Here is a 136,901-nt window from a genome sequence, read left to right as displayed (position 1 = left end):
GTCCCGCCTCCTGATGGTCGTGGGGCTGAAGGCTCCTCATCTTTATCAGTGTCCTTGGGGAGACTCTTTTCAGCTTGTCTCACAACTTAGCTCTTCCCTTTGAAGTGTTAAAACACACCAGATGCCTGTGATTTAGGCCTTGAGGTATCAAAGTGCACCAGATAGCCCGCTGGATGCCTGCGATTTAAGTATGTGAAGAGTCGAAACAGTGTAAGTTTTCACCAGCCTTTAAGAAAGCCTGATTTGATTAACAAACATGATTCTATTTATTACACTGTGGATTTCCTGTTCCTCTCTCTTGAACGGTTGTCCATGAGGAGTGGAATAGAGAGGAGTGTTTTTTTGAAAGTCATCTAGAAGGGAACCAGAGCAAGAGGAGCAGTGTGGTGGCTGGGTCCAGGCTGGCCACGGAAATGCAGTTGCCCTTTTGTGTACTGCCTTGTGGCAATGAAGTGAACTGTTTTGTTCTTGTGTCTTGATTTTCAGCCTTGTGGGAGTTCGTCGTTCGTCGGAGGGCACCGGCACCTTTGCAAGCCCCAAGAGAGGCAGGTCTTGTCAGCAGACCTCAGCAGACAGCCCGCAAGCCCACGTATGGCGCGTTTTCCTGGAGACTGACTTGGATTCTGCACTTAATTGCTTCTAACCCGACCTGTCCTTCTGACTGCGAGCAGACTGTAATGGTAAGGTGCTGAGACATCTCTGGCTAATTGTGCAGGTGCGTCACTGGTAGCCGCCTTTGGAAGGCGGTCTGGGAGAGGTGTCTGTGTGGGGGGTGAGCCCGCTTTCGGGCAGGGCAGAGGACACCTCGGCCCGTGCGGCGGGGCGGGGTTTGCAGCTGGCGCGCGGGAAGCGCGTGTCCCCTCGCCGGCTGCGGGGCGAGCGCGGCCGGTGGCGCCGCGGCGGGAGAAGGCGCGGCGGGAGGGGCGTGAATGGGGGCGCGTGCGGGGGCGGGGCGGCGGGAGAAGCCCCTCCCGGCCCCCACCCCCCCGCCTCGGAATGGCGGGAGCGGGGGTGGTTTGGGCCGGAAGGACCTTGGAGATCGTCTGGTTCCAGCCCCCGCCACGGGCAGGGACACCTGTCCCGCAGCAGGGGGCTCGAATCCGGCCTGGCCTCGGGCGCCTCCAGGGATGGAGCCTCCACAGCTTCCCCGGGCAACCTGTGCCGGCGCCTCACCACCACGTCGCTACACAGATGTTACAGCACCGGTCCCAACACTGACCCCTGCGGAACTTAAAAATATCGCCAACGTCCAGTGATTGCTCCCACATCGGAGGTGCCAGCAGGGAAAGCTGTGGCTTGTCCTCACTGTCTCTGGGAAGCGCTTTTATCGCCCCACAAACCGCTGGGCTCTGTGCTGTCCTGGCAACATAATCCTCAAAACAACATTTTTTTCGCTCAAATGTCCAGCGATTGCTCCACGCTAAAGGTGCCAGGAGGGAAAGCTGTTGCTTGTCTTCGGTGTTCCTTGGCAGCACTTTCACATAACCACAAACCTTGGGGCCCCTTGCTTTCCTGGTGACTTAATCCTTAAAACAACCTTCTTCAACTCTCACCAGGGCCGGGCTAAAAAATTGCAAATATTGGTGGGACATTTGCAAATTTTGATCCCAGGTCTAGCGAGAGCAAAAAAAGGGTTTTTTTGAGGATTAAGTTGTTAGGCAGAGCGGAGCGCCAAGGTTTTGTGGTTCTGTGAAAGCGCTTCCAAGGTACAGTGCAGCTGAGAAACAGAGTTCCCTCCTGGCACCTTTCATCTGGGAGCTATCCATGAACGTTTGCAAATTTTGATCCCATGTCTGGAGACAATGAAAAAATGTTTTGTGGATTAAGTCGTTAGGCAAGTGGCAAGCGCTAGGCTTCGTTGTGCTATGAAAACGCTGTCAAGGGCCAGTGCAGAACAACAACAATGGTCCTTCCTGGCGCCTTCCATGTGGGAGCAATGGCTGGATGTTTGCAATTTTTGAACCCAGCCCTGGTGATCTTGGAAAATGTTTTTTTGAGAATTGAGTTGTTAGGCAAGTGCGGACACCCAAAATATGTGGTGCTGTGAGAGTGCTGCCAAGAAACAGTGAGGAGAAGCAACCTCTTTCCCTCCTGGCACCTTCCATGTGGGAGCAATGGCTGGATGTTTGCAGTTTTTGAGCCTGGCTGTGGTGAGAGAGAAAAATGTTGTTTTGACCATTAGAGTTTCCAGGAAATGGCAGAGCAGCAAGGTTTGTGGGGTTATGAAAGCGGTGCCGAGGGACACTAAGGACAAGCTACAGCCTTCCCTCCTGGCACCTTCAGTGTGGGAGCAATCGCTGGATGTTTGCCATTTTTGAGCCCGGCTCTGGCGACACTGATAAATATTGCTTTTAGGATTAAGTGGCTAGGTAAGAGCGGAGCTCCAAGGTCTGTGGGGTGATGAAAGCACTGCCAAGTGTAACTGAAGAAAAGGATCCGCTTTCCATTCTGGCAACTTTCATGTGGTTGTACTCACTGGATGTTTGCAATTTTTGAGCCCAGCCCTGGTAAGAGGGAAAAACTGTTGTATTCAGGCTTAAGTCACCAGGAAAGCTTGTTTCACCAAGATTTATGGGGCAATGAAAACAGTGCCATGGGACAGTGAGGACAAGCCACAGCTTTCCCTGCTGGTACCTTTGGTGTGTGAACAATCTCTGGACATTTGCAATTTTTGAGCCCAGCCCTGGGGAAAAACTGTTGTTTTGAGGCTTAAGTTGCCAGGGTTAGGGTTAGCTTTGCAGTTAGGTTAGGGTTAGGTTAGGGTTAGGTTTAGGCTTAGGGTTGGAATTAGGGATTAGGGTTAGGGTTAGATAAGAAAAATGTTAGGGCAAAGAACGTTATTTTGACCATTACAGTCACGGGCAAAAGCATGGAAGCATGGAACCCCGAGGTTTGTGGGACAATGAAAGCGGATCCCAGAGAGAGTGAGGCCGAAAAACAGCTTTCCCTCCTGGCACATTTCTTGTGGGTGCAATCACTGGATATTTGTAATTTTTCAGTGCGGCTCTGGCAAGAGTGAGAAATGTTGTTTTTAGGATTAAATGGCCAGGCAAGTGCGGAGCTCCAAAGGTTTTGTGGGCGGTGAAAGTGCTGCCAAGTTACACTGACAAGCCAGAGCTTTCCCTTCTGGCACCTTTGGTGTGAGAGCGGTTGCTGGACATTTGCCATTTTTGAGCCCAGCCCTGTTGAAAACCTGTTGTTTTGAGGCTTAAGTCGCCAGGAAAGCACAGAGTGACACTGGTTGTGGGGATATGAAAATGCTGCCAAGGGACACTGAGGACAAGTATCAGCTTTCCCTCCTGGCGCCTTTGGTGTGGGAGCATTTGATGGATGTTCGCAATTTTTCAGCGTGGCTCTGGCTGGAATTAAATACTGTTGTTTTGAGGCTTAAGTTGTCGGGAAAGTGCGGAGCAGCAAGGTTTGTGGGGCGATGAAAGCAGTGCCAAGGGACACTGAGGACAAGCCACAGCTTTCCCTCCTGGCACCTTTGGTGTGGGAGCAATTGCTGGAAATTTGCAATTTTTGAGCCTGGCCATGGTTAAAAACTGTTGTTTTGAGGCTTGTGTCGCCAGGAAACCGCGGAGCACCAATTTTGTGGGGTGATGAAAACACTGCCAAGAGACAGTGAGGACAAGACACAGCTTTCCCTCCTGGCACCTTTGGTGAGGGAGCAGTATCTCTAACTAGGACTGTAAACACTCCCGACCCCTGTAGTGAGAATGATCCAGATGCTTCAGAGACACGGAACCCTAAGTGAGCAAGCAAAAAGGAGGGGGCTATTGGGGGTGGGGGCGGAGAAGGCAAAGGGGGTGGCACAGGGACTTCAGAAAAAAAACCCAACAAACCAGCAATGGCTTAAAGAGAAAAGCAAATGACCTATCGTTGCACTTCGGTTAAAAAAAGAGGGGTGTGAAAGTCCCTGGGAGGAACTCCAGATGCAGAGGAACTGGGAGAAAGAATATGAATGCCTCATTGGCTGAAGGAAGGAGAACTGACCGTGCTGCTTAGAGCTGAAAGTAGAAATTGCGCATAGGATATGTTGTCTGCTCTCGGCAGTCCTGGTGGCAATAGTTATTTGCTTCTTGGATGCAACTTTAACTGCACAGGGTTTTCAAATGAGTTAGTCCCCAGTGGGCAGGATGAAAGGGTAATGGTAGAGGGGTACAGAATGTTGTTTAAAGGGACAAATCTCTTGACTGCTAAGACCTTTTTTGTCATCTCAGATTTGGTGTCTGGTTTGCAGAAGTGCTGAAACCAGGGGAAGCAGTAAGATCAACTATGCCAAGGTCAGAGGAGAAGCTTCAGGATACAGAGGCTTTGAGGACACAGAGTCAACAAGATAAATGGTCTGAACTGACAACACATGGCAGAAGCAGGTCTTAGATGACACCAAGCTGGAAAGTGTCCTCTATCTCACTACAATACACACCCTTGCAGACCATGTGAGACTGAGGAAGACTGTTTCTCTGAAAGCTAGCAGTCTGTCACTCTTCCAACAGTCTCAGCCCAGCTGCATCCTCTATCTAATAGAACACCATGCTCACCTTAGAAGACCTTCATAGTTTCTATCACACTATGGAAGCTGGTCAGAGGGCAGACTTGTGCATTTTTTCTCTCCCTTCTTAGTGTTTCTTGGCATTTGTTTACAAGCATTTGAAACTGACGGGCAGCTGCCACTTCAGAAATCTTAGAAAAGGTATCATTGAGCATAAATACTACCGGAATGTTAGTGAGGCAGTATTGTCAGCTGGTCCACTGTTTGTCCTGATGTGCTGGTTTGAGGTAAAATTGAACTGAAAATGTGAGAATTTTAGCTTTCAGAAAAATAACAAAAGGAATTGATCCTCTTTCTTTACTGAACTTTGTGTTTAATGATAATTCTCAAAAATTAGGATTTCTTACAACATAAAACTGTATGTAACAGAATGGAAATAAAAGATAAAATGAAGCTAAATTTACTTTAAAATCTTACAGCATTTTGAGTTCTGGTCCATGATTTTAAATAGCCATAGCCGGCATTATCAACCGCATGGCTCCAGCTTGATAAAAATCAGAAAGAGAGGGAACACAAGGCAGGATTAAATCAATATCTGGCTGTACTTGCGAAGTATAGAGTAACTTCATATGCTTAATTAGTTATAGCATTAGTCCTTCTTCTCTAATAGCAGAATGCCAAGTCCCATACACATGGAAGAAGGAAGAAAGAGCAGGCCCAAACCATAATCAGCACTGCTGGGGCAGAAGAGATGCAGGAATCCTTCTGAGAGATGGCACACATCCATGTTGCAGTACACCAAAATGCTACAGCTTGTGCTGCATTTAAAACCAACAATAACAACCATAATTAGAAAGAAACTCAAGAGACAAAGGTAGGATATGTGAGAGCTAAGGACAGGATTTCCACAAAGGAGCACCTGTCACCACAGCAAAGGTAATTGCACACAGCTGCTCTGGAGTTCTTCAGAACTTGGAACAAGTTGTCTCTAAAGTTGGAAACTGTGTGATTTAAAAGAGAAAAAATATTTGATTCCATTCCAAAAGGGTACAAATCCCTCCACGCCCAAAATACGACATTTTCTCCTAACAGCTTCTCAGGTAAATATAGTTTTGTGTCAGTAAAGTACTGTTGTCATACACTGCAGTGTTTTATTGCAGTTCAGGTTTTTGGATTCGATAGTATTCAAAGTACTCAGAAACCTGTTATGCATTTTATTTAATACTGTATTTCATGCAATAAAATTTTAACATGCAACTGTAAACAATAAAACCTTCGCTTTATTCCTATAAAAGTGTATTTTAGAAGATCACAAAACTCTGAAAACGTCTGCATGCTTGCCAGGAACAGGATCCAAATCCTTTTTACACATGGATCCCCATGCTCCAACTGTTTGGCAGTCATTCACAGCTATTCTGCACAGAGGGATAAACGTGCACCACTTCTGTAATGCAATGCCCTCCATACTCCAGGCTCAATGGGAATATTTGAAATAGACATAATGCTGATCCTCACTGGGCACTGAAACACAAATTATGGCCTCTACATCCTCATCCTGCCCAGAGAGTCATAAAGAGACAGCATATATATGTAAGACTGAAAATGGAAGATAGGCAGGAGTCTGTGGGAAGAAGAAGGAGGAAATAAAACAAAGGAGTGGACCAGGACTGTCTTTAAGCAAGGAGAAAGCAGAGGTAGTTGCATAGGCAGGAGTCTTCACAAAGACATCTAAATATTCTAAAATAAGAGCTGAATAGACATCTACTAACAAGCTGTCTATTTTCTGTGTACTGAAACAGGCAAGGACCTGCTCTTGTAGCACAACATGCTTCCAAAATGGCCAACCTTCACCTCCAGGCACAACCTCTTAGCTGGCCCTGCTGACAGGGTGGAAGAATCACTACACAGAAGTTTGCAGTTGCTGTACATGGCGCGTCCTCTCCCAGCAACAGGAAGTGCCACTGCTCATCCCAAAGGAGTAGATCCTTGGCCTAGCAAAATTTAAACCACTACATCTGGCTGAGAAGTCACGGGTCAAATCTAAGATGGAAAGAATGTCAAGGTCAGAGGGAGGGAAAGGTAAAGAGCAGAGGCAAGAACACGGGAGCGTGTGTAACTCTGTCCAAATATAAACAAGACCATATGGAACCCAGTTCTGGCATTTTCTAAATTGCAGCTGCTTAGCTCAGCAACTTAGGTTACTTTTTTTTTTTTTTCAGTGCTCTGTAAACATAAACAGGTCACATCTATTCACTTTCAATTTTACCGTCATATGTTTAATCAATAAAACATGTTAGAAGAAAGAACATATGCTAAGAAGACATCCAAAAATCATTTCAATACATGCTGTAGGCTCTGCTCAGTACACGATCCATTGATTTATTTTTTCTTGTAAACTATGTTAGTAGCTGCTTTCATGTTCTTATTGTGGATAAACAGAAAGCTTCACAAACCAGCACTGCCTAAATGAAGAAAGGTTCTTCCTTACCCTCAGATGATGAGATCCAGTATTATTTCAAGGAAGCTGCCTTTGTTATCTTAATAATGATCTTTAATACTACAATGATACCTCAACTCCTGCTACAACATTCACTTTCAGTGCTGTTTAATCAAGTTTTCATGAACTGTTAAAGTATATTTAATGGCAGAGTGCTGGGCATTAACCTGAGCATCTTATTTATTTTTTTTTTCAGATCACCTGGAAGCTAACGAAGTCTCTAGTTCTACATCAGAACAGTTTGGGCACTGGTAGAGTTGACAGAGGCTGGCAGCAGAGATCTCAAATTGGCTGACGATAAGTAAGATTTGCTAATATCTTTCTTTTTGGTCTGTCTGCAGTATTAACAGGTGAGAAGCTGAGTAGACTCTGACACTTGCCTAGTAGCCGGGGTTTCCTTCCCCACTACAGCACTCTCCCCAGACTTGTTTTGCGGCCCTGCTGCTGCATCCTGACACCCTGCTGGTCCCTTTACCCACGTTCCAACACAGTGCGGTGGGGGTGGGGCTGGGATTCTGTTTACTCTGTCACTCAAATACATTTCTTGCACTGGAGCTTGCAAAATAAATGTGACTCTTCCAGGCACTGGTTGTTAATTCTGTAGCAGAACAATACACAGTCTTGGCAGAAGAGGGCAGTATTTTATGTAGATGAACTTCTAGTTAGTCAGCAACCAGCCTCGTCCCTTTTCCACATTTCTGAATTTGGCATTGGATGCGTTTTTCTACATGCGTTTTCGACACTAGTCTTTTTTGCATTGTTATCGCCGACTTTCTTTAAAACAGCTGAAAGCAGCAGGGTACCTTCTACCAGCCAAGAAGCTGGTTCAACAAAGGGATCAGCTTGAGGCACTTACCTCCGACATTACAAGCACGGCTGTGCAGCGCTGCCTGGTACGCCTTTGTAAAATACACTTCGCAAGAGTTTCAGCAGAGTCCTCATAGGCTGCTTTATATTACTGGGGGAAGTAGGGGGAAATCCCCTGCTGTCAGCCAATCATTTGGTTTGCTGGCCTCCTCAGTACGGAACTTTACTTCTCACCAGCACAAGGTATTAGACAAACTCTGTAATTCCCCATGCAAAAAAAAAAAAAAAAAAAAGGTTTATTGTGCTTGCCTCTGCAGGAGAAAAAAGAAGCAGAGGGACATGGAGGCTGTTACACATCCCCCACTATTGTGAATGTGCTGCATAAAACACAGACTGGTGAATTCGGAGGGCCAAAGGCAAAAAACAAAATTGGTTTTGGGAGCCATTGGTGAGGATAGGCACACAGTCTTTGAGACATCCTGCTGGACTTGGAAAAGGACTTTCCTGTCTTTTCTGTAGGGCTACAAGCCTCACTGCCAAATCCAGAGGAAACTGTATAAGGAATCAGCCAAGCTTGAACACCTGTTGATTTACTGAGAAACAAGGTGCTTTTGTGTAAAATAATAAGCTATTAAGGGTCCTCCCCTCTTTTGAGAGCAAGTAGTGCTTATGTAAGGTGTATGCAATAGATACAGCACAGTTAAAATGCCTCAGATGATCAGAGCTTATTCAAACAGAAGTAAATTCAGCTGAGAAGTTAAAGAAATCTCAAGACTGATCAATGAAGGCTCAGTTCTAGAAAAGACTAGATTAACTTATGATTTGACAGAGTATATCATCACCACTATGTTACACCTTTAACTCATTTTGTTAAGAGAAGTAGTGAACTTTTCTAAAGTTTCTTTGAAAGACTTCATCAAGTAAGCTCCCAGTTCATTGTTCGTCTCCTGAACAGCTGCATCGTAACTGCCAAAGAGTGGAGTTGAAGCCTTCACATCCTCCCTATTTGCTTGGAGTAAAATAAGGTTAAGTTCCTCTGCTACACTTTCATATTTTTGGTGATCATATCTGCAGAGACAGGCATCATCAACTGGGTAGGTGATGCCAATGGGGTAGCAGTCCCTTGGAACTGGGAACTCCACGTTTTTCAGCATTGGCAACTCACAGAGAAATGTGAAAAGGTGTTTAAGTGCTTGGGATGACAGCGGGTTTCCAAGAAACCTAAACTCCTGTAGTTTCTGACAAGGGCTTAAACTTAAAATCAACATGTTGACATGAGTGTCTTGGATGTTACAGTCCTCCAAGGTAAGACTCCTGAGCACTGAAGAGGAATGGCTGAGAAGCTTAAAGAATGTTGATGGGTAAAGGTCAGGTATATTGTGACCACTGAGGTCCAGGGCTTCTAAGTGATTAGCATGGAAGCTATTGGCTAAATAGGCCATATCAGCATGGTTCAATGAGCAGTTAGAAACATCCAGCATCTTCAGTGGAGTCTTTAGTGGGCTGCAGAGTTAAAGAGAAAAAAAAATATTTATGGCATAAAACACTGAAAAGCTACACTTACAACATTTCATACAACTATCCACATTACGAATGCAGCCATCTGCCACATTCATTATTTTTTCTAACCTCTTCTGAGAAATAGAAGCATGTGCCAACAACGACAAGAATATTTTCCTCCTGAAATCAGTTCCATGAATTAGCTCCTATTTTACATGACTCCAGCTGTGCTGTTTTAATTTGGTGACATTCTATGTGTCTATTTTGTAACCAGTTACATGTTGTCAGGTGCCTATTACTTCCTGCATTACCAGCATATCATTACTACCACAAAAGCATTGGTGGCCGCTTCTTGTAGAAAGCTGTTATTCAGATCATTTCCGTTAAGGAAGGATCCATTCCAAAATGAAACCTAATCAATATTCTAAGAAGACATCTGCTTTTGTTTCTAGTTTTGTTTCTACTAGTTTTTAAATGGCCAAGAGGTTTACATGTTGTATTGTTCTGGAGTTGCAAAGAGACTTTCTGATGAAGAAGAGGGACAGAAGAAGTGTACCTGAGATTATGTGCAAATATTCTAGTTGAATATAAAATAGTTCTGACAGATAAAAATCAAGCCATCCCTTTTACACATACTAAATCTTAGTGAGACCTCTGCCACAGACTTCAGATGGATCAAGGCTAGAAACTTGTAATCTATTTCTATCATTTTAAGCAGTGTGCCATTCACAACTTTTAAATGAAATGACTTCTTTGTACAGGAGAAATTTTAGATCAAGGTGATTTATCTTGATTAAACTTTTGTCCACCTTTTTTTTTTTTTTTGAGATTGACAGGCACAACAAACAACTGAAATCAAAGTCTCAAATCAAAGTCTACTATCCCCCTGGCCACCTAAAAATACAGTATCTGTAGAATCTTAGTATATTTACTGCCTGTTTTTTAGATGACAAAAATTCACTAGAGACCCTGAAAAATACTTGGAATATGACTCAGGTCTTGCATGAAAGGCCAGCCTACGCTGATTGAGATACAAGCTCAAGATGTGGCAAGTCAAAAATGCCTGGGTGTACCCCTCTCTTATGTGGTAGCCAAAAGAATATTCTCATCACACTCATCAGATGAGCTCTGGAAGACTAATAAGAACAGTCAGTTCTTCTAAGGGTATTAGATATTGGCTTCCAATTCTCCCCAACAAATAGTCTTTCCTAGTTTCCTGCTGCCCCTACTCACACATACCCTGAGATATACTCACTGCCCTTATTCCCAGAGATTCTTAGCTTGCTGATGGCACAAAGGGATGTTCTTTACAGTTTGACTGAAAGCAGGATGACCAAATTACCTGAGCAGTTTCTGTATTCTTCCTGTGAGTATAGAAAATGACATACTCAGCTCGGTCAGCTGCGTCATTTTGCCCATCTTTTCTCCAATGTTAGTAAGCATCCGTTCATCTGTAGCTGTAAACCTCCGCACATTAAATGTTCGTGCTGGCAAGGTCAAGGACATCAATAGAGGGAAGTGGATACTGTTGAAGAGCATTTCCAAGTGTTCCATTTCTAAACGAACATTGTGAACTATTTCCAGTTTGCGCAACAGAGAGGGATCAATGAGCTTTGTGATATAGAAGAATTTCTGCAAAGCCAGGCTGTCAGATCTTAATGCCACACAGCAGATCTTCAGTGGACAATAGCATTTCTTCAACAGGGCCTGCACTACCAGCTCATAGTTACGCTCAGTAACAAACAGATCAATTAGCACATCAATACTGATTTCAAAGATACCTGGATTGCAGGGTCTTTGTTGGAGGTAAACCAGCAGTTCTACACAAAGCTTAGAGAGCAGCTGTGTTCTGGCCCATCTGCCCATTGTCTTCTTACACTCACAAAACTGAACTTCAACATCTTTTATACCCGTCAGGTCAACCACTTTCAACCTTTTCACGTAGGGAGAAGGATGATTCAGCACATAGTCTCTCAGCCCTGTCAGACAGCTTTCCAAGCACACTGAACATGTTCTATGGCTCAGGTCTTCCTGGTAGTCCACAGTAGTTCCCAAAAGTTTTCCCATGTTAAAGTCAACAAATGGCCAGTTCTCTACCAAGTCATGAATCACTTCCCCTTGCTCCAGTAAATAGCTGGCTTTAAAAAGAAGAGGAAAAAGATTATGGGCAACACTGCCGAGACTCTTCCTGGCAAACTCTGCATTTGACACGAATGCTTCGGCACTAATGAATCGGAGAGACTTCATTGTTGCTGTGGACTCCTTGCCGTCATGGAGAGTGACTTCTGTGTTTAACTGAAGATCCTAGTTGTTTATCACCTTCTATTTTTATCTGCAGCTGCTGTTTGCTGCTAACAGAAGCCTTTCTGGGAAGGCAGACTGAGCAGTCACATGCTAATCCTCTGCTTTCTATTTTGGTGCTATACTGTGATTCTGCAGTAATTAACTGTGAGATCTTTCATCAGAGATCATTTATTCATTTAAGTCCTCTAAACAAGCTAACTCAGCTAAGTACAGACCACTGCCCAGCAGGAACAGTAAGATCAGGGCAGCACACATACATGAGAATATTTCTTTATCTTTCCTATGCCATACAAAAAGGAATTCAGGGTCCAACTTAAACACATAACATGATCTGTATTCCACTTTCTTCCATGAGAGATGATATGCTGGGGATTCAGATGCTGATTTCGATGGGGACGATTTCTCAGAGTTAGCATAGAGCTTCTCTTAAAAATGATAGCTATAAGGAAAGACTGAGGTGCTACAATCATTGAGCTACACAGTGTCCCTCCATTTTGCCCTTCCTATCACCAAGGAATAGCTAAATACAGTGGCTCCAGTGGAAAAGACCAAAGACTCTGGAAGAGCTCAGAGACTTGGTGACCAGGACACTTCCCTGTGATAGGAGACTGAGGGTTAAGTACAAGACAAGCTGAACAAGACAGAGCATAGAGTTAAAACTTTCTCGTAACTTCCAGGCAACCAACCTATTGTTGTTGCTTTGAGCAACAGATGGTCTTTTTTTTCCTGTTGAGAAATCATGTTTTCACTGGGATACAAGAAAGGGAGAGCATTCAAAATCTATTATCTTTTCAGGCCAGGAGAAAAACCTCTCTCGCCCAGCTGTCACAAAAGCAGAGATGATGTTTCTTTCTCTCAACCTGGTACTTGCCTGCCAGGGGAAGCAATGTCGGATATTTCCTTTATGGTCTCCTCTCGTGTCTTTTGCTGAGCAACCAGTGGGACAGAGAATGAGCATAGACTGAAGTTACTGAGTTACTTGTAAACTTTATATTTGTTGGGTTGTTGTTTGGTTGGGGTTTTTTTTGGGGGGCAAGGGTGCCTTATATTTGAGTTGTGAGGGGTTTTGCCATACAATTGGGATTTCAGTATATCTGCTGGGTTGTTCTCTACTAGCTATTGACTGAACATTGAGTGCAAGACAGTCCCATAAACATCTTTCTTTTTTCCTTTGTCATCTAGCAAAACTCTCAAATCAATAACGTTAAATAGTTTCTAAGTGTCTACAGCCCCAGCTCACATCATCCATTCCTTCTGCTCCCCTGCCCATTCTCTTGTTCACCTTCTACCTTCTGCAGATGACCCCTACACCTCTTCTGTTTTGCACCTCCCATTTCTCCAGTGTCATTTGTACAAAGGTTTCTGAGATCATCTGCCTGGCTGGCAAAACTGACTGTCTTGAGATGCCCTTGTTAAATCCAGAGAAGGTTCTGTCAGATTTATAGACTTGAGTTCCATGCCATGCCCCACCTTATTGTTGGAAATGGTCAATATCGAAGATTAAACTCCTGCTAAGAAATGCATCAGGATCTCACAGTAGCACGCTGTGTTGAAAAAGCTGCAGATGATGGTACCAAATTTAACATGGAAAAAAGTATTACATTTACTGTTTCTTTTAAAAGAATTATGAAAAAGCATAGAAGCGAAGAGTCAAACTGTCTTCCCCAGCAAATAAGCAATCGATTTTTCATATATAAAAGTGACTACAAGTACTTATTTCAGGTTTTTACCTCTATAATTGTTGCTTTGTTCTAATAAAAATCCAGGACATTACTAGAGCAGTTTATCTTGGAACTTTTGGACCACTGGTCCAAACACACTAGGTTAGCAGATAAACAGGTCCAAATATACTAGGTAAGCAGATAAAAAGTTGTGTATGTACCTTAAAAACTAGCTGTTTAAATTTTGAAAGGTAATAAAACTATACTTACAAAAGTTTCCATCAATTTGTGCATTTTTCTTGTCATACAGGGATTAGTTATATGTTGCTGTTTTCAGCATTTACAAAATTGCACAAAATATATTAATACCTACATCATCATCTGCTATACGTGAACTGGAGTTGAAAAACAGAGGAAATACTTAATAACCTTGACAAGTTCTATCTATTTCATCTTACATGCTTTTTAATTATCTTAGCGATGCCACTCGTCTGTTTGAAGGCAAAATTAAGCTGACACAAACCAAAAACTCTGCAAAAATAAAAAGCTTCCTCTGAATGACACAGTCTAATAAAGATGTCCCTTCCCATGTCATTTAAAACATATTTAGAATTTTTCTTTTCCTTTTGACAAAATATTCCATAATGGGTTTACTTAAAAAAAAAAAGAAAAAATTGAATCCATGAAGTATGGCGTAAATTTTTCACAGCAAAGCAGACGTGGAATCTAGAAAAGCAGGGTCAGCACAGCTTGAAAAAAGTCTTCATTGTCATGTGATTCAGAGCTGTCAAAACAATTACTATATTAAACATCTTGTGTTTTATTTAATGGTAGAAGAAATCATGAAAAATCACTTTAAAATGTTGATGAACAGCAAAGTTCATGATATTCCAGCATTCAACCTGTTTAACTATTGGTTTTTTGCTTGTATGGCAATAAATAGTAAATTATTTTTAACAGAATAAAATGAACAACTTTTCAGTTACTACAAAAAGACTAATCAGTGTAAAAAATGTTCATCAAGTGGATTTTAATAGTTTTTAACCTTTAAAAAGAGTATTTTAAAAATAAAAGTATTTAATGATGAAATAGCTGGTTTTCAAATTAACTTGAAGTAGGCTACCACTGAGAACCTCAGAACTAAACTACGTCCTTAAATGCATGAAGAAACTAATTCTTGCTGAAGCGGATCCAATATAGGAGAAATTTCTATTAAGGATTTCACTTTTATATTCCATTACAGGATATATACATCTATCAGCAGCTATGGAAGCACTCCTGGGTCAGATCAAAATGAGATAGGGCATGGGAGAATACAGGTAATTCATTACTTTTGCACAGATCTTGCCAGTTTATACTGTTTACATTCAACATTTATTGGCATAGTCATGTAAAAACAGAATTCAGAGGTTTCGGTTTGCAAAGATGCAGCTCTGACATAACTAAGGGAAAAGAACAGAGAGGACTGATTTGTTAAGGAATGAAAGTTAAGCAAAGAAAAGAGTATAACACTACATAGTTCATTCTAACTTCAGAAAATACTGTGAAGATTGCTCTGTAGGGAATGTAGGGGAAGGCGGACATGACAGATCTAATTATTTTGGTGGAATTTCTCAGTCCAGAAATAATCTGTCACTATAAACATTTTCTGCAAAAGGGTTTTGACAGTTATCATCTATATTTTATTTGAGGTGTTACAGAAATAGCAATCAAAATTAATCTAAAAAATTACAGAGATTTCTCACTTGTTAAGAAGTCATCTTTCATATAAGATTTTGTGATTCTTGGGAGGGTAGAGTTCAGAGAGTTATGTTGAGCAAAATGGTTTGACAATGTTTTAAAATTCCCACAAAAACTGGCAATCCAGGAGACTCCTGGAGTGCATCGAGGATAACTTCTTAAGCCAAGTAATAGACAGCCCTACCAAAGGTGATGCGATACTGGACCTGTTAGTCACCAACGCAAATGAGCTAATCAGAGATGTCAAGATTGGAGGCAGCTTGGTCTGCAGTGATCGGGCACTGGTGGAGTTTGCAGTCCTGAAGTATGTGGGACAGGCAAAGAGTAAAGTCAGGACCCCAAATTTTAGGAAAGCAAACTTGCAGCTGTTCAAGAAGTTAGTCAATAGGATCTCTCCGGGAAACTGCCCTTAGGGACAAGGGAGCAGAACAGAACTGGTAGATCTTTAAGAATGCTTTCCATAGAGCACAAGAGCTCTCAATCCTCAGGTGTAAGAAATCAGGAAAGGGAGGCAAGAGACAAGCATGGATGAGTCAAGACCTGCCGGTCAAACTAAAGGGCAAGAAGGAAATGCACAGGCAGCAGAAGCAGGGACAGGTGTCCTGGGAAGAGCATAGGGGCACTGCCTGGTTGTGTAGGGATGGGGTCAGGAAGGCCAAGGCGCAGCTGGAGCTGAACTTGGCAAGGGACACAAAGAATAATAAGAAGGGCTTCTACAGGTATGTCAGCTAGAAGAGGAAGGTCAAAGAAAGTGTACTTCCCTGATGAACACAACTGACAAGCTGCTAACGACAGACAAGGAGAAGGCTGAGGTACCCAACAACTTTTTTGCCTCAGTCTTCACTGTCAGCCTCTCTTCCCACACCTCTTGAGAGGATGGATTGCAAGGCGGGGGACTGGAGGAGCAGTCCCTCCCACTGTAAGAGAAGATCAGGTTTGTGACCAGCTGAGAAACCTGAACTTACACAAGTCCATGGGACCTGATGAGATGCATCACAGAGTCCTGAAGGAATTGTTTGATGTAGTTGCCAAGCCACTCTCCATGATATTTGAAAAGTCATGGCAGACAGGTGAAGTCCCCGGTGACTGGAAAAAGGGAAACATTGCACCCATTTCTCAAAAGGGTAGAAAGGAGGACCCTGGGAACTACCGACCTGTCAGCCTCGCCTCTGTGCCTGGAAGATCATGAAACAGATCTTCCTAGAAGCTATGCTAAGGCACAAGGAGGACAGGGAGGTGATTCAAGACAGCCAGCATGGCTTCACCAAGGGCAAGTCCTGCCTGACCAACCTAGTGGCTTTCTACAATGGAGTGACTGCATCACAGGAAAGGGGAAGAGCTATGGATGTCATCTGTCTGGAATTCTGTAAGGCCTTCTCTCTAAATTGGAAAAATATGGATTTGATGGGTGGACTGTTTGGTGGATGAGGATGGCTAGGTGGCTGCCTCTAGAGGGTAGTGGTCAACGGCTCAATGTCCAGATGGAGATCAGTGACAAATGGTGACCCTCAGGGGTCTGTACTGCGACCAGTATTGTTTAATATCTTCATCAATGACATGGACAGTGGGATCAAGTGCACCCTCAGCAAATTTGCCGATGACACCTAGCTGGGTGGTACCATTGACAAGCCTGAGGGTGGGATGCCATTCAGGGGGACCTGGACAAACTCCAGAAGTGAGCCCATGTGAACCTCATGAGGTTCAACAGAGCCATGTCATAGTTCCTGCACCTGTGTTGGGGCAACCCCCGGTATCAGTACAGGATGGGGATGAAGGGACTGAGAGCAGCCCTGCAGAGAAGGACTTGGGGGTACTAATGGATGAAAAGCTGGATATATGAGCCGGCAATGTGCGCTTGCAGCCCAGAAAGGCATCATGTGGGCTGCACCAAAAGAAGCGTGGCCAGCATGATGGAGGGAGGTGATTCTGCCCCTCTACTCCACCCTGGTGAGACGCCACATGGAGTACTGCACCCAGCTCTGGAGCCCTCAGTACAGGAAAGACATGAACCTGTTGGAGCAGGTCCAGAGAAGAGCCATAAAAATGATCACAGGAATGAAGCACCACTCCTGTGAGGAAAGGCTGAGAGAGTTGGGGTTGTTCAGGCTGGAGAAGAGAAGGCTCTAGGGAGACTTTATTGCAGCATTTCAGTACTTAAAGGGAGCTTATAAGATGGGGACAGAATTTTTAGTAGCAATAGGACAATGGTTTAAAACTAAAAGAGGTTAGATTCAGGCTAGATAAAAGGAAGAAAGTTTTTATGAGGGTGGTGAAACACTGGCACAGGTTGCCCAGAGAGGTGGTAGATGCCTCATCCCTGGCGACATTCAAGGTCAGGTTGGATAGGGCTCTGATCAATCTGATTTAGGAACACGTCCCTGTTCCTTGTTGGGGGAGGTTTGACTAGATGACTTTTAAAGGTCCCTTCCAACCCCAAACTACTCTGTGATTCTATGTAGTATATTTAAATTTTTTTTTCATTTCAAATGTATTATTTTTTTGCAAAAATGTATATTTTGTGTGAGGATATTTTCCAGTTTAGTTTAAGTCTTTTAATGTTTTACAAACAGTTTAAGCCTGAAGTGATCAATAAATTTTTTCTGTCTATGCAAGAAAATTCCATGTATTCCCTCAGCAAGCTGCTGTCTTTGCACAAAACCAGGTTGCATTTGTAGTCCACCCTACATGAAATATAGCCTTGAGTTGTACTTGTTGGTCCCAATGGTCAGAAAGATGGAGACAGCTCATGCCTAATTCTCTGAAAACTACCACACTGGAACAGGTCATTATGACACTATCTATAGGTAACTTGGAGATGACAAAGGTTGCTAATGAGCATGGGAAGTAGGAGAGTTAACAGAGCAGTGGCAGAGGTTTTATTTGCCCCACAGTGACAGACTAATAACCATTTGGCCAACTCAGCCTTCTGTACACTCAGAGAGTCTAGCAGACTCCCATAGTTTGAATAACGTGATCCAGTCCAAAAGTCAGAAGTACTAAGTCATAAGTGCAGTTGCATATTTTCTGTTTGATTATCACATTGGTGCAACCATCATTGTTTAAAATGAAATACTTGAAACATCTGTCCGTACATGACGGGTCTGGAGACCAGGTGATATGAGCAGAGGCTGAGGGAGCTGGGCATGTTTAGCTTGGAGAAGAGGAGGCTGAGGGGAGACCTCATTGCCCTCTACAACTACCTGAAAGGAGGTTGGAGAGAGGTGGGTGTTGGCCTCTTCTCCCAAGGGAATAATGACAGGACCAGAGGAAACGGTCTGAAGTTGCGGCAGGGGAGGTTTAGATTAGACATTAGGAAGAATTACTTTACTGAAAGAGTGGTCAGGCACTGGAACAGCCTGCCCAGGGAGGTGGTTGAGTAACCATCCCTAGAGGTATTTAAGAAACGTCTAGATGTGTCACTTCAGGGCATGCTCTAGTGTCAGAGATTGTAGGTTGTTTGGTTGGACTCGATGATCTCAAAGTTCCTTTCCAACCATGAAGATTCTGTGAATCACAAAACACGGGTTAAAAATGCATTGTTCTGCCTTAGTTCAGAAAATGGGTTTAATTTCATATTCTTATAAGCAGCTCCCAAAGCAAGCTGCTGCATGAAAGTGACAGTGGTCTGAGAAATGCTGAACATTCAAGTGAAACAAGAAAAAAAATTTACAAGAAGGAGGTACGTATAAGCTTTCCACCAGACTGCCCTTACAAAAGGTGTTACAGAGGTGATTAAAGCTCATAAAGCTTTCTAATATGGTTAAAGCATTCAAGCCAACTTTAGGAAATTCACCCATGCCCGAATTTAATTGGCTATTTGAAAACTAACATAGCAACAAGCAGCGTTTTCCTCTGTATTATTTTCCCTTCATCATTCCAGTATTGAAGAGAAAAAAATGCGTTGGTTACTCATTTATGCCTGTCAAACAGCCGTCAAGAGATCTGATACATGACAGAGTTTGTTCTGATGGAAAAGGGAAATCTATTTAAAACAAACCTTACTGCTTAGTGGGAATGACCTGACCACATTAATCCATAAAAAAAGCTCACAAGAATGCTTTTTTTTTTTTGGCACAGGAATTAATCAATAAAACATTCTCTTTGCTCATGGGGAGTTAAGAAAAGCGTTTCTAAGCACTCCCTTCCTCTTAACTACACTATTGATGTTCTCTTGTGTCACACAAGGATTGTAATTAGGGTCTGTCGCGGTTTGGTCTCAGACGGCAACAGAGAACCACGCGTCCGCTCCCTCGAGCTTCCCCCCCCCCCCCCCCCCCCCAACCTCCCCTCCACCCTCGGGGAACAATGGGAAGAAAAAGGCAAAACTCGTGGGCTGAGACAAAGGCAGTTTAGCAGCACAGCAAAGGGCAGAAGAAAACACCACCAACGCCACTGGCAGAGGAAGGTACAAACACGGTGAGGTACCACCGCTCACCGGCCGCAGCCGGGACGCCCCCGCCCGCTCCCAGCGGCGACTTCCCGCCCCCTCCCCCGGCAGCTCCCGGCTCCAGACTGGGCATGGCTCGCACCGCATGGGATACCTTTGCCCCTGCCGGAGCCTGGGGAGAATTAACCCTGTCCCCGCCGGAACCAGGAGAGTGTCTCAGAACAGCAATTTTCTTGATGAGGAAATTTCCCAATCTCCGCAAAAGTGCTCCTTTGACAAAATAGGAGAAGCAGAGATATAACAACGTGTCAGCTGTAAAGCAGAAGCACTTTAAGGAAACACGTTTAACCTCAGCACGTATAAAAGTCAAAGCCAAGCTCAGTACTAACACCACTCCAAACCTGCGAGACTGCTGTGAAGGAACACAGACGATGTGTGCTGGAACACCCCAGAGGCAGTGCTCGTGGTTCCCCAGGTGGCTGACTAGTATAACTAATACAGGTCATTGCCGATAGCTGGGATGAAGGATAAAGTAAAGCAATCTCTGGGTATGGGGCATGTAGAGGAATACTTCAACAGAGTATGTTGACCTTGGATCCATGTTGGCTAGCATATTAGCTTCGGTCTAATCCATAATGAGGAGCTCTAGTCCTTTTTCTGCCATATGTATGAAACAGGTCTACATATGTTCCTAATAAAAAACAAATAGCACTGGGAATAGTAGTGGTATTCTACCTGCATATTTGACTAATAAAGAGAATCTGGTTTAACTGTGCTTTCCTATCTCCTTCTATCTCCTTATAAAATACTATTACTTTTAGTGACAGTAATATTTCCTTCTACTTTGCCTACTTCCTTGAATGAATTTGCAGACCTCAGCCAGTTGCATTTGTATACATGCAAATATATGCACATACACAGTGAACACGGGTATTTCAGCTACTCTGAAATTCCAGAACTGATTTTACCAGGTTTATATTTCTCTCTATCTAGCTGGACATGTACACAGAAGTGCTGGTAATGCACAGCTGTATCCAGCTGTAGGTGGATGTCAGCTGTCGATTTTGATTGTAAATTCATGTCCTTGCAAGATCGAGAAGCCATGTAATATCATAGAATCATAGAATAGCTTGGAAGGAAGGGACCTCAAAAGATCATCTGGTCCAGCCTCTTGTGAGAAAGGGAGCCTAGATGAAAGCCTAATTTCCAATTGTAAGAACATACTAAATTCCTAGTGTGTTAACACTGCTATAGCCACTTCAGCAGTCTAACAGCTAATAATCAAAACTATTAACTTTCCTCCAAGCATCAACCTCATCTCTACTTATTCCAAATACAGACAAAATTTAGTTTAAGCACTTATCTGAGATTTCAAAAGAGCTCGTTTCACACAAGGTAGCTAAGACATTTTATTTTCATTCCTGTGCAAAAATCCCTTAACTGCTTGCTCTGCAAATTGTAACTCCAATAAGAACATTTAACAGCATTCCCGAATGCTTTTATGTAATGAGAGGGTCAGCTACTTCTTTGTATCCTCAGTTTTGGACCACCCAAAAAACGATGAGTATCCCCTATTTTTAGATTTTTGTTTGTTTGTTCAGATCATATTTACAAGAGCTGTAATTTGTATTGTATTGTCCTGTGACTTTTACAAAAATGCTCATATCCTTACATCATACATTTCATTTATCCTCACAGAATCTTGCAAACATCAGGGGATCAAACACGATGGGGATCTTCCTGCCACTGCTCCCTTGAGGCAACAGGGATTTTTATTATAGGTTAAATAGGCCTGCACCTTACTTTGTAATTCATGTATAAGCGAATTAAGTTTAAAGAGATAATTGCTCTGACTGACTAGCACTCGTTTAGTACCATGCAACCTTTGACCTCCAGTTTGCCTCAGCGTTACAATATACTGTTAAAATTACTGGTACTTCTGACATTGAACTTGCAGTGGTTTTTGTGTCTGATTAACTAAGAATCTCTTTGTAAGTAAAGAGTATGCAGCCTCTGCCTCTTTTGGGCGCATATCCCATTGGACAGTGTTCCATTTTGCTCTCTTTTGTAACTGTAAATATATTAATGTTCAAGATAGTCTGTATGTGCATACAAATGTTATTTGAATGTCACATGTAGCTCTACAGACAGAAATGCCCTGTCTCAAGTTCCAGTTTTTAGGAGGAGCTGGTGTTAGAGAGAACAAGCACTGTAGGGATGTCTTTGTGATGACAGCCTGTAACAGGTGTTCAGAAGAGACTGTCCATTTGATACTCAGGGCTTTTAACAGAACTGATGTTCAGAGCGTTCATACACTCCTACGGATTTATGTCTTTTGCATCTGGACACTCTTCCGTAAACCCTTCAGATCTGAAAAGTCTGTCTGAAAGAACGGAGCGCATTGCTACCAAGCAATTTCGTTTCAGCCAGAAGATACGCTATCTCAGAAGTTCTGCTGAATTACAACCGGTATTGATATGATTTGTTCCTGTAATGCTATCTCAACAGTTTAAACCAAACTCATAAGCCCAGACTCTGCTATCCTCACTCTAGGCTTGGAGTTCTCTCATGAGAAGTCTCGCTGAAAGATCTGTATCACCATTCCCAGAAAAAAGAACAGCAGCATGGTAGACCAGGGCCAATAAAATAACTTGAAGATAAATGTTGGCACTCATGTAATGAATTACACCCTGAGTTAATGTGGAATACAATCTGTTTTGTTACTCAAGCAAGTCACTCAGCAAAAACACAACTGAATGTAGAAATTTAAATCGGTGAATTGCTTTAAGTAAATTCAGCTGAAAAAAAATCATTTGACAACTTTGTACGTTGGACTAATATTTCTAGTTTCTCCAAAACTGATTCTAAAAGATGGATTTTTAAATGCCTCAACCACAGAAGTGTAAAATAACACTATATGGAGTAAGATGCTAAAAGCCAAAGCGTACCGTGCTTATACTCAGTTATGTCAACATTGCAACACAAACCAAAACATGGCAATTTTGCAACACAAAGGAAATCAAAACACTGCAGGTGAGCAACTGATAGTTTAATTTAGTTACCCGTCTCACGGGGAGTAGTTTGACATCCATAGGGCCTGGATCGTCAACAGATCTCAGCATTAGTTCAATAATGCCATTTTTCTAAGAGGACAAAGATATGCAAAATAAAAATGGACTGGCTTCTTGCTAGTAATAGTACTTACAGATGTAACACACTGCCTGTTTTACTTTGCTCTGTGATTCTTCTCAGGGAGAAGAGGAGCTGTGCACTGCGAGGAATATTTGGAATATATTGGAATAGCACTTGAAACGCCTTCATTCCAAAACTCTCTGTAGTAAGCCGTGACAACTCAGAACAGGCAGAAATACGAAAACCTCTCACACTTTCACCTGAAGTGCACTGAGGTGACTCCAAATTCTCTGTGACTTATGAACAGGAATAAAAGCACGCAAAAAGTGAAATGCACTGTAAACCAGAATGAACTCCAACAACACAGCAGAAGAAAGTAAACACCTGGTTTCCAAAATCTTAAGACCATTTTTGTCCCAAACTGAACATAAACCTCCAAAGATGATATAACTGAATTTTAATAACATGAAAGACAGTGCTTCTGGACTTGCACTACTTACCTGTCTGACAACCCAGTACCTTGATGAAATACTGTCATTACAATGCCTGTGTCCAAAGAACAGCAACGAAGCTGGTGAAGGGTCTAGAGAACAAGTCCTGTCAGCAGTGGCTAAGGGAACTGTGGTTGTTTAGTCTGGAGAAAAGGAGCCTCAGGGAGACCATATCACCCTCTACAACTGCCTGAAAGGAGGTTGTAGCAAGGTGAGCGTTGTGGCTTAACCCCAGACAGCAGATAGGACCATGCAGCTGCTCCTGCATTTCTTTCCCTTCCCCCAAGAAGGGCAGGGAGAAGAGGGAGAAAAGGAGAGGAAAAGAGGAGGAAAAAACCTCATGGGTTGAGGCAAAGACAGTTTAATAGAACAATAGCAGAAAAGGGAAATAACAACAACAACAATAATGACATGAATCACGCCCACCACCTGGTGAATTGGCACTTTCCTGAACAACACCACCAATAATAATAATAATAATAATAATAATAATAATAATAATAACACAAGTCACTCTCACCACCCAGTGAATTGGCACTTTCCTGAGCAGTGATCACAGATTCCCCTCCTGGCCGACCCCCATTTATATACTGAGCGTGACGTCTATGGTACAGAATATTCCACTGTTGTTCTGTCTGTGCTCCTTCTCAGCTTCTATGGGAAGCTGAAAAGAGACCTTGAAAAGTATAAACATCGCCTAGCAACAACTAAAACAATATGCATGTTGACATTCCTTTCACAGCAATCACTAGAAAGAAAATTAACTCTTTCCCAGCTGAAACCAGGACAGTGGGTGTCAGTCTCTTTTTCCAAGTAACAAGTGATAGGATGAAAGGAAACATCCTCAAGTTGTGCCAGGGGAGGTTTTCATTGGCTATTCAGAAAAATTTCTTCACTGAAAGGGGTATCAAGCATTGGAACAGATTGTCCAGGGAAATGGTTGTGTCACCATCCCTGGAGGTATTCGAAAGATCTGTAGATGTGGCACTTAGGGACATGGTTTAGCGGTGGACTTGGTAGCATTTGGTTTATGGTTGGACTCAATGATCTTAAAGGTCTTTTACAACCTAAATGATTCTATGATTCTATGTACTGCCAAAGCCAAAAATAGGAAGAATGTGGTTCTTGAAGGCAGAAGAAACATAGTGCCTAAATAGTGACACAAGGATCTGCCCATATCTGAGCAACAGTGATGCATTGAGAGTGCATTGGTAGTTGCTACTAATATGAGATATGTCATTCATTTGAGCAATGATACAACTTTAAGTAAGAAACTACAATTCATTGATATTCAGCCGTGCTGCTGTACATCTGTAAATCTGTCCCTTAACAATCTGAACCACTGACCATGTGAAAAATATCTTCTTCAGCCAATACCGAAATCCACTTACTCATTGAAGGCTGACTTCCTGTTTCTTGCTCCAGTTCATCTTCCTCAATGCAGGTGCTAATATCATACAACCAGTGGAACTCTGAATGTGATGGGCTGGAGCAGACATGCAGGCTCAATGAACCTAGAATTGATGATGATGTCTTGTTGCTTGAGGAAGATGTGCTACTACTAGCGATAGTAGAATGTGGTCTCCTTAGTGGTGTGGAATGATCGAAGACAGATATTGCTACTGATGCTTGAGATCTTGGCTCTGTAAAAAAAAGACTTTTGTGTCTTTATGGAAAAATAAGAGGGGAACATTATCTTGAAAACATGATCAGGAACAACACTGAGAATTTATATTTGACCAAGTATCATCAAGACAAGACACATGACAAAGACACAAACCCAATCTTAGTAAACTGTGGTAAAATCTATTCTGCTCTATCTGATATATCTGAAAGATTCCATTCTTGAACTTGCAGCACTTCGCGAATATGTTTCAGTGGGGTCTGGTTAAAAAAAAAGGTTACATTTAAAAATAAATCTTAATTATCTTCAAAATAAACTGGAGGAATGTAAGAAATATTTTTCAGCATTAATTTTATGGTCAACTTTACTGTACATGGGTACTGTAACACAGGTCACCAGAAGGTATACAGTTATTGCTTTGGTTTCAATCAGGATGCACAAAATTTTCCCTGCGTCTGCTTTACTGACAGGTCAGTTGCAAATTAGTTGCAAATTAGTCATCTAAAGCAGTGACGACCTCTAGTGGTGAAAACAGATGCGAAGACAGATGTGTTTGAAGACAGGGGACTACTGGAGAGAGTCCAGCAGAGGGCTACGGAGATGATCAAGGGAACGGAGCACCTCTCTTACGAGGAAAGGCTGAGACTCCTGGGTCTGTTTAGCCTCGAGAAGAAAAGACTGAGAGGGGATCTCATCAATGCTTATAAATATCTAAAGGGCGGCTGTCAGGAGGATGGGGCCAGGCTCTTTTCAGTGGTGCCCAGTGACAGGACAAGGGGCAACGGGCACAGACTGGAACACAGGAAATTCCATCTCAACATGAGGAAAAACTTCTTTACTTTGAGGGTGACAGAGAACTGGAACAGGCTGCCCAGAGAGGTTGTTGCAAAACTGCGTTCCTGTCCAACCTGCTCTAGGTGAACCTTCTTTGGCAGGGGGTTTGGACTAGAAAATCTCTGGAGATCACTTCCGACCCCTACCATTCTGTGATCATTTTAAAAATGTGGAATAAGCAAGTTATAATTTGTAGCGAATTTCAGTTTTAAATGACAGGACACAGGCTAACAAAAATTCGTGGGCAATTTGATGCAGTATGATGCAAAACTTTAATGATCACTTAGAAAACTTTGTAGGATTCTATACTTTCCCTTTCTACACTCTCCTTTCTAGGCAACTTAAAGGTGTCTGCTGTTACGACTTCTACAAGGGAAGAATCCTAGGATTTTACAGAGGTTTCTAAGAGATCATTCTTAAAATAACAATTAATTAAAAACCCCTAGAGAACAATGTGCCTAGAGAACAAGGGTAACGATACCCTACTTTATGTGTAATGTTTATGAAGAGATACTGTACTTTGATAAGGTGAGACAACTAATATAAACTAAATATTGCCCTTGACTATTTTCACAGAAGTATTTGTCCAACAGGTTTCAGTACCTTGAGATCACTTCTTAAATATTCTTCTATTCCTAAGTGAAACTTCTAATTAACAGTTTATTTCCAAAAAGGAATGAAGTTATACACTTTCCTATTGCTTATATACACTCTTATTGCTCCCTGTTTAAGGCTTTCACCTAAGGTGAAGCCTCTCAATCACTAAACAATATAAAGGAGGTTAGGAATAGATTCAATCATATACAATAGCACATTGGGGGAAGGGAAAAATAAAATACAATTTGGTGTCAGACTTGTAGCTGACCTGCAGTTTAGCAACTCAAACTGGGAAGAAGAAAAGAAAATAAAATACAGGTTTCTTTCTAATCTTATATATTACAACAGCTGTAAGGGATTAAGACAACGTAAAAATGAAGTAATGAGCTGAGAAGAAATGAGTAAAACTTCACACGCATGCACAAAATCAAACCAAACCAAACCAAAAACAAAACAGAAAACAAACACTGCGTCTTGGATTTGTTTTTCTTAACTTTCCCAGCTCACAGGATTCATTTGGCCTCCAACAGAATCCATTTTAGAAAAAGAAGGACTTGCAGGCAGCATGGGTTCCCCAGGAAATTTCCTTGATAAACATCCTCTCCTGAAGTTACAGCCAATTCATCCTAAAGACACTCGTTAACCAGAATTTAAGTTCTTGGTTTGGAAAACACAACACTTGTTTGTTTGCATGTTTTGCCCCACTGCAGTATTATGCCCTGTAGAAAGCATCTTGCAAGTTTGTGGATTTTTTTATAGCATTTTCCTTCGTTTAGTGCTTAACTAACCCAAGTTTTATTTTGGCCTTAGTTTTACATTGGTGACTGCAGAAGTATGATTTAAAATAAAGCTGGGATATTTAAACTGAAGTAAGTAATAACAAAGGTACATTTTCCTGGATGTTTCCAAGGTTTTGCAGAAAACATTTTCTTTAGGTAGCTGCTAGATCTTGTTGTTGTAGAGGTCAAGAGTTTGAAAAGAAATATTTACTAAGCTTTTAATCGTTTCTTTTGTAAGTTTACAACACGGCTTGATCACTACATTTGGAGCTGTTTGCCAGATCTAAAGATCCCTGCAGTTAAGTGATTAAATTCCACCTTATCTGTTTTAAATTCAACGTTATCTTTTTCTTTAACTCGGCGACAAAGGAGGCCTCTGCTTTGCGGGAGTGGGTATACTTTTGTTTCTTGCTGAATACGTTGTAAGGCTCTCTTAGCTGGGACAAGGAAGTCAATTAGGCACCTGAAGTCATCTCCATACAACTTTTCTATCACACCGAATAGCTGCCACAGGACAGGGGCAGTTGTGGCCTCAAAAGATGCGTACAATGAAGAGAGCATGTTCTGAAGGTAAGTGTCAAGGGACCTAGAGTCCTGTAATAAAAGCATTAAAATAGTAATTCAAGAAGTCTCTCAGAAAATGAGACACAAATTCTCCATGTATTTATTCCACCTTGTTGTCTTTATACATTCCATTCAGTCACTGCTCATGAGGAATTTCTCTTGTCTAAGTTGCACAACAGTGTGTAAAAGTTAGTTTTTTATGTCACAGTCCAAGCTGCTGCATTTTAATTCCATTGTGCAATTCTGGCAGAATTGTAATACAGTTCTTCTTCTTCTGCACTGCTTCTTAATCCATTTTCATGCAACTGGAGTTATTTATTCATATTACAAAATGCTGGCATATGTTTTCACAGCATGTGCAGTAAATACTACCTATGGATTCTGAAGGGACTCCCGTAGTTAAACACCCTCCCTTCTAAGCTATTCTATGCTAATAACACCAATTGACACTTTATGCAAAGCCTACTTGTATCATCTTGAAGTTTCCCATGCTCAGCTTCAGCACTGTAAAATGCTGTCATTTTTCTTTTAAGACTGCACTCCTTTTGAACTTGAGAAATATGCAGAAGAGATCTAGTGATGCACGAATCTGCGAAATGAGTGGTTTTTTTCTTCTTGAGGAAGAGTTCTGTTTCCTGATTTCAAAAGCCAAAGCCTGGTAACTACTCTTATTGCGTAAGGTTACACTAGCACTGTGTTGGGGGTAGGATGGGAGAACAAGAGTAGAATTCAGTGTAAAGTCATATTGAAAAGATGGTACATAAGGAGTGTTGCAAATTCCTCACATTTTAGGAGATCTTCCCAGTTACTTGTAGCCCTGTGTTGAAAAGAAGAAAAATTTAGCTAGCATATAGACCCCCAACATCCCGAGTAATCTAGTGAGTTATACTCTTTTGGTTTAAAATTTCCCATAAATTGTATGCGTATGACCACGGTTAGAAGGGGAGAAGAAGGAACTCACGAAAGCTCCAAAGAACTGTGGAGAAGAACAGGAAGTGTATGCCACTCCTGTTTCTCTGCAGGCAAGAACCCTTTGGAAAATGTCAGAGGAAGAAGATACCAAAAGCTGTAAGAAAGCATACAGAAGATGACAGAAGGTATCAGACTATGAGGATTACAGAGATGAGGGAGGTAAGTCCCAGTCGTAGATACTAGACAGAAGACGACAAGTATAGTTCATGTACAAGAGCAGCACTATGTCAGGGCACTGATGAGGAGGTGAGCAAATCTTAAGGTGTTTTGCCAGCTCTCTTCTTCCTTCCCACCTCCCACATAAAAGGCAGGGCTTGATTAAGAAGCCTCACCTCAGTTTGGTAGCTATATTTATCCAGGTGTGCGTCTGCTGAAACACATGAATTTACAGAGCAGCAAGCTATCTAGAGGTAACAAATCAAGTTACGTCCTTGATGTATGCATCTATAAACCAGAGATAGAAGAAGGTAGGCTCTGAAAGAAAACAAGTTTAGGGGAGGGGGAGAGGAGTAGACAACAGTGGAAAAGCAGCAAGTTTAAGCAGTTGAGGATTATCAAGTTATTTCAGCTATTTGGTCTGCATACAGAGATGCACTCAAGAGACTCAAAAACAAGGGGGCTTAGAAACTAAGGGAATTCAGCAGTGGAAGATAGACACACAGTAGATGTTGGCATCCCTCTAGAGAACAGAACTGGACTGGTTTGTGATCAAGGCATGCTTACTGGCGACTTAGCTACCCCCGTAAGTCATCTGTCCAAATGCCTTTAGCACAAAGAAAATTTGAGACAGGAGTCTCTGCTTTCAAGGAGACAACCAGTCTAGGGACCACCAGTTCTCCATGCTTCCAAGCACGGATATGTAGGGAGCAGGCAAGGCTAAAATAAGCCTTCCCCATCCTTGGTCATCTGCATACACTACAAGCTAAATTGTGCATGAGATCATGACAGAACAGGTATCTTCACTGCATGGGGGGATGATACCACCTTAAGAATCACCTTCATTCACTTCAAATAGCTCAGAAAAGCGGGTGGTATATATTGAGTCCTTCAGGGAGACGATCATTCCTGTCATTGGAGTACAAAATCCATTAAAGGACAGAGGGTTCTAAAGAGGCAGCAAGCTATTGGTAGATAGGAGTCACAAAATGGATCTGGGAATTTCTAGATTACAACAGAAGCAGAAGCTGCAATGAAGAGTTAAGAGCAGGCTGCCAGACCTCAGAGGAGCATCTTAGCACCAAGCAGCATCTGCTAACCTCTTGAATACGGAGCTAATTGTAAAGAATGGAAGCAATAAACCCACCTGCAATGAGAGGGTGGGCAGGAAAATCATTATGTATTTGGACTTTTTTCTTCTACTTTGTCTCACCTAGTGGTTTTGATCTCTCTTTAAAGGAAGTTATGTTCCTCGTTTTTATTCTAACTTGAAACACCAAATTTTTTGTCTTCTCATCTCTTTTAGGGAGGCTCACCATAACAAAAAGTCATTAGGCATATCCACTTCAAAGCTGTAGCTAAGTCAGGGAACCACCACAAGATGGCAGTTAAAATTCAAATGAAAGACTCTCAGGACCACATGGGCAAATATTCCGTGACATGGCTTGCTTTCTTTTTTTTTTTTTTTTTAAGTGCAGCTAATAAAAACAGTAATCCTTTGAAAGGTGATCAAATTCTAGCCTGGGTAAGTAAAAGCACAAGAGTATAGGTGACTCTCAAGACATCTCACGAAGTATTATTTACCAGAATAAACTAAGGCTGTGAGACGCACACTTTGTACTATCACTGTTCTTTCCCGAAGAAGAACGTGGCACAGAAAAATCACACAATTCCTGATGGGAAGATGCACGGATAAGAGACTGGAACATCCATACATTAGCAACTACCGGTCATGTCGTAGCTAGTCATACAAATCAGGAACCCGGGAGGAGCCCATTTCAAAGCAATTCTCACTTATCTATCCAGTTTGTGAAACTCTGAAGCCACATACAGCTCTGAGAGCTGCATGTCCACCTGATTGCAGACCCCTCTGTATCTACACTATTAGTTGTAGGAGACCGAACCCCTCAGCTGCCCCGAAGATCTAAATTTCTAAAGCACAATGGTGAGCCCAAAGCAATACACCCCACTCGGGAAAGCCCACTGCAATGCAGCTTCCAACTGATTTATAACATTATCAAAGATCACTCATCCCTTTCTTCCTCTTGCACTTCTTTTGCCTGCGCCTCTGAGATGTATCTCAGTCTTCTAATAGACACCTCTCCATAAGAGGCAGCCCTTCAGCTGACACTGCTTTTGTTGAAATGAGCCCTGTGGATGCAGCCTGTGTCAGAGTGTGAGTAGCTGTCCAGGGAAAAGTAGCATTTAGGTTACGGGGCTGAGAATTCCTGAAGTGAGGATTTCACACGATGTGGAAATGACTTGTTCCGAAGTTCTACTGTTTGCTTCCTGTTATTGTTATTAGAGTAACACCTGACAAAAGCTGCATACTTAAAGACCAAAGTTTGGTTCTTAGATTGCTTTGGAAGTTACCCGTGAAACAGCTACAGGGACTTCCCATACTGCTTTTCTACAGGCAAAGCAGCATAGCGCCTAACAAATTTGTTTTATTCAACGGCTATTTAAAAAATCAAGTAAGTGCAATTTGCAAGGTAAACCATATTCCACATCAGCGGCTTATTAGCAAGTGCTGTGGAAGTACTAGGAAATTCCTTAGTACCTCCACTCTTGTGTCTTCAGTGATGACATTACATAACCCCAAAAGAAACAACTTTGCTAAATGAACTGTTCTGAAGGCTTAGGATTTAATAAATTAAAAAGGAATAATAGACCTTCTTTTACACACTAAGATGGGAAACTAACATGCAATCACACCAAGCACCCAGCTAACGGACAGTGTTCGTACTGCCTTTGGTCTTGAAGCAAAAGAAATGTGTTAAATCCAATCTGCATTGAAAAAGAACTGTTGCGGACTCAGATAAACTAAACAAACAAAAAATTCCCAAGGCTGGCCTTAAAAAAAAAACAAAACCACCATGAACAACACCAAAGTCTCCAGTAAAATTCCACTACCTCTTTACATTGCAGTGTATAACGTGAACTACATACTACAAAGACTGACTGATATAATAGTTAGGGATGGGAATTTTCATAACAGGTTATATCAAGCTGCTATAGAAAGACTCAGGTTTGAGCTGGTGACAAAAAATTGGATAGTCAGAACTCTGTGAACAATTATAATGAAAATCTCAATTCTCCACGTATAGGAAAGAAGTGCGAGATTAAAGAACTGACACTATGCCTCTTTTTTGGTTTCAGCAGTGTGGCTACTGAAAGAAACGCAATACCATGAAAAAGCTTTTTAACCCAGTGTACACCTGTATGATATTACCTGTGGTGATTTGGGTTATTCAAAACCTCATACCTTCCTATATGCTGCATCTTGTTGCATAAACAGAGCCTGATAACATAGACAATGTTATCAATGACACCTCACACCTCAATGCTCTAAGCCCGCTTTCTTTTTATCAATTTTAATCCAATCAGTAGTAATAGGAAGTTTAATGATCTTCAAACATAAGTGGAGGCGATCAGTCCCAATTTCAAGGATCTTCCTGCACAATGAACAAACTATGGAACAACTCCAGACTAAAAGCCAATGACCTGGAAAGATACGAGGTATGCTTCCAATCTCTCTCACACAAGTTCCCAGCCCGCATACGGCTGTGAGGTAAAAAAGTCACCACTTCAAGATTCCTCCCAAATTTGCATTTTATATAGAAGAAAAGTCTGGACTCTTGGCTCCTGTATAACCCTCTAGACACCAGGGATGTCAGGTGTTTGGAATGTTTCCTTGGGGATACCCTGATGGCCTTCTGCCAGGAAGGCAGGTTTTCTTTTGGTGATCTGAGAAAGTAGCCCTGAGAGCTGAAAGTGTGTGTATGAAAAGAGGTGAACCCTGCCATTCCCCTAATCATTCCAGATTCTAACCTGATTTGGCTTTGTTCAGTTAGCTTTAAGTTAGTTAGACCTCAGCTTGCTCCTCAGAGATTTGATTAGATGACCTCCAAAAGTCCCTTCCAACTTAACTTCTATGATTCTCTGTCTTATGTAGTATCAGCCAAATGTTCACTCAACCATAGCCCCACAGTTCACAGCCCGGTTACACAGATAGAGTGAAATTTGATTTCTTTGAATTGCATGTTGGGTGTAATACTGACACTTTCAGGATTCAAGATGAATACATCAATATTTCAGAACAGCAAGTAATTAAATGGCAAATGCACACAAATGAGAAGGATCAGGTTTTGCAAATAACAATGCAGTAGCTCTAACAAGCAATGTTAGATGGTGTATTGGTTTCAGCTGGGATAGAGTTAATTTTCTTACTGGCAGCTGGTATAGTGCTGTGTTTTGGATTTAGGATGAGAATAATGTTGATAACACATTAATAATTTAGTTGTTGCTAAGCAGTCAAGGACTCTTCAGCTCCTCATACTGGCCTGCCAACAAGAAGGCAGGGCGTACCCAAGAAGCTGGGAGGGGACACAGCTGGGACAACTGACCCCAACTGATGAAAGGGATATCCTATACCATATGATGTCATGCTCAGCATGTAAAGCTGGGGGAAGAAGGAAGGAAGGAGGGGATATTTGGAGCAATGGTGTTTGTCTTCCCAAGTAACAGTTACATGTGATGGAGCCCCGCTTTCCTGGAGATGGCTGAACAGCTGCCTGGCAATGGGAAGTAGTGAATGAATTCCTTGTTTTGCTTTGCTTGTGTGTGCAGCTTTTGCTTTGCTTACTAAACTGTCTTTATCTCAACCCCTGAGTTTTCTCACTTTTACTCTTCTGACTCTCCCCCTGCTGCATGGTGCTTTGTTGCCAGCTGGGATTAAACCATAACTGATGGTTATGTGTTCAAGATTGTTCTTGACAGAGGCATTGCAGGCCAACCAGCTCACCTGTAATGGATGGAAGTACAGGTTCTGTGTGGCACATCACCTAGCCAACCAATCAGAAGGACCTATTTTCTGAGGCAGAAGTGGTACCACTCAGATCCATAACAGCATCAAATGAACCTCACTGAAAGACTCCTCTTTTCCAGTCTTAGTTTTCCATAACTGCTGGTCATAATGTGTGTAATATTGGTAAGGAAACTTGAACCTCAGGTGTGGTTAGAATTTCAGGGTGAGAGGATATTGGAAAGACCCTCAGTGTACATAGTTTTGACTCTAGGTAGGCAAAAGACCATTGTTGACTGAGCTTCATTTTATGTCTTGGTTTGAATATGAAACTCAACTTATAAAACTCTGAAACAAAAACTTCTTCATCCTCCTGTAAAGTGCAATGTCTGTAGTGAAGGTGGGGTTTCCGGTCTTACTGCTAAAACCATCACACACACAAACAGTGGTGACATTAGCTATGATAGGTATGAAGACTGCAATAGCCATTATCTTGTGTGATGGCAGGAGCTGATATGAACTAATACCAGTAGGTAATGGTACATCTTTTAAATATAGAGCTCCAGTGCTACAAAAACGTTAGCTGATACAAATGTAATTACCTTGAAAAAAAAATACATTCCAATTTATAAAGCAAACGAAATGGCAAACAAAACAAAATGACAATCAAATAAAATGATGCAAAGCAGCAACTTGGCAATAGATGCCATGTGCCCCAACACCAAGCTTCTTTGACTTTCTCATAGTGTGAATGTTGTAGCTTCCAAAAGCCATTGTCTTCTGTTCAAGTTGAGAAGTGAGTCAGGTCCAATACCAAAATGCCATGCCATATTTCTGCTTATTTTTGTTGAAATAGCTAATAACTAGCTTTGAGCTTTTCTCTACCTCCAGATCCATGAGGACAAAGCTTTGGGATGCCTCTCAGCATGTAAGGAGGACCCCAAGTAGATGCGAAGGGGAAAGAATATGAAAGCTTTTTGTGTGTGTGTTCAGTCCACCAATGCTGTTTTTAAAAAACTGAAAACACAGCTGAGACTTGAATAGGTATAATCTCACTGTTTTTATCAGGGATTAGAGCTCATGTGGGGTACTATCTAAACCATCTTGGACTATTCACACTTTACCTTGCTTGGGTCTACTGTGCTGACCACAACTTTATATTTCTTTGTGTTTCTGAGCAATGGATAGCAATGAATTCTCTCATCCTCTTGTGTGCCAGTTTTGCAAAAGCCTGTTACCTGTTTCAGTGTGATGTGCCTCTTCCCTCATTAAACTAAGAAGCCAGTAAATTTGAGATATCAGAATCCTTACCAATAGATTTCAATTTTTCCAACAGAAGGGGCTGTTCATGGCTTCTGTATGCTTTGTGTATCAACAAAGGTGACAAGGGATGACACTCCCACCACCATTGAGTTAATAAACTATTAGCTGATTAACTATTGTATGTGCATACCACAAAACCAGTTCTATCTGATTTTGCCATTGCAGCATCTTATTTGCTAGTATATGGTTTGGTCATCTGCACTATCTTTTTAAATCTCTTCAAATCCATACTTAAAAAATATTTATTTAATTCCATTAAACTATATAAATAAATTCAGAAGTTATTTTTTCACTTCATGCCTCCTGGCTTCTGTAGAAAGCAATGTCAGGTAGGGAAACATCCTAACAGCAGGTTGACAGTAGAAATGGTAATTTTCACTGGGATCACAGAGCCTTCAGGGAAAATTGATTCATCACAAAACAGCTTAGATTAAGTTTCCTTGGTTTCTGTGTAGGAAATCAAGCTGGCTGTTACTAGTGACTACGAAATCTTCAAAAATATTGCGCAGTAAAACGAAACCCCAAAAGACTGAATCTTTGCATCAAAACTATTATATAATATGTATTAATATATAATTATGTATTATGAGATGCTATATATCATCATGTATGTAAACTTTAAGTTATAGCGTTGTTATAATGATGACTTCTCTGTATACCTTGACAAAATACGAACTCTTCCGTTCCAAGGATGGAAATACTGGCTTATAAAGTCAATGGGAATTCTGTCATCCACTGCAGTGAGGCTAGAACTAAACAAGAAGTGTCACAGTTCTCAGAGAGAGACTCAGGAGACCTACAGCTTCTGTTGCTGCTTTTAATGATTTGTGTTTTATGAATGACACTGAATGATGAGCAGCACACTATTTTCTTTTTTTAACTTTGATTTGGGAGCAGAAATACAAACTTCTCAGAAGTCTTGTGTGGAAAGTCTTCTCTAAGTGTACTAAATAAACGATTCTCTAAATCACTTGCCAAAGCAGTGTGATTCCACCAAAGTGATACAATTTATTGCGAAACTTCTCATTATGGTATACTATTAAAATCTTTCTATAAAGACCCATTAGCAGAACAACTTGACTTGTTTAAAAATACATGCAGTAAATTGACACCTTTTGGAAAGTACACACAAAAATCTCCGAACAGCAGCACTCCAAAGAGTGAGAATTTAAGGCACGTGATTGTTTTGCAACTTTTGTTACATAAACTTCCATCTAGACCATATATTTGTAAAACATAATTTCATATATTTCAATAACTAGCTTCACAGCTCAGAGAGACAAAATTCATCTGAATACAGGCAACACTTTTTTTTTTAACATTACTAGGTCATAGTGCAGCATAATAAACGTTATTAAAAAGAACCTTCTCCATGGAGCAACATCTATAGAAAAGACATTGAATATTTCTGCATTTCATATTTTTACAACAAGGTAGGCCATAGTTACTTGTTCAATAAATAGGGACTGTGCAATTCCCAACTTGCCTTTGTTTGACACAGCATGTCACATAAAAAATTTAGAAACTGAGTTTTCAGCCAGGGAAGAAGAACTGAACTGACCTCACCAGAAGTGAACTGATTTACTAACGGATCATTTCAGTTTAATCCACGTGGTAAAAAAAGAAGCTGATACATACAGCCAGCTCCTCAGCAGCTCTAAATCTATATTGCTGTGATGGAAGTTAGTGGTGCTTGACTGATTAAAGTGTGCCGAAGAAGCAACCAAACACTTGCACTCAGAGGACACGTACTGAAATGTGAAAGTACGTAGAAAGAGTATGGGGGGGGGGGAAGTGGGACAGATGATGAATTCTTATAACCTGCTTTTTGTATTGTTCAGTTTGTCCTTCATCTGTTCAGCTGTGGCGACACAACAAATAAACTATGCATAAAGCCTTTGAAAGTAAATGGAGAGTTAAGCCCTTTGTATGTAGTGTCTTTCCATTTCTTCTGTTGTTAAAAATGGCATAATGTTCTTCTCTGGTTTGCAAAAATCTCCTACAGCCCACAGCCCTCTGAAAAGCATGCAGGATCGTGCTGACTTTTCACAGTGACTGCTGTATTTGTAAACACTATGGTCTCTATTGATCCTCTCTTGTTTAGCATAAAAGCATACTAGAACATCAAAATCTTATATCCTGTGGTTTTCAAAATTGCATACTCTTGTGTGTGCAACACTTACTTATCTGATGAAAACGCCTATCTGCCGATGATGATTTACAAATGTTTTCTTGAGGTAGCCTGTACACAAATAGATTAAGAATGCTCTAACAAGCACGCAGAAAAGAGTCCACAGTGTGGTGGTTCTTCTGATTGCAACACAGCAATGACCTCTGTACAACAGCAATGAGAAATGAAAGTTTTATCTCAAAGCCAGCACCTGACAAGCATCTTGCCAACTTCGGTGTTGGTACTTTAGCATTATGCTATGAGACTGGATGTTAGATTTTGGTACATTGCACTTTACCTGTGCTAATATTTGGGATTAGTCACGGCTCCGTTGTGTATCTATGCCAGTGACTAAAATACTTGTTGCAATTATAATATCTGGAACAGCGTTAGTGTGCTCTACTTCATCAAAATAGTGTGTTCATATGTACTCAGTTCACAAAAAATTGTATTTACATTACTGAATTCTAAAATTAGCATCCCTACTTGTGACAGCCTTATGACCCTCGTTAACAAGACTAGCTCTGAGTGATGAAGCTTTCCAATTAGGGACACTGATTTGAATCAGTCCCCAGGATGATTGCAAACAGGCAGCTGCTTGTGGGTTCATATCAAAAGAACCAGTACTCTGAATGTAGTCTCTAAAGGCGTATGTTATGCATCTATCTGGGTTTTTATATGACACTTGCTAACGTATCTCTACAATTTGCACCAGCCTAACAGGCAGTTTTAGCAAAGAGGACAAAGATAGGAAAAAGGCGTAGGCATGAATTTTCACACATTGCTCCAATCTTTTTGGCTGCCCGTGTAAATCTCAAATTTCAAAAAGTCTCCATTGGATCCAGTCTTAAGCAATTCAGATACCTCCTTGCAGGTGATTTAGCTCATTTACAAATGGTTTACACTGATATCAAAAAGAAATGCACAAATTAGGATCACAGAAGCAGCTAAGCACTCATTGATGTCACAGAACCTTTGCAACTTAGACCACTGAAGATTTCAAGCCAAAATTTCAGGACTGGAATCATCCAAGGCAAAATACAGATAGGCCAGAGGACTATATGCCAGCATGTAGCATTATACACCCACAAGAGGTCTCGGAGTTTTCACTTTCTAGTCTTCATCTGAGTTGGCTTTCGCTGACGTCTCCAGATGTCTTCAAGGTGACGTAGATCTGATTCATATGCAATAGGCATCTAGTGCAATCTTAACTACTGCCATTCAACAGAAAACTGGGGACAAAAAAAATAAAGGAAGTTCCTAACACAAACAGGTATATACATACACAGTAGCCAAACTACCTCAATACTTAGAACCATCAACATCCTGAGTCATTGTGGCACTTGAACCATGTGGCAAAACACAGGTTAGCATCTAAGAGACCATTATCCTGATCAGCTATTGAAAGTGATACATAAATTAACAAGATAATCTAACAGAGTATTTGGAAGGTGTCTTCCAAAGCAGCAGCAAAAATGACAAATATTTACACTTCTGTCTGAGTGAGGCTATTTAAAGTAGAGCAGCTTAATTAAGAATGTGAAAGGAGTTGCTTGTGACACACAAACTAAAATTCTGAGCTAATTCTGGATGTCCTTTCATTCCAGTGGTAGTGAGTAGAGGAAATGAAGGTGAAGGAAGGAAATGGCCTTCCTGGCATACTTAATTATATTTCAAGGTGCTAGGACTTTCCTCTTCCTGGAAAGTTTTCCACCAGAGTCAATGTCACACAATTACTCAGTGACACAAATATTCAAGAGCAGGAAAATATTTTTCTTTAGCTTGCACTTATAAAAGGCACTGATCCATACCAACAGGGTAGACTTAGCAGTCAAGAGGCTAACCATTGGCTTCTCCTACATTCATTTCATACATCATAAGCGTAATGCAGCCTATTTCTTTAAATGTATTTGTGGCATAATGGCATAATAAACCATTTCCATGTAAAAAACACAACAAGGATTTACCATTTGAAAAGGTTCTTGGTTTAGCCTTCCAAAAATAATGTTGACTTTTTGTAACAGTCTGCATGAAAAAATAACAAGGAGGCATATTTCTCCTTTACTATTCACCCTTTCATTATGAATGAGAACTCAAAAATCTAAGTGCAGCAGAAAAGCTCCATGTTTCTGACATTATGGGGCCCCACTCCCTTTCCATCTGAAACCATGCTAGAGCAGATCCTGTGAACCAAGAGGTTGCTCTCCATTTTTACAGAAGCCCTTTGTTCAAGTTATTCTCGCTCATCTGCTCTTTTCAAGTAAGTCCTGGCTCACAACTGTGTTTCCTCTTGTTCTAAGGAATGTGGAGGGATGTGGCAAGATGCTGGAAGAGATGCTAGCTTCTGAAGCTTAGGGTGTTGCAGAGGTTTTGGCCTGTGAAAAGAACGTCGGCTTTGTACACGTCTGGCTGCAGCAGATCTGTAATTTCCTTGTGCATCAAGCAACATTTTCTTCTCTTGGGGCTCCTTCATATAAGAGTCTTCCAGCCCTTCAAACATAAGTAGAGAATTCTCTTCTTGTGAATTCTCTGACTTGTAGCTAACTTCAGAACAATAACCTGAGTTTACTGTCTCTTTGTTATTCATATCTGTACCTGCTTCCCAGAAGAGATCAGCTACATTTGGGTCACAAGAAGCTATATACTCAGAGACAGAAGAAAGAGATATATTCCCTCTGTTTTCCAATGAAGAATAGTTTTGTGTCCAAGGCATTTGAAGGCAAGATGGAAAGAAGTGGAGGGGAGTCACTGAAACGCTTTGGTTTTGGTTTAGTTGGTCATCTGAAGAGGAGTATTCTGTGATTTCAACATCATGGTCCATATCACCTAGAGAGCACAATTAGATAGAAACATTTGTAATATATACTTTCTATACTAGTATGCTGGCTATTGGGGTTTGCTTTTGGCTATTTTTATGAAGGTTTTATGAAAGTGGGTGGTTTAACATGGCTTTTTTGCTGGGGAACTGTACCCTCTCCCAATTTCTATCTTAGACAACCTAAAGTGAGTTTATTAAACTTCTTATCCTTGCTGAGTATCCGGCAAAACTTAGTTCAGTGTTTGTGATGAACCGACTGCTTGTTTCATATATTTAGGAGATGGAGCCATCATCTAGTCATTAAGGTGTAGCTTTATCTTGAAACATGTAGTCCTGATGCTCAGCAAGGAAATCTTTCAGAAGCTTTTAAAAGAAATTCTGCTCTTTGAGCCAAGTAGCACAGGGTCTCACCAGGGAGTCAATTTCTTACTGACCAGAGCCTATGATCAGTTTTCTGTATACTTGAGACTACGTAGAGAAACTTCACATTTTGACCCTTGGTTTACAGTTTACATGGGTTTTTAAAACCTTTTAATTGACATTTCAGTATCATTCTCCTATTAGGAGAATTTTGTTAAGGAGATAATTCAGAGGAGTGCTTCAGAGAGTAATCAAATTCTAAGCTTATTAGCTTGGGAAACCTAACTTCCCAAAACACTTCTTAACAAACACAGCAGTAAAAACCTAGTGATTTTGATACGTCAAAGATACTTGCACAAGAACTTACACATACCGGTTCCTAATAATAAAGTCAATTATAAATAAGGCAATAGAATAGAGGAAAAGAATAAAGGTTAGCAAGAAAATATTCATCAAATCATATGACAGAATTTTATGTGGAATATTCTCAGTGGAAAAAAAGTGAAGAGAATTCCAGTGTGGAAGTCAAGGAGAAGTTTTCCTCTTGGAATGCTACTCATTATTCAAGTTTTTAATCAGGATATTGGAATTTAATTCACAGTTCTTTAATTAATCTGCCGTTCCTTTCAAATCTTCATTTAGAAAATAATCGAAGATGTATTAATAAGGAACTGAGTACTAGAACCAACCACAGACCTACAGGCCGCTCCAGTAAAGAAAGTGATGTGCTTCCTGTAATTACACTTGAACTAGCACATCTTCTGCAGAGATAGAAGGCAGAACAGAAGAAAAACGGAACTTCCTTTTCTATTTCTTTTCAAAAGGTTATGAAGTTCTTCTTAAATCAAAATTACCAGCATTCACTGTTACCCTGAGGTCTTTGTCTGAAAAAAGTTTCATCAGCTAACTACAGAAGTACTTTCAACTTACCACACTCCTTTATTTGTTGATGCATAGAGGACACTAGGTCATACATTTGTGACCATGGATTCCACAAAAGCAAATTCATGATGAAACTGATCATTGCATTTCATTGCATAATCCCCACAGTGCCCAGTGTTCTATTCAATTGTGATGTCTGAACTGTGACCTGACACACCTCATTTACAGCACTGACCATATTGATTATAAAAATGACGGCTGCTTTTTATGGTGTGGAAAATTTCCACAAAGTGAGAATTAAAGGCCAACTAGGGTAATTGATTTAAACCCAGAGTCAATATAATTTTATGCCTCTACCACATTAGAAGCAACAAGTTACTTACGGCATCAGAAAGCTAAGCATTTTTCTGGTTTTAAAATAAGGTATGTGTTAAGATAAACTCACGGTTTAAGGATAAAGCTCTAACCAAATCTGGAATTCTGCTTTTCCACAGTCTGGCTGTTGTGTAATTATCTCTACCTGTGCAAGGGAACTCTGATGCATTCTAGTAAACGTGCTAAATTTTTAAACTCTTTCTTATGTAATTTAAGATGATATGAGCAGTGTCATTGAGTACTTGTATTGTGGTGGTGGGACCATTTTCCCTTCCTGGGCACTAGATAAATAACCTGGACAAATGCTCAAAACTGATTCAAGGCTTCTTAGCAAGAGAGTCAAAAATCATATTCTAATCACGCTAAGAATGAGAGCCTTAGCCCAGATCATTGCTGGTCTAGCCCTGCTGCTCTTACTGTACATCCAAATGCAATAGAGTCCAGTTGGTTAAATGACTTGTCTGACCTCTTATGGGCAAACCATATCCTTTGAAATCAGCAACTGGATTGTTTTTCTGGGGCTTCAGACTACTTTGTTTACATCTGCAGATGGTAGTGACAATGTTACACAAAAAGACCTATCACTGTTTAAGGAGGTCAAATCAGAATTACCTGATTCCTGTTAGGGAATTCAGGTACACATTTTATCATCTAGGACTGACTAACCAAGAAGCCTGGAGCCTTTTGAAAATGGGTGCACAATATTCTGGTATTTGGAATACTATTTTCTTGGCATTTAAGTGTTCAAGCCAAAACAAAGAGCAGGACCATTATCTGCTGTAAAAATAGCAAGTCATTGGACCCCAAATAGTTGGACAACTCTTCTGCAAAAGAAAAATAGATGTTTTGTTATTCAAGCTGGAGAAAAACAGAAGTTGTTTAGTTGTACAAAGAAATCAGGAAGGAAAGAGATGCTCTGGGAGAAGAAAAATCAGAAAAGTAAGTTTACTTGTCTGTAGTCAGGGTTGATAGGAAGGTTGATTAAAAATAAAGGTGATAACATCCTTTAAAATATTACATATGTGTTGATTCTGGGAGAAAAGATCTGGGTCGGTCCTCTGGGCCATCTGCTAGCAGGAAGGAATCTATTGATTTGTTGCTGAGCCGGAATGGAGTGAGCCGTCTGAAGTTGTTTGGAGAGTATGGGATCTGCACTCGGGCCCTTTGTGATGGTACCACAGTATCTTCACTAGATAACCATGGCGAGAATTTCATGTAGATGCTTTGATCATCATCAGTTGAAAATACCGGGTTATCAATTCCTAAAAAAAGTTCACGAGTTACAAATACAATTGATCAAAATAATTTCTCGGTAATACAGCAAGATGCTTTGTAAAAGGAGAATGGCTATCGTGGGAAAAAAATAGGCTGATATAGGTGTATAGGTGTATATATGGTATAGGTATGACTAGGCCAATACACAGACCATTATACACACATACATTGTTTGGTTATTGCGAGTCATTTTTGATTTCTATTAGAGGGAAAAACTGGATATTATATCCAATATGTAGTTACGTTTGGAATATCTGGAGACAAAAAATAAAACCAATAAAAGAAGAAATCAGTCAGCAAATATTAAGCAAAACAAAGCACAATATAAAATAGCTGCAGAAAAGTCAAATCAAACCCATATATAATAAAAAAAAGATGAAAAAAAAAACCACAACAGCATAAACTGCACAACTCCGTAAAGGAATGATACGCGTGTGAGGGAACTAAAGCAGGCCACAAAACAGTCAAAAGTAAGTTACACGAGCCTTTTAATATAGATATCTAGTTTGTAGTGTTTGAAAAGAAAAAGAAATTTTAAAAATGAGTCTAGGTCTAATCTTGCCACCTGCTTATTTCTGGATCAATTTCTGGATGTCGTTATACATTCTCAAATGTAGAATTTGTCATGGGTCAGTGAAAAGGCTGTATCAGCATGTCTGCCAAAAGAGTACAGATACAAGCGTTCTTCTTCACTGTATGCAGCATATTACATATGAAGCATAAAGTGGCATGCTGATAATTCAAACACAAAAGTGCTAAAGAGAAATACTTTAAAACTTTATAAATAATATATAGTGATACAGTTTCAATCTCATATTTTTGAGCCTTTCAGGGCTGGAAATGAAATCCAATGAATTCTCCAGGCACGCTGCAAATCTGCCCTTTTCAGTGACTTCTATGAACCTGTAAGAATCTGAGGGAGTTGTGAATTCAAGAGGAGAAATCTGGCCTGAAAGTAGAAGCATGAAATTTATCACAACAAAGTACTTCAAATGCAAGTAGAAAACAGTTACAAAGGACTAGTATTGACTGGTTTTGTGAGGTAGGACAATTCTAAAATAACATTTTCTGTTACTAGAAATAATTAGTGGGTTTAGGTCTGGTTTAGGCAGTCGTGCTTGCAACTTCTATCAGTAGCAAATTTGATGCTCTCCATCCCTCTGGATAGCCAAAAGTTTTTATCTGTTAGCATTAATATTAAGCAAATATATTTTCTAATAGAACACATCAAAACAAAACAAAAAAAACCCAGGCTGAATGATTAGCATTTCTAGTCTTTTTTTTAACGTTTGAGAAAAAAAAAACCCAAACCCTCAGTAGGTAATTAATATTTTTACCAGTAGGAGTATCTGTGAAATTTTGCTTTGTCACATTAGCCAGGAAATCAACTCCTTTGCCTAGATGAAAAGTTTCATAATCATTATTTTCTTCTGATTCCGAAAACTCCAAATCTGGGGGGAAAAAAAAAAAAGAAAGTCCAATTTTATTAGAGATTTGAATCAGTTCTGATAGGAAGTGCTATTTTGTGCTGTTTTGATGCTGGCATAAATTTCACACTCTGGCTAAGCTTTTGGATAACAGAATTGTCTGCTTTCCTGGGGCTGAAACAAACCACCCTATGACGTGGCACCACGGCTGCTGCTGTGTTTTGTGTCTTAAATGCTCACGTGTTGACAAATGTCATCATCACAGTGACCAGGCACTTCATCATTTGACAGAAGTTAGCATTAGGATCCTGACTGATTTCAAACCTGAAGTCATTGCTGCTTCTACTGCTGTAGAATCAGATTTACGACAGCTGCCAAACCACTTGTTAAGATTGCCTTCCAATGAAGATTTTTTTTTTTAAGTAGAGGATGACATCTATACACAGTGTTTTTTAACATGACAGCATTGAATGACCTACTTATAAGTATTTGGAAAGCTCTTCCCATGCAAAAAGGTTCTAGAATATTACACTTATTCAGCCAGCCTGTATTGCCCCTGTCAGTCAAACAAAAATAATGCTCAGAAAATGATTCAAAGAACATACATAAAGAAAAATATCTTTGCTTGGAGCTATTGAGAAAAGATGAATCCCTCTCTACTTAAATTCAATTCTCTTTGAGATCAAGGGGTTGCATGCATCAACAAAGGAAAGAACAGGAAAAGAGCTAGTTCAGTGGCTTTTAAAGCACGTTTCAGTTTTTAAGTGATATGTATTATTTTATAATTACATAAAAAACATACTGGCATCCATCATGTCTTGCTATGACTGACATCAATGCCAAAAGATGGCTAAAACATGAGGTGAAAGAATTTGGGGCTTTACATGCAAAACCAACTTGTGCTAGGGATGTTCCCTAGGCCGTTCAGCTTCAGATTACGCTTTCAAGGCTGAACCATATGTAAAATTTGTGCATGAAGGGCGAATCAGTGCTGAAACTGGCCTCTGACTATGTGTTCCTTTCAAAGCTACGCTCTCCTTGCGTTCTAATGTGCTTGCTTAGAGTCAGCTCTGATTCAGACCCTTCTAAACAAATGGACCTTAACTCAGGTGAGCGTGTTATCTCCACTACTTAATTTTATATGGCATGGTGTCCCAGGCAGAAATATCCTGCTGTGATGAAAAATGTTAGCAAAAGTTGCTCTGTGCAGCTTATCCAAAAGGAATCTGAAAGTTCATCTATGTTGCAGCCACTGCACTGTTTTTTTTTTTACAAAATTTAAATGCATTTTAAAAATGTGAGTAAAGAGACAATTAAAATTTGGTTTGTCATCGAGCTGCCTAGAAAAACAACTTTAAATCATCAAGACACTGCATTTATGCATGGAGCAGATCCCCACTCTGAGTTCTGAATTATGACTAGAAGTCCCTTTTTAATACCAGCTTCAATGTTGCATGTAACAAATTTTTTCAGTAATGGTTTACTGACAATGCAGCTGGTAAAATGCAGCTAATGAAACTGGTCTACGAGTCTTTTTTACCTTTTTCCTTCAAAGTAAAATCTTGTACTGGATTTTCTGAAGGTATTTTTCCATTTGGTATGACATTGCTGTTTCGCTGAAAGAAAACAAAGAAAGTTACCAAAACCACTACCATCATCAGATAGCAATGGCAGTGACATCCTTGGAAATCACAAGTTCAGCAGCATAACCCTGAAATCTGTTGTAAGCTTTGCTTGAAACTCAACATGGATGTCATTAGTTTCCCCCCTACGCTCATACTCACTACAAGAAAAGAAAGAAACTTCGGCTCTTTGTATGCTGTACATTCCCTCTTAGTTTCATGTAAATTTTGTAGGACGCTCTATGCTATAGTGCTACCGTGATACATCGACCCTGCAACATCTCCCCACAGTGTTGTAGCATGGCTCAAGATCTGTTGTTTTTCAAGTGATCAAAAATCTCTCACCCAGAAGAAGGCTCCCAAAGCAAAGAGAAAAGCAGCACTGAGAAGATGCCCCTCGAGCTATCTCATAGTTTAATCTCTTCTTGCTTAGGCCCTTTAAATTCATGAAGTTCTAAAGGACAGAGATAAATGCAGGACATAGGACCCTTCAGAGTCCTCCCTGCCCTCCCCATCCCTTATTTTGTATAATAGGTGGCTACATCTGGGTCCTTGTGAAAGTATTTTACCCTTTTTTGGCCCCGGTCTCTCTTGTGGATTTTATTGAGCTTCTTGGAATGGTTTATTCCTAGTTTGGTACTCTTGAAAGATTCTAAGCGCTTCCTCATTGTCCTATGGAAAATCTCCTTGTCTTGTTTCTCATCTTCACTGTGCATGATCTCATGTCGACTGTACAGGTGTTTGTGCTGTGGCCAGGAAGGGAAGACAATATTCATTTATTTAGAAATACAGCTGGATGCCCTGAATCAATGCATTCAGTTAGTGTCATGCAAATGTGAACAACTCCATAAAAAAGAATGAATCGAAGACATTCTGAAGGCATTAATGAAACTCCTATTTTCCTTTCTCTTTCTTCACCACGAAACAGGTTTAAGTCCAGGAATTTTAAGTATGTAAGAGGAGTGACTGTCATTCAAAGTAAGCCTCTCCCTGTAAGTGTCTGAATCACTTCAGTTGATACACTCCATTTAATCCTGCTTCAGAACCTATGTTGGACCCAGTTCTGCATTCCACTGGCCCCAGTCAAGAAGTCAAAGGCACTAGTTCTGTTAAAGAGGCATGTTCATAAATGGGAAAAAATATGGACAAAGAGCCTATCTTCCTCAAGGGTGCAGATTTTACAGATGGGTTGATTCCTTCTGAGTTTTGCTCCCAAATTTTGGTTCCTAATGTCTCCTAGTTTTAGATTGGAAAACAGTCCAATGCTAGGCTCTCACCTCTTGCCTGGGTTTATACAGGTACTGTTGTAGGGTGTGATGAGCAACTGTGTCTTCTGTGTCCCGGATACTTTTCCTCCTCTGCTCTAAAGCTTGCATGTCAAGGCAAACTGGTCCAGCTTTTTCTCTCCTGAAGAATACAATATACAAACAGCAGTATTTAAAACCAGTAATTGCTGAAAGGGAAGAAAAAGCAGGAAAATGGGGAACAAGAAAGTCTGAAAAAAAAAGGGGAAGGTCAAAATCAGCTAGATGAAAATGAGTGAGGAAATACCTAATGGGAAATGCGTAAAGATCATCGGTTTTTGTCTTTCAGGTGGGTGTAGCATTAATTTCTCAGCTTACATGACACTGTCTGTTAAGTGAAAGAATCATAAGGAAGGAGAAATTTTTTTCCTTGCCTCGCTCCTGACTTTTTCTGGAGCAGACACAGAAATGACATGTAGACCTGTCTATAGCAGTTGATGAACAAAAGGCATATGGAACAACTCTAATGTGGATGTCTGCTTCATCTGACCAGCCTTTACTGCAAAAATTTGTTTGTGTGTAAAATGCAACAATATAACTGTATGTATACCCATTTTGTGTGGGAGAAAAGAGTAACTGAATTTCAAAATAGGGGTGAATGAAGGCCCTGCAATTTGCATTTTTGAAAATTTATGACATTGTTTCCATTTCTTCACATATAACATACCCCCCCCCCCGCAATCAGTCCACATAACTTACAGTAAATAAGAGACAGAGCCTTCCACAGTACTTGGGCGTGGGGTGCTGAAATCCACATTTACCATGTTGTCTGTACTTGGAGAACGTATAAATGCCAAGGAACCTCTACGTTCTCCCTGGCCACAGAAAGAAACAAGACATATTACAGCTGTGAACACCTAGGGCAAAATGTGTATCAGAAAATGCAGATCATTTCTGAGGCTGCTGTATGGAAATGGCACAAGAAGCAGTAATCTAACTTAATCTGACATTACTGTATGGGATTCAAGACATTATCGGGTAAAGATTCTGGGGCTAAACCCACATGGCTTAGCTATCTATAGGGCCCTTTGCATCTGTTAAAGATAAAAAATACTGTAATGAATCTACTGAACAGATTCAGCAGTGAATCTGAACATAAGTCTCATGCTCATCAAAGTCAAAGTCATTATCTAACTTTCTTCCTCTGAGGTGTGACCCAGAAAGCACCATGGGAAAGAACATTAGTTCTTGAGTTCAAATGGTCTGAAAACTGAATGGGTAATTTACAAAATCTCAAAAGGAAGTATTTGCTTATCTTGTGAACCACTCCCCATTTTTCACACTAACATAATTTCCAAATTTCCTCTTATTTTCTGAATTCAGTCTTTGAAATTCCATGTTTCACTGGAAGAAGTCTGCCTGGATATGGCTCATTTTCAAAAAAAGAAAGGAGATTATTATTAGTAGTAATATCAGTCATAGTAATAGTTTTTATTTTAGTTAAAGAAATTAACTGGTATATCATGTAGCTGTGAAAACGGGTTCACCTGGAGATTACAGGCATAGATGGATTATCACTTCAAAGATCACTGTTTAAAATATTCCATTTAAAACTACACTCTACACTATATGAATACTGCACATTTGTAGTGATTTGAACTGAAGTGGCCAGTTTCGTACTGAAAAAGATTAGGAATTCTTACACAATCTCTTAGCGTTGCTCCAGACTGAGAATGGTACTCATGCAGAAGGCCAGTAACTTTCTTCCATTCTGTAACTTTAAACATTTCTCCTCTTGCAAGTCTTAAATTGCTCTACCTTCACAATTCTGTGATTGCTTTTGATATCTGTTGTATACCACTTTAACTTTTGAAGTGTGGGTGTTATGATTCCACTGAATTAAAGTTACCCTTCCCAATTTTTTTTTTTTTGTATTACTGTGATCTGTCAGAATGAGATTATAGCAGTCCACTACTTTGGTCATATATCCACACCATTTGGAAGTGAGCTGCTTCAAGTAAGATTTGTCATCACACAGAACCACTGTTCTGCAGGAGCCAGACTCTGTTGACACATTTAGAAAGACGGCAGTTTGCCTAATCCCTTGGGAATTACGCTATTTTTCATGCAATGAATATAGAAACGAAGTTATTCAGTAAAATCCAACAGAAGAGTACACTGACATAATATTCATACTTGGGGATCAGGCATAATATTGAGAACTACAGCCACTCAAACAGGTGATACTGAGACTCAAAACACATTTAGAAAAAAAAAAGCAGTGCAGAAATGAAAGTAGTTTTCTTTTAGACATCCCCTGCAATATATCAACTTTAGGTTATATCATAAATTAACAAAAACCCCCAAGACCAGAAAATAAACCAACTAAACCAAAAAAAAGCCCAAACGCCAAACTATGCTATAATATGTCAACAAGCATTCATAAATACCTCAGCCACATAGCTAATTGCATCCTTCAAGTTGAGTTCATGGAAAACGTTAAGGATCTGGTCTCTTGATTTTTGAGCAGACCTTCTCATCAGTACTTTACTGAGGAATTTCCTATCAAAATTGGACCACCTGATAATTTAAACAAACTTTGTTAATGGCAACAAGGAATTTTAGTTTCACAGCATTTTTAGTCTAGCATAAATGATTTTTTGTGAGCTAAGCACTTTGAAAAAAAATGATGAACATACCAACGAGAGGGATTTGTGTTTTGAAGGTTTTCAATTAGCATTTAAAGAAAGTTAAGGAAAAGCCTCCTACAGAGCTGTGCAGCTGTCACAAAGCATTTAATAGGTTAACTTACCAAACACTACTACAACAGCAAGGGCGCTATGATTACAGTATCTCATTTCAGAGTCACTAGGATATTTTATATTCTGGGAGATCATGCTACCTTATTTTTCCACTTCTGATTATGCATTGTTATATTTAATAGCTTCATTCTAAAAGTTTAATTTTCTTTCCTCCTTTGGAAGGGAATCTGCTTTTCCCCAGTTGTATTGTAGGAAAGCCAGCCTAGAAAATCAGTTCACAACAGCAGTGCCCTTCCTAAAGCACTTATAGAGGGCCTTATTCATGCCACTGAGGTACTCAGGGGGATAGAATTAATGTATATTTTCTGTGATTTACACTTCCAAGCTTATTTGATAGTAGGATATCTCCCATCTCGTATATAGGCTCCAGAAGATAAAGGCTGCTTTGCTTCCATCTGCCTTCCTCAAGATTTTCTTGAGGCAACTTTGGAGACTACTGTTCAAAGTTACTCTATTCATCTTACTCAATGGCTATTTTGAGTTTGTGACTTTTTATTGATTGTTGAAGCCTTTTTGTTATTAAACATTATTCACAGAATTGATAACTATTCCTCTTCTCTAGACAGAACACCTGACAAGCAGTCTCTAATTCATGCTTTCACACCTGAGCATATCAGTGAGGATGCTAGGGGCTGCCATTTTTTTGAGGAAGCAGCACTTTCAGGTACGTATAATCCAAAAGAAGCAAACTTAAGGTGATCTCATTCAAAATACATTAGTCATCAAACCACACACTCAACCATGAATCTACATTAAGCTACTCCTTCTCTTGTTACTCAGGGATATTACTTTCTAACACCTAAGAAGTCAAACTCTGAACTTCCACTTTAAAAATATTTAGCTCCATCTTAAAGACAGTATGTCAAAACTGGGGATGTATCCCCTGTAGCCTGCTGAAATTCATTCCCAAAAAGTAAACTAAAAATTTAGACCAAAAGAATGAGGATGTTCTATTTGGGATACGTCACGAAAATTCTTCACTGCATGAATGAACAAAGACCAAAAAGAAATGAAGGAGATTCTCCCTGTAACTGGGTACAGAAAGGTGAGCAATTCTACTTGAGCTCAGATACAATCTAGCTCCAGCCTAGGAGTTGTGTAGTTATATGAGCATAAAGCTAAACCTAAGCTAATATACTCAGCTTCTCAGCAAGGGTTAGAGGAGCACTCTGCAGAAAGCTGATGCAACCACATGGCTTTTGGATTGGAATTGACGTGTTGAGTCTGCAGGACATGAGCAGGTTAGAACTGTGACTGCACCTATGAAATGACCTAACCACAGGGAGAGAACTGCCTGTCCTTAACACTCAAGATGTCCAGATTTAATGTCCTTTTTTCACATTTGTTCATCTAGATTATGGAAGTCTGCCCATCACAATGGTAACTCTTCACGTGTAGTTTAAAGAAAATGGTGTCTCTATCTTTCAGCTGAGTAATCTCTCAAGATGAATCAACTATAAACAGAGGGGGATGGAAATGGTCCATAATTTTCATTATCGGTTTTAAACTATTCAAGTCATTTCAAAGCACGCTCTGCCATTGCTTTCAGGGGTGTTGAACACATCCTTTGTAGAAATAGGATAATGAAATGAAATGAAATGAAATGAAATGAAATGAAATGAAATGAAATGAAATGGAACGGAATGGAACGGAGTATTACAGAGAAGGACCAACATCAGCATTTTAGGTTAAATTTTGTGCAAATGGACAGTTCTCAAGTCTTGAGAGAAGCTGATCCCCGGATGTGAACTGAGGTGTTTGCAAAGGCCTAATCTGGACTGTGGAAGAAAAGGAAAAGATTCCAGCTGTAGGGGACAAAAATAAACTATATTCACATCTGCCATATTTCCAGTATTTTCAGTATATAACCTTTTAAACTACATTTGACATCCTAGCTGTCCCTAAACCCACCAACTGAAAAAGTTCTAATTTACAGATAAGATTTCCTAGCAGTATTTCAACATTCCAAGTTAGTTACTACTTACTTGTCTCTCAGATAATTATGTCCTATTTGTCCAGAAATGTCTTCTATAGCAGAAAGAATGTGATCAAAGGCCTAGGAAAACAGAAGTGGAATTAATACCTTTACAGAAATAACAGGCATAATTAGAAAATAGCTCAATTTATGTCAGGTTAGACCAAGAGACTATGCAGAATAATTTTTTTGCTGGTAAGCAGGGTTTTTTTCCCATTTACAGAAATACTACTATATGCTTTTCTTCAAAGGTCCTGAGCTTTCTAACCAGTTCTTTACAAATTCACTAACTATTTTTGAATTACAAGGGTCTCAGCAAGAAGGTACTTAAGCCCCCATTTTAACATCCAATTTTAAGACTCTCTTTAACCACTCATTTTACCTTCTCCATTTCTGCCCTATGAAGTATGTCAGTCACTATTAGTGCCGGTGATTAAATCAGTTGAAAAATTTCCCTAGTGTTTCTTTTTAGATGTTTCAGGACTCCATACTTCCCTCACAGTAGAAGTAAGCACCATCCTTTTGATATCTAGGGAAAAATCTCATACTCTGTATATTAGATGGCTGATATAAATCCTGAGATTTATAATTCTTGACTCAAACCAAGGCAGCTGCAGATAAAATTTGGTCTTTTTCTGTATATGGTTGTTAACATTTCACTCTGAACATTGGAGTGGTTACTGCAAAATATACAGCATGCTAGGTTTAGAACAAAATGGGTGATATGGATTATTCCTGAATATAATATTAATTATTGCCTCAGGAGATATCTGACATGGAAGTGGAGAAAATGATATAACTAATTTGTCTCCCTCCTACTGGCTGAGAACAGACAGTGCTCCTTCTCTCTGAAGGCTGCAATTTATACCGTTCTAGGAGCACTGTGCCTCCTAGAACAATATCTGCTAGAATATTCTAGGAAGTGGCGAATCAGTAAATACAACTTTACAAAGTGTTAGGATTAAGATTACTGCTCGGCCTGCACTACTAACTGACATGTAAAGCTATATCCCATAAATGTAGACAGACTGTATTTCTTCACCTGGGGGAAGAATCCTAATTTTCAAATAGTAAATTATTTGAACGGAAATTGAAATTTGAATTGCTGGATAACAAAAGCATAATGCATTTATTCAGTACTCTGTAAGAGAATTCCCCAGAAACCAACCCTGTCCATCATTAAGTTGTTAATTCACTTCAGGTAACCTCCGATGTGAACAGACAAGATTAGAAGCTCCTACAAGAATATGTTAAAATACTCAATGCAGGATACCTGTGTAAATCTGAAAAGCTTGTGAATTAAAGAAGGCCATGAAAGATGTCTTATGGGCTTCTGTCCTTTAGCCTATATTTGTATTGAAAATGTATGTTTTCTTTTACTGAACAAAAACTTTACAATGTTGTGTGAAACTGAATTGGAAGAGATCACGTTTCAAAATCTTTTAAAACGTTAAAGAAATGCAGGTGCATAGACAGCATTCTCACTGAACTAAAACTATCAACGTTAACCTGGAATTTCAGTGTATAAGTAACATTTGCACTGGGCAGCAGACTACCTTTCTATGTAATATGCAGGCTACAAAGCCTGCTTTCCTATCTTATCCACAAATAAACAATATTTAAGAAGGAAAAATGAACTTCCACACACTTTGCCCTAGCAATCTTCAATCAAATGTCCTCCTCTTTTAGATGAAGAGAAAGAAGCATATTCCAGTCGTGCTGCTTCCCCAGTACTGTCAGCCCCACTGAATTCTCAAGTGAAAGACCAGAACCTTCAGTTGCGTATTCCCTCACAGGACTCAACCCAAAGATAAACTACAGCCTACTTTTAAAATGTTTGAAGGATTATGCATTTGAAATTTGATTCCCCTTTCCCTTTCAAAAATAAATTTTCTTTATTTTTTTTTTCTTCTTAAGGCACTCTGTAAAAATCAAAAAGACACCATAGTTGTGTTTAAAAATATCTTACCCTGCCATGAAGTTTCTCATTCAGTTTTGGCTCTCTGTGTTCAGTTTTCTTCACTTTCAGCCACTGTACCAGAGGCTTGATAGTCAGTCCCTAAGGATTGAAGCATGATACGAAATACATAGGAATTATCTTAGGCTTTCCTACAGCTGGTGGTTGTTAAAGAGAAATAGAGCATTTTTCTGTGTTATGTGCTGGTTCTCATACTTCCTCAGTTGATCTCTGTCCCCTTTAGAAAATAAAATAATGTAATACCCTCCGCTTCTGTTACAAAGGTTTGAAAGGACACCAACCAGTGGAAAAATACATCTCCTATAAGAAGAATGTGGCAGTGGAGGTGTTAAAGTGTTTCCTGTAGCATTGAACGTGCTGTTTTCTGCACATATTTTTGTTTGTGACCACAGTTAAACTTTCTATAATAAATTTGAGAAAAAAATCCAAGCTGGTATATACTGGCATATCTCCAATTAAATTAATGTTGTTTTTTTTAATCCAGAAAGTGCTATTTTGTTTGGATTCTAAATACTTTCTTGTCCCACTGCTTACTGTTACCTTTTAAAACAAGGACTTACGCTCAGGTGGATCAGCTTAATGACTGTATTTGCCTATAAAAAGGACTGTTCCCTATAGTTATTCACATGCAATGAAGGATGTTAACCTGATATTAACTTGAGTGCTATTAATACCAAGCAGCTAAGACTGAACATTTTTTAGCACAGAGGAAATTGTGTTTTGTCCCTTGCGGTGCCATATGAAAACATAAAATAGGATCTTTGTTACTAAAATTACAAATTCAATTATGCTTTCAGTTCAGTGAAACAATATGCAACCTTCAGCTGAGAACTGCTTTAAGCAGTTGGTACTTTTGGGGGACTCCTTCTCCTTGCAAGAAGCATGCTTAAGAAGTTGAATTACCTGGAAAATAACAGTAAAAAACACAACAATGATAGTTGTGCTGACAAACAGGTTTTTCTCTTGCACCTTCTTCTCATCCAGAAGTACGACAAGAGCAAAAGCAACTGCTCCACGTAGTCCACCATATGACATCACCACCTGGTCTATTATCTCCAACTGGACCATTCTGTAGTGATTAAGAATCCATGTCTGTAAGACCACACCTATAAAAAACAAATGCCAGCGTGTCTAGAAATACTCTTATGAAATGTCAATATCTCAACCGTGCATAACAGAAACAGTACCACCAGTCTGCTTTCATAAAAATCCTCTCTCTACACCATCTGCTTCTCCCTCCACTTTCTACACTGCCAAGGAGGGCAGACCCACTTGGTACCTTACTCTTTATCTTTAGCCAAAGGAATTAGATGAAGCTTCTCTGAGCCAGCAGCTCTTCTCAGAGTGCTGCCCTCTGACATAGGCACTACAGGTGAAATTCTGATGTACTGACCTTTGAAATTCTCCATTGAGAAATAATAGAATTTCTAGCACCATAGTCAGTGATATGCACAGAGTCTTTTAATAGGAAGAGAAGTGTGTTGAAACAGTGTTGATTTAAGGAGTAAGTGTGGTACTTTTTACAAATCACTAAAAATGACATTTATGCCACTGTCTTATGAAGGGTTGTGTCGCTATGCTAATACTGTCTTCAGGTGAGATGCTCCCTGCTGCAGGAGAACTAAAGCTCTAGAAATCACAATGTCTCCCAGAGAAGGAAAACAGCTTCACTGCTCCTGAGAGTGGTGCAGCACGTGTGTCCCACTCAGCAGGCCAGGACTGCTAACCAGTACAAAATAGATATTCCTCTTTTTGGAGAACTTTGAACTTGTGATGAAGGAAGAGTGTCTTGTATATATAGGCCTCTGGTGGAGGGGACCTTGAAAATTAATTCATGCCACTGCTCTGACTCCTCCAAGGATATGAGAGCTGCAATTACATAAGGCCCAATATCATCAGGTCTTCAGTAATTTATCAATTTCTAAGCTCAATGACTTTAATGGAGGCATATTGTTATTGCTGAATATTTAGTATTTACTTATGGATTACACTCGTTACAGGATTGCTAATCACTCATTCTGGGAATAAAACAAGTGACAAAGTCAAAATACTGAAAACTTTTTTAAATACCTCACACGCGTCAGTGGTTACTGAGAGGTGGCTACAGACTATTTAGAAAGGAAGACATGGGGCTAGGCCCTTCATTCAACCCAGGAATCTCCAGACGGAATAAGAATACTGAGTCGGGGAAAACTGCCAGCTAGATAGATGTGTTACCTTTTATTTGAATTTGATTCAAGACAAACAGGCAAATAAACCTGTTCAATTTATTCCCAGATGTAAGTACATACACCAAGACACTATGTGTTACTGTCTAGCAGTACATCATTCTGTGCTTTTTTTCCAGTTAGCCCCTTTTCTATTTCACAAAACAGTGATTAAATAGTAGAACAATTCTACAACAAGTAGAACAATATTTGGGCAAATCGTCATTGGTATTTTGACATGTTTGCAAACTTATATAAACACAGTAAATTGACAGTAGATAATCCCTACCAGCCACAGTCTTATTTACTGTTTTCCACCAGCCCCTGAGAATTATTTCTTAAGACAGAGAACCTGTGGTGTAATTATATATAGTCTTACATCACTGTGTGTCTCAAAGCTGAAGTCGACCATAGAATTAGCTTAAGACAATCTCTTTATTACTAAATTGAAAGAGCTGAAAGAAAGATATAGCTGACGGGACTCACATCTTTTGTTAGGCTGCAAGTTAAAAAACAAGGTCCATTTCACTGGGAGATTTTGCCAATACCATGCGCTGGGTCAACAAAGGTTAGCAACTGGGTGATTAATGTTAACTGCTGGGCTAGTCATATCCTCACACATCATCAAAAGTGAAATCCTACTATATATTTTCAGCATGTGATGAAGCTTACTGTAGAGATCTACCCTCCTAACCCAAAACCAACCACAAATTCAAACCAAATAAATGGAATAGTTTAAAAGGAACAAATCTAGAACTCAAAATATTTTTTTTTAATTTTTTTTTTCAAAAGAATATGTGATTGCATCAACAATACAATGCAAGGACAGGAAGAAGATCGTCCCCTTACCAATAACTCTATATACTGAGATGAAGACCAGTGTCAACAGAATAAAAGCTGTATTCCAAGTCCAGATAGCTGGATCTACAGCTGAAATTCCCAGGAACATGAAGATAATAGTTTCTGCTCCACTGGCCATCATTTTCATGGTATATCTTACAGTTGTAGAAGATTGTTCAGAGATGTTAGCCTTCACATATTTCTGACAGCAGATGCCACAGAAAGTTATCCTAGAAAAAAAAAAAAAGAAGCAATTGTTCAGAAAACATTTGTTGTAATATTTAATATTATTTCCATCTGTCTGTCACACAGTGATAAAACCCCACCATTAATGCCTAAGAAAAAATACACTCAGGAGTCATTGTGGAGTCTAATCTAGGTAAAAAGCATATCTCAAACATTCATCCTGAGCTGATCACAAGAGGTCTGAAGACAGCAGTTAATTAGATCGTAACAAACCTTAATTCTCTTCAGATTATTGCAGTGCTTTACATGCAAAATTTAAAATCTTGTTTACATTAGACATAATCTTAAACTAATGATCTGTTTGCAGTAAAATTTTCAGATCTTGGGTATACTCACTGTAGCATCTACAAACATAACAAGCAAAACTGAGAAGAAAGATAGTCAAGAATCAATGGATACTGAAAGAAGAAAGACCACAGAGCCAAAACAGGCAAGGTTTAGGCAAACCTTAACAGGCTAGTCAAGACAGTGAGAGCAGCAAATAACGGACATTCACATAATGCCTTAGAAAAATATTGGTTCAATTACAAATTATAGGGAAAGATGTCAGTGCAAATGGACAACTGTTAGTTATTGAAGAATTATTAATCACAAAGAGCCAAGAGTCAAGTCTGTATTTTGCAAAGGAAGTTCTCATGTTGCACAGCAGATACTGGAAAACTTGCATTCCTTTTCAAGGCTGAATGACAGTATTTGCAAACTATAATCTACTGCAGTGTGAAGATAGTAATAGTCAGCATAAATTTCATGAGTGTCATATTCTATTGCTGTCCTATATAATTTAGTTCTTTCTTTGCAATGTTTTTAAAAACCATATTCCTTTCTCAGCCCCTTCACAGGCAGTAATAAAAAGAGACTTACGCAAGGATAGCGGAAAGAGAAAGCATCTCTGCTGTGAGGTAGGACAGGTAGGAAATGATAAACACAAATCCCGGTTCAATGATTCTCACGTGCTTGGTGAAACGACTGACCAATGAGAGCAGGAATGCAAAGAAAATGCCAACCAGTGTCCCCCCCACGCTCACCACAAAGAATGACACTGAAAAACAAAACCAAACACAACTTAAATGGTAGAAATATAATGGTTTGAACTAGTCCTCTTCTATTGTATGGCCAGCAAATCAGAGAAAATTTTGGAGGACATGTCAAAAATTATTTCTAAAATGCAACAAGATGAATTGCTTTGGACCACTTGGTATGCGAATGCAGCATTCTGTAGAAAAAAAAACAAGGTTACTTTCTGTAAGTCTCACTGTTTTAGGCTTATTCAAAACTCACTATTGAACAATTTTTTTCACATGTTCTGTAAACAAATGCTTTTCCAAAAGCATGTTTTAGAATATGCTAAAGTCACTGGTAAAACCTTGATTCATAAGATAATGTAGTATCATGTCATGCTTGGAATGGGAAATAGTGACTAAATTTTTGGGTAAATAACATTTCTTAATTGTCACTGTCAAACATTACTTGATGGCAATCAGTGATAAGGAGTAAGAACACCCATATGCAATCTCAACTTTCCTGGAATGCAGGGAAAGCATAGGCGGAAACTAAGGACGTGTTATAAAATACAAAGAAAATATGCAGAGCTGTCAAGTTTGGTGGTCTTAACACCTGAACTCCACATCCATTGAGCCTCCTCAGAAGAAAACAAATCTGATTAAGTTTCCCAAATACTCAGGAATATTAACTTAGTTATTTTCTTCAGTTGTTTGTCTATGCCACAGGAGTGTGGGAATGAGAGTGACAAGGGCTGATCCTTGGCTGAAAGATAACAGTTACCGATAGCATAATCATAATATTTTGTTTAAAAGTCTGCATGTATATAACAATGGTGTGATACAGAATTCAATTCTACGCACCTATGCCTTTGACACATTCAATCCCCGTCACATTCGCTGGACCTATTGTAACAAAAGAGTCAAACACATTGTACAGCACCTGAAAAGAAAAGTAGACTAACTTAATGTTTGCTTCTGAATTAAGCCTATTAAAATAGTCCCATTATGGGCCCCAACTTTATGAATTCTGAAATTATGTATGACTGAGGGAAATTCTATCTGGAGGGAGAAGATTTTGGAGATTTTTGAATTTTTCAAATGGAAAAAATGCAGTGGAGCAAGAAGAAACAAAAAGTCTTAAAAAAAAGCAACTTTTCTTATTTCAATATGATGTCTATAAGAAGCGTTGGTATATCTAGATGTTTTTTCTAAAGCACTTCTTACTCTAAAATCCAGGTATTTGGCAGATTTATTTAATTGTCTGTATAAGATAAATAAGATACTTAATAATATGCTAATAATAAGATTGGATTGGAATAGGTTAATATACGTAAAATAAGTTGAACATAAAAGAGAATAAATTATAATAATTGTACTAAAGCTTTAAAAATAATTACCTAACAGTGACAGTGCTGAAAGTAAAGAATTCATCTTACTCATACCCCTGCCTGAGGAGTTTTGTATGAGCCTCATTCTTGACACATGGCTGTCTAATCTATTCTTAATTCCTCCAGTGATGAAGGAGAGCTGGAGGCTTTCTCAGCTTTCCTTGTTGCAGCTAAGCTGGTTAATTCTTATCATGTTTACCCCAGTCATGGCATACAGGTTACTTTGTTCTGTAACAGTAGTCTTCTACACCTTTACATTTAGAGAATACTACATCATCCACTTTCATCTGTCCTCCACTCTTTCTTTTTCAAGGTGAGAACTCCAATTGTTTCAAACTTTCTCATAGGCTCTACTTTCTGACTCTTGATCATGCTTACTCTTCTATTCTGGATTTTCTTCAGAGAGTCAAACTTTCTTTTGTATATAAAGTGAGTTCTTGTATTCATTTCACAGCAAAAAAACCTACTTTCCTTCTGAAAGCCAGTAGGATCAACTCAAGTTGATCCTTGAGTTCATCAAGGTTTTATTTTAATATTTGTTTCTGGTAATATCTCAAAAGTCCTAATGAGACTAATATCTAAGGGCAGTTAGGTTTCTCTGGAGGCCCCAAATGGCATCTTCAGTTAGGCTGCTGCCAGTGACCTTGTAGTGCCTTGCTGCCTAGGTTACAAAAAATTTAGTCATTGAGCTTTGTGAACATGTCTTACCCTCCTTTGGAGATACGCAGGAGCAGGAACAGATGATCCAGGAAGAGAACTGAAGCTGTATAGCAACTCAGTTGCATATCATCTTTCTGCCATAGGACTTCTGTGTCCCTGCCCACTAGCACTGCACTACAAAACTACTGACTATTCTATTCTAAGAAAAATTTTGCATGAAAAGAAAGAGTGTTTCAGTCAAAATTAAAACATCAGTAGAAATTTGTGATTGCTTTAAGTCCAGTAAAGTCTATTAAGTTTTTCTTTTCTTCCTAAATGCAAAAAAACCCAAACAAACCCAGAAATTAACATTACCAAAAAACCCCAAACCAAGTCAGAAACTTTCTAAAATGTCCCACAGTTTTTCCCAAACTGGGTTTTTGTTTTATATCTGTTTGATAAACATCTGATTGAACTAAAAGAGAGGGAACAGGTATAAGTACTTTGGCGAGTATTCTTATTCTCTCACTGTCAATATATCTGAGGTATGCATATAAATTATGGGCATAATGGAAATATGCAGAAAAGAGTATGTGCATTAAAAAACAGCAGCAAAGAAAGGCTTAAAATCCCTGGAACTAATTTCAGTAAGTCATGAAAGCCATACTTCAACAGCAAAGGCAAATAAAACACACACTTGAAACTTCATCCATGCTAGTGCTCATCCAGCCCAGGACTGTATATTTTTATGTGGCTTAGGGGCTCCAACTAGCTTTCATACTCAAACATTTAATCTTTGTTTGTAAGCAAGACAGAGAACACTGTGAGCTATGCTACATTAGTCCATGAGTAGATATGCACAGTTGATACAGTAATTCACTTAAGTGGAAAATAAACTTCAGAGGAAACCCTCCAGAGTTTGGGTGACTTTGGGATATATTATTTACTTACCACAGTTACAGCATCATTCAGAAGTGATTCTCCAAAAACAATGATGAATAGAACTTCATTGACATGGACTTCTTCAAACACTGCCAGAACAGCTACAGGATCCACAGCAGCAATTAAGCTGCCAAACAGGAGGAAGTCCAGCAGTCCAGTATTCAGTTTGCCTTCAAAAGCAAAGCAAACAAACTATAAGCAGAGTCAGCTCTGTATTATCTATAGTAATGACAGACTCTGATATTGGAGATAATGCAAAATCCTTGAAAATAGGGATCCTAAGACATCAACTGGACAGCATGGCACAGAAACTACTTAACAAGTTCTGCATTGTGTCATCTTGTATCCTGCAAGGTTTGTTGGATCCAGAAGGGCCCATGTGGATCAAAGTTGATTCTGGGAGCAGTACAGTCCTGTTCTAATGGCAAGGCACTTGAGATAAGTATTTCCAGATCAAAACTGGTTTTCTATTTGTGTGTAGCATGGTTTATCTAACTTGAGTAAATTATCTCAGGATAAATGAGAACTGGCAAAACGGTAAGAGGAATATAACAGTACTCCTGAAGTAAATGTTCCAAAATACTTCATGCTGCAGGCAAAATTTGACTCTTGGTCACTAAGAGCTGCTACAGTGGGGCTTAACTGCACTCAGTGCAGTTAAACACCACTTGTGGCCTCCTTATTCAAGTAGACATTCATTGATAGGTCCAGTTGAGCCACTTATTCCTAAATTATGATTCATGAGGCCACTGTTAAACTGTTCACAAGCGGACCATAAAAAGAGACGAAGGACTAAAATCTACCTCAACATATTTGTGTTGTAGCCCCTTAGGAATTTTGGCAATGATTTCAAAAGTTTTGGAACTACAAAACTCTGGTGACAAACTAACCCAGTATTTATTTACATTTTTAATTCTTCTTTTCATTATTAAGATTTTTTTTTCAATTATGCAAACAAACTGAGACAAGCATCACTATCATTTTAAAAGTAAAAGGGAGAGATACAAAGATTGCTTTGCTCAGCTTCCTAAATACCTTGCAAAATTTACCCTCTTCATGCAATCAAGAGTGGCGTCCCAGTCACTTTTTCTGGGGAACAGATTTTTGAAAGGGTAGAGAACAAAGTTCCCTTTGTGTTCATTAATGGATGGAGGAGGAAGCAAGGTTCACTAAAATGTGATGAAGCCAAACAGTATATGAGAAAAAGCAAAGGAGGAATATGTTGAGAGCTCATTCATTAGGACACAGTGCCCATGCCCCAAATTAACAGACAGTTGTATCAGGCATGATTTCTACAGGTGAGGGAGAAATCCATCTGATTAAATGATTGGAAGTGTGAGTCAGACAATGACAGTCAGTAGCCGTAGCAAAGGATCAATATTGCCTGTAAGGTACTTCCAGAACACGGCCACTCCTCTAGCAAGAACTCTTACGAGATAGTTTTTCAAATTCAGAATGTTTAGTGCTCGGAAGGTAATTGAAACAGAAACTAGATTGCAAATATTTTTTGATACCAAATGGCATGGGCATATTTACTCAAGAGAAGGACACTTACATGGGATAGAAGTAGACAACACTCTGTTGTACATGACAGTGGCCAATAATCTGGGGGAGCTGCAGAAGTACATATTCTCTTAGCTGCTGTCTGCCAATCAGAGCATCTACAGTGTTCTCCACACAGTTTATAGGGACCTTGGTAAGGCCCTGAAAACACAAATTCATAGTTTGCACAGACATATAACTACTTTATATTTTCAAAAAGAGAAATAGTCTTGTTCACTCTTGGACATATTGGGCTGTGAATGAGGACTGAATCTGCCCACTTTAGTGTGAGAGAGGGGTCGAAGCAGTGAGCTGATGTCTGTGCCAAAAGTTCTGAGAACAGCCTTGAACCTGAACCTAAATAATGGTTCCACCAAATGCTGTCCTTCTTTGCCATGCTTAAGGAGAACACAATGACAATAACTATCAGATACCAGGGTACAATAGAACATAAGCTTTTAAAATAAATTGGCTCACTGAGATTGCTTATCTTTTTTATGTGTTACCAATTATAATCATTGGTACATTCCTTGAAGACTTGCAAAGCTAGTGAGCAAATATTTATGGAAAGGTTAGGACACATCTATAATTCCTACAAAGCAGTGCCAAGAGGCATGGGGTTTCTAAATCAGACTTTTATATAGACTAATAATGCCAGTGATTTCCAAGTGATACATGACCATTGCTTCCTCCAGCTCACTAGATTCGGGAGTGACTAGCTGCCAGCAGTAACAGCTGAGCAAGGTAAGTTTGCTGGGACCAGTTTAAGACTTCTACACACACTCAGCGTGTTGTCGCTATGACCTAGATCGTACAGGAAATTCTAAGCGTTAGTCACAACCACAATTACTCCACGGAGAAGTGCTGCATGTGTTAGTTCTCAAGCCGATGGCGAACAGTTAGGTGCAATCGGCCAGGAAGATTTAGGATAAGGTATTTCTTCCTATTCAGTGAAAGCAGACTGGTATGGCTGTTAGTTAAGGTGCTGATCTTTTAATTTCACTTCTAAAGAAGGATTTCTTTATTATAATCACCTTCTCACTTTTTCTTCTGCAAATTATAATATCTATAAGGATATTGAATACAAAGAGCTGCTTTTAAATTTATTTATTAGGAAATCTATGTAATCCAATTTGGATTATGCACTCATATTGATGGACAGTACTACAGGCCATTCAATGGTAAAGTTGGAAGTAATTTGGTTTTTGTTCATCTTAGTCTGTAGGGGATTTACATTCCTATGTTTTAATGACATTACTTTTAGCATTCACTCCAGTTGTAGAAAAAGTTGGGTAGAAACAATTATATGCCATAGAATTTCAACCAGAGGCTGCTACGAACTCTTCTAGAAATAGAATAACTCAGCATTCTCCTATCTTCAGCAAGTAACAACAGCAAGGCTTTTCACAAAGTGTGGTGCTAGATCTTGCTGGCATCTTGGAGGTCAACACAATGGATTTAGTGGATTAGTAAGTATGTGTCATGTGGATATTTTAAAGTCCTACTTAGCTTTGCTAGAGAATGACATAGTTTGAATCGGGGACAGGCTTCTCTGGCCTTTTCCAGAGCTGAAATTAGAACTCTAGTAGGTTATAATATGTCTTGATGGTAAATACAGGTCCCCACAATAATTAATGCTCATTCTAAACATTTAAATTCAGTAGGCACATCAGTTTATTGTTTGCCTTTGTTAATGTCCCTATTTTTAGCTTGTAGGGCTTTAGCTGTGACCTGTGGTAGGGGTTGATTCTCCTGTTTAACAGTAAGCTCAGAGTTCTAGTATATGCTGTCACTGAAAGATTTGAATAATGATGAAGCAAAACATGAAGACATCAAATCCAGTTTTTACAGTTAGTTGAGAATTGTTTAAGGATTGAAGAGCAAGAGGACAGCAAGAGATAAATTGATTTTTCACTTAAAATAAAATTTTTTGAAAAACACTTGGCTTTTCCATTTCATATGTCATAAAGAGGTCAATGCTTTCACTTTAATGATTTTTATCAACATATCTTTTAAAGTAATTATCATTCATTGTATTTCACAGAACAGGATGTTAATAAAATATTTTTGGTCAGGTTTTTTACTTAGAAATTGTTCTAAGCAGCTTGGATATTTAAAGAAAGAAATGCTTGTCCAATCAGTTGCAATAGCAATATCCTTTTGTCATCTTTTTTGTTCCTGAAAACCTGTGTTTAACTATAAATGTGAAATTGTGGATGCAATATATTGTGCCTACAGGCTGAAAGCACATAAAACATCGTATCTTCCTATAAAAGTCAATAGTGTCTGCATCTGAGCTGTCACCTTTGCATCTTCTAAAGAAAAATTGTTACTTATAAAACAAGAAGCTGTGAGGGGACACCGCCAGGACAACTGACCCCAACTGACCAAAGGGATATCCTATAACACATGACATCATGCTCAGTGTATAAAGCTGGGGGAAGAAGAAGAAAGAGGAGGGCGCTTGGAGCGATGGTGTTTGTCTTCCCAAATAACAGTTACATGTGATGGAGCCCTGCTTACCAGGAGATGGCTGATCAGCTGCCTGCCAATGGGAAGTAGGTTGCTCAAAGCCCCATTCAGCCTGGCCTTGAACGCTTCCTGGGGCATCCACAACTTCTCTGGGCAACCTGTTCCAGTGCCTCACCACCCTCACAGTAAAGAATTTCTTCCTAATATCCAATCTAAATCTCCCTTCTTTCAGTTTAAAACCATTACCCCTCAGCCTATCATTACACTCCCTGATAAAGAGTCCCTCCCCATCTCTCCTATAGCTCCCCTTTAGGTATTGGAAGGCAGCTATAAGGTCTCCTCGGAGCCTTCTCTTCTCCTGGCTGAACAACCCCAACTCTCTCAGCCTGTCTTCATAGGAGAGGTGCTCCAGCCCTCTGATGGTTTTTGTGGCCTTCCTCTGGACCCATTCCAACAGGTCCATGTCTCTCCTGTGCTGAGGGCTCCAAAGCTGGACACAGTTTCCAGGTGGGGTGTCATGAGAGCAAAGTAGACGGGTAGAATCACCTTCCTTGACCTGCTGGCCATGCTTCTTTTGTTGCAGCCCAGGATGTGGTTGACTTTCTGGGCAGCAAGCGCACGTTGCCGGATCATGTTGAGCTTCTTACTCACCAACACCCCCAACTCCTTCTCCTCAGGGCTGCTCTCAAGCCATTCTCCGCCCAGCCTGTACTTGTGCCTGGGATTGCCATGTCCCGGATGCAGGACCTTACACTTGGCCTGGGTGAACTTCATGAGTTTTGCATGGGCCCACCTGTCAAGCCTGTCAAGATCCCTCTGGATGGCATCCCTTCCCTCCAGTGTGTTGACCACGCCATACAGTTTGGTGTCGTCAGCAAACTTGCTGAGGGTGGACTCAATTCCACTGTTCATGTCACCGACAAGGATGTTAAACAGCACTGGTCCCAGTAATGACCCCTGAGGAACGCCACTTGTCACTGGTTTACACTTGGACATCGAGCCGTTGACTGCAACCCTTTGAGTGTGGACATCTAGCCAGTTCCTTATCCACTGAGTGGTCCACTCATCAAATCCATGTCTTTCCAATTTAGAGACCAGGACGTCATGTGGGACAGTGTCAAATGCCTTGCATAAGTCCAGGTAAATGATGTCTGTTGCTCTCCCCTTATCTACCAATGCTGTAGTACCATCGTAGAAGGCCACCAGATTTGTCAGGCATGACTTGCCCTTGGTGAAGCCATGTTGGCCATCACCAATCACCTCCTTATTTTCCATGTGCCTTAGCAGAGATTCCAGGAGGATCTGCTCCATGATCTTGCCAGGCACAGAGATGAGATTGACTGGCCTGTAGAAGTAATGAATGAATTCCTTGTTTTGCTTTGCTTGCGTGCATGGTTTTTGCTTTACTTATTAAACTGTCTTTATCTCAACCCATGAGTTTTCTCAATTTTACTCTTCTGACTCTCCCCCCAGTCCCGCCGTGGGAGGAGTGAGAGAGCGGCTGCATGGTGCTTACTTGTCAGCTGCGGTTAAACCATGACAGTCCATCATAGATGCCTATATCACAAACATCTGCAGTTATGTAATATGAGTTTCATATGAACAAGCCTGTGGTCTATTTCTTTCAGACTGGGATTTTCAAAGGACAACACAGATTTCCCTTAAAATGTATGGAACAGATATCCCAATCTTATGCTCAGTTTCAAAGAACCTAGCCCCAAATTCTGCTACTTCCCTGTGCTGGACCATGAGAGTAAGTTTTGAGGCTGGAAAACTCTACTATGTTATCTTCTGCAATAATCAGCTAATAGTTTCATTCTTATCACAAAAATGTTCTCTGCAACATCTGCAACTTCTGACATTTGAGGCACTCTTTTTATCTGGACTGAAAAGGAAGGCTGCGGTAAATTTCTCTGAGTCAACTTTGCACCACTGTGGTTAGAGAACACGGCCATGACTGGCTGTTGAGCCTTTTGTACAACACAACATACCCCTTGCAGTCTTGGAGCCACTCATTCAATCCAAGGTCACCAAGAGCAAATGGCCAGAGTGCACAGGCACAGCAGCACGCTGTACCTGTGCTGTTCTCAGCAGCACCCAGATGTGCCCTGTAAGTATTTTCTAGAACTCACTAACCTAAGAGAATTTTGTCCTAGAATTGATCTTGAGCTTCTTCAGTACAGGCGCTAAAAAAGCATAGATAGGATGTCTGTTTCAAAACACACGCAACCCACATACAATGTGAATTATTATTCTTCAGGGGGCAGTACATATCTTGTGTGCCTGCCACACCGGCTGAGAAGACTAAGAATTGCTGTTCTGTGCCTCTTCTAGCTGCCCCCTGAGCTTATATTGTAGTATAACTAAGAGAGAGCATGTCTTACATTTGCTACTCGGCTCTGTAAGTCTTCAGTTACAATTTCCAGCCACAGGAGGTAGAATAGAGATGTGTCATGCCTACATACCCACTCAGCAACCATTGCTTACTTAATATTAAAGCTGACTGAAGGAAGACAGTTCCATTTCACAATAACTTTGAAGGTTTCTATCACAGTAAAAAGAAACAAACCCTTCAGAGTATATTTTTGCCCAGATGTCCATTAGCAGAATGAATCCTGAGCTTTATCCTGAGAGTGTATGCAAACATTTAGAGCAGGGAAGTATGAGAGACACAGGTTCAATCCCATTTGTGCTTGCTTCAGAGAAGATTTCTCAGATAATTCTTAAATTTGGTAAAAGTATTACAAATTTTTCACAATAAAATTGTATTTTTCTGCTGAAAAGAGTTAAGTTGTAAAGTATCACCCATCTAACAGCTGGGATACAGTAACATTCACAATTTTGCCTTCACAGATCGAACTTACCCATTATTCCTGTCTGATAGACACCATAGAGAGATAAACCAGTTGTGGCAGCATTCCAGACTGTCCCAATGACAGCATACAAAAGGATGGAACCAAGATTTCCAAAGAACAATCTGTTTGGCATAAAATATCCAGCATCCAAAACAATGGGGGGCAGCAGATAGAAGAAAAATAAATCTGGTGTAAGCTTGAAGGAGGCAATGTGGTCTGCTGCCCATACAATGCCACCAAGGAGGAGACCAAGAACAATCAGCAGAGCACTCTCTGGAACGACGCGAGTGACTTTGTGGGACAAGTGGAAAACTGCAAGGAAAGAGGGAAATAATTTGTCAGAATTCGAATGGAGAAACAATGTGAGAACCAACTGTTGTTGGTTCACACAACTTCACACAAACTTCCTGCTTTCATTGTTATTAGACCTAAAAGCATGCATGGAATGCATAGGATACATACAGTATCAGAACCCAGACACTTATAAAATAAAATTAAAAGGTTTATTTTCAATTTATATGAAACCAATATTCCATGACATTTATTTCCTTTATTGGATTATCTTCTCCATAAAAGATCTGTTTAGAGAAAGATGGTGTTCTGTGCAAAGCTGTAAGCGCAAGACTGAAAAGAAATGGTAGAAATGCTGGAAATGTATGACTTTATCTCTGTATCCAAAAATACATCTCTGACCTCCCAATATTTGTCTTTAAAAATGATCAGCGTACTAGCAGGTTTATTGGAGGATGGGAGAATGCAGTTGTTCAGCCTCAGGCGGCAACAAAGAACCACCTGCCGCTCTCTGGAGCTTCCCCCCGACACGGGAAGAATGGGAAGAAAAAGGCAAAACTCGTGGGTTGAGACAAAGGCAGTTTAGCAGCACAGCAAAGGGCAGAAGAAAACACCACCAACGCCACTGGCAGAGGAAGGTACAAACACGGTGGGGTACCACCGCTCACCGGCCGCAGCCGGGACGCCCCCGCCCGCTCCCAGCGGCGACTTCCCGCCCCCTCCCCCGGCAGCTCCCGGCTCCAGACTGGGCATGGCTCGCACCGCATGGGATGCCTCTGTCCCTGCCGGAGCCTGGGGAGAATTAACCCTACTCTCGCCGGAACCAGGACAGAGAAGGATACTCAAAGAAGAACTAGTTTCAAGACAACGCTTTTTAAATTCATGAAGAATATTGTACGATAACGTAGCCTGCAGCAGAAGCAGATTCACAGGAGATCCCTTTGGGGCCTTTTCCTCAAAATCTCCCTAGTAAACGTTTCAGTTAATTCAGAGGCTTTCTGGAGGAACAGGGGCTTTAATGGTGCCTTTTTTATATAAAGATATATTCATGGGAAATGATTCAGCAATAGGCTGCTTTCTTTTGTATAAAGTGTCATACAATCTGTATCTTACAGTAGTATGTCAAATCCATTAATAAAGATGAAAGGTGTATGGTAGCTATTATAGAAAAACATGTAATGGGATGGTGCGGTAAGACTATTAAACAAGGAAATAGAGGGAGAGAAAATTACAGAGTGCCATGGTGAATCTAAAGAGACAGAAAGATGGCAAGGCCAAGACAGAAATATATACTGTTCAAGGTGACAGAAAGACAAGTAAGACAGCAAATACATGAGGCAACATATATTTATAGTGCACTTGTTAGGTATCAGAAAAAAGAAAAAACACCAAAAAACAGAAAAGCAGAGAGAAGTCAAGTCTACAAAGCAAGTTGCAACATGAAAAAGGAGGAGGTTACAGGGTGTTTGATAATAAGCACAGGTGTGCTAATTGACTTTCTTGGGATTTCTGTGAGCTTTTCCTTGAGTTTATCTTAAATATTGATGTGTCCCAGATGGTCTGAACCCTGGCACTTTGTGATACTGGCCAATAAATGGGATTTTACTTGTATAGCTTTGTGTTGAAAATGTGAGTTTCACTTTAGGAAGAAAATTCCACTAAAAGCCACCGAGTTTCTCCTGTTTGACCATCAGTCTAGAACTGTGTTGAAACTTTTACAACACTAATGCAAGTTAGCTCAAAACTAGTTTGGACAAGAAGCCATCATTAAGAATTACAGCCTTTTAAGGTATAGTGGAAGAATCTTTCCCATGACTATGCAGAGATCTTAGACCAGGTTACTTTACTGAAAGGCCATTGTTTTTCCTCCCAGTCAAGTATTTGTCCTAGTCAAACATTTACTAGTTACATTTTAGAGTGTTTTAAGGGCCCCGTTCCTGAACTGTCTGTCTTCGTCTTGGCTGCATCTACACAGTCAATGTTAGAAGCATCACCCATCATTATAGTAGTACCACAGTAAGATGTTTCCTACTAGTTGCATAACCTCCATGGCCTCATCAGAATAGAAAACATGAGAACAGCCAGCTTGTACCAAGAATGAGCATGAATGTACATGTTTCTAAGTGTTTGTAGACAAGACTTGAAAACTAAGCCATGTTAGAACAGAGCTTCAGAGTGGAATTAATACAACAGCAATCACACATGGAAGCAAACTGCATTCAGTGAAGTTGGCTAAACCATGCCAGTTTTCTGCATCATCTGTGTCATGTAATCAATAGCTGAATAACACTTCAGAGAAACAAACACTGTGTTTTTTCACAATTATCTTCCTCTCTTTATAATAAAATCCCTTGGGTTTGCATAAAAAAAAAAAAAAAGAAAAAATTAAATGAAGAAAGAAAAACTGGCTACTATTTCAAGTGAAATTGTAGCATTTAACTTCTCAGAAGTCTTTCCTACTGATCATTCTTGATTCCTTGAATTTCCAGTCAGTGAATTATCAACTAATTTATCACCTCACAGAGTAGGGATTATCTCCTTATCCCTGAAAATGAATGCTGCTGAGCTAGTCTTACTAACCCAAGTCTGTTTTTCCTACTCTTAGGTTTGCAGATAAGCTATGACTACAAGAAGTTAAAGTTAGAATTTTAAAATAAACCTATGAAGACTTTTCAGAACCAGACATCTGGAAAAAGAAAACTGATGTCCAGCTAAAAATTCATATTCTGTAGAATTCTTACCTTTACAACCCAAAACAATTTCTCCCGGTGAGTACTCAGAAGCCAAGCTGATTTTGGCTATAACACTGTCTTCTAGAAGCTGCATGTTCCCAGTGAATCAGCTACATCATATCTATCTGTGCTCCCTTTAAATCCAATTGACTGATTATTTTACAAGATTTTAAAACTATCAGCAATAAATTCTTCTACTCTGTTAGTTTAGGAATGCAGGCTGTGGACAGGAAAGTTATTGCACGAAATAGGGCTCTAGAGAAGTCTCTTGTCTTTTTTGCATTTGGCCCAAACAAAATCTGAACACCAGACTGTATTTGTTTTAGGGTAACTGGCTAGGTAACTCTGCAGGCAGATAGTATACAGTATGATCAGCAGAATCCTAGTGTCTATAAACATAGAAATATCCAAAAGGAAAATACCATAACTGATGAAATTCAATGAAATAGCTTTAGAGTAAAATGTAATTGGAACTAAGATTAATGTTTTAGTTCATATTTGCACTTAACAGTGATTGATTATTTTTCCTGGCTATGTACATGAAATATATTCAATCAAGATTGTACATTATGAGTAGATATTACATTTATAGAATTTGATAGAGATGATAAATTAATTACAAATTCACTTCTTAATGTAGTTTTGGTTTTTTTTACAATTCATTATCCTGAAGTTATGTCCCTAATACATTCTTGGTGTGTTACAAAGTGACGTATGATAGTACATTCATTTCATAAAGTTTGCCTTTACTTACTTAGGAGAAAACCAGAAATAGTCCCACAAAATGAATTATGTCCCCATGACAAAGTAGACTTGGAAGCTTTAATTACCTCTGAATGTCTAGCATGACTAGGTGTTTCACGTGACCGAGGAGTAAATACAATCCAGCAATAATGGACAAGGAGTTTAGTGGGATTCTGTTGTGAAAGAAACTACAAATATCAGGAAGGATAGCATGCAGTGCTGCTCAGATAAATTACTCTGTGAGGGACCCAGAGGTGAAATTAAGTCTGTTTTCACTGCTGTTAATAATGAAAAGTGCATGTATATATTTTAATGAGGGGAAAGAGCAAAGAAAAATTGTAGCCAGTCCATGACATAAAAGAAATAACAGTGCACAGGCCAATCTTGTGATCTATAAATTTTAATATTTACAATTTAGAAGTCATCTACATATGTCTAGGCACAGTATTAGTGAAAAAGTTAAATATATGTCTTCCATTCAGTACATGCTAAACCTGTCTTGAAAGCAGATTGGACTGGCTAGTGGGTAAACTGTGTTTAAATTCAAGCTGAGCATCACTGAGTTAGAAGCTTTCTACAAAGTATAAACATAAACTTCGTTCATGGAAATTTATTTGCATTAATAAATTCCAAAGTTAATTTCCATTAACTTTGTTAGCGTAAAATCAAGGCCCCAAAAACACTGAAATAATTTTTTCAGATAATATCACTGTCCCAGTAAATCACAAAGCCTACTGCATATTCACAGTATGCAACATGTCAGCAGAAAAATCAAGAACTGACTTATAATAATGCTAGTAATTCTCAAAGTTTCTTTTCTATGTATCTTTGGATAAAATTCAAGGAATCACAAAATAATTTAGATTATTAAGAGATTTTCAACCTCTTTTTTCATACTTATCATTTCCATAGTTCCCATGAAAACATAGATACAAATTTACAAATATTTCTCAGGTCCTCCTACGACTACTTGTGACAGGTGTGGGGTCTACCATATGCGTTTTTGCTAGTGGGTCAAATATGCACCAATAGTATGCTATTAGTCTATTTTTCAGTCTTGACTTCAAATTTTCATTTATAAAGATGAAGTTATCGTATTAAATCAAGCCACGAGCGCTTCTAATTTGAGATACAAAACTTGATTCTCTGTAACTGGTGAGAATCCTTGCCATTGACCGAAGTGAGAGCAAAATGCTGCAAACTTTTCTTCGGGATTCTTTACATTTACTTTACAGAGATGCAAATAATAATGTCTCCAAGGCACTATATAATAAAATTCCTGTAATGGCAAAACATAGAAGCTGCTTAAGAGAAGATATAAATGAATTCCACTAAAGAATATTCTGCCCAAAAGGAAGATCTTTCTTCTAAACATCTTCTTGGAGTTGGACTCTGACTGGCAAGCATGAAATTTTTGTTTCTTATCTTATCTACCTGTTCGTGTTCTCCTTAGCATTATAGAGGGGGAATTCTGTTTAAAAACTGTTTATTTTTACCCTTTCTGCATGATGGGGTTTTTGTTTCAGTAGCGTCTTCTGCAGATGTATGTCATTACTTAAAAAATCATAAGTCTGAAATATATTCCAATAGCACACATGAAAAAAAATCTGCTTTACCTTGCCTGTATTATAGCGCGAAGTATAATGGAATACCAGTTTGTGAACTAAATGAGACAAGTGTAGTTGGGCAGTAATGCAGTCCAAAAGCCTCTGGAAATTCTGATTATTTTGGTCTACCTGACTAGGGAATGGTCACGTCGTCTAAAACATAATACGGAGCGTACATTTTCAAGAAGGGATCATTTTGCTTCCACCATCCCTAAAAGGAATGCATCCCTGCCCACTCTCTTGCTCCATATCTCCACGCGTTAGTTGCAGCCAGTTGGTGGATCACAGCTCAGACTAACCGGCTGCATTTGCCATGTGAAGAAAGAAGCATCAGTTCTGTAGAAATGTGTGATGTGGCCTATGCAAGCCCCTGGACAGAGATTGCAGCATTCATGGTGTAGGAACTGTGTGTAGATGCTGGGGCAGAGAGAACCGTGTATTTTCTCTCTTTTTTCCCCCTGCTTCTCTGCAAACTCCTCTAAAAGGTTATTTTTGACCCTTAGCGTTTGACAGTTTTTTTCTCATTAAGCTGTATACATAGGAGATCCAGATAGTCTGACCTCCCCGATATCGAAAAAGAAGCTGAACAATCGCTGTTTTAAAGTTACATCTAACTCCCGGTTTACTAATATTCTCATACAAACACTGATCTTTATGTGGTGCCCTGTCATGACACTGAGGGCAACGTATGTCGGTTTCATTCTGCGCATCACCTGGTCCAGACTAATAGTGAATATTTCTGAAACAGTACAAACTCCTTAGGAAACTTCACTGTTGCAATTGTTTAGAAAAATTACTTAACAATAATGACTCTTAGTGTTTCTCTCTTTACTTTTTTTTTCCTTTTTCTTTTCGTTTTTTTTTTTCCTTTAAGGAAGGGTAGCTCTCTTCCATGCTTAAGTCACCTTGTCTGATGGGCAACTTTCTTGAGACTTCTGCAGCTTTAATTGCAAATTTCTCCAGAGATTTTGCTACTTGTCCCTAAGTATTTGGTGTTAATTGCTGTCTATTTCATATATTTGTTCAAGAGCACGGTCTTCTGATAAGTCCACTTTCTACTTACTCCACTCTTCTACTAAGAGAAGGTTTTTGACACAATTTCCTGTGTAATGAAGTTTCCTGTATTTATATTTCTCTTATCTTTTGTTATGGCTCCCTTTACTTCTCAGCAGTCCTGCCCACCTACTAGTTCTCTAATAAGCTTCCTGCACTTGCTATACTTGATTTCTTTATACTCATACGTCTTTCATTTTCTGCTCCATCTCTGTGACTCTTTATTATTTTCACACATCACGCCAGTTTTACATCCCTGGGCATTCACCTGAGTTGTACTGGATCTCTTTTTTAAAATCTCTTTCATGACTTGACTACCTAAGTTTTCTACCCTTGCCGCGTTACCAAACGCAGCATTTCCTGCGTGCATAGCCATAGGCATACCTTCCAATTAATTACAGTTGCTTATGTAGCCCGCACAGAGGATCTAGGAATGTTAATTATGACCAATAAGAACAAGAAGAGCTATTTGGTTGTGTAGCCAGACTCCCCTTATCACACCACGACATTTAATGATCTGACAATTTTTGGATGATTTTTGCTCCAGCTAAGCCTATGTGAATGCACACAAGCAGCCCTCATTGCATAGTTAGAGACTTAATTCTGATTGCTAGCCTGAAGTTGTTCACAGCTATTTTATATCTATTTTCCTTTCTAACAGTGATATCAATTTTCTTAAATAGTCCTTTTCCCCTAATACCAAATCCTTCATTTCCTATTGTATAAGCACAGAGAGAAACCTTCTCTTTTTGTTGCTTGTCTTTGGTTTGTTAAACTAAGCCCCTTATTTTCAGCCTTCACTTCAGCTCTCTCTGTCTGTTTCAATCTGAGTTCACCTTTGTGGAGTCATCGGAAATACAGACTGCATTCTGCATGAGTCAGAGTAGAACCAGGTCCAACAGCATTAATAATTTCCTATCACAATCTATAGTTCAGCCACATCCTGGATTCATTATCGTCACATTGGTGACTTACAGTCATCCTGTATTCACTTCATACAGACGTGTACCTCTCTTCTTCTCATTTGCAGCTTCACGTAGAAATTCTTGTCGTTGTTCCCTGAGTGAAACTGCCCTCGGTACTACTGTATTTCATCCCTTCCCCTAGTCCTCAAGATTATATGTGTTTTTCTAGTACAATAGCCAGAGCTACACGAATACTGAAATGTATTCCTAGAGAAATGCGTCATCAGAAAGGAATAGGATACCTCAGTATCCTTCCTTCAGTAGGATACCTCACCTCTTTTTGCAGTGGTAATTTAAAACCAAAAAATAAACAAACAAACCCCTGCATAAGACCAGTCCAAAAACCTAAACCCTAGCGACTTCCACAAATAACTTTCTTACAATTTCATTCTTTGTTTTGTCTTTTCATTACCCACCCAGTAACTGTTCTACCCCTTGTCTTATTAATAGATGACTTTAGGCCTAAATCAAGGGGAAAAAAAAGTCTCCCATTGTTTTCTAAGAGCGGTTTGGCTGAAGCAAGGATTCAAAGCATTAGGGAACTGCTTTTCTAGTCTGTCAGGAAGTGTTTGAGCAGACTCAACATGGCTGAAGCTGATCATTATTACTTGTATTTGCCTTTCTAATCTTTATCAACAAAGTGCACTCAGGGTTTTTTTCCTGGTCAGGACACTGATAGCATATTTTATAGTCCTTTAGATTCTGTTCTGTGGACCTTGCAACAATGGTATTTAGCAAGTCTTATGAACTGATTTTGCCATTTTGAATTGCTTATATACAAGTGGTACAAAACCCTTAAGGAAAAAGCTTTTACTAATTTCTTCTAAACTATATTACTTAGACACAAATTATTTTATTAATCAGTACCTTATGCTTTTACCAATCTAGCAAAAATGTAAAGATTTATTGAAAAAACTCATGTATTTTATATCTCAGAGCTATTTTTATCTGAAAAATCTCAAAATATATAATATACATGTATTGTGTAACAAGCAGTAAAAACCACTTTTGGTGCAGGTCCTTGGCTACTGTCTTAAAATATACTGCATGAACACCACTATTAATCCTACTCGTACTTAATCTTGGATATATTTTTCCTAAGCAAAGCAGAAAGTCCTTCATATTTAACTTGTTTAGATGAACTGGTTTGAGTTTGGTTTTATCCAGCTCAAGAAAGCTTTCTTTATTTGTCACATATGTAATGATCGCCATTCGCAAAGTGTACAGCATTGTAATGAGCTCATTAAATGGGAGATTTCAGGTTGCTGTTCTTTGTAGGTGAACAATTAACAAAATATGTTAGCAATTAAAAATGCAACCAACATACAGGTCAGGGTTCCCAGTTGATAGGTCATAACATAACAAGATAGCCCCAAGTCAAATTCGAAGAAGTGTGTGAGTAAGCAACTATTACCTCTCTAGCACTTAGAACATAATGAAGTTTAAACAGTCAGGTACGGTTTATCATAATTATGCCAAATAGTTCTTTTTTGAAGGAGCAGTCCCACTGCACTGCAATTGTGGTAGCATTTGGGCCTTATGGAACTGAATGGCACTGAAAGAATGGGAACAGTCAAAAATAATATTTCAAAATGAGAGCAAAGTACGCATTAGAAACTCCTTGAAGTATAGTAGAGGATATAAAACAGGACAGCAAAAGTGTCATAAAACTGCTTCATTTCCTATGCAAAGATATTAGAAATAAGTTTGAAAGACAATCTTGCTCAAGTTAATATTCCTCACAGACTGAACTCAGTTAAGGGTTCCTATGAGTTTTTTTGTGTTTAGGATGCTGTCAGTACAAGATAATCCATACTGAATATAAATATAAAGAAGCACAGTTGAAGGGTATTACATACTAGAGCTACTCTGTGCACAAAAGAATAACAATAGTATGTTTTGGTCATAACCTCTTCCAATTCAATGTTAAAGGTTCAGCAATAACCTTAAGTAGAATTCACAGTAATTTTCTCATCGCTAAGGTAGTTTTGACTAAAGTGATTGCCTGAGGTCTAAAAATCCAGCTGATTTTACAGTATAAATTAAAAAATAATATGGGGGCATGAAAACAAGCTAAAATTTACTTTTACTAATGGTATACATTACAACTGGTCCAGCGTTAAAATTATCTTCAAAAATTCACTGAAATTTATTGACAGATAGCGAAAGCAATTTTTTATTTTTAAAATACCAATTTTCCACTAAGATGGGGAGAACTGGGTTAAATAAAGAAATGCCAAGAAATGCTGAGTTAAGTCATTTCACACTGAATTTTAGAAACTTTTTTCCTTTTGACCTTCACTTTAGTATGATAAATGAATTAAAACAAAAGTCTCCCTTTGGAATGTTTTGGCATTTGCTCATACAGCTAAAGAACTGCAAAGAAATGGATTACTAGTAATACGTGGAAACAATTGTTCTGGTATCATGATAAGTCGCATAAAAAATTACCAAAACCTGAACAGAAAACAGAACCAGTTCTTCTCCTTGGTTCAGGTCCACTGTACAAAGAAGAAAAAGAAAACGAAGAAAAAAAATAGTATAATGAATCCCAATAGTCGGTTGAAACTCTGAAGGTTTCATTCTACTGTAGGGCCTTCCTGTGCTTCTGGAGTACTGCTTCTTGCAGGGCACAGTAAGGACTGCTGCCTGTTAGAAGGGGCATGGGGGACGTAATTAAAGCCTAAGGGCTAGGGGAAATAGCTATGAAGTCTGCTCCAAGTCATGGGGTAGGAAAGCACGTTTTTTCAAGCCTTGGTAGACTGCCTTGCTTCCTCCCCCCTACATTCCACCCTGGCAAGATTTTAATTAGTACAACTGGAATAGCATGGAATTACAGTGGAAGTATTCCTGATTACAGCAGTAAATTAAATAAGCATTCGGGTATTCATATTTAGCAGCGACGCCCACAGACAGAAAAAAAAAACCAAACCCCACAAATGTCAAGTAGCTCTTGCTTAAAACTGAAAACAAACTTCATTTGAGAGAAATTAAGAAAACATACCTGGCTAGTTTCCACTGAAAGTGAATACTACTGCGCACCCTGCGAGGCTTCAAAATTTTGCCAGTCTTTTGTTGGAGGAAAGACCCCAGCATCTTGATAAGAGTTTCATGATGGGTTACAACTCTTGTACGTAGCTTCAGAAACTCAAGTATGTTGTTTACATTTTCTAGGAATTCGGTAATCTCAGATTTTCTAGATGAGGTTATTTTTCACTAAAAAGTTAGAAACGCTTTTAAGAGAAACACTCCCTATTGCAAAAGGTGTCCAGAATTACAACAGATAAAGGATAGAGTCTTTTCCTAAGATTTTTACAGGACTGTGGAAGCTCCTCAGTGAAGGATTTGGGATTCCAAAGCTTTTTCAGGAAATAGAGAAGCAAGTAAAAACTTTTTTCTGTAAGAATGCTGCTGCTTGTCACTCACCTGTTTCTCCATAAACAGTTCCCTTTGTGGAGTTTCAGTTCACGACAGAATGGCTCTTTTAAAATCAGTTGTGCTAGTCAGAAAGAACATGGTAAGGAACTGAGCAAGGTGGTATGTGGGAAAGAAAAAGGCACGGATTCTTGTGTTACAATACTTGCGCACTACTCAGTCTATTTGTTCCACAAAAGGTTAAGAAAGCACCATTTTCACCAATCAAGCCTGGGAGTTTCTGGCTTAGCCAATAGAGTGCAGAAAATGTTACATGCTTCCTTACTGAATGGACTTATTCCTGACCATAAAGGAAGTAGTTTTGCTCAGAAATCCAGGTACATGGCTTATTTTTCCACAAATTTACGAAGAGCAAAGTGGAGCTTAATGTCTATCACTTTAATTTTTTCTTGCCAATGGGTCTGAGATATTGCTGTCATTCAATGTGCTTTAACGTGGCTTTTGATTTTTGTCCTTGCAGCTTCTCTGATTAAGTAATATGTTAACTCTCATACCTTCATTATCTCATTTGAGAGATGAAGTACACAATGATAACAGCAGGAAGAACAGTGTCCTATAAGTAATGTCCTTATATTGCAAAATGTAGTACGTGGAAAATAGGCTTGATATTTCAAAATAGGGGAGGAAGGTGATGATGAGCCAGCTGTTTTTTCATTTATGCCTTCATGTTTTGAAGTGCATACACAGGGAAAATGAGAAAGGCTAGCATGGAAAGGGAAGTTCAAAGGACATTATTTTAAACTGATTTTCCATAGTGAAGAAAAAAGAAGGGAAAAACCCAACTGACTAAAGCTGTATTGGAAGTAGCTCACAACTCAAACCTTTTAGTTACCGAAGATGACTGCTTGTTCCAAGAAAAAAAAGAAGTTCCCAGACACAAATCTCTTCCTAACTAAAAAATAACATCCCACAATGTCACACACATAGACTAAACATGATACACAGGATTCTTTGCTTTATATAGGAAAATATCCTTTGTCTAGTCAGAGCCCTTCTGACATGGGATAAAGATTTCACATGTATTCCCAAAAAGATCTGTGCAAAAATTCATTTTTAGGGAGCAGTAAGAATTCAGCATGAATCATAGAATCATAGAATCTTCATGGTTGGAAAGGACCTTTGAGATCATCGAGTCCAACCATACACACACAAAAAAACCCCCCTACAGTCTCTGTCACTAGAGCATGCCCTGAAGTGCCACATCTAGACGTTTCTTAAATACCTCTAGGGATGGTGACTCAACCACCTCCCTGGGCAGGCTGTTCCAGTGCCTGACCACTCTTTCAGTAAAGTAATTCTTCCTAATGTCTAATCTAAACCTCCCCTGCCACAACTTCAGACCATTTCCTCTGGTCCTGTCATTGTTCCCTTGGGAGAAGAGGCCAACACCCACCTCTCGACAATCTCCTTTCAGGTAGTTGTAGAGGGCAATGAGGTCTCCCCTCAGCCTCCTCTTCTCCAAGCTAAACATGCCCAGCTCCCTCAGCCTCTCCTCACATGACCTGGTCTCCAGACCCCTCACCAGCCTGGTAGCTCTCCTCTGGACACGTTCCAGCACTTCTATGTCCCTCTTGTACAGAGGGGCCCAGAACTGAACACAGTACTCGAGGTGAGGCCTCACCAGTGCCAAGTACAGAGGCACAATCACTTCCCTGCTCCTGCTGGCCACGCTATTCCTGATACAAGCCAGGATGCTATTGGCCTTCTTGGCCACCTGGGCACACTGCTGGCTCATGTTAAGCTGGCCATCCACCAGTACCCCCAGGTCCTTTTCTGCTGGGCAGCTTTCCAGCCACTCAGCCCCAAGCCTGTAGCACTGCTCGGGGTTGTCGTGACCAAAATGCAGGACCCGGCACTTGGCCTTATTAAACCTCATCCCATTGGCCTTGGCCCATCAATCCAGCCTGTCCAGGTCCCTCTGTAGAGCCTTCCTACCCTCAAGCAGATCAACACTCCCACCTAGTTTGGTGTCATCTGCAAACTTACTGAGGGTGCACTCAATCCCCTTATCCAGATCATTGATAAAGATATTAAACAAAACTGGCCCCAAAACTGAGCCCTGAGGGACACCACTGGTGACCGGCCGCCAAGAGGATTTCACCCCATTAATCACAACTCTCTGGGTACGGCCATCCAGCCAGTTTTTAACCCAGTGAAGAGTACACTTGTCTATGCCATCATTCGCCAGCTTCTCCAGGAGAACGCTGTGGGGGACGGTGTCAAAGGCCTTACCAAAGTCCAGATAGACAACGTCCACAGCCTTCCCTGCGTCCAGAAGGCGGGTCACGTGGTCATAGAAAGAGATAAAATGTTAGACTTAATACATGCACAGTAGTGCTTCTTTTTGTGTTCTGCTGACACATATATATGAGCTAAACTTCAGCAGAATCATAGGATCATAGAATAATTTGGGTTGGAATGGACCTTTAGAAGTTGTCTAGTCCAACCCCCTTGCAATGAGCAGGAATATCTTCAACTAGATCGGGTTCCTCAGAGCCCTGTCCAACCTGATCTTGAACATTTCCAGGGATGGAGCATCTACTACCTCTCTGGGCAACCTGTGCCAGTGTTTCACCACCCTCATCATAAAAAATTTCTTCCTTATATCTAGTCTGAATCTACCCTCTTTTGATTTAAAACCATTACCCCTTGTCCTATTCCTACAGGCCCTATTAATAATTCTGTCCCCATCTTTCTTATAAGGCCCCTTTAAGTATTGAAAGGCCACAATAACGTCTGCCCAGAGCTTTCTCTTCTCCAGGCTGACTACACGCAACTCTCTCAGCCTGTGTTCATAGCAGAGGTGCTCCAGCCCTCTGAATGTCTTTGTGGCCCTTCTCTGGACCCGTTCCAACAGGTCCATGTCTTTCCTCTGCTGAGGGCCCTAGAGCTGGATGCAGTACTCCAGGTGAGGTCTCACCAGAGTGGAGTAGAGGTTCAGAATCACCTCACTTGATCTCCTGGCCACACTTCTTTTGATGCAGCCCAGGATACAGTTGGCTTTCTGGACTGTGAGTGCATATTGCCGGCTCATGTCTAGTAAAGGGAGTTAAATGAGAATAAAAATGAAAGCTAAGTGAGAGAAAGTTTATAACTGAAAAAAAAAATTATATATGTGGATTTAATTCTAAAAGGATTAGTGTAGCATCTTCATATACATGTAAATGCCAGGATAGTCTCTAGAAAAAAAAATATGCTGGAGTGGAAAAGCATCAACCTGACAGAAAGACCTAGCTGAACTGACACTGCTTTAAACCAACCATAGATTAAAAAAAATGCAGGTAGGTAAGTCCTGCTGTTGTTCTAAAACAGAAAGTACTGTGAACAGCCCAACTTCATAATTTTTTGCTAATACTGTTTCTTTCATTAGTCTCTTGAAATCCCGTACCTGAATATACTGCTAGTCCTGATAGGGAGAAAAGAAACAGATTAACAAACGTCAAGACACAAGCCAAGTTTCAATTTTCTTTAAGTCTATGGATTCTCCACTTTCTGACATGTTCACTAGCATCAAAGCAATCATATGATATACAGGATATATTTTACTATTTTAATTTCAGTTATGAGAGTTTAGTTTGTCAGCAACTGAATGTGCTTGATGGTTTATCTGTACTTCCATTATATTCTTAATTGATAAGCAGTTCCCAAAGTATGAGGTTCTCTACCAGGCTTCTTTCAACCCCAGGTGCAGATACTGTGTTTTAGGCACTACAGCATGAATGCTGCTGCTGGCCGTAGTACTACTTCACTCGACTATAATCATAAAATGTTTATTAGATGAGGGCATATAGACAAGATTCTACTGACTTTCAACACGTTGGGATCCTCCATTATGTGGCAGAGAACACACGCTACACCAGGCAGTAAGAGGAAAATGTATCTATGGACCATTCATCCTTACTTTTGGGTAGGTGTTTCCTGACATGAGAGCTTCAATACCCATACACAAGCTGAGTTTCTACTACAGTGGCAGGTTTATCTTGGACTGGTTTTAATCTTTACTTCTAAATCACAATAAACAGAAGGAAACTTCATACTTCCTCCTGCTGTTTTTACATCCTCATACTTTCAAACACCAAACAGCACTATTCAAGTGAACATGCCTTGAAAACTTTGTTTTTTAGTAAGGTCAACTATGTTGCATTTCTCAGGAAAGGCTGAAGAATTAAGGTGCTCTATTGAGAGCTTAAAAATAATACTTCTTTCTCAAAAACTTAGCTTTTCACTTAATTACCATTTTCACATGTACATGTGAAATACCTGTACATGTACGTGTACATGAACACATGAAATACATGTACATGAATCACAAGTACAAATACCAGTACAAGTATTCAAGACATGAAAATAAGATGTACTTCTGGTTACTGAAATGCTAGGGAACATAAGGTTGCCAATAAGATTGATGTATTATGTACTAATGAATTGCTGCTCCCCTTAACTCCATGATAAATGCAACAGGCTTTTTTTTAGACTCATATAAAGTGTAATAACCTCATCCTCAGATCAGAGAATGTCTGAAAATTTATTGAATTAACTTGAGGGGTGAGGGGAGAGGGAAGGTAAATTGCAAAGCGTTTATCTTTCACTGACTCCAATGACATATCTGTCACATTGTGAAGAAAAAAAAAAAAAGCGTAATTTCTGAACTTGCTATGTCCTTTATTTCTAATAAAAAATTTTGAAGAGTGCAGTCCTTTTTTGTAAATATTATCAAGAAAAAGTAACAAGACCAGTCTTCTCTTTCCAGACACTTTTACTGCATAAGCAATGTAAGTTTTCAGCACTACAGAATACAAGTTTCAGGCTCTGTTATGGATACTACACAACCACTTCACTGGCCTGAATGAGCTACCACCTTCCTTGTTTTACAACCTATCTTTTGTTCTTGTCTTGAATCATATGACTTTGCTACATGAGAGATTGTGCAACACAGAAGTAAAAAAAAAAAAAAAGTAAATACTAAAATAAAAAAGCACTTCAAACTCTGCAACTGTGGATAGCTGCATCATACCGTTGGTTTTTTTAACCTGTTAGGTATAATCACGCACAGATCAGTAACAGTGCAACAACTGGCATATATATAATCCACCTTTAAAAAGCCCAGATAAAATGAAGATTTATAGGACTATTTGGATCAGACAGAAAGGCGGCTCCCTGATTTGAAGCAATACTTAGCATAACATTGAAGAGAACAAAGTGATGCTGATTATTCGTCTTGTCTAGGAAACGCCTCTTAGCAGGGAAACAACTAAGCCTTGCTATGCATGTTCCTTTCATACCTGTAAAAGGTAACATTCTCTAAAATACACTGTACTCCACATCACAACACGTAGGCTCACTGGATAAGTCCCTCTGAGGAGAGATTGCCCAAGAGAAAAAGCTATCCTCTTGAAGCTCTATAGATCAAAGTCTAAAAAATCTTACATTGCTAATTCATGATAAGAGATTATGAGTAATGGACATATTGATAGAATCTGTCACGCAGTAGTTTATGACAACATCCTTTAATTGAATGGAAAATATGTTAACAGAAAACCTCTGACGATAATCAAATATTTATCTTCTTTATGATAATAACAAAACAGAAATTAGGAAAATAAGAAATTAATTAATACATTCATTTATGAGACACCAAATATAAATATGTACATAGTTTCTCTTCTTTTTCCCTCACGATCTAATTACTTCATTTTTGTGCAACACAGCACTTTCATCTGTAGCTTCCATCCTGCTCTTTCTCTCATAGTAGTTTCTATCCTACTTTTTTCATTATTGATCAGTGCACTGATCAACACAAAACTATTCATTTTTTTAAAAATGCAGACTACATTACTCAGCTTGTTACACTAGCAAGATTGTGCATGCAACTTAAATTCATTGTTTCCCTCTAAAAATATCTATGATTGCTTTTCCACATCACATCTACGGTAGCAAGCATGAAGAAACATGAGAATAAACACAGTATTTATGAAATATTTCTACTTAGAAAAAGAATACGCTATCCTCCACTAATGATCACCCATCGCAACTAATCTAAACAGGTAACTGGGCTCAAAATATCTTCATCTACACTCCAGCAATGCATCTTGACAAAAATATCAGTTCGATAGTTCAAATGACCTCCTATCCAGAGTCAGAGCTTGCAGAATTTTTTGGGAAGTGAAATGAAGATAGGAGACAAATAAGTACCATATAAGGAAGTGCTAGGAGACCACCATAGCCATAACTATCATGGACTTGAAAATTTCCTGGTCCTTCCTGTAGGAGAGGAAAGAACCGTAACGATGGAATACCCACCCACATAGTTTTGCCTGAGTTTCTTTTATTTGTTTGTTTGGTTTGGATTTTTACCTTGTTGGGTTTGTTTTGGGGTTCTTTTTTTAGGTGAAAAAATGCAGCCTTCTTGAGAAAATTCTCATTAGGAATGGGGAAACTGAGATAGGATTCCAAAGTGTTACAATTCAGGTAAGTGGAAGACCCAGAAGTAATTCTTACCTAGTACAGAGGAGGACTACAGAAGTGTGCTTTCTGGCATACAGTTGTGGGCAGAAGAGAGATTTGTAGGAAGCAGATCTGTCGTCCTCTTCCCCAGGAAGCAGGGAACACTACAACCACGAACTCCAGGTTTACACATGTTCCTGCTGAATCAGCTAGCTACTGCTTGAGCTTGGTACTACCAATTAATAGATCTCACTGCACATTCCCATCAAGTAATACTACTTATTAGAATATCAGCTCATCCTGGTTTGTCTAAAATAATAGATGGAACTCATACTGTATCAGTAAATCAAAACAGCATGCAGAAATGTTGCTTTCTCTGACCAGGTAGGACATGGATAAAGTTCCATCCGTGTATGAACACTGTTGATCCAAAGACCAGGATCTGATAGATAGAACTACTATACATATTTCTGATAGAACTGGTCTGTTGTTCCCTGGGTCATCCTTTTTTCCCCTTTTTGAAAATGGGGGTTATGTTTCCCCTTTTCCAATCAGCGGGAACTTCACCAGACTGCCACGACTTTTCAAATATAGTGGAAAATGGCTTGGCAACTTCATCTGCCAGCTCCCTCAGGACCCGTGAATGGATTTCATCTGGTCCCCTGGACTTATTAACAACTTATATGGTCTTAACAACTAATTCTGGAAACCATTTCCAGGCACATGAAGGACAATACATTCCTCAGGAGTACATTCCTCATGGCTTCAAGATCCCATAAGAGCCTCATAGCCACTCAAGTTGTTGCTGTAAGGGCTGGATGAGCAGACAGAGCGGTGGATTGGAAACTAGCTGAATGGCCAGGCCCTGAGGGTGGTGAGCAAGGGTGCAAAGTCTAATTGGAGGCTGGTAACTAGTGATGTACCCCAGAGGTCAGTACTGGGTCCAGTCCTGTTCAACATCTTCATTAACAATCTGGATGATGGGATAGAGTGTACATTCATCAAGTTTTCCAATGACACAAAGTTGGGAGGAGTGGCTGATGGACCAGAGGGTCATGCTGCCATCCACAGTAACCTCAACAGACTGGAGAAATGGGCTCACAGGAATCTCCGGAAGAAGGCAACTGGTATCCTGGGCTGCATTAGGCATAGCATTGCCAAGTGGGCTGAGGGAGGCACTCCTTCCCCTCTACTCAGCACCAGTGAGGCCAGACCTGGAGTACTGGGTCCAGTTCTGGGCTTCTCCATGCCAGAGAAACATGGACATACTGGACAGTCCAGTGAAGGGTCAGGAAGATGATTAAGGGACTGGAGCATCTCACATATGTGGAAAGGCTGAGAGAGCTGGGACTGTTTAACCTGGAGAAGAGAAGGCTCTGGGGGGAATCCCATCCATGTATAAAAATACCCTAAAGGAAGATGCAAAGAGGACAGAGTCAGGCTTTCTTCAGTGATGCCCCATGACAGGACCAGAGCCAATGGTCACAAATTGAAACACAGAAGGTTCCCTCTGACCATCAGGAAACACTTTTTCACTGTGAGGGTGGCCATGCATTGGCACAGGTTGCATAGGAGAGTTGTGGAGTCTCCATCCTTGGAGATATTAAAAAACTGTCTGGACATGATCCTGGGCAGTTGTAGGTCACCCTAGCTGAGCAGGTAACTTGGACCAGATAATGTCCAGAGGTCCCTTCCAACTTCAACCATTCTGTGATTCTATGACTTGGTGAACTTTATAGGAGATCCAGTGTCCAGCAAAATATCAAACTTATGCCGGTGTTGCAGGACACCATGCCTGTATTCTGGTGTATTTTTCCCCAGCCACCAGCTAGTTACATCACAGGAGCAGTGTATCACTGACTTAAGCCTTAAACACAGTCACTTATCACTAACTGACACAATTTGAAAGATTACTTTTCCTCAGTTCACTATTGTCCCAAAGTCATCCCTAGCACTAAGTAGGATGGAATAGCTGAGGATGAGAGCTGTTTCAGTGGAAAATTTGGCAACTCAATTCAAACCAAGTTCTATAGCAGTTTAAACTCTAGACTATGCGTCAGAACAGAAGAGCAAGCATTCAAACACTATTTCCTTCACTCTGGCATGAATATTGTAACCACTTAAACCACTAAACAACATTCCTTAAATGAGTTTGTTAAGCATATGTCAAAGCTGTCAAGACCTGAAAATCTACATCCAGATATTTATCAATACTGCTATTCCACCGGATTAGGAGGATTGTAATAACTCCATTCTACAACTATACTTATTTTAATGTATGATCACATAACAACTATACCTCCGGTACAACCATCAGTAGTGATATACTTACACTGACATAAAGCCATCTGACATCAACCTATGGCATCTAGTCCCTGGAATGCTATTATACCACCAAATTAATGTAACAATATTCATTTTAATGAAGGAGTTAGAATGTTTTAACTATGACAAAATAGTTACCTTAAAATCAGTTGTGTGTTTAGACAAGTCCCTCCATCAGTTTACAATCTGTTTGCACCTGGGAGATTTTCATTATGAAATCTTACTAGCTGAAGAACTTCACAGGTTTCTGAATATTTAACGTTTTCCTCAAAGCCCAATTTTTGGAAGTGAAGGAATCCATAAAGCTTCCACTTTCCACTTTTTTCCCACTTTTTAAAGAAAACTGTAATTGAACCAGAGAAAATTGTAACCAAATGCTTTTGAAAATCAGTATACAATCTACTTGAAGATTTTCTTTCTTGTTGTCTGACTGCTGCTGTTTTAACGTTTGACGTTGACAAAAGGCCGAGGCATTTTTTTTCTTTCAATAGATAAAAGCAGAAGAACTCACCTAGGCACTTATTAGTGAATCCAGAATGACTTCTTCTGCTTTCAGTTATTGGAAGGAGAAAACTTTCCAGATTCATCTACTCAAAACCCCTGCTTTTGCATAGGCCTTTCAGTATATCTTCCAGTTTTTTTCTTTCATGAATAAACATTAAATATTCGTGCCTTAATTAAAAGTGTTTCCAGTTGAGGTCTTGCATTCCACCTAGGTCAGCACTTCCTTGTCAGCCTGTAGTTTCAGTATTTATGACTTTACAGTGCTTACATAGCAGCCAATTGGGTATCAAGTCACTCCTTTCACAGGCGTGAATACTCTGTAAGCTGTTCTACAGAAGGAATCAAAATATCACAATACAGCCAATCAGCCGTTCTTTGCAGTTTACCAAGACTGTTTTAATGGTCTGTAATTTTAAATGGGTGCCACTTGTTAGCAAATTGAAGAATAATCGCAGCCCCTAATTCTTTGGGACATTAGTTTAACTGCGCTAGTGCAGAGAGATGAGAAAAATCAGAGACAATTTCCTGCAAGAGCAAAAAGAATATTCGGATAAGAAATACTCTCCTACGACTTCGGACTTCATCTTGGAATAGAATGAACCAGTAATCCTTTACCCTACTGTTTCAGAGCAATTAAAAGGTGGTGGATAGAGGGGAAAAGGAGTCTTTCTTCAAGCAAATCGGTGCTGAAACTGACTTTTGATAGACTGGCGATATGAGTCAAAACAACTGGAAAAGCAACTTTCTTATGGCAGCAAGAAAATAACTCTGAGTAATACTTCAGGATTTCTGATACCAGCTTCCCTGCTAAGCATCTCTAACACACAAAGCTCCACTAAAACCACGGGGACTTCAGAAAGCCTTTCACTTCAACAACCTGTATACACCTGAAAAGGTTTGCTGCTTGCACTTATTACTTGCAGGCCTGTGGTCTGCTGCATTACCACATGACAGAATTACAGTCACTTTGCGGGGTTGTAGATCACTCTTAGTAGTAAGTGGCTTTAGCTCTGAAGACAGTAAATCAATGGTTTCAACAATCCTAAGAGTACAGTATTAAAAGGATTCCATTGTTCTACAGAGAACGCTGAGCACTTTGCACACAGGTGCCTGAGAGTAATTGATGGCAAAGATCCTTTCTTAGGTATGCATGCCTGAACTGTATTCAATTCAGGGCCATTCTCAAAATGCCATTGTTTTCTTATGTAATTCACACAAGTTGCCATTGTACATTTGCTATTCGTCAAGGGATGTAATCTGAATCTTGTCGAATTACTCTGTCCTGGTGTCTTCTTCCCTACTTTAAATAATTAAGACTTGAGGCTTGCAAGACTTGGAGGGGGAGAGAGGAAAAACAGATGCGTGTTTCAGAGAGGCAGGAAGGGTGGCAAAAGGATGAGAAAAGTACAAGAGTAAAATGGAAATAAAATGTGGAAATAGGCATCCATTTACAGCTTATAAATTTAATAAAGACATGGTTTACACAGTTGTTCCTAGGATTGGAAATGCTAAGCTATTATTCTATGTCGGAAATGTTCTTTTCAGCTGCCTAAAATGTTGCATACAAAAGGTAATTCCTTAGAAGGCAGAGATTTTACAGTACTTAGCATTCCTAGCTTACAGGTATTCTAAACAGCACTTTGCAAGAGGAAATACAGCATCTTACTAAAATGAAGACACCCCAGTTATATAACATAGTTGTCCGCACAAATTCATAGCATTTCTGTGTAACTGTTTTTAAGATAGATAATGAAAGGCTGTACCCAGTAAGGAAATGCATATGCCTCCCTTATAAGTATGCCAACCTGTTCCAGCTTCTACTGAGTTCACAATAAAAGTAAAAGATATATTTTTTTCCTTGTTGTCTTGTTCAGGATACGGGCGAAGGTAGCCAAGTCCAGACTTCCTAGTCACAATGCAAAGACCTTTTTCATATTATCACCTGCTAATGAAAGCAGCTTTTAAAAAGCACTACAATCATGACCAGGCTGGTCGTTTAACCTTTGCAGGGTCGTCTGGTAGTATCCTCACCATTTGAGTCTCTGACTCCATTTTCACTTAAATACTTCCACTAAAGTTCTGCTAAGCATCCTTCAACGTTTTTCCTGAAGATGTTATTTACTGAAGAATCGCCAACAGAACAGCTATTCTCACATTTTTTGCTTTTATTAAAACAATACCCTAAATCACTTTCTCTAAGTAGTTCACTCTTTTCACTAGTGCTAAAATGCCAGGAGGAGAAACTTGGGAGTCAAATGGGCTTTTGTTTTGACAGTTTGCTTTGGAGGGAGGGGTATTGATTTCTTCAAAGAAAATATTGCCCCAGGAGTCTAAATTGGATGGGTTGTTAGACCTGCATTTCACAGTTCCTTCCCTAGCCCATCCCTAACATGCTTAAAATTCTCCACAGCAATTGTTTGTGTTAACAAAATACTCTGAAGAGCTCCTTTCTCAGAGTAGTTTGAGACAATATGAAGGGGCCTGGGCATGCAGAAACTAGAGCATTTGTAGGAACCCGTATCTCTGTAAGTTTAGAGATATAGTGTGCTTTACAGCTCGGGTCCTCCTGGGGTCTCAAGAGCTGATGGACTCAACAAGTCCATCTGACACAGTATCTTTTTGAGATATCACTAGGCCAGCCTTCTCCTAAGTGTTTGTTCGTTGTTATTGAATCACTTCTTCCCCCTCCTCCAAAGCATGGTGGCATTCCTGAAGATGGATTTACCAACTGCCTTGGATTCAAATTTCACTCCCAGTTTAAAATTTCTAATATAAAAGCCTTTAGAATTTGTGTGCAACTACACAGGCGCTTAAAAAAAAAAAAAAAAAGCTTTTGTGACATTCTTAGGCTCAGCATAAACTATACCAACAAAAACAGTTGGCAAGAGGCTTGACTCACAGATAATGAAAAGGCTACGTACCCTTCCTCATTCCTGTTCATAGTCACTCACTCTCCCACCATTTCTTAAAGTTGTTTATCTGCTCCACATTAAACCAGTTCAGGGGGCTAAACAGAGAGAAAGACTACTTTGTAGGTCTTTTTAAATTTTATTTTGGGACAAGAAATTACCTGTCCTTCTGAAAAGTGCTACAGTACACAAAAGGATTTAAACAAGTAGGAATTTTACAAGTTCCCCAACATCGAATTAAAATATAAATGTAACCTCTCTCTGTCTCCTGGGATTTTTAACAAGTCTAGAAGCATGCAGTGGATATCTCCCAAGTAAAAAGCATACTTTTTTTAAATAGACAAAATATCAGAAATATCATGATTCAATTAAATATTAAAACGTGTATACAATGTTCAGAGTTTAAACTATTTATTTCTTGCCCATTTTTAGCGCTGAGCTGATTATTCCTTTCCTTCTACTTGTTTGCAAAGTTGTTTTCTGATCTCCCTCCTACTTATGGCTCTTTCCGTAGCAAACTTCCCTGACACTGTTTGTATCTTCTACACGTCTGTTTATTAAAATGTTATTTTCAAGATGTTATCTATAAAAGACAGATAAAGACGGAGGAAAGCACATGACGAAGTGAACTTAGAAAGCATGTGCAAGGCTGGGTCAGTGTGCATGTGTCTTTGATCTTAAATTAGAACTGTGCAAGTACGTTGATTAAAAATGTTACATCCTTTATCAACTAGTTACTGTAGGAAATGCCCTAGCCTATAACAATAACTATCTATACGTACACGTATGTGTGTGTTTGGGTTTTTTTTCATTGGTATTGCTTGTTTCATCTGGAGAACTGAGGTACCAGGAAGTGGACACCTGAAGCCCACTAGGAGGGTTCTCAGCTGTACCTCAAGTACCTTCTTCATGTAGATAAGATATTTTTCTGGCTTAGCTTTACACATGTAAGGAGTTTATTGGCCTTATCCCATGAGGATACTCATTTGTAGTGATAAGAGAGCCTATCAAAAGAGGAAATAAAGAACATTAGCCAAAGTGGAATACTGTCTACCTTAGACCGAAGGGTTGGAACATTTCAAATGAAGAAGATCGAATCGATTATAGTGTGTGAAACAGTACACTGAGATACATCAGAAGTTTCATAGTAGGCACAGACAAATTTATTTATTTCCTACAGGGCGTGAAAGCTAACTGTACGAAGACTCTTCTTCCACAGTTTCATTTGTAGCAATACCAACACACAAAAAACAGCTTCCTTCCCACAAAGCCCAAAACATTAGGCACTTCATGTATTAGGGATGCTTATGAGATTTCACATCCGATAGTTCATGTTGCAGAATACTTTGTCAGCACCAATTTAGACTCTGAATGTACACAACATGAACAACATCCCAGAAAATCCACAAGAAATACATGTTTCCCCAAGCCATATAACATCATGAACTGAAACTTTAAAAAAAATAATAATCACAAAACCAAACCACAACAAAACAAACAAACCCAAAAAAAAATCCACCACAAACCCCTAAGGTTATTCTAATGCAAGAGAAGGCAAAGCATTCTCATGCACTTTTCAACCCCAGCTACCAATTGCAATTCCCAGAGCACTCTTTGCTAATCCAATCGCCTATCATCCACCAGTAAAATAACTCTCCCAACCTCTGTAGCTGTGGAGAAGTGAGGTTGTATGTACAAGAACAGCTCCTCCCCTGCTGAAAAAACCCACAGCAAAACCAGCATTTTGACTCCACTACCTTTGCCCTCCTTCAGGTAGTAAAGCAAGTGACACAAGGGCAGATATTCTATATTTTCTTCCTCGGTTCTTCTATGTCTGCTTTTTGAATGTATAAGGCTTCTTTGATCTAGCATAAGATTTTTGCCATTCAAAATCTTCCGATAGATTTCTGGCCTACTTTCCAGAACCCTTGACACACCGAGGCAGATGGAAGGATGACAAGCTGTTTTTTTCAGTTCCTTTTCTCATTGACTTACATGAACACCTTCATGCTTTCCTCATTAATAAGTTGTTGAACAGTGAGTGTACACTTCTGCTTTTCTGTATTTTATTTGTGACTGGTGGGGAAAGCATTGATACGCTCCCAGTGGAATACAGTAGTTCTCCATTGCTTCTTCAGAGACAGCGTCCAGAGTAGTATAGGGTTGCAATTACAAATGTTAAGAGAGCAAAGAACGAAGCTTGAGAGTTTTGGGGAAGAAAAATAATGGAGTTGGTGATAGATACTATCTATTAATAAGCGACATGCACTGTACAGCTGCGAAAGAAGTACGCAGAATTTAAAAACAGAATGAGTAACTTTCAGCTCCTGAACTCCAAAAACAATTAGTGCTTTATCAAGAGTTTATACTGAGGACTGCATAGTAAAATGGCTCATCTTAGTCCGAACTGATCTTAATCCAGGCTATTGCAATTTAAATATAACTCTCAATCTAACTCTCCTGTAAACTTCATTGATTTTCTGACACAGCACTGATATGATTGTGCAGCACTAATATTATGCATACAAGCGTGGCGCACGTACAAAACAGCACAAGCCTAATAACACCGAGGGCAAATACTTACTTAGAAGAGCATCTCAGAAAGAAGGTTCAAATGAGCAACCGCTGTATTAGTTAGCACAATTTTATAGTGACTCAACATTATTGCTGGTTTTTTCTCTTTCTTGTTTCCCCAGCTTTCTACCTGATATAATTCACCAAAAAAACTCAATTAAAACAAAACTGTATTTCTACGTAATCTAGGTAATGCAGCAACCATCTGAACGCAAACTATTTGCAAGATTTAGTCCAACAGTGATTCAGATAAAGATATATCTATGGTTAGGCAAGTGAAACCCAAGATGCAAATATCACTGAAAAATGCTTTAGAATATCATTTGTACATAAGCAAATAAAATACAGTCCAACTAAACAGTGACTCTTCTAGTTCAACAAACACTGTTATTAATATAAATTTGCTTTTGGAAAAGTCACAAAGTTCAGAACATAAGCGTTAGAGCATTCATAAAAGTTCACTTAAACTGCACTGAAGATAGACTAAGTCCTTGCTTTTCATTGATTCCAGTTTCTTGAAGAAAATTCCATGTGCTCTAAAGCTTGTATTTTTTCAGCTGCATCAGATGGTCTGATAATATATATTACCTTTCTTTAGAAACTATGCTCTTTCACTTATTCAGCAACGCACTGCAAAGCAGAGAATGTGAATGTCACGTGTAATTTACAGTGTTTATTTCTGATGGTGCTAGCTAATATAACTACTAATTATAATCAGGAGAACAGCGTATCGTAAACTAGAACAGGTATCGTACAAGAAATAAGGTCTGATTTCTGTTTCAGTTCTGTGAAAGAGTTTTTCCTGGGAGCAACAGTAACGCAAGGTTTCAAGGAATAGCAAGGCTATGCAAGGAATCAGATGCAGAAGTCGCAGTCCTAGGCACTGAAAATGAACTAGGTAACCCACTGGGGCAGGTGAACATCACGCTGCTAAGCACCGTGTAGGGCAGTGTTATGAAATCAGGACAGAGTACAGTAAACCCCCTGAAAACGGGTCAGTGGACTTACGATAAGCTTTCTTCATTTACGTTTGGGTGGGAGAAGGGGAAGGGGGAAGGGAAAGGGAGAGGACATGTATTAATATGTAACTCCAAACTCACCGATTTTGGCCAAGCTGGCCACAAGTATCCAGAGCGTAATGATGTAAGGGTCCTTGACGTGATGCCATTTGAAAGAGACGATGGCAAAGCTTTCAGACTGGCTGCTATTTATAGGGCTTTCCGAACTTCTCTCTCCCAGCGCCTCTGGGAGAGCCATCAGCCCCAGGAGGAACCCCACTCCAGATACCTGCCTCATCTCCAAGCCACACGGCAAAATCCTGCTTCCCCTTCCCGGAGAAATCCCGCCTCTTCGGAGGTCCTTGGGGGCGAGGTCCTTGTCCCTTCGCGGGGGCGCGACCGAAGATTGCGGACCGCGGGGACACCGGCGCGTTCAGCGGAGAGGGTCCTATCCCACCGCCCTCGCCACGGCCGCACCGGCTGGCTCAGGTGCCGCTTCGGCACGGGGTGGCCAAGGAGGGGTCAGGGACTCTGTGCACAGGCAGATGCTTCGAGCTGGGGTCCTGCTGCTTGCCCGCACCTGCCTTTATCAGACTGCTCCCGAACGGCCGGAGGCGGAGCTTTTCCTGCCGCTCCCGCGGAGGCTGCAGTGCGGAGACAGCTATGCCCTGACTGAGCACCTTTCGGGATCGGCAGGGAAGCTCCGTTCCTCCGGGGGGACGTGTCTACCGTCCTGCCTCAGCTCTGGCCACGGGGGGGGAGGTTCGAAAGAAGCGGCCTTGAGCACTAAGGGCTAAGGCTGGGGCGCTCCCGCGGGCATGTCCAAGGCGGAGCCCGGGATCCGCGCTCGGATCGGAATGGGATGAGCAGGAGATCCGCAAGTCTCCGGTTGGGTGCTTTGGACGCACAGCCTAATGGGTCAGCCTCCCTCCCTCAAATCCGCTCACCTAGCTGGTTGCTACAGGGGAAATGCACTCTTTTCGGCTTTTTAGCGTCAAATCGCGTTAGGGTGTCGCTCACTGAAGAAGATAGAGCAGATGTCTCAGACCATCTTTTTCTTCTGTCCGCCAGAGAGCACCTCTGCCCACGGTGCTCGGGGAAATGACACCAGCAGGCACGGTTTGGCTTTGCACTTAGATCTTCTTGCAACTTTTTGTTAAGATGTGCTATATTAAAAACGCTACCTGGCTTCTTCCCCGCCCCCCCCCCCCCCCCCCAGTTTTTTTTTTTTAATGGTTACAACGTGAAACCTTTTAGAAGGTTCTCGCTTTCCCCCTAAAAGCTTATTTCTTGCTGATAACATTTGCCTGCTGGTATCCTGGCCAGTCCGCAGCCCGGCCACTTGTGTTGCAGGCGGGTGGACCCATGATAATCATCACCCTGCCGTAAAAAAGGCAGCAAAGTAGCGTGTTTTCAGCAAACAGATCTGAGTGCACCTTTCTACACACCGCAGCAGCAGGAGCTCCTCTCCTGTATTGAGTGCTCTGAAGCAATCCAGCTGGCCACATGTGCAGTCCACTGCTTCTTCGACTTTCTGTGAAAAAATATACTACCTTTTTCGTTTACTTACATGACAGCTGGTTTTCTCAAGAGTTCAAAATTAAAATGTTTGGAAAATTAAGAAATTATTTTGACTATTTCAATCACTTGGGAGAAAGGCTAAGTACTATTTCAAAGTCTAAGTGACCTGCACAGACACTCTATAAATCAATTAACTGGGTAATTGAAACAAATTTGCATGGAATGTCATTATTATAAAGGGTGCCTATCATTATCGCATAATAATCTTAGCTGAGGAATTCAAGGAGCAAAGTTCTCTTGAGTTAGTGCACTGAAGATTCAGTTATTACCTCAAGGCAAGTGCAGGCCCTGCATTGCACCCTCTTCTCTTCAAACAATGAAACATCTTGGTTTTTATTTTCCCTTCTTCCTCATTACTTAAGGGAAGGGAAATTATGTAGGAATTTTTTAAACTAGGAGCCAATCTGAAGATGGAACTGGCAACTCTTTTTAGGAAGCATGACAGAACAGCAAAATACTTTCTTTACATTTAGGAAATGTAGACAAAGACGTGCAGAATATTTCAGTGTTTTGACAACTGAAATCCCATCAATATTATTTTATCTTTCTTGGAGCATGACTTGGGCACCCAAATGTCCTTTAGAATTTGCTCCCAAGTTTTTAAAGGTTCTGCAAATGACTCTGGACAATACGAGAGTAGCATTTTTGTGTATTGCCATTATAGAGAGAGAACTACAGTTGGAAGTAAGTAGCTGTTGATCACCTGTGTAACCTGTGAACAGTAGGAGTTCCTAGTTGTTAATGTCAGTTCCATTCGCTGATATATTAGGAGAAAATGACCAGCTGTCAGCACTGGTTTTATCATCACAATTTATTCCAAGTACCATCACATCACGAACATTTCAGCTGCAGCTGATAAAAGGGCACCGCAACTGCCATAGTGTCCCGGCTTATATATGTGATTCTTCCCAAATCTAGTTCCACAAAATGATAACAGGGGTAGAAATAAACCTTACTATTGGAAGCGTTGAAGCTAACTATGTTAGGACAAATGTGTCATAGATCAAGAATACCTGCAGCTGTGCAAGAAAAATGAGAATGTCTTCCCCAGGGGATCTTTTCTACAGATAAGCAAAGGCTTACACTTCAGTTGGAGGAGCTGGAGCCAAGATCATGCCTCTGATTGCCCTTAGGTGATGATGTACTCATGACAATAGTGGTGACAGCAACCAAGTTACATGACAATTCTGAGTTTGCTGGTGGAAGTAAATCAGTATTAGCAAACAAAAAATGTTGGAAGTACCATCTTAGCACAGTCAAGCTAACGTTAATATGCTCCTCAGTTGAAAGTGTAAATACCCCAGAACCTACCTTAAAGGGATGTTGTGAGAATTTCAGAATTTGTAAAGATTTTTTAAGGCCTTGGTCCAAACTGCTACAAAAGTACATAATTTTCTTGTCACAAAGTCTTCTCAAAACAAGGTTTACAACACTGTTAAAATGACAACACGGTGTTTTGTAACAAGTTAATGGTTCAAAGTGTATCTGTGACATTTGTCCTATCATCCGACTGCTTAGAGAATTTTTTTTTAAGTAGGCTGGATAGCAAATGACTGTACATATTAGGGAATTCTTGTGTAACTCATTAATATGGTGGAACGACACAGAGAGGACAGAGGAAGGAACTGGCAGCCCCATGAATCTCCTGCAGGTACGTGAGTACATGCTAAACCAACAGTCCACTGTATATACATGAACTCATGTACAGAATATATACTTGTACAAGAATACATTTGCATTTATGCATTTATTAACAGATTCGGTTTTCTTGAAGGGTCTTTATGGAAGCCTTAGGTAGTTTCTTATGTCCTGATTCTGTATCAGTAAAAAAAAGCATCAGCTTGAGTACTATGTTTGCAATAAAGATATCACACGACAGCTGATGTTCCCTGACTCTCCAAAAAGATCGCACAAGGAAGATTTCTACCTACTGTAAAATAATGGCTTTGTGTCCTGAGTGATTTTTTTTTTCTTTTTTTTTTGCAACTGAAAGAACTCTAACATTCTAGCTTCTGGATATGTGTAAATAATTGCTTAAAGAAAATAATTAGTAGCAACTTATACACCCTTCACATGATGTGTCTCTTGTAAAGATTACTTTTTGGGGAGTTTTTTAAAGCTGAGGTAATAGACAATTTCAGTTACCCCCCCCAACAGATAAACTAAAATCTTTAAAATCATATTCATTTTTTCTAGAAAGCACACACAGCCTTTCAGTTGTACTAACTTAGAGGTAGAAGTTATAATTAACTTTCAATATTAGTGTTTACAACAAATGTGAAATATTCATAGCTGAGGTGAAATTAAGAAACACATTCCTGTGGAACCCAGAACTTTCATAAAGGAAAGTAGATAAATCCAAGTAGCAAAGACTTGGCAAATGAATTGTGAAAAACCTCCTGACGCAACATAAACCATCATAAATCACTTATTATCATTCCTTTCTTTCCTCAGGGAAATGCACTCTTTTCATATTAATGTCTATTAAATGCATAAGCAGGTTAAGGTAAGATTTTGAAAGGGATATAGTTCCAGCATGTATTTTTACACCGTAATTCCAACTGTATACATAGTTAAATAGAGCAGTAATAGTTGTGAATGGTATTGTACCAATATAACTGTATGATTTGGTGAAAATCAGTGTGGTTTACATGCAGATGAATGCAAAACCATGTGAATTTATATTGACTTTACTAGATTCAACAGCTGACATTTCCCAACTTCTCTCCAAGTGAAATGAGTGCAGCTGTGCAAGTTTATGCTGCAAGGCGTCGGACAAATATTGCTGGACTGAGCAATGTTGCAGAGCATTATGTACAGCGTGATGACTATGAACCTCTGAAATCATTCTGAGAAGCAATGTATTAATTCAGCCCACACACGTTACTACCAGTTTAAGTGAACAAAATGAAGACTAGGGTGAGGGCGAATGAATCAGAGAAGTACATGAAAATGGATTTGGCTGGGAAGTAGGATGGCAGAGGAAATTATCTGTATTTTTCACGACTCATTTCAAGACATGACTGCATTTAAGGACAGTAAGTGGACGGGATTTTTACCGGATCATTCATTTTTAGCCTCACATCTTTTTGAAAATGGCAGACATCTCACGCAGATTGTGAGATTTTTCTGTTTTGTTGTTGTTGCTATTATTGTTTTTAATGAACCCCCACATTTATGTTAGATTAGCAGCTAATCTACTAGGAGTGGGAGGGTACAAGTGACAAACATTAGCCCCAGCAGATAAGGATGGCCCCCTCCATAAGTGATTATATCTGTGTGAGCTCTCACTGTAATAAGCAGTGAAAAGGGAATGGGACAGGGAAAGAAGTTATTACAAGGCACCAGATACCTAATACATTTTCTCATATTATGTTCAGAAAAGAGATGTACTTTTATAAAATGCTATGTGTATTAGAAGTCCTCCTTCTTTAAGTTCCAACTTCAATGAAAAGTCTTCTATTGTGTATTAGGGCTCTTCTGGGCTTGATGCTAGTCAAAGATGACCACAGAGATTTTCATCCGTGGCAGCCTGCATCTTCCACGCTTTCCCTCTTGTACTGTTTGTATTCCTATGTTTCTGGCATCCTACTCCTGTTTTGTTTCTCTGTACTCCTGGTCTCTGCACTCCTTCCTTTTCATGCATGTCTTCTGTCAATACACACCAAAAATCCCAAATACTGAGACCTAAGGACCACTCAAAATGCTATATGTGTATGTTGTTTCATCTCAGTGCTTAAGCTCCCACATGACTCTCTCTATCCATTCAAATTTAGCTTTGTCATTTTTCACCACATATCCTTCTTGCAGGTACTCACAACATCCTTAACAACACAAATGCATATACTAGACTCATGACATGCCACTGCTAGTTTTCCTAATCATCAGGGAGATTGTACCTGCTCATCTTTAAAAATCAATTGTCATTTGGCTGTATATTAAAAAGGCTGGGGGAAGACTGTGTTGGAAACCAGAGATCAAGTGGGTAAAAAAAAGGAAATAAAAGTGCATCTCTCTGAACTATTTCCATGTAGAGGTATTCAGCTTTCTGTAGCTTCACCTGACATGGCAAGCCAAACAAACAGCTGAATTGCTTAGGTGAAAAACAAATGACCCTTAAATAACAAAGGCAGCTAAATGGAACAGTTTCAATTTCTAGCACAATAATTTTACATTTATTTCTTGGTTTTGTATCTAGGCTCAGATGCTTCTTGATCTCAAGTTTTGACTGACCTATGGAGAGGGAATCTTTCCTTTTTCTGATTCCCCACATACCATGAGTTTCTGTAATCCATGGTTCATGCCTGCCCTGCCTGGTTTAATATGTGCACGTTCACATTAAAAAGTCCATTTGGTTTCACCTAGAGCAGGTACAGAATTCAATATGCCATCCCCAGAGCTCCTCTTTTGGCAGACACATAAAGCTTGTTCAAAAGCACGTGTGATATCTGCAGGTGGAGACTTCCCCCACCCCCTGAAAGTGAACAAGAGTGTCCCCCGTTCTCCCTGCCCTTCACAAATTACATGCTGAGGTCTGCTTAGCCGTCAGCAGCCACCATCACGTAGTGATTCGCACTTGTTTCTATTGGTAGGCCATGGTGTGGACATAAATGGTTTAACCAGTATGTGAAAACCCAGCAACAAGAGTAAATTTCCTTACCTGTCGCAATCCATATCTTGTTCCAGCAGAGGGAGCGACCCTGCAACCTGCCCGGGTTTAAGGGCACCCCGTAACCCATGGATAAAGGGCTTCCCGGAGCTTCTTGGATCTGATGCTTTGAAACTGCTCCTACCTTCAGGATGCTTCCTTACATCAAAATGCCCAATCTAAGCCTCTCCTCTGTCGTTACACATCAAGGAGCTTTCATCCGAAGTATTTTCAGAAGGCAGTTGAGACTTTGTGAGGGCAAAATTTTGCCTTTTTTTTTTTTTCTTTTTTCTTTATCTAAATTGTAATGAAGAAATCAGTGAGCCTTACCTGGTGTGCAACAACAATAATGTAATAATTAGCAGTTACTTTAAACTTAAATCAGTTAAAGCAGAGTACAATAATTAAATTAAGTATGATACTAACAAAATCTACCTACACAATTTATGGCTTAAGATATTGAATGTGGCAATTTGATCAACAAGAATTGTTGATAGATTACAGTCAGTGCTTCCATGTAGTTGATACATAGTTTAAAACCTGCAAATATTTAAGAATGATGCATTAGAAATGGTGGGGAGTTTCGCTGGATAATTCCGGTTTATTAGAATCAAAACATTTAACCAAAACATACATATTTTTATGAACCGTTCTTTAGTAAGTCTTCACATGATGAGAATGGTATTCCTGGTTAAAGCCACAGAGGAAGGAAAAACTTCAGAGCCGGTGATAATATCAACAATCTGCCTAATTCAGTGCAAAGACATAATCCTGAATCTCATATATTTCAGGTGAATGCCCTGATATTGATCATGGCTCGGAAGAAATTAAGATGGTCCTGATTTAATTTTGGTCTGCACTGAAGCAAAAACAATTGTTGAAACTTCAATTTTTGAGAAAAAAAATAAATTTCAACTGATTTGAGCTTTTAAAAACATTTGTTATTTCAGTACATAAATCTTTGCACTAACTGTGCTGGACATTGCAATCAATTTGAAGAAGTTTGCATGTGGTATTTCAAATGTTAATTTAACCAGAATGCAGCACATGTTTTGTAGTCAATTGGGCAGTAGTGGAGTGGAATGGGAAGAGAAATCATCCTTTGGGGTTGTGACAGAGATTCTTTGAAGTGGAAGTGCTCTCTACTTTGAATTGAGGGAATCTGAACTGAATTGCTCTTTATCTCACTGAAGTTCCAAAGGCCACAAGGTGCAGCATATCTACGGCGTGCACTTCCACATTACTAAAACAGCAGCCATAAACTGACTAAGATCAGTAAATGAATGAATGTGTAAACAGGAAGAGGGATGTTTTCTAAACATGCAAATTAATTTGACACTATTTCATTTAGTAGTTAACTACATTAATCTGCTTTGACAAATTTCTGACATCTGAAAGCCTTGATCAGAGTTATTATTACTGAATTTTCAATAATTCTTTTTAGAATCAAATAATACATGGAAAAAATAACTTTATCATGATAACTTTGAAGTGAAAACAAGAAAGAAACTGATTAGAACTTTACTTTCATGAAGCTTTACTAATAAAATTAGGCAGTGGATCCAGGTTTTGTCAGACTAATGTATTTTAACCTGCTGTTTCCTACAAAGTCACACTTTTGAAAACACAGAAGTACTCCACGCAGTTGCCACGAAGGGTTACTAATTTTATCTACTACATGAAATTAAGAATCCACACAGCAAACAAGTAATTTGTAAAACCTCCCTAAATTTTAACTGCTGTCGCCACCTTGGAGGCATTGTTCAATATGATGACGCAGGGACACGCCACATCTTTGAGAGACGCTGGGGCATTTGTGTCTGGGACTAAGGATTCAGTCATATCACTTGCCCACTGGCTGCACATTCTTGCCGTTTTCCTCCTATTTCCTTGCTGGACCTTTTGATAAGCTGTTTCTGCTTTCAGTCCACTCCAGTCCTGAAGTGAGGTGATATTAAAATCAGAGGCACTTCTTCTGAAAGGTCCTCACCAGCCTAATCTCAGTTCAGGACAGCATCGAGCTTTATGTACTGTACCTTAGTCTTAAAAAGTGAAGAGAAACGCATGGAAATGCAGATAATACTGAAGACAGATACAAGAAGATGAGCCTATGAGGGCTGCCCTGGTCACTAAATCCATGCGTGCATGGGAGTACATGCATTAAATTGTGTATTTCCTGCATAAATTTTCCACATATTGTCTTGAAAATGTTATCTCAAATACATTCAGCTGGTTAGGAATATTCATACCATTTCTAACATAAATTTCATCAGAAATTTCACAACCTATTTATTCTTGTGTGAGCATTGTCCTTTACTGTTGTTTCTTCTTCTGGTCTTTTTCACCCTGTAAAAGTAATCATACTCTCTTTGGGCATTTCTTTCAACCTAAACTAGGCTAACCTAAGCTAGTCTGCATTTATACGACGGGCTCTCCACTCCCTAACTACCTGAGCAGTCCTTCTTTGAAAAGAAGCTTGAATTATTCCTTCCTGAACAGAGCTCACCAGGAGACACACAAGTGAGGTTTTATTAAACCTTGTGGGCTGGCAACAATATTTCCTCATCACCTCTGAAACATATGGCCTGAAACACACCAGAATGGCATTGTTTTTAACAGCTACATCCCGGAACCTATCACAATACTCATCCTGAAATCAAGTAATATAGGCAAGTCCTACTCTTTTCCACTGGTTTCCAATGAATGAGCTTTTAGCTTACTGATGATTGTTTTTTTGCTACTGCATGATCTTTCGTTTCATAGCATGGAATTTCATTATGTTAGTATTAAGTCCTCAGTGTCATCATGTCCTTTCAATACAATCTTCCTCTGTATGGATGGCAACTCCAAACTTTGCATCATCAGCAAATCAGCTGTGGATGCCAAAAGCATTAATGAAAATATTAAAGGAGACCGTCCCTAAAGTGTAACCTTGAGGTATTCCTCTTTTCACTTCCTTCCAGCCTGCGTCTCGCCCCACTTTTTCAATAGTAGTTGTCTTCACAGATCATTGCAGTCTACAAACTATAGCTTAGCACCTTGACAAACAGAACAATGAGAATGTGGTATTCCTGCATGAAGTGGTAAACGTTTGTGTGTCCTAAAATGTGAACATCTCTCTGTACCTCTAACTCTGTTGCTTATACATGACAAACTTCAAGTTATATACAGTCTGAAGGAACATGCAGTGCTGTTGCAGCATGGTATACACTGACAAATGAGGCAAAATTTCCCCCATGATTATTAGCTTAAAAAAAGTTAAAAAATTTATGCTGAGTTAAAACAAAATCAGCTTTCACATTTTCAAAAATTGTCAGCTCAATAGATTCAGCTATTTGAATTTTTAATCTATTTAGTTGTCCACACATAAAGCCAGCAACTCTGTTTAAAAACAGGCCTTCATAAAACTTGAATTTTTAAACCAAATCAGAGTTTATGACTGTTTAGGCAAACCCCATGGTCAGCAACAGTTGCTGTGATCAGATTGAAGAACTGTGATCAGGTTGAAGAACTGTGAGCTCCTATAAAATTTTCAGTTACGTGAGGAAGTTTGGAGTTGGACTTGAGAGTAGGCATCAAGCTTTGTTTTGCTTCTCTAATGAACTAAGCCTGCACTTTCAAACGATGTGGTGAGCTTACCTAACATCTCGTCATTGAGAGCAGGAATTTTGAGAACTCATCTAACATTAAGGGACTGGATCACCTTATCTCTGAGGGAGACCTGGGACTGTTTATCCTGAAGAAGAGAAGGCTCAAGGGGGAATCTCATCCATATGTAAAATAACTGAAGGGAAGGTGCAGATAGGATGGAGCCAAGCTCTTTTCAGTGGTGCCCAGTGGCAGGACAAGAGGAAGTGGGCAAATACTGAAACACAGGAGGTTCCCTCTAAATGTCAAGAAACACTTTTTCACTGTGAGGGTGGCCACGTGTTGGCACAGGTTGCATAGAAGGGTTGTGGAGTCTCCATCCTTGGAGATATTCAAAAACTGTCTGGACGTGATCCTGGGCAGTTGTAGGTCACCCTAGTTAAGCAGGGAAGTTGGACCAGATGACCTCCAGAGGTGCCTTCCAACCTCAATCATCTGTGAGTCTGTGATTGAAGCATCAAAATGGGAGGACCTCACAGCTTGTATCTGTTTCTGCTTCTTCATTACTGCAGCTTACCATTTACCTTGTGCTGCAACAGAACCACCCCTGATGTCATTCTTACAGCCCAGCAAAAAATACCAGAATAGTTTTCTACTGAGTTAGTAAGCTGAACTGGTCCTCTGAAGATCCAATAAGTTCTACAGCTTGGGCAAGGGAAGAAACGAAGGCTATCTGTCCCAGTGCAGGGAAAAGAGGAACAAGTAGACACAAGCCAAAGCATAAAAATCATTGCCTTTTGGCAATAGTGAGCAGTTTAAATGAATTTAAATATAAGCAAATAACCTAGGATGCTTTTACTCCATTGTGTTCCCTAATTTTCCATATTTTTTATCATATTCTACAAAATTTATTTTTTTAATATGAAAAAATTCTTTTATTAAAAAATATAGGGTTGCCATTTAATTAATTGAAAGCCCAATTTTCTTGAAATGGAGGTGTCTACTACTGATTTTTTGCCAAAAAGTGTTCCTCTCAGGACTATATTTGATAATGAATCATAAACAGTGGGCCTACTACAAATTGAAAAGAAAAAAGGAAATAAAAGAACTAAGATTTTGCCAAAGTAGCTCACAAATTACAAACTTATTCCCCAAAGTTTTCCTTGCAACAGTGTTTTTTACGATGCCGTGCTTGGGAAATCAACATCACACTTGAGCATCAACAAAATTTTACTTTCCCCTATGTCCCTTACCTCATAAATTTCTTGCTTCACCTTTTCCTTCTGTGACCCCTAGAGTTATTAGGTGCTTAGCAAAGAAAGCATCAAATATTATTGTAGGGATCCAGAGAAATTTACAGACTTACTGATCTTGATATTAATATGAATACAGGGTAGAAAGTGTATAATTAATCTTTTCATTTTTACTTCTACTTATTAGTTATAATTCATTTAACTTTTACTGTGAAGAGGAATCACTGAGAATTACAGCTAATACTTTCCTTATTGAGATTCAGTAAAGTAATTTTTAATACTTTCTGAAAACATTTTAAACTATGATCTCAACATTCCACATGCTTTACTTTTTTCTCCTCTTAAACAAATTGAAAACTTCCTTAATCTACTTTAACATCTCCATTTTAACCTTTTTTTATTAATGAAATGTCGCCTACATTTTATTCTAGAGAGAGAAAGACAGAGAGAATGCTACTTTAACAGTGCAGTATTCTGTATCTGAAAGAAACCATGCAAGCTACAACTTATTACTTCTCTATTACCTTGTACGCTAACTATGATAGTCCATATATTGGGTCACACAATAAACTCTTGGTTTCTCCTAAATCAGTTTACATAACCTTGCATCACCATGTTCTGTGCTAGTGACCTTGAAAGAACTATACTTACCCACTCCTCCATGTCAGATCAGGGCTGAAAATAACCATGGCCATGTTGAAATAACGAGTACCTTCTAAAGCAAGCAAGTAAGCAAGCATACCAGACACCGGCTATATAATCCACTATAAACTGGTGTCCAGTAGAGATGTGAATACAAGCTATGTATTACAGTTCTCATTCTTCAGGTAAATCAGAGATTTCCTTGAACCTCAAGGATGACATATTTATAAGTCAAAGGAAAGAATTTGACTTTCTGACCCTACTCACGCAGAGCTCTTAAATTGCTAAGGGAAAGTATCATGTCACAATGTGTATGTTGTGTCACTTTGAGAGAGTCATTATATGTAGAATCATAGCATGATAGAATGTGTTGGGTTGGAAAGGACCTTTAAAGGTCATCTAGTCCAACCCCCCTGCAGGAAGCAGTAAGGGACATCTTCAATGAGATCAGGTTGCTCAGAGCCTCATCAAGCCTGGCCTTGAATGTCTCCAGGGATGGGGCCTCCACCGCTTCTCTGGGCAACCTGGGCCAGGGTCTCGCCACCCTCATTGTAAAGAACTTCCTCCTAATGTCTAATCTAAACCTACCCTGCTCTAGTTTAAAACCATTGCCCCTCGTCCTATTGCTACATGCCCTTGCAAACAGCCCCTCCCCAGCTTTCTTGTAAACCCCCTTCAAGTACTGGAAGGCCACTATAAGGTCTCCCCAGAGCCTTCTCTTCTCTAGGCTGAGAAGAACCATAGTGGCATTAAAAAGCAGACATCAAAACGTAAACAGTATGAGACAAGAATATGTCTGTTGTGCATCAAATGATCTAACTGTGTTAATTAATTAATTAGGATCTACTTCATAAGGGTATTGCATCGTTGAATATTATAGGCTGATCACTATTTAAAGATGAATCAAATTCCTTGCCATATTTCCTTATTTATATTGGTATTTATAATCTTTAGATAAGATTGAATACTCTTGATTATCAATGGTGATAGATCTACAAGAAATATTAGTAAACATCTCTGTTTCTAAATTTTTCTCTTGACCAAATGCCTTTTCTTTCTCTCCCATAATAGATTATGTCAGATCAAATTTTGCTCTCTTTACAAATAAATAGGTGTATCATAATTTATCTGATGATATACTATGAGATACTATACATAAGTCATATTTACTTTTCAGTTATGTTCACAGGAGTATGTTTATAATGATTTGTAGGCTGTGAGAGAGAGTAAAGAGCCCAAAAGTATTTCAGTGGAAGTCAGTCATGGAAATTCTTTTGATATTCTCTGGACTACAATCTACACAGAAAGAAGTCAATCCCAGTTAGCTACTTCCAAGACTAGTTAGCTACTTCCTTCAAAACCTGCAGGCTGCTCAAAATTTTAATAGGAATTGGAAACCAAAATTCAAACAAAACTCCAGTGATAAATAAAGTTTCCTTCCAGGAATAAAATACCAGAGGCATACTTTTCCTGTTCTTGAACTCCTTATTAGGCATCAGGTATTTACCATTGTCAGAACAATAGGTGACTGGTTTGAATTAGGGTGACCTTTCTTATATTCTTCTTATCTATCACATTTAGCTCTAGCAGTGGTGCACATCAGTAACATTTAATATGAAACTTCATGACCTAGAAAATAATTTAAGAAAGGAAAAAGAACGTAAGCATTGTCAGGATCTCATTATAGGTGAGGTTTCTAAAAGGTCAGAAAGTTTCTGAAATAGAATGCAGCAGTATATGACCAATACAGTTTAAAAAAAAAATCTAAAATCAGCAGCAGGGGTTGAATTTACAAAATATTTGGAATGATAAGGCTCTATATAAGCAAGAGACATTTTCATAAAATAAGTAAGCATTAAGACTGAGAGTTCTTAAAAAATAAAAAGACAGGACTTAGATTTACAGAGCAGAGCATCCAGTGATTTTATTGTTTATTCAAACTGATGAGGTACTCATGAGTAACTGACTAACCTCTTTGTTGCTCTGATTTCTAAGATTGCAATTATTGACTGAGTGATTTGGGGTTTTTTGTTCATGAGTTTTGAATTTATTATCCTACAATTTCACTGAATATTTCCTTGTTCCTTTTATGTGATAGGAAGAACGAAAGGTTCCACCTTATTTCCTTTATTATTTTACCACGTACAATTACCACAAATACCTTTTACTGACTTTCCTCTGAATCCATATAATTCTTTCCACTTATTCTTTAGATTAAGATTTTTTCCCCTGGCTTCCTCAGTGTTGCCTCATTCTGAACTACCACTCTGATATTTCATATTTGTACACAGGTTAATCTACCTTTACATTACGTACCTCAGTAAAGTTAGGACCGTATTGGCTTCAGCGTTCTTTGTTCAGTGGAAAGACACAGGCTGTCCACAGGGAAACTCAGGATATTCGAAAATAAAAATTAATTACCTGGAGGTGCCTGTTTATCCTTTGTATATTGAAAGTAAGGTTAAGGGGATCTACTTGTATAATTTAGGTATCTCGATGATACAATTACCCAAGAAGAACGTGGACTGAAATTTCAGATAGTGAACAAAATATTCTAAATAAAATTGCAATTTCAATGTGTCATTTTCTCATTCTTTTCCATATGCTAACTCTTTTTCTTTTCTTTTCTTTATTTTTTTTTTCTTTTAATTCAAACATCCTTCTTAACGCTACATGCTTGCCAGGGTTGTTTGTTTGTTTTGTTTTGTTTTTTCCTAATTGACAAAAATTCAAAACCTGTCCTGAAGACGAGAGAATTTACGTAGAATTTTATGAGTGGTAGTTCAGATCCCCCCTTCCCCAGTCAAATACTTTGCTTTAGTCAACACTGACTTTCATCATTACTAAGTCAATTCCTCTGAAGTTCCTCACAGTGTTGTCTTTCCCTGAATAGCTCATGTAACATAATATTACTTGCATATTTTTAAGTGTATTAAATTGTAAGTTACTACACTTAAGTTTAAATACATTTGAAATTAAAGCATCTTTAAACAGGATGTGGTATACACATTTACTTCTTCTAAGGAGGGAGATTCAGGCTTGATTTCTAATGATTTAAAAGTTTTCAATTAATTGCTACCAAAAAAAAGAGATATCGGCTCCAAACTTGTTTTCGGAAGCACTATTTGCAAAGGCTAAAACCTAAAGAGGTTTTAAAGAAACTGCAAAGGCAGGTTCACAGTTATATAAAAACTCATATTTGCTTTTGAACTGATGAGACTATGATCTTATTTTAGATCAAATAAGACATTGCTTTAGTTTGCAAACGGAACTATAATCCTCGGTAAACTCTAATCTTGGCAACGTAACAAATGCAACAACAACAAAGCCACTTCTACATGTTGTTCTTCCTTACAGCTATGAGTAACTTCCCATATATCAAACACAAAGCTCAATGTAATCTCAGTCATTCTTTTCCCTCTTGGGGGTCTTTGTAAGTTGTATTGCTTTAGGAAATTGAATACTGTGACTTCCCCACCAAAGATATTACAGAAGAGTGGGGAATACACGCTTAGCAAAAAGATCTGTTTACTTGTAGGATTTTTTTTTTTTTTGCCTCCTGCATGTTATCATTTAGAAGTCATATTGTTATCTGGCATATTTGAAATGTTTTAGCAGCAATCACAAGATTCCATTCAAAAGAAAAACTACTACAAACATTGACTTTACTGTTATGTCTTTTTTCCCCAGAAAACTTGCTTTTATGCACTAGATTTTGAATTGCAAATATATGTTTATATTTATATGTATGTTTATATATATATATAATATTATAACGTGTATACATTCCAATATGACCATTAAAATATTTTCTATAGAAAATATGTTTTTAAAGCAGATTGATAGCTCATGGCAGAAAAGCAAATGGTTATTCTGTGCCTGGGATTCTGTGAAGGAAGACAGCAGTGTTTTTGCATGTGGAATCAGGTAATCTTTTGCCTGGGATCACAAAGGTATCCAGAAATTAGGTTTTTTAAAGTCTCTTTTATTGTCATGGAATATGCCCGAGAGAGAGCTTTTCTGTGCTTCTCTCTTTTTTTTTTTTTTAACATAGAATATAGCTATACATGGGAAGATTCTAATAAGGGCTACAGACTAAATGAAATATTGAGGTAACAAGAAATACAAAACTGAGAATAGGAAAAGAATTCTTTTAATCCAACTGTTAAGAAATATTTGCTTTTGTGGTCAGTTATTTAATTCCAATATCTAAAACAATAATTTTTTCTAAGAAAAAGCAACATAAAAGAACAAGGGAAAGATCCAACATATTAGAATCCAACATTTTAGAATCAAACACAAATGAATAACTGTGTGGGCTACGTTAAATCAGTTGATTCAGCACAATTAAGGAAATAACCTCAAAAGCTCAGCCAAAATGAGAATTTTTAAGGAAAGATACCTTACTTTATAAATAAGAACTAGAGATTAGAGGGCAAATGTTATGTTGTTTGAAGAAACAAAATGACATTACTACCATAGGATGCACATTGTTGAGCAATATTTTATATTTGTTTACGTGTCTGTACTTTGGCATGTTCATGGCAAATAATTTACCTATAAGATCTTGAACAGACTTATTGGCTCATTTAATTGAATCTATCACAGACTGGCAGTGATGGAAAACATTTTCTAGGTTCTCTAATGCAATATAGCATCACAACATCCAGCTACTAGCATGGAAGTCTTCATTTTATATTACACGGTCACAACTTTGGTACAGGCAAACCATTGTTTGCAGTGGGCACATTACCTGTCTGATTATTTCATTAGACACGTTCTATATTACTGTCATTAGTATAATTTCAAGACCAGACATTTATGATTCACAACAATTTTTAACCACTCGGATCAGGATTTTCCTAAATTCATAACAATTTAGAGATCACGCTAATCCAAAACTGTAAGTATGAGGTTAGTTCAGAAGCCTAATTTGATCTGGAAGTAGATAACCCCTTCTGGCCAGATACTCTTGTATCCATACTCGTTTGTAAAACAATTTTCTTTAGGATTTAAGGGCTGCCATCATTGTAGAGAGGAGTAATGGCAAACTGCACCTTCATAACATTTATTACACTCTGTGTTCAAACTTAAAAGTGCTACTTTTTTCTCAGCCTGACTGCTGTTTGTGGCCTGGTAAAACTTATGAAATTCAACTTCAGCAAGCACACTTTTGGCCTATATTTTTATTTTCTACTGGCTTCTGAAAGGACATATGTAGAGCAGTGCAATATTATTTTTTTTTTCCATTCAGTGGCTACATCACTAGAACCAAAGCAAAAAAGTATTGGTTTGGGTGAAATCACAATAAAAGTTCACACAAAGTTTTTAAAAAGGAAGATTTGGTGAGTTCCAATAAACGTGAAATCCTTCACTCTAGAAGAAAAACGACCTCAAAAATTTATTTTCCATGTTACTTAGCCTCAGTATTTTGCTTATGGTAAAACAAATGCAAAATGAAAATTTCTGTTCAAAACAAATATTTAATTCTGAATTGTTCAAAATCAGTAGTTCAGACATTGTAATATTTTCATGACTCACATTTTTTTTTTCAAGTAAACATTTTCTAGTAAGCAGCTCAGTCCTCTTGGAATTATGCTTATCATTGAATTTGCTTTAAAAATAATTCCCGTGTATTTAACTATAAATAACAAAGATAGAAATGGTGATATACAAAGTAATCATTGTCTTTACTGCCTCAGTTGATTTATTATTAGTGCTGAAAAAATTTTCCTTAAATTTGAAAGCACAATTAATTGTTTTGTTTTTTTTTTCCGGACACGAATGCTGGCTTTTCAGTACCGATCTGTTAACAAGGTAGATTCTGATATAAAGTAATAACCGACTAGGACCCAGGTTCCATTTCTGTCTTCACTAGTTTGTTTGTAAACTCTGGGTGAGCTGTCTGTACTGAGTTCATTTTTGGCCATCATAGTCAATTAAATATCAAAGCGTTCCAGCATCATTCCACTGGGTATACTAGAAAACGATTTTTTCCTATTATTAATTGTAATACACAGAACAATAAACAAAATTACACTGATCAAGAGCAACAGAAATATTTGGAAAACAAACTTACATTTTATTGATTCAGAATGTTAATCCCCTAACACATATCCGGAATTCTTCCAGTTTACAATAGGGTGTCTATTCAAGTACAACTCATTCTGGTACAGTAACATAAGAAAAAAGAAGTTAGATAAGGTTAGCGTATCAGAGACGGAGTTTGTGTCTAGACTATGTCTACTAAAATGCAGTCCATGCTGAAGGAGGTGTGAAGTACAAGGAGTTGTCAAATTCACTATGAAGCAGGGTTTGTTTACTCTTGTTTACATTTGGTCTGTAAAGGTCTGACATTTTATTTGGTTAGTGGTACTTTCAGAACCCGAAATTCTAAGGGAAGTGCCCTTCTTAGTGTTCTTCTAACAAATTATTAATCAGAATTGACAGGAATGACAATTTCTCTGGGCAACTGCAGTAACCTGGATGGGAATCGACACCTGCCCTCAGGGCAGGCACAGTCTGCAGGCTGCCCAGAAGCCACAGAGCCGTGAAACCTGTACTAACACTTCAGGATCCCCAGTATGGAGGGGAAGATTAGACTCCCAGGACTTTCAGTGGCAAGGAAACAAAAAGAGCACAGTGAAACTCTGGATGAGTTATTTTTATGTGGAACAGCAAGGAAATGCCCTGAAATAGAAAGAAATGTAAGTAGTAAGCTTGGCCTAAGGCCACGGTTCTGGCACACGCCTCATGCCTTCATGCCTTTTCATAATTTTATCTGACTGGGAACTAGTGTTCTTCTTTCTCAGATCGATACTGATTCTTATATCTAGAATGCATATCTTATCTCACGGTAGGTCAGTGATGGTAGAGGCTGTAATACTGGCTGAAGCTAAGAACAGAGGCAGGCACAACAGGAAGAAATATTTTTTTGCCATTCCTTCCCTTTCACTGTAAGATTTATCATAGTGTTGTCCAGTTATTACAGTTCTACAGCTGAAGGAGCACATAACATTATCAGACTTTGACGGGGGAAAGAAATAACCAAAATCCTCTTTTTTTTTGGTGGACTTTACTTTTCTCATGCGTGTAAAAGAGGAGGTGCATATCTTTGTAGATTTGATGAATCATGCCATCACAGCAAACTCTCTTAGGACCCAAGAAATCATACTTTCTTTTTAAGATGAAGGCAAGATTCATTAAAATAAAACGAGTATTCTACTAGTAGGAAAACTAGCATACTGGTACTAGTATTTTACTGCAAGGAAAGTCTATTTCAAAAATTGATACATACAGCTTTGCTTCTTTATTATTTATATTAATTTAAACTTACTGTAACTCCACTAGTTTCAAGAGGGTGGATCTTCATGCTGTCGCATGCTATAGGAAAATGTCTTCTTACTGAATTTTCCAGTCCTTGATTTCTTATCAACTACCATACCGTTGCCATCCTGTCTTTCTCCTCTGTTTTATATCCTCCCACAGTTCTGGAGTGACTTGCAGAACATTTACTTCCCCCATGATATACACTGAAAAGGAATTTGCATCTGTGTCAGAAGCCGGAATTTAGTTGCTTTTGTTTGCATTAGGCAATTCGGCTCTGCTGACTATGTCTTCTACAGCTATGGTTCACGTGTAGGGTGGCTCAGGAGCCCATTAAAAGCAGCTATTAATGAAAGCAAGATAATTCAGCTGACCCATTAGGACACTTAATTGAATTTTGTGGAGAGTTTACTTTTATTTTGGATTTCTCAGCTGGTTTAGTCATAGCCATGAGGATTTGTCTTTAGTAGACTTTGTTGTTCAAACTCCTTTTAGCTGCCACTCCCAGAATAGTTCAAATTGCATACCTGAGTATCACAGCCTTCCAACAATCTGGTCTTGTGAGGTAGACTTTTTGAACAGAAAAAAATAACATTAGTAAAGCATTTCTAGGCAAGAACGTTCCTGTTTTCTTGAATAAAATGACATCAATAATAAAAGGATCAAGGCAACAAAACAAAGAATTTTATATGATCATTAAAATTTTTAAAACTGAAAATTGCAATGAAAACAATAACATTAGAAAATTCGTAACAGCTTTCCTTCTATTACTCATTGGTCAAATAAAAAGGGGTCTTATAGCATAAATAATACTAAGTACAGATACATGCAAGCCGCTGTTCACCTATTCGCTTCAGTCTACTGGCTTTTCATTTTTAAACTAGCTCAAATTTCCCGCGGCAAAGCCTGTAGTATGTTTTTGCTTTTCCAGAGGCAAACTTTTTTGCTCCTGAAACGGTGATGCCCTCCTACTCACCTGAGGGTATAGTCAAGTTGGAACTTTGAACCATAACTGCAGATAAAGGAATTACTGCCACTGAAGAAAGTGGGGTGCATACATGGTCTGCTACAACAGAAATTAAAAAGCACTAAGAACCATACACTCAAACCCTTCTCAGTGGTAGTGTTTCCCCCGTCGCTTTAACACAGTAAGAGCTCAGATGACCACAATCTTAAGTCAATACATTGTTTCATGTAACTTTAGATGGATATTATGGAAATATTCTAATTGGGCTGAGATTTTGATGGAAATAACTTCAAATGAAGTCATTTGGCTCCAATAAGCCCACGTGACTTAAGGGACGCTGATCTTCGTGTTCACGTACACTCAAACCTTTATCTTAATGTAATAGTGTAAAAGTGTCTTGACATATGTAGCTATACTGGGGGAATCTGCAGCTAGGAGGGAGCAGCATTTTCTCAAACTGTAGAACACATACACAGGAATACCAGTGAGTGTTTTTCCTATATATTTGCAAAACGAAAAATGAAAAAAGAAGCTACTGTCAGACAGACAAGACACACAGCTACTTGCTTTGGAACATCATGTAACAGCCAGCTCAGTTTCAGGCTGCGGTTTCTGAGTCTGCTTGTGTCACTTGGAAAAAATCTGCCAATGTTCTGCGTCTCACTGGCATCAGTTTCCTGCCCTGAGGCTTCATCTTGCGCTGCTTCAGGGCTGCTGCTGCCACTTTCTGGCTTCCAAGGCCAAACAAACAAGATCAGCTAATGCCATTCAGAATTGTCACTGTGTCCCTGAACTGTGCTCCTCAACACATCTGCTTCCAGCAAAGTGTGGTGCTAACAGCAGAACTGCACTCTGTGGTACAAGCAGAGAGTCTATTTATTCGAGTCCTGTGCTATATTTCACCTTGAGTGCCCATGTGTCATACTTCTGTGAACCACTCATTAACAAATAAGCGGGAATCACTTGTATGGAACATATATGATTGTCTTTATCCTATGCCCAGGAGGAAAAATACTTCACTGCATTATTTCTACAGGAACAAAAATACAGAGAAACCAGACAAAACACTTGGCTGCATGTCTTCAAGTTAGTACACAGATCCCCGAATAAAGATTGGCAGATGCAATGTGCTCTTTTAGTATGTGTTAGTAATTGGCCAGTAATTTACCAAAGAAGGCTGTTAAACCATAGTGTCTTAGTTGTTGAACCACATTTAACTGTTATGAAGGCTCTTGTGGAGTGGGTCACTCTTGAAAAGTTACTCACACTTCATAGACACATATACACTCTTCCTTGTGACAGGATTATTAACAGACAATTAACGGTTTCTTTTTCTGCCAGCTTCTGCTAGGATTTTAGCAAATCTGCACGAGCTGGTACAAGGTATACTTATTTGTCATTCATTCCCACCCTTTTATATTTGTGGACAGACTTCCTATAAAGAGCATTTGCCAACTGGGGGTACTTATTTGTTTAATCATTATTTTGACATCAAAGTGAGGTAGACCAGAAAAAATGGGATATTAGTAACCATAGCCAAAACAAAAGAATAGGAAATTGCTCTCCAGCTGCTGTAATAGACTGATGCATGGATATTAACCCATTAGGAACACATCTCTCTTCTTACACGGTCACCTACCACTGTGCATAATTGTTTAACACTTCCTTACCTTCTGTATTTCAGGACACGGGAATATTGATATTTCTGATGAACCAGGGAGTTCTATTGGCCATAGCCTATCATTAACCAGGGAGAGCAAAGGGCCATTTCATGACCTTTGGCTCTTACCTGGGAATCTCTCAGAATAAACTAACTAGAGTAATATGCACATATGGAGGCTTAATAACCACTTTTGGGAAGCTCTGGGCTTATCATTTCAGTGTTAATCATAACAATTTGTATCCTGTAAGTTCCTTGAGCGTTAATACAAGAAGATATAAGGTTACCTGAAATCCTCTCCACCCTACTTCCTGAAGAAAAAGACTTACAATGTGCCCCAAAGTTTGACAACTTAGCCTGGTGGAGATACACAAACTGAAAAATATCAGGTGTTGGCCTTCACACTGCTGCCTTCAGTGACCATTAACTCAGGATGTCCAGCAAATTGCTAGTGACTCTGCAGGTAATAAGATGTAGGGCTTCCAAATGACTGCCCCAAGCCATCCAGTAGACTTCAAACACAGAATTAGCAAGAAGAAATGAGTGCTGAAGCAAGTGAGAAGCCTATACATGCTTCCTAGTTCAAGGCAGACATACTTTGCACTGTAAAATCCTTATTATGTAGAAATGCACCACAGAAACCTTGTAGAAAATTATGGCAAACAAGTAATATTTACTGAATAACCTGAGTAACAAATAGTACCTGTAGAATGTATTCACACTATTTTAGAGCTTTATTTGTCCACATATAGAGTCCAGCATACAATCCTTTAAACATTTTCCACATACGTGATGTAGTAAGTACCAGCACTATATAATGGCCTTGAGACACATTATCAGCCAAGTTCAAATATTGCAATATTGGAAAAGTCTGGATCCCAAAAACATTTAGTCTCTACAACCACACATATACAGGAAGTGGAGCAGGATCAAAAGACCATCACCCCAATCATGAATGCTTTAATGAGTATACAAACCCTTAGAGAATAAGATTCATAAACTAAAAGTTTTCTGCAGCCCTTTCTATTCCCTATCATTTTGCATTGATTATCTGCCTCCTTGAGATTCAAAGCTCAGCCCACCCCCTGGAAACAAAAGCAGCAACAAAAATTTGCAGTGAAACTAAATGTAGTCTGCATCTTTATGAAACTAGAGCTCCAGAAGCCTCGACATTTCACCCACGATCAAGTACAAGGATGCAAAACCGATTCAGGAACATCTGAATACTGGTCAGCCTTTGCCTAGCACCACTACAACAGAGGACGGGGCCTCCATTGATACACCCAGTATCTTGACTGACTGCATACAGTTAAGGCTGGAAATAAAAGCCTGAATCTTCTTCCAAAACGCAGACTGCCTTTGGGCATAGCCCCAAGCAAAGGTTGGTGTTTAACCTTCATTATGGGAGTGGGAGTCACAGGAGGCACTATGTCCCAGAGACACACCTCAGGGGCAAAACATAAACATTGTTTCCTCATTGCTTCAAGGGGGTAATAATTTACTATTCAATCAGCGGTGTTGGCCATCGTCTTGGGACATGTGCGATGTAAGGCTTAGACTGTTTCTCCTCCATGTTTTCTGACTGCCTCCATGCCCTGAGATGGTTGTGGATGTTGACATGGTAGGTAGCCCGCACAGAGAAGGGAAAGAAAGTGTGTATGAGAGTCTTTCTTCCCCAATTCCTTTTGTAAATGCCTAGTCCAGACAAGTCACTGGAGAACTGAACCTCCAACTGAATTTGTGTAGAAATTCTGGCCCCTTGCAAGACCTGGCACTTTCCTTTTGATGCTTAGTTCATCTTTTGCATATGATTTATATTTACTGCTTCTTTCTAATTCATTTTTTTACCTAGTTGTAGGCAAAAGAATAGAAGGCAGTATTTAATTACTGATGGGAAAAGGGGACCAAACAAGGTCTGGAGGGAAGATAAGCATTCTGCTTGTTTTAATTATTTCATACAAATAACCTTAATAGCAAGACTTCGTATACTGGACTTTATTTTAATTCTATATAAAAATAGTTAAAATAGTTCGTAAAATCCTGGGAAAAGATAATTATTGAAAAATAACAGAGAAGGGTTATAAAAGGTTGCAGACTCCACTAGAACATATGAAATAGTTTGAATCCTAAAAGTCTTGCTTTGACTAATATTAGCCAGACATATCATCTATAAAATTGCTTTCCCTATAGTTTTTGTTTGCTTCCTTGCTTGGTTTTCACTTTGAAAGTAACCAACACATAAAAATTCTCCTGGGCAAAGAATGCAATGAAGAAAAAATTGCTTTCAATTTTACCAAAAAGGCAGTATTTGTACTTCACATTCTTTTTCTATTAGACCTGAAGTACTTTGCCTTCATTGTATTTTTTAAATTTTCAATAGTCCACATGCATTGCTATCTTCAAGGTAAAGGATTAAACTTACTTGAAGGAGGGAAAGCAGAACTATGATTTCTATACTGTGCTCCTGGACCAGACTGGATACTTTTTTATGGCAATAAGCCTTACAGGTAAACAACTATTTCCCATTTCCTTGAAAAAAAAAAAGCTGGCTTTAGGCTCCCTCTCGATCACATTTTTGCTGATTGACAGTGTCAAACTAAGCTAAAGAACTGGTTTCTCTGGCTTGTTCCTTATACAGCAAGTTTTCTTTGAACTCAACATCCGCTACTAGTTTTAGACTTTCCCACTCTCCTGAACTGCTCTCTATACTAATTCTGATCTCAGCTCCTTTACAGACTTGTAGAGTGTGCTCCTGGGGAAAAATTGGCCCAATAAAAGGGGATCCAAAATTCTCACTGCTTCTAGGCTTCACTTCAGCACAGATTATATTTAAGGAACATATTTAAACCACAATCAGTTTCTGAAATTTTTGAATGCTGATCTTGTCCCATCTAGGCATAGCTCCCTTCAAGATGCAAGGTTTTGACTCATTATTACAATTGTGCATAAGGCTTTAGGCCTTCCTTGTTCTTCTTCTTATCTTACACAGTCCTTTGATGCTTGCAAATAACCAATGAGCTAAATAATGAAGTATGGGCATGAAGTCTAAAGTACAATGTGTCAGGATGTGTTAAAGTTTTGACTTTACGATACATGGAAAAATACATGGTCTGATATTATGATTTAATTTCCTTCTAAATCTGTAAAAGGAATACCAGAAGGGAACTAACTGCTATGAATAAAAGCTGATGTTGTTTCTTTTTATATATATATATGTGTATGTATATATTTGTACCAATACAAAATATAGTTTAGACTGATTGAAACTGCTGTCTTATCTGTCATACAGACTTCATGGCAACTGGATAGCTAGTGCAGTTATGGTATTGCAATAGGTAAGAAAATGAACAGGACCCAGGTGAGGACAGGCTTTATAATTAGGTAATTTAGAACCTTTTGATTATTGCTTTGTTTTTCTGTAGACTGTTGATCCCCATTGACAAAACCTGAGAAAGGACACCTTTTGTTATTTATTTTCAAGAGTTTACTAACTCAGCTGTAGTGGGAGAACTTGTGAGCCTGGGCATTCCCAGGATAGGACCATTCTTGACAAATGCACCTTCAGTGGTCTATGGGATGTCCTTCCCATCTAATTCTTTTCCTATAAGCACCTAAATCCTTTCCTCATACCAGACCTGGTGCATCACGGGAAGTAATGTATTAAACTTTGCATGATCTGATAGCACACGATGGACTGGTAACCTTAAAACTGGGATTCTTCCATTAGGCAAGTCATCAGATCACTGTTCAAACTCCAAAAAGACAGCAGTTCCTTTATTGACTGGCCATCTTGATATGAGCAGACATCAAAATCCAACCTATTACTTTACTGCTTTAACGCTTCTCTCTTACAGAAGTGTATAAGAAAAAATGTATAAACAGGCAATAATTACTCTACATTTTTTTTTTAAGTTTAGATACCTGAAGTATATACTTTTGAATAATAAGTAAAACTCCACATTAAGTGTTCTGAATTGACAGAATTTAGTGCTTTGGGAAAGTACATATAGATACACTTATACTGTAAAAACATTATTTTGACAGAAGAGGTAGGACAGAGGGAGAAAAAATCTGAATAAACCTATAAATACCAGTTTGCATTTTAAGCTGAACATATGTATTAGGTTGTCTGCAACAATTAACATGCTGTATTATTGATAGTTGTCACTATCAACACTGCAGGAAAGCTTGATGCCTACATGAACGACTATGCTTGAGAAGCAATGGGATGGCAAATTAAAGCAGTAATAAAGGAAGCAACATCTTGCAGACAAGAAAGCTTTGCCTAATCTAAGATACTGAGAACCTGAGCTCACACAGAAAGTAAAATCAAACAAGGATAAGATGCATCTCTTAAATCTAGGTGTTTTAAAGATAAGATGACTTTAAAAAATTCTTTGCTAAATTTCTATTTCTAACTTTCCAAACCTGTTGTCCCTAAAGTGATTGTTTTAGAAGCTTGGGAATTTGACCTGTAATCCACTGTTGGAAACAGCAGTGGTCTATATCGTTCTATCTAGCTGTCTGTCCTATCAGGACACAAGTATCACATCACTACACAGTGGGACTTGGTCAGGCTCAGACAGACAGACCTGTCTAGCACATTTCAAAATAAATTCACATCCCTCTGTAACATCTGTCTCTGCTTCCCCATTTGCTAGTCATTTTTCTAAAGTGAGACCAAATATCCCAGTGTTCTCCTCAGTTCTTCTGTCACTGTCTGTTTGGATCTTTCAAATGTACAGGACAATGTACTCTGTAAATTAAACTTTATTTTATGAGCTCATTAGGAAAGAAAACTAACAAACATGACAAACAAGGGCTCAATCCCCTTTTTACAGACTAGTCTAACACATAATTTCACTAAATCTTCACTTAATTCATGAGGTTTCTAACTCACGGGTTCTCTAGTTTATAACTTGCAGCTCATAACTTGAAACTCGTGCACCTATGAACAAAATAGTTATGTAGTTGATGGTGAGAGTGCTCGTCCTCTCTCCCCCATCATGGTACTGGCTTCCCCTTTATCCCACCAAGAAGCACGAAAACCTCAGGAGTCCAGCTGCTGTTGGATCCACCTCAAAAATGTTTTGGGTAAGCTGATGTATTTATACCTTCCAGCTTAGAAGTGTGGTGTGTTTCCATCCATTCTTAGCAGATTCTGGAGAGACTGCCACACAATTGCTGATGCAAAGTTTATGGCTGCAGGAGACCACAAGCCATAGGTGATAGTGGTTACCTCATGACCTCTAGCCATTTCTGGACACCATATCCTGCCTACGTTGAACAAGTGGAATGGCTCCCAGGGTACATCAGGCCTTTGCGTGAGCTGGCTTAGCCAAAATCTGAGCAGGAGTTGAGTGAACAGTCACAGTCATCTTAGACAGAATTTTCTGATCGTTTTTCTGCTGGCAATGGTAGTGCTACTCAAAGAAAGGTCTACATGCTTCTCTACTTCAGACCTGCAGATTGTTTTTCGTGGAAAAACAGCAACAACGACAAAAAGTTCTGGAAATCATTTTTAGAAAGAGAACTTCAGCAGATAGTCTGTGTCTTTTCTGAAAAACCGTATTTACTCTTTAGCATATTCAAGCATATTCTATACTAGCTCAACTGAATTTTGAACTGAAACTGTTTGAAAGCAAAGAATTTGCCATTTTAAATTTGTCTAACAATTTTGACACTTATTTAAGGTTTCTTTAGAAACAGAGTTTAGCAATATGTAGCCTAATGAGTCATTTATTGAATACCTTTTTTTCATTAGCAATTGGTGTTGTGAATGTAATACTTAAATTGCTGTATATATCCAATGGAGATGATAATACTGGATTTTAACAAAAATACTTCAATAGTTATGTGTAACTTTCCTCCAGAAGAAGAGCTACATTCAAACTGCCTGTTTTTATTAATGACTGTAAGCCATTCTGCAAATGACTCTATTTTATAAATTCTCAAGCACACAAGTTAAAGAAATGAGAAATGTGAGTTAGAACATGCTCTTTATTGATATAATCCTTGTCTCTGCAGAACAGTCACTGTACGTGCAGTCTACTTATACAGTTCAGTTTTGTATTACAGTAGCCCAAATTAAGAATTTTTCACCACTCAAAAGGAGAGATCCCACTTCCTCTTTCCTCCATCTTCCTTTTCTAACCAAATACTATTTTCACCTTCTGTTAACTCTGGCACTTGTCTGCTTGCACTGTGAGCTTATTCAAGATAAACAAACGTGTTTTTTCTTGGTTAGTTTACTGTTTGACCAAAGGAGTATTGGCAAAATCTGGGGAATAATACAATTGAGAGACAGAGCAGAGAGAGCGGGAGAGTACACAGCAGGGAGACAGAGGTTTCAGCTGCAATGTGACACCAATTTACACACACACACTCTCAGTGAAAGCTTATTATTACTGAACTTATTATTGCAGGAAAAGCTTACTACTGGGGTAAGGCACTGTGTTGTTATTGATTTCACTATCACACATCATGGTTACATAATATTTGCTCAAAGAAACTTGTGTCAACTTGGAATAACATAAACTTAGCTTAGTTTTCTTTTACAACAAACATCCATAGCATGCAAGTCAATCCTTGGCAGTTTATTTTCTAATGTAATTCAGGACTGTATTGGCAACTTTTTCCTAAAAAAAATGGGAAAAAACTTGCAATATTCTGTGCTCATTATAAAGAGCTTAGGTGGGGAAAATGAGAGGGAAAGAGGTTTTATTGTTAATGGGGGATCACTGTCAAAATGAGTATTCAATATAGAGAAACACAGTTAAACAGAATCCTCAAAGCAACCATTTTCTCCATTGGCTTTTTAAATAAAAGCACATAAAATGCAACCGTTAGAAAGATATTCAGTAAGTGTGTCTCCCCAAGTACTGACACTAAAATTTTCAGAAAGAAGTAAATGGGCTAAAACACCTCTCTTATCTTCCTTCAGGTGACTCCTTAAAGCTTAAGTATCTGTACAGGCTTGATGTCAAGGTCAACCCTTGATATCTCTTAAGTGCTATATATAGTCTGAGTACAGCACAACTGAGGTACTGTTTTCGGGGCAAAGAGCAGAGAACAGACCTGTGCTGAACACTGAGGAGATAGCAGATTGCACCCTTAATAAAAATAAGCCAGGCTCTGCCCTTTTCAGGGTTGTGATAGCTGCCTCAATGTTGCTTGTGGGGGAAAAAGAATGATTACTAATTTATCAGCACTGAAATGAAGCAGCATGTTTCTTTTCAGCTGCGCTCCAGGAATCAATTGAATTCAAGTCTGAAATTCCAAGCAGACTTCCATTAGTTGGGAAAGTTTTACCGTTTTATTCCATATCCCACTGCTACATACGCTCAACAAAATGAGATGATAGATCTATCAGCACCGCAGTATAGAATACCTCTACGCAGCACGGGGCACAGACTTATCAAGATACTTAAGCTAACCCAAAACTAACTAGCTAAGGGGTCAGCATTGTGGCCACCTCAGTGTAGCGCTCTGTTGCTGTGTAATTATTCTTACTGGGAAGCAGGATATGTTATTGAGAGTGGAGTCTGAGCTGATGTAATTATATTGCTTTGGGAATCAAGGCTGGTGTATCTGTATGGCACCGAGCTGCCCTCTGTAGACATACCAGCTTAATCAGAACTAGCTCCAGCTTTGCTATGTAAAGCTGCACTCTGTGACGGAGACACATCCAGAGTTTCAGGCTTTGGACAGAAGGATATGCTTGACTGTCAAAGGAAGGTTCCATTGTGTTGCACCATTATCTGGGTGAGTCTATCAGAGGTAATGAGCCTTTTATTAAGCTGGCCATGGAAAGCACCATGTCACAAGTTCATCTCTGCTTGCTGTTTTAAGCAGTATAACCTGAACACTTAAGACAGCCTTGAAGGAGTCAGGGACTTACCAGATATAAGACAGGTCAGGTTGCACGTATGTGTGGGGAATATCCAATTATTCAGTCAGCATCAGCTTACTCATAATTGAGATAAAGCAGGTACGTGAATGGCCACAGCATTTCAAATGGATTCTCCCAGTCCACTAAGTCAGCACATTACTTGATTTTGGTGAAATACATGAGCCATCAGCCCAATGGAAAGACGAGAAATACAGACTACAATCAAGAAACTGGTAAACAGAGAAGCAAAAGGAGAAACTCAAGCCAGGACAGTAATTTTAAAGCAGCCTCCCTACCATTAAAACTGACAGAACCGTTGAGTAAAAACTGAAAAAAGGGCCCACTGCTCACCGAAAGAAACTTGGAACATTTGATAGAATATCTAGCAAAGGATATTTCACTGAGTGTGACTGGAGAGAAATCTTTATAATCCCTGTTGCACAAAGAGCCTTCTGCTGCATGATGCAAATGCATCACGTGCAGCGTGCCAAGCTCACAGGAAGTTGAAAATAGAGATACACTTATTCTTCTTACTGTGTACTGAACATATAAGCAGGCATTCACAGTAAGGATATTCAAAGATGTATGCATGGAAGAGTCAGCTAGCCCCAACACCTATTGTGTTTCTTTTCAGAAGGCATTATTCTGCGAAGACATATAGCATTGACTTTCAGCTCTATGGAATTCCAGTTCGGCCATCAATATCATCATGTTCAGATGTCTGAAGTAACCTGTAGGGTTTTAACCAGCAGATAACAGGATATTTCCTTGTGGAATCACTGGTTTGATACAGGATTACATCTCTTCACTACTGTTTGTCACTGCTGCAGACTTGGTAATGAAGAACTGAACAGATAACAGAAACACCAGCAGAGTACATATGTGCAAAACCACACAAGACCTAGATTTTTGGTCTACTGAGCACGAAATGCTACAAACAAGGAAAAATAACCTAGCAGAAATAACAGATCAGATTCAAAATCAGTTAAGACATACTTAAATCCCCATAATATCATGTCTGAAGGGAAAAGCATCAACAAATGAAGAAGGTTCCCCAGACGCTGTCACACGAAGACATAACTCAAACAGGTAGCACATCAGGTTTAAGAAACTCACTAGCAGCATTTACTAAGTTATTTTTTATGTGGAAAAATAATGAATATTGTGTTCATTATATTGTATTATATTTTAAATAACATATCTCTCAGAAGGATGCTTTTATCTCATAATCAAACTGAACTACAAGGAGAAGACATAGGCCACCTTTACACATTATCTCTCCAGCAATTTCTTTGGCTTTTGCTAGGAAGTACATGAGTTACCTTCTAGTGAAAAACTAATGGTTTAGAAAGTCTTTAAGACAACCTTTCATTTTCCTAGACAAATTGCATAGTACTACGCATCAACACCTGAATGAAAAAGAACTTATAGTTCTGTTTCATGATCTAGCTTCTAGCACTATACGTATGACTACTTGCAATAAATATTTTTTTAAAATTTGAACAAAATTTCTCTTGTAAAGTTATATGTATATCATGACTTGTAAACATTCTTTTATTAATGTTAAGCTCTTCTGAACAGAAACATTTCCCCATTCATTGTCTGTACACATCACATCATCAACTTTTAGCCAAATTTACATTAGATTAAATTGGAATTTACAATCCAATTAAAAATCAAAATGCAAAAATTAAAAAAAAAAAAGTGATCTATAAACAATCTAGGTGTTGATATGTTTCTGTCTCTACCTATGCCTATATTTTATTTAACATAACCTGCAAAGTCCCTGGGATACTTAGACCCCAGGTTTTCACAAAATGAGAAGCTGAACAATTCTCTTACTTAGATCTTATATGGAATTTTTTAATGTGCTATTGAAAGAGGTCTTAATCATCACCATTTGAAAATTAACATACGATGAGTTAAAACGGACTGCCTAAACTGACTGGCTACCTCAAAAACTTAGCTGAGACCAGCCCAGCCCTTCTCCATGTCCCAGTCATTGCTTATGAAACTACAGGTGCTAAGAAGAGATGGCTGTAATAGGGGTGTGCTGTGGTCTTCGAGTTATGCGCTGTCAATGCAGAAGCATGTTCCTGTCATTTAACTTAATGCAGGACACATGACGGGATACAGGACACATGTCAGGGTACTGTGTGACCAGATGCAAGGACTGGAACCAGGTTCCTCTTGCCATTAGTGTGCACCTTGGAAAAGCTAGCGAAGGTGTTTTGATAAAGTTGTATCAGCTGAAAAGCTGTGTCTAAAAAAGGAAATGGGTTTTACCTTTTCTAAAAAGATGCAACACTTCAGCCAGCTTTAAAAACTAGATGCCTTTGAAGCCTGACTTTAAGTATCAAAGCCGAGTTACTCTGTTACAGGACACACAACTGGGAAAAGCTGAACTGTCTGTTAAGTGACCTAGTGACAGCAGAACTGTGGGACTTCTAACAATTCCAAAAGATAAAAAGCATTGAAAAAAAAAGCCACCATTGTTCTCAGTTTGCATGAAGTAAACACAAAGAAAAAGGTCTGTAAACACAGGGAAAGGATTTCCCGCAAGTTAGGTGGGGTATTCAAAGTTTGTAACTGAAACAAATTGAGCCAAAAAAGCAAGAATTCTAGAGACGTTTAAACTCTCATACCAGGGGATGTGTCTGTATGTGCACATGTGAGTAAAATCATACGTATTTCCTACCTCTTAATTATTGCAGAGGATATAACAGTGTTTGCACAACAGCCATTTCCTGTTACTGACATTTATGTATTTTCTTCATGTAAGAATTAAACTCTGCAGCAGGGACAGTCTTGGTTTTACTCTCTGAATCACTGAATGTGTTACCAACTGTCTTACTAGCCAGCAGCAAAATATATTCCTCGTACTAGAATGTAAGAACACATCCATTTAATATTTCAATCAACAGATACTGTAGTCTCAAGACTATATGCCGTAACAATTTATGTAGCATGCACTGTGCGGACTTAGCAGTGACGAAATGTAGTTCATGAGAAATTTTGAAAATGTATTATTTTTTAAGCTTGTTGAGTACTCATGTTAAAATGGAACTAATTTGTGTATTTTAGGAGGCCTTTTAGTATGTGGGAATGAGATCTTCCTGAAACACATGATTTTGTGAGAAGACAGCACAGTAGCGAACAACCTTATTTAGCAAAGGTGGCTTATACCAAACTTACTGCTTCCCCTCTCCCCAAACTTCATGCCTTCCAGTTGCAGCTGACTGACAAATTTCTGGTGCTGTGGTTCATTAAGTCCCCAAGTCCCATTGTGGGTGAAATGTTTCTATTAGAATCCCAAGTTTCTGCTAGGAGAGATGTCTGGGCTGCTGTATCTCTTTTGCTTAGAGAGCACTAAATCAAGAAGTGCTGATTCAAAAGCAGACATTTTATGCAGAGAAATGCTGCAAAGTCTTTGCCTCTTGTTGAAGGATGGAAAAAATATAGGTCAAAACCTCAAAAGTTCTCATGGAAAAAACCTGATACCAGGTTTGGTCAGTTAAGCTTGTATAGTTTTTGGAATTATGATCTTGCTTACGACCAAAGAAAATTCAAAATAATTCACATTTTATATTTACATAGAAATGTAGAGACTAAATCTTTAAACTCTAAGTACTTCTATTCTGGGTTGCACGATTGTGAATATGTCAGACTTACAACTAAAGAAAAGCACTAGTTTATTGATCAAGCAGAAGTTCTTGGCTGCTTTTTGATTTCACAAACTAAGTGAATTACTGTGGAATAATTACTAAATTGGCTAAAAATACAAAAGTATAGCATTGTTCACACATTAAGGAAAAGTATAAAGTCAAGAGGATTCTGAGGTAGAACATAACCACAGCTGGCATGAAGACTACAACACCTGTGGTTCCCTGATAAGAATGCTTGTGAAGCTACATAAGGTACGGGATGGGATGCAATTATTCCGCGGCTTTACCTTATGATGTATAGCAGATACGGGAAAGGGATGATACCATGAAACAGATAAGCTGCCAATTAGCTGCCCGCTCGGTACTCAGAGCCAACATTTTGTCAAATTTTGATGAAATGCTGTCCTTTGTGCGATCTTTGCTCATTATGATGTCGTTATAGTACCAAAACACACCTCCATCCCAAAGGCTACCCACCTCCAAGGTGCGACCACTCCTCCTTGAGTCTGCGCCCTGAATTTCTCATAAACTACCTTTAATTGTGAAGCGAGAGAATTTTACACCAATCATAATAAAAGTATCTATGACTAAAGTCACTCAAACCCCACCCTGAAGGTAAAAAATAGTATAAAAATAGCCCGAGAGAGGGGGAATACCCAGGGAAGGCACCATTGCGAAGAATTCCATCACTGATTTCCGGGATCAGTCGACGGGCTGAGCCTTTCTTCCCCGCCACAGGGACACCTTTGGGTAAGACTTAGACTATACCGAGTGCTTCCTCGGGAAACTTAGAAATCTCTCTAGAGAATCTCTTTCCTACATTTATAGCCAGGCTGTATCGTTTGTAACTTTGTCATGCGTTTTGTGTACTTTCATTTGCACGTGCTTTGCAGACCGTGTATTTATCACGGGGAATCCTAAGAACCTAGATATCTGTTGTATAAACTATAAACTGCACGGTTTAAGTAGCTAGTCGTTTTGGTTTCTCATTGAACGTGACCAAAGACTTGAGAGCGGCCATGATGGTTCATGAGTACGACTAGACTGAAGGTGCAGTCCACTATTAGTGTTTCCAACTCGTAACAGTTTAATACATATTAAACGTGACTGGACTGCTAGTGCTGAATTGGGCATCACTCACTCAGAATTTAAACCTAGCCGCACCTAGCCTCCCACCTCGGTGAGGAGTGTTAGAACGCAAGGGGGTTTATTTGCTGCCAAAACCGCTTTGCCCCTTTCATGCAACAATTACTCAACTATGTCAACATTTTTTCATTTTAAATAAAAGAAGTTTTTGTTCTATAGGTGACAAAAAAAGTAGTAATTCTCTTTACTCCTGAAAGGATACAAATCGGTGACTTGTCTTCACACCTGCTAAATCTGTTCTTTTCAGGAATCAGCATTTGTCTGAAAGCTAAATTCTCTCTTTGCTGACAAAAGACCATACCCTCACAGTTATATGAGCTGATTAATGAAATATCTTGTTTTACTGAGGCAAAAGTTCCTCCACCTCACCTGCCATTTCACTAAGTCTGCAACTGTTGTCAGCCAAGCTGTTTTCACTTGTATAATGCCTGCTGAATGCATATTCAAACTGAACGGCACAGTCCTGGAAGCCAATTTTGATCTATGAACTATCCCGAGTGAATTCTCTGTGGTCAAGGAAAAAATGGGATTAGATAGGCTCCAGTTCCATTTGGAAAGATTATAGAAACAAGACAGCTGCTCTGGACTAGAAATTATCAGTTACCGGTCCCAACCACAAGCACCTCCAGAGTTCTTGACAATGAGGGAGGACCAATAGCATCTTAACTACTTTTGGCACTGGCCCTAATGTGCCTGACTGTATTTTTAAAGAACTATGTGGCAGTATGTGGACAACGGACTGTAGATGACACAGTTTGCATGTATATGATGTTCAATACTGTTTGCTTTTGTCTACTGAAAAATGCTATAGCAGGGAGCAGAAGACAATACTGGAAACGTAGACTCAGCATGGTGTCCTTGACTGCCTTCCAATCACTCACAGATCATAATTGTTTGTTGGTTATGCCCCATAGCACTTGGGTAGGTGTATGTCCTTTCCTCATGTGAAAAAATGTTAGGGGAAAACTCCAAAAAACTTTGTAATGATTTTTGCTGCTAGAGCTTGTTCATTATGTTTCCACACCTTGGGGCTAGGTGGATATACAGAATGACATAAACAACCCATTTTTTTATAACATAAAACTACTCAGATCTGCCGTAGAGTGATTTTTCTTTAAGGGCAAAGAAGAAGGAGCAGAATGAGTTCTTCAAACTACTATCTAAGGAAATGCTTTTATGGCATTTTTGCATTTATAGCATTCCTGCACTACGGCAGGATTTTTAACTCTGATTCGTAGAATCATAGAGTCAAAGAATGGTTAGAGTTGGAAGTGACCTTAAAGAACATCTAGTTCCAACCCCCTGCCCTGGGCAGGGACACCTCCCACTAGACCAGGCTGCTCAAAGCCCCATCCAACCTGGCCTTGAACACTTCCAGGGATGGGGCATCCACAACTTTCCTTGGCAACCTGTTCCAGTGCCTCACCACCCTCACAGTAAAGAATTTCTTCCTGATAGCTAATCTAAATCTAGCCTCTTTCAGTTTAAAACCATTACTCCTCATCCTGTTGCTACACTCCACTCTCCACCTTTTCTGTAGGCCCCCTTTAAGTACTGGAAGGCTGCTCTAAGGTCTCCCCGGAGCCTTCTCTTCTCCAGGCTGAACAACCCCGACTCCCTCAGCCTGTCTTCATAGCAGAGATCCTCCAGCCCTCTGATCATCTTTGTGGACCTCCTCTGGACTCACTCCGACAGGTCCATGTCCTTCTGGTGTTAGGGGCTCCAGATGTGAATGCAGTACTCCAGGTGGGGTCTCACAGGAGCAGAGTAGAGGGGTAGAATCACCTCCCTCGACCTGCTGGCCATGCTTCTTTTGATGCAGCCCAGGATGCGGTTGGCTTTCTGGGCTGCAAGCGTACATTGCTGGCTCATGTTGAGCTTCTCCTCCACCAACTCCCTCAAGTCTTTCTCCTCAGGGCCGCTCTCAATCCATTCTCTGCCCAGCCTGTATTTGTGCTTGGGATTGCCCTGACCCACGTGCAGGACCTTGCACTTGGCGTTTGTTAGTTCAAAGTAAGTGATGTTTATCACACAGACAATCTTTGGAATATCAGGAACTCAGGCTTCCCTGGAGCAGTATATTTGTTCATATGCTCCATACTGAGTGTAAAGCTCATAGTTAAACAAGCTCAGATGGGATCAGGATAAAAAGTATGAATGATACAATGCTGCTCAGTCAACTCATTTGACCAAAAAAGACAAAAGGAGCATTTATACAAACAGCTCTGTAAACAAATTTTAGAGGCTGCAACTAGGAAGAAGAGCTAGCTGGCTCCTAGGAGCCAACTGCTCCTGCTTGGGAGTAGTAACCTACTTGCTTATCTCAGCAGCTAAGTGATTTACGTAAAGTGCATAGGGTTTATACACCTAGAGAAACATTATCCTCTCCAGGACAAGCAGTGCACTCCAACAAAGTTTGCACATATTCTGAATATTTCTGCCAGGAAATCAAGGTGTGCATGCACATATGATAAACACTTACATAGACTAGGAAAGGTCAATCTGTTGTGGCAGTGGCACTGTGGCTCAGTGGCTACTGAAGTTTACATTTAATTTGTTTTCCAGAAACTTGACATTGGTGTCAGGAAGGTCAGACATACTCAACTGTATAGAATTTGTGTGAACAGACTAGTCTAGATGCCAAAGGTATTTGAAAGATACAACGTTCACTGGAAATATGTAATTTACAGTGCAATATTCATCCAGATTGGCAAGCTGCACTGCACCTAGCACTGCCTGAGTTGTAGTGGAGCAGAGTCACAGTAAATCATTTTGGCACCTTGGGCAGCTTGCCATGTTTTTCCTAGGAGTACTTTTGCATTCCATAGGCCTGTTTTGAGAAGGTACCCAGTTTGAGGTGAGGCCAGCACAACCTTTCTCCCTCCTCTCTCTCTCCACATCAGAGAAACAAATCTGCAGCACTGTGCCTGAAACAGTAGGAGTGATCCGTGTTTGCTGGGGATGTGGAAGATAACCATATGACAGTGGGGAAGCTGATCACTGCCCAGGAGTCAAAGCTACCAGACTTGTCCAAAAACGGACTTTGTCTTTATAATTGCAGTCTCCACATGGAAATGACCTATTACAGGATGTTGCTCACCAGTAACCCACCTTGCCTCTGTCATCCATGCGCTAAATTCCACCAATTTTTTGATGTCTGACTTTGTACAGTTATACAAAGCTTGTTGTGCGTACTCCCACTACCCAGTGGGCCTGATCAGCTGTGCTTATGATGCAGCTTTATTCAACCTTGAAGCTCCTTTGTCATTTCTCATTTATTGGTCTTATTACCGTCTTGGTTTCATAACCCTATTTCTTTTTCAAAGTGAAGTCAGGCAGTCTGGAGCAAATTGCGATGAACACAGGTAGCTGTTGCCAACATATACAAAATGGAGAATAACTCGTGAATCAGGATCACCTGCAAAGGAACGCAGTGGCTTTGGGCTCAGTCAAATACTACTCACTAATGGGCCAAAAGACGGACGTGACATGGCAGCAGAACTGTAGGATCTCAAATGTACTTTCTTAGAACTCTCTGCTTAGTCTGTCCTGTGGCTGCAGATATTACCTCTCATACACGAGAACGACCTCAAGACAGAAAAGTGCATTGTGGTGGTTATTTTACCGCCCTGGTGATTGCTAATTAATTTGGCATATAAGTAGCTCAAACGTTAGGAATGTCATAGTAGAGACAAGTGAGTCTATCCAAGAATAGCACGACAAGGCAAGCTGGTTTTACATAGCTGGCATTCTCTAAATCGAAGAAGGCAATTGATTGTACAAATAGTTGGATGTTTGGGTTTTTTACTGTATAGCCCAAGGTTCATAAACAGAGAAAAGTGTTTCTCCGTGGTGTGTCAGAGTTTGGCCTCTGTATGGAAAGTTCACGTACAGTAATGAGATATCTAGAAAAGACTAAGACATAATACAGTGGCACATCTAAAAGACTGAAAGAAAGACAGAGATTCCATAGAAAAAACCACCATGTTCCTTTTGATTGCTGCTTGATGTGTTTTGCAGAAGCTGAGGAGAGCAAGTAAGAGAGAGAATCTTGCACAAGGGAGTAGGAGAAAAGCAAGCTTGGTAAGTCAGAAAGGTGGACTCAGTGGAATGATACAAATTCAAAAAATGAGGGATGTATTGTACTCACACACTGATACTAATTTCAGCTTTTCATCAGTATACTTTTTTTTTCATAGAGGACATATCTTAGGAATGCTACATGTCTTCTTGGCTCAGTGTACTGATATCTCAGTTTAATCAGATTTGCTAAATGTTATCACATTTAGTGTTATTTTTGCTGCACATTCACACATAGTTTCTAACACAGTTGTTCTAACAAGGTTGAAGTTTCCATGTTATTTCAGTCTTTGAATCTGTTATGATGGTATAAAAGGGGGATCCATGACCCAAAAGAGTGAGAAGAAAAAGTCAACTGTTTTTAATTCAACACATAGCAATACCAAAAAATTAATACTATTCTTATAAAAATCTTGGCCTAGGCTTTCATAGCAATATGTACATCCAAAGACTACCTTGCTATGTATTTCAAGAAAGTTGTTTGCCTTTGCAACATCATCCACTATCCTTTCCCTCTTCCCACACTTTATTTTTCATGGCATTAGAACTATAAGGCAAAAAGCAGAAAAAAAATAGCTTCCTCATGTGCGTTGCTACTCCCCAGGTGTGATACGAAGCATCACTGCAAAAACTGGTTACCCTCAAAACCTGGAGAAATGAACGACCACTGACAAGCTGGCTGTTCCTGTGAATATTGTAAAGCCACATAATGACGGTGTATTAGTGAAAAGCTCAGAGTTCTGTGTGCCCTTTCGTTCTTTCCAAGATCTCACTTACTGAATCTCTCTTCTCTGTACAGTCTTTAAAACACTCACCTGGATTCCCTTTTCAGGGAGTTAAGAGTCAACTAGGCAGAAGCGACGAGATGAAGCACCACGATGTGGAACGCAGAGTGGGAGAGTGTTTCTGTTTGTATGTACTTACAGAAATAGGGAAGCGGTAACAGGTGGTGTGCAGGACAGCTGAATAGCAGTCAGGGTGCTGGCAAGGTGGTAGGAAAGGCACTAAATCTATGAAACAAAGAAAGGCTGGAAAAATGTGTTAGTGCCATGAAGTTATTTAAACCTCACTACCCACCTACGCTGAAGTTATATTCTGCTGTATCCATTTCTATTTGCTGGATTTGGCCGCATGCATGGGTTTTGTCCTCTGCTTGTGGTTCAGGTTAATTCTTCAGTATTTTTCAGGGAATTTTCAGGTTCTCCATGTCTCTATCAGGGTTTATGAGGTCCAGTGTGCCTGACATTCTTGTATTTATGTTACTGAGACTGCCATAGCCCGTTTAGCAAGATACTATCAAACTTTTCATAGAAATAGCAGACCACTGTAATTCTCATCCAAAATCTACTTATGAGGTATTTAGTAAAACTAGAATTCATCCTATGTATTCCTTCATCTGCATAACGGTTTTTGTTTATATATCTGCAGATCAAAGTAATGCAGATCATTCTGGTGAAAAAAAGTCTGCACTCCAAGCTTCTCAGTATATGACTCCAGTAACAACATATACGGCAGACAAAGCACCAAGAGCTCTGGTTTGTGAACTCCTTATGAAGTAGGCATGACCATGTAAAAGTCTTCAGATAAATGTTTAATCGGCACAATAACCATCTCTTTACCATGACTCCAGAACAGAAGCAGCACCATGGCTGAACAGAAAGCCTAGAAGCAGCAAAACATGGTAGAAAAACAGCGGCAGGTTTTGATGGTCTTGCAACATGACATGTTTCACGTGCTCACGCTGCCATGCCCGGCACCACATCCAGACTGGTTTTGGTGCGAATAAACTTGCAATATTATTTAAGTAAAATGTCAATCGTAAAAGCACAATTTAATGCCAGATAATTTACAATAAAATGTTCTAATGTGGATGTAAGAAATCATAAGGTGAAACAACTCAAAGTATCCCACAACAGATTTCAAATGTAGACAAACCCTAACGACCTCAGAACTAAGCATGCTCTGACATATATCTGTCCTTAATCTTTAGTAGCCCTGTAATACTTTTATTAGTTTTATACTATCGTGTAATTCTGAGCAAACCAACAGACTCAAAAGGGAAATACTCAGAAAGGATTTTGTGTTCAAATATGGAAAACGGGTGACACACTTGTAACATGCATAATTACATGTCAGTTATGTGTTGAGTGTCTACATATGAACATACTTGGTTTTTACTGCTTTGTGTTTACATAGTGTACTATGAATGGGTTAATTTATCAGCCAATAAGCAGCTACTGCCACCTATTGGATGAATTATTAAAATACAGAAATTACATTGTACTGCCAGCAATATGCTTTCTGGAAATAAATGCTCAGTATTTTATCACATGTGAAAACTGTTACAAGAATACTACCAGGGGCTGTTAGCTTAGATACAGATAGATTACAGGTAAGGAAGTATAAATGAAACAAATTTTTCTCATCTCTATTTCAGAACTGTTGTTAAAGCTTGCTTCTAAGACACGAAGTAATTGTAATCAATTTCATGCCCACACTCTGCATCCACAGCTGTGCTGGTTGCTGCCGCGATGCCTCTCATCTCCACTCTTCCACTTGACCTGTGACAGCTCTACAACAACAGCACCTGCTGCAGACATCTTGTAATGCAATACAGTTCTGTTTTGTGTCATATACTATTCACGTTGAAACTTGTTCCCGGGGGCAATAATAATGAACAAGAAATTTACAGCAGCCGACCTCAGAAATCGTTCTTCCTGCCAACGCAGACTACAGAATCAGCAGAGGCTGAAGGCATGGAGTAGCGACCCCAGGCTGCTACGTACTAGGTCATAGCCAGTGACCACTCACCAGCTAAACTGTGTTAACTGAATATGTGTGTGCTCTTAGCCTCCCCTGAAATACACTGTGAAAGAAAATGTTATCTCAAATCCTACTCTAAGACTTGCTGCAAGCCAGGAAAATAAGATTAATCTCTCTTAATTTTAGAACTGATGTGAATACTCTATTATTCACCTACAGGATCCCGTTTTAAACCATAGAGAGGAAAGAATTTAAAAGGTTATTCTTACAATTTGTCTTAGATATCTGTCTTACAAGATGAATTATCGTGTGGAGAGGTCTGTCTTCACAGTACAAAGAGAGTTTGGATTTGAAGATCCAGTTTTGAGATGCCTCAGTATAAGACAAGGTAATGTGACACGCCCTGCTCCCCAAAAGTGAATTTCTGCTTCTTTCTGCCTATAACCCACTCAGTTTCCTGTCTCCAGCAGGTCCCATGTCTGCTGCTGCCTGTGGTGGATTTTGGACCTTTCTGTGAGCATCTTTCACTGAGTAAAGTAACAGAAACCCAGTTTAGCAAGAAAGATGTCAGTTTTCTGCCTTGCTAGTGAGTTAAAACAGCTCACAGGAGAGTCTGACAAGCACCAGGCCTGCACAAAGAAAGGGACAGTAGCATGTGACCCGGAACAAGGGAGGACAGTAAAGCAGAGCAAGAGAAAAAAAACCTGTAAGACACACTACCCTCAGGAGCAAGAAAACATCTGATCAGCTCTGCCAACTATAAAACTTGAGATTTACAATCTGTTTTCACATAAACCTTTTGAAAGAGTCAGTCTAGAGGAGAAATGTCATTTTTTTACTTACAGTTCAGTTGTCTTTTTTTTAATGAAGAAATGTAGGCAATCACTGTGAGAGAAGATTAGAGGCTGTGTGTTACACTTAATAGACTTCTATATACAAAGAATAATACATCCAGAAAGTATTTGGACAGAGAAAAACTGCAAATAAAGTTGGCGGTTCTCCTTCCAAAAGTAACACTGATTTGCTCCCCTGTCAAGAGCATATCTGGACCTTGGGTGATCACTGAGAGCAAGCTCCACAGAGGTAATTCTTGACACCTACTCTAGGGCTTGAGTAGAAGTTTGGTACTGAAGTTCAAGACAGTGACCCAATGAGCCCAGCATCCAATGGTGAAAAAAAATCAATGACATATCTTAATATGTTAGTACCTATCTAAATATGTTAGTACCTATCTCTTGCACTATAAAATTCCTTACATGGCCAAACATCAGTTTCTACAGTCTAAACACTAGCCAACACATTGCCTTCGTTTTTAAAACTCCATTTATTTTCAATTTTTGTTTTAAGTCTGTACTGTACAGAC

The 136,901-nt window shown here is 39.4% G+C and overlaps 2 protein-coding genes across 6 annotated transcripts; both read right to left on the bottom strand.

The window, feature by feature from the left end:
- Positions 1 to 4,856: 4,856 nt before the first annotated feature.
- Positions 4,857 to 11,586, bottom strand: LRRC14B (leucine rich repeat containing 14B). 4 transcript variants are annotated; one of them, XR_008465103.1, is made up of 3 exons: positions 10,642 to 11,586; positions 7,849 to 9,302; positions 4,857 to 6,535 (listed from the first exon to the last, which is right to left on the bottom strand). XR_008465103.1 is itself a non-coding variant. In XM_054193256.1 (2 exons), exons 1-2 carry the CDS (start codon positions 11,544 to 11,546, stop codon positions 8,657 to 8,659), a joined length of 1,551 nt encoding a protein of 516 aa, XP_054049231.1. In that variant the 5' UTR covers positions 11,547 to 11,586; the 3' UTR covers positions 4,858 to 8,656. The 4 variants fall into 4 exon arrangements, 1 of the variants encoding a protein (XP_054049231.1); XR_008465102.1 differs by having other exon boundaries at positions 4,860 to 5,496; positions 6,341 to 9,302; XR_008465104.1 differs by having other exon boundaries at positions 4,860 to 5,496.
- A 27,953-nt stretch (positions 11,587 to 39,539) lies between these two features.
- SLC9A3 (solute carrier family 9 member A3) lies at positions 39,540 to 94,864 on the bottom strand. 2 transcript variants are annotated; one of them, XM_054191554.1, is made up of 17 exons: positions 94,431 to 94,864; positions 67,757 to 68,059; positions 60,888 to 61,048; positions 58,771 to 58,849; positions 57,770 to 57,947; positions 56,672 to 56,892; positions 54,519 to 54,721; positions 53,607 to 53,696; positions 51,648 to 51,718; positions 49,291 to 49,420; positions 47,600 to 47,715; positions 46,874 to 47,003; positions 46,166 to 46,342; positions 45,515 to 45,590; positions 43,885 to 43,998; positions 42,291 to 42,534; positions 39,540 to 39,663 (listed from the first exon to the last, which is right to left on the bottom strand). In XM_054191554.1, exons 1-17 carry the CDS (start codon positions 94,624 to 94,626, stop codon positions 39,660 to 39,662), a joined length of 2,493 nt encoding a protein of 830 aa, XP_054047529.1. In that variant the 5' UTR covers positions 94,627 to 94,864; the 3' UTR covers positions 39,540 to 39,659. The 2 variants fall into 2 exon arrangements, with proteins under 2 accessions (XP_054047529.1, XP_054047530.1); XM_054191555.1 differs by lacking the exon at positions 39,540 to 39,663 and having other exon boundaries at positions 42,287 to 42,534.
- Between the last annotated feature and the right edge of the window lie 42,037 nt (positions 94,865 to 136,901).

Source organism: Rissa tridactyla, chromosome 2 (genome assembly GCF_028500815.1).
Source record: "Rissa tridactyla isolate bRisTri1 chromosome 2, bRisTri1.patW.cur.20221130, whole genome shotgun sequence".
NCBI lineage: Eukaryota > Metazoa > Chordata > Aves > Charadriiformes > Laridae > Rissa > Rissa tridactyla.
Note: the sequence above shows the minus strand (reverse complement) of the source record. Positions and strands in the feature narration are given on the sequence as shown.

What these genes read in the sequence shown, in the direction of transcription:
- LRRC14B (XM_054193256.1), bottom strand. Translation starts at nt 11,546, where the DNA reads ATGAAGTCTCTCCGATTCATTAGTGCCGAAGCATTCGTGTCAAATGCA. An exon ending in AGAATACAGAAACTGCTCAG is followed by an intron (nt 9,303 to 10,641) that starts GTAATTTGGTCA and finishes TTAACTCTGCAG; the next exon opens with CCCACTAAAGACTCCACTGA.
- SLC9A3 (XM_054191554.1), bottom strand. Translation starts at nt 94,626, where the DNA reads ATGAGGCAGGTATCTGGAGTGGGGTTCCTCCTGGGGCTGATGGCTCTC. An exon ending in TGAATGATGCTGTAACTGTG is followed by an intron (nt 58,850 to 60,887) that starts GTAAGTAAATAA and finishes TTTTCTTTTCAG; the next exon opens with GTGCTGTACAATGTGTTTGA. An exon ending in CTCAGTATATAGAGTTATTG is followed by an intron (nt 54,722 to 56,671) that starts GTAAGGGGACGA and finishes TGTTTTTTATAG; the next exon opens with GTGTGGTCTTACAGACATGG.